This window comes from Panthera uncia, assembly GCF_023721935.1.
Source record: "Panthera uncia isolate 11264 chromosome B2 unlocalized genomic scaffold, Puncia_PCG_1.0 HiC_scaffold_24, whole genome shotgun sequence".
Lineage (NCBI taxonomy): Eukaryota > Metazoa > Chordata > Mammalia > Carnivora > Felidae > Panthera > Panthera uncia.
The window spans coordinates 91,346,081-91,490,259 of NW_026057580.1; the positions used below are offsets into that span (position 1 = coordinate 91,346,081).

General features: G+C 39.3%; 4 protein-coding genes and 1 non-coding gene across 17 annotated transcripts in view; 2 read left to right on the plus strand and 3 right to left on the minus strand.

Moving 5' to 3' along the window:
• The window catches only part of PDE7B (phosphodiesterase 7B), a 578,460-nt gene extending 578,013 nt beyond the window's left edge, over positions 1-447 (plus strand). The window contains exon 16 of one of the 3 annotated variants that reach the window (XM_049654412.1): positions 1-447. This exon is cut by the window's left edge and continues 3,852 nt beyond it. The gene's annotated coding sequence lies outside the window, so the exon portion shown is untranslated. The other 2 variants (XM_049654413.1, XM_049654414.1) reach the window with 2 other exon arrangements.
• An 8,472-nt stretch (positions 448-8,919) lies between these two features.
• LOC125939170 (U6 spliceosomal RNA) lies at positions 8,920-9,029 on the plus strand. The gene has a single exon (XR_007462933.1). It is a non-coding gene; the product is annotated as a U6 spliceosomal RNA (small nuclear RNA).
• Positions 9,030-29,290: 20,261 nt separating this feature from the next.
• Positions 29,291-41,525, minus strand: MTFR2 (mitochondrial fission regulator 2). 2 transcript variants are annotated; one of them, XM_049654421.1, is made up of 7 exons: positions 41,438-41,525; positions 40,680-40,796; positions 35,613-35,717; positions 35,044-35,156; positions 33,885-34,120; positions 32,380-32,746; positions 29,291-29,691 (listed from the first exon to the last, which is right to left on the minus strand). In XM_049654421.1, exons 2-7 carry the CDS (start codon positions 40,740-40,742, stop codon positions 29,484-29,486), a joined length of 1,092 nt encoding a protein of 363 aa, XP_049510378.1. In that variant the 5' UTR covers positions 40,743-40,796; positions 41,438-41,525; the 3' UTR covers positions 29,291-29,483. The 2 variants fall into 2 exon arrangements, with proteins under 2 accessions (XP_049510378.1, XP_049510377.1); XM_049654420.1 differs by lacking the exon at positions 41,438-41,525 and having other exon boundaries at positions 40,680-41,429.
• Positions 41,526-46,196: 4,671 nt separating this feature from the next.
• Positions 46,197-78,900, minus strand: BCLAF1 (BCL2 associated transcription factor 1). 5 transcript variants are annotated; one of them, XM_049654417.1, is made up of 13 exons: positions 78,759-78,899; positions 71,960-72,064; positions 69,813-69,926; positions 68,139-69,044; positions 66,331-66,996; positions 66,007-66,176; positions 63,585-63,690; positions 62,566-62,650; positions 59,998-60,173; positions 58,703-58,883; positions 57,410-57,556; positions 51,267-51,479; positions 46,197-51,108 (listed from the first exon to the last, which is right to left on the minus strand). In XM_049654417.1, the coding sequence occupies exons 3-13, from the start codon at positions 69,914-69,916 to the stop codon at positions 51,103-51,105; spliced, it is 2,760 nt and encodes a 919-aa protein (XP_049510374.1). In that variant the 5' UTR covers positions 69,917-69,926; positions 71,960-72,064; positions 78,759-78,899; the 3' UTR covers positions 46,197-51,102. The 5 variants fall into 5 exon arrangements, 4 of the variants coding, with proteins under 4 accessions (XP_049510374.1, XP_049510373.1, XP_049510376.1 ...); XM_049654416.1 differs by having other exon boundaries at positions 68,139-69,050; XM_049654419.1 differs by lacking the exon at positions 57,410-57,556 and having other exon boundaries at positions 78,759-78,900.
• A 48,917-nt stretch (positions 78,901-127,817) lies between these two features.
• The window catches only part of MAP7 (microtubule associated protein 7), a 187,589-nt gene continuing 171,227 nt past the window's right edge, over positions 127,818-144,179 (minus strand). For 5 of the 6 annotated variants that reach the window (XM_049654424.1, XM_049654426.1, XM_049654428.1 and 2 more), the window contains 8 exons: positions 144,015-144,179; positions 142,729-142,903; positions 142,407-142,508; positions 141,818-141,868; positions 141,656-141,713; positions 138,887-138,989; positions 129,716-129,939; positions 127,818-127,987 (listed from right to left, as the gene is read on the minus strand). The exon at positions 144,015-144,179 is cut by the window's right edge. In XM_049654424.1, coding sequence (XP_049510381.1) covers positions 127,977-127,987; positions 129,716-129,939; positions 138,887-138,989; positions 141,656-141,713; positions 141,818-141,868; positions 142,407-142,508; positions 142,729-142,903; positions 144,015-144,179 — 889 coding nt within the window. In that variant the 3' untranslated portion in view covers positions 127,818-127,976. The remainder of the gene's footprint in view (positions 127,988-129,715; positions 129,940-138,886; positions 138,990-141,655; positions 141,714-141,817; positions 141,869-142,406; positions 142,509-142,728; positions 142,904-144,014) is intronic. The other variant, XM_049654425.1, reaches the window with a different exon arrangement.

Consider the following 144,179-nt stretch of genomic DNA (forward strand, 5'->3'; position numbering starts at 1 on the left):
GGGCTGCAGAAGTAGCCATGTCCATGAAAGTATCACTTGGCAGTTAATCCCAAGTTTGGGAAAGAGGGCTCTCTATCACCGGTCAGTTCTACACTTCCCCTGACTCCTGATATTTTTCTGTTTCACATTTGCCAAACTCATATATGAGTGAGAATGAGGTAAAGACATAGCAGACTTAATTCAATAATTACTTGTGAAAAATATGGTCTCGCATTTCAGGACCGGAAGCCATCAAGAACAATAGAACAGTTCAGGCAGGACGACTGAGTACCCTAAACCCATCTGGAAATAGAGGAGAAAGGAAAAAAAAAAAAACACAACAAAAAACACCACCCTTATTTCCCAGAAACAACCTTGTATCTACATACTGTTCTCAAGTCCCTTTTATTTAAGATTGGATTCAGAATCTCATTAATTCCTTAATGCTTCCCTATGTCCGAATATAAAGCCACTTTTTCACTTGTGGATAGTCTATATCATAAAATAAAAAATCAAAATTGAGACCTCAATGGTTTTCCAAGTAAAAGTCAGGCGTGATTTTCAAATGTACCCGGGAACCTCGCTGAAACATTGTGAAATAAGTCAAGCCCGTGTGAGCGGTTGAATTTTGATTTGGCAGATATGGATTGAGTACCTACTGTGTGCCAAAAGTTGCACTAGATACTTGGGATAAAAAAAGGCTCCATTTCTGCAAGAGCATTTAGACTGTGACAAAGACTTGATTGCCAGTGAATGCTTTTTAGAGAATCTGCTTGAACATCTGTGGGGATTCAACCACAGCCAAAGCGCTCTCCTGACGCACAGCATAACAGAACACAGATAATCTTTGGACACTGTAGAGGCCAAGGGCAGGCTGCCCCAAAATGTTCCACTTCAGCATATTGATCATTTTAGTTTATTTTTTTTAGTTCAACTTTATTTATTTATTTATTTATTTATTTATTTTAATTTACGTCCTGATTAGTTAGCATATAGTGAAACAATGATTTCAGTAGATTCCTTAATGCCCCTTACCCATTTAGCCCATCCCCCCTCCCACACCCCCTCCAGCAACCCTCTGTTTGTTATCCATATTTAAGAGTCTCTTATGTTTTGTCCCCCTCCCTGTTCTTATATTATTTTTGCTTCCCTTCTCTGTGTTCATCTGTTCTGTGTCTTAAAGTCCTCATATGAGTGAAGTCATATGATATTTGTCCTTCCCTAATTTAGCTTAGCATAATGCCCTCCAGTTCCATCCACGTAGTTGCAAATGGCAAGATTTCATTCTTTTTGATCGCTGAGTAATACTCCTTTGTATATAAGTGTATTGATCATTTTAAATAAAAGTCACTCAAGTGACAGCCTGTGTAAGAAGGACACTCAGATCCTCCTCTGTCCCCGTGAAAAGCAGGAAATAAATCTCCCATTTGAGAGGTGCCCTCCCCATACCAAGAGATAGAGACATCCTTGTCACCAGAGATGGGAAATTTAGAGCCAAGAAGGCTGTATAAACAACCTTTTTTACTCTTTACTAATTTGCCACCTCAGCCCAAATTCTGTTTAGCATCCCTTACTAACTGAAGCTTCCAAAGTTAAGTTTTCTTCATCCTGCCACCTCCTTGCAGATTTATTGTCTCTTTGTCTAGAGAGTATAAAACTGCCTGCCTTGGTCATTTCTCGAGGTCTCCATTTCATTATTGGGCCTCCATGCGCACGTAATAAAACTTTAGGCTTTTCTCCTGTTAGTCTGTCGCATGTAAATTTAATTCTTAGTTCAGCCAGAAGAACCTTGGACCGAGGAAAATCTCTTCCTTTCCTTTAAGACGAAAGGGGGTCCCAACCTTGATTCTGTCACTTATTCATTCTGTGACTTCAGGGAGGTTACTGAACCCCTAAAAAATTATTTCCAGACAGTAATACCTTTTATAGTATTGTGGTGGCGATTAGAAGAGGCCATACCAAAGGCACCAAGCACTGCCTCTGGTACATGGTAGGCTGTCAAGGCATGCAAGTTCTCTCCTCATCAACGACGAGAAGCTTGGCAAATAGCCATTCACACATGGGTAAGAATGTGAAGAATGTATGGGGGGAAAATACAGTAGAGAAACGCTGGTGATTCCATGTTAGGAACTCAAACTCATGTTTACTTTTTTTTTTTTTTTTTTAAACAGATTGGCTTATTTATTTGCAAGGTTGGGTAAAAAGATTATCCCTTCAATCCGTTGCTCAAATGAAAACGCTGGGTCAGCTGCAGACTACCTTTGCCTAGCCTTCTACACTCTAGAGGGGAAGATACTGGATCTTTTGTTTGCTGTTCTGTCAGACGTTTCTGTGGAGGAAACAGCTCCCAAAACCAAAGTGAGAATCATTTATCTCCCTTGTATCTATGCCACCAAAGTGCTAATTCCGGCTGGTGATGGCTCTGGTCCTCTGTGTCAGGCCCTGAAAGGTTTGCTGGCTCCACAGGCTCCCCTCGAGGGCACACGAGTGGACGCCTCTCGGATGCACACACCTCACATTTCCAGACACATTCTCAGCCATTGCTCGTGGTCTGTCCCGAACAGGACGGAAAACAGAGGCACTTCACAAGTAACACCCTGGCAGAGAAGGGGAAAGACTCAGTTCCGCCTCCACGAGCATATAATGGACATTTGAGTAATGACTAAACAAGAAGCTTTTAGCTACAAAACAGTCTGCGATGGATTTTTTTTTTCAATTAAGCCAGAGATATTATTAGGAAAAGTCTAAGTTTTAGCTGATATGATTTGAAGATCCACTATTGCCTTCTCTTAGTCATCCAAGCAACAGTGTGTTTTTGATTCAATTGCCTGAAATGTTTTAAATTCTAGTTAATTAAATGCAAGATTTAATCTTCAAGAGTTCCCCCCCCCCCCCCCCCTGCTTTTTTAAAAAGCAATGTAGCAGAGTTTTAAAAGTGTGGGCTTTGGGGTCAGACAGACCAGAATTCAAATCCCTCGTGATCACTTGCTGGTTAACACCAGGCAGACAATTTAATCTCTCTGAGTCTCCATTTCCTCACATGTGAAATGAGAGTGGCACCTACCTTCTTGTTGGTTGTGATGTGAAAATTAGAAAACATGCATAAAATATATAACGTGGTTTCTAACAGAGGGTCTTCAACAAATGTAAACTACGTCATTTAAAACAGGGGCGCCTGGGTGGCTCAGTCAGTTGAGCGTCCAGCTTCAGCTCAGGTCATGATCTCATTGTTGGTGAGTTCGAGCCCCACGTCTTTCTTTGTGCTGACAGCTCAGAGCCTAGAGCCTGCTTCAGATTCTGTGTCCCCCTCTCTCTCTGCCCCACCCCAGCTTGTGCTCTGTCTCTCTCTGTCTTTCAAAAATGAATAAACATAAAAAAAATTTTTTTAAACAAACCTACAAAGTGAGAGTCAGGATATATCTTTCACTTTCTCTAGGTTGTACAATTTTTGTGTAAAAGAAAACACAAGAAGCATTAATAGACTTTGGGCACAATTATATCTATAGGTGACCAGCTTGACCATAAAATAACCCTTATAAAATGCGGACAAAATATTATAAAAATATTTCTAAAAGAAGATAGTGTTCTTGGGGCACTAAGGATACACTGATAAGACCAGGGAATATAAGAACTGTCTTTTCTGATTATAAAGTAAATACTCTTCAGCCCAGCCAGAGAGGACTTTTAATCTAAGCTCTTCATAGAATTGATGATACCACAATCCTTGCTAGAGAAAAGGTTTAGTTAGTAGACAAAACGTTGTATCTTGTCAAGTTTTCACGAATTCCACTCATACCCTATAAATCCTATCTATAGAAGTTTCCAGCGGTTTGTCCCCGTGCAACTTCCTCAGATCCTTCTGTCTATAGACAGCAGAGACAGACAAGTCAGTTATGGTCTCTGTAAATAGGTGACCCTAAAATAGATCCTGCTCCTTTAAACTAACATTTTCAAAATTGCTTAAAAATGTGTGTGCCAAAAGTTGTGTAAGCATTACCTGGAAGAAAAAAAAAAGTCTTCACAGCCAAGGAAGTTTGAGGAACAATGGCTTAAGCACACAGGTTTCCTTTCTGCATAGTTCTCAGAGCCTCCGATATGCTAATGGACATCTCAACAAGATGATGTGGATGGCCTTGTTGGTTTGGATCTAATACCGGTTTCATATCATGAAGTCTTCCTTGACCACACCAAGCCAGGATGATTCCCCTATTCGTCATTTTACTGCCCTAGTATTGTTATTGACTATTACTTGTTATTAGTGGGGTGTGTGTGTGTGTGTGTGTGTGTATGTTCTGCCCAGCTTGAGATGTAGTATAACATTGTGGTTAGTTTGCCTGAGTTTGTGGATGATTTTACCACTTACTAGACGTCTGACCTTGGGACAAGTTTCCCAACTTGTGCCTTACCTTCTGCAATGATAAAATGATAATTAAAGATGTGACCCATTTCATAGAGTTTTTGAAGATTAAAAAAGGGTTCATGCACGCAAAGCACTCTGGGCAGTGCCTGGCTCATAGAAAGCACTCAGTAAGTGTTGGCAGAAACCAATATCTCCCTTGCCCCTGCGTCACCCTCTCAAATCAGATTTGTAAGTTCCTTGATAACAGGATAACCATTTTTTTTTTCAACGTTTTTTATTTATTTTTGGGACAGAGAGAGACAGAGCATGAACGGGGGAGGGGCAGAGAGAGGGAGACACAGAATCGGAAACAGGCTCCAGGCTCTGAGCCATCAGCCCAGAGCCCGACGCAGGGCTCGAACTCACGGACTGCGAGATCGTGACCTGGCTGAAGTAGGACGCTTAACCAACTGTGCCACCCAGGCGCCCCCGGGATAACCATTTTTTAAGTAATTCTCCTATAATACAGCACAGAAGGTCCTGAGTAAATACTTCTTAAATGAAAGAATATATTTCGATTGATAAAGTGAAAATCCTATCAGAATAATAAGCTAACATTTAAACTCAAACAAGTAAGTTCCAATTGCAACAATAAATGTCCAAATAATTTGAATGTAGATGTTGTTTTTCAGGTACACAAATTGCTACCTGACAATTTTCTTCTAAGAACATGGTTTTGGGGAAAAAATAAGTTTTCTTCTCCTAGTTTATGAGTCTACTCTTCTGAGTGGTGGGGACAAAGATTAAGTCCCCAAAGGACTTGAGGTCCAAAGACATCCAGATTTTTCCCACCCAGCTGGAAAGGCAGCCTACAAAAGGACCACTAAATGGCTTCCTTTGCAAGGAAAACAAAAGTCCCCTACTGCATTATTCAATCCAAGAGAGACGAATCCCTATCCTCATCTTTGAAAAGGAACATGAATCTCCTATTTTATCCTTGTTACAAACACTTGAGATCACACATGACCGACCCCTGCACTTCTTCCCAGGAAGCAATTTACATGTGCATTTTTAAAGTTGTCAGGAAAGTAAGCTAATGAACTAAAGTGAAGGGTCATGGTTTTTAATTATTTACTTTTTCCTACTTCTCCCTGCTACATTTTTGTTTGGACCTAACAGGAGATTCAGACTTCACACATCACTGGATTTTCATCCACAGAAAAAGCTTATAAATGAAAACAAAATACTGATCGTGTCACGTACTAGCATAGTGAGAAGTATATTCTGTAATTACAGACAGATTTTCAAGGGTTGACCTAAAATGGGGAACAACAAAAAGTTCTGATGGATCTTTCAATAGTTAGGTTGTGTACCATGCTATGAAATATTTCCTTGATGCTTCCACTGACTTTAACTTTTAAATATGTATTCATCATCCCATGAAAAGCTTTTCGAAAGATATCCTTTTGTGATGAAGTTTTCTTTACCTTAAACTCGAATGCAAAGGTTGAGATATTTCTTCACTCTGTCGACCTTTTGTAACCGCAAATTTCCAGTTCTTAAGCATGATTCAGTGAATGTCCGGTCCCACCAACAACCTACGTAAGCGACAGGCACATCTCCACCACAATAATCATTCAGGTTATCATTGCACAGGCGGTGGACAATGGGGCACCTGGGGCACCAGCACCAGCCTTCAAGCAGCATGAGATGAGAAGAGCCTTCAGTGGAGCGAGGTGATCCACAGAGCAAGGGCTGTGTGCCAGAGCCTCATTCTGCTACCAAGTTGAAGCGTACGAGCACCAAGGAAAATTGCCTTGGGAGTGTGGACGAAGGTGGAGAACCCGACTTGAACATCTAACGTGTCTACTGCCTCTTAATAAAGTTACGTTTGGGCTAGTAAACAAACCTAGAGCAAGCAATTACTGAACATGATGGTTTCCTCTCTGTTATATTCAGAGCTAAGTGTTTAAGGAACACTTACATTTCTTTTTATACATTGTTGGTAAAGACTCTGAGCAGATGTCAAGTAAGTCATTTACACTTTGTCCATAGAGGTCACAGCACTTGTAAGAAGTGATCTCTGAGACTTAATCTCATTTCTAAAACAGTCATAATACAGCCTATTTTGCAAATGGGTAGTGAGGATTTGAGCTCGTGTATGTGGAGTGCTTTACACAGTGTCTTGCATACTATTGACACTTAGTAAATAGTAGGCATTATCCACCAAAAGCAGTGGTGGTGCTGTGTTCCATGTGCTGCAAGAGATTATTTAATTCTTCTTCTAACTCAGATGAAACTGTCAATGGATATAGGAAGCAAGGAGGAGACCTGACTAGGGGAGTAAGCTTATATTGATTTTTCTCCAACATGTGAAGAAAATAAGCATTTAAGAAAGAATACTCAAGATGAGACAAAATTGCCACTCTCCTTGTGTATGAGTCTCCCAGTGGTGCTGTAACAAATTACCGTCAACAGGGTGACTTAAAACTTTATTCTCTCACAGTTCTGGTAGGTAGAAATCTGACACTAAGGTGTCACCGGTGCCACGTTCTCTCTGAGGTCTCCAGGGAAGAGTCCTTCATCACCTCTTCCAGCCTCTGCTGGTTGCCAGACATCTTCCATGTCTTCTAGCAACATAACTCCAGTCTCTACCTACAGATTCACAGGGTAGTCTTCCCTATGTGTCTGTGTGTCTTTCTTCTCATCTTATAGAACCAGTCATGGGATTAGGGTCCACTCTTATCCAGTGTAATTTCATCTTAACTAATTGCATCTACAAAGAACTTATTTCCAAATGAGGTCCCATTTGGAGCTTCTGGCTGGACATGAGGGTTGGGTGGGAGGGGGATTATTCAGGCCAGTACACCTTGATATTCCTCGCTCATCTACTCCCTCCTTCACCTCCCCTCCCCCCTCAACACACACACCCCATACATACAACATGCACATCTTCCAGATTTCTCCTGAATGATGCTATGGGGATAGCTTCCTTCAGGTTTAAGGTAGGGTTGTTTTTATATATTTGGAGATAAAGTCTGGGGAAGTCTCACAGAAAGGAGGATCGAAAGAACATCTTCATTTCTTTCTTCTATTTTCTTTCCTTACTCATTCAGATCTGCCGCAGGGAAAAAGTTTCCGAAATCCCACTGGCATCAGCCATCTGGAAATGACGATGTGAGTCTTGTTCCATATTTCAACTTCTCTCTCATCATCATCAGTGTTTCAGATGTTTCAATCCATTCATTCATTTATTTGACAAATATACAAGATGCACCGAGTTTGTGTTAGGCACTGGAGAGTCACTGTGCTTATAGTTAAGGTAAACAACTAAAGAGAATTCATAACCAATGAATCATAACAGGTGAAATAAAAGGAGAAGTAGGAGTACTATGGAAGGTCATTGAAGGGAAGCCTAATACACTGTGGGTCAGGAAGAGAAATCAGGGAAGTTCCCATGGAGGAAGGGATGCCTCAATGGAGATTTAAATGTTGAGTGAGGAGAGGGGAGAGAGAAATGTTCCAGACAGAAGGGACAGTCATTGAAATGTTTCTGGGGGTGAGAAATATCAAGGCGATTTGGAAACTGAAAAATTTGGGGGAAAGGAGGTAATTCAAAGGAAATATTTAGATACTTGTGTAGATGATAAGGAGTTAAAAACACACAAAAATAGCAAGTGTGCCAACTCCCAAGGAGATTCAGAGAGCAGGAGGACTTGGAGGTGAGGGTGGACACACAACCGTCGTCATAGGAGCAGGAGGGGAGGAGCAGGTGAGATGCACAGTTGTTTGTGGAGGGAGTGTGGGAACAGGCTCCCTCAGGGGCAGTTTTGACCAGGAGATCTTGGCATACAGCCAACTCTACCTCTTCCTCTGGGGCTCCAAGCCCAGCAATCCTACCGCTATCAACTCTGTGTGCAGTCTGGAGGCAGTAATAGGGTCTGTAACTAACACTTTTCAAGCCTCCTTTGTACTGTGTCCCCAGAGGCAGCTTGCTGTTGACAAGGAGGGCCATCAGGCCTGTAAGTTTTCCCGATGAAATGGAGATGCAAGACAAGTTTGGAAAATAGAAATCTACACCCAACCAATCAAATGGGCCACCCTTTTTTTTAATGTTTATTTTTTGAGAGAGAGAGAGAGTGAAAGAGAGACAAAATGTGAGTAGGAGAAGTGGGGGGGGGGGGGGGGGAGAAAGAATCCCAACCAGGCTCCACAAGGTCAGCCCAGAGCTTGACAGGAGGCTCAAACTCACGAACTATGAGATCATGATCTGACCTGAAATCAAGAGTGGGATGCTCAACTGACTGAGCCACCCAAGGACCCCAATCAAATGGGCCACTCTTCAATGATGGAGAACACCATGGAGCAGCAAAGAGCAAAAGCATAAGCTGAAAAGTAAATTATTTTTTTAATAAATACTGTCAGTCACACACTGGAAATGCAGACAATCTTTCTGTAGAGTATAAATCAAGAATATCCATATTTTAATCTCAGTACAGAATCCGTGTCCAGTGCCTGGCCACACTCAGTTCAGGGAGAAAAGAGTGCCCAGAAAACAGCTAGAAAAAGGGGCTCCACTCAAGCCCTTCTCCATTGGACCAGCGTTGGCTTGTTCAGTAGCACACATACTAAAATTGGAATGATACAGAGAAGATTAGCGTGGCCCCTGCACAAGCAGGACATGCAAATTCGTGAAATGTTCCATATTAAAAAAAAAAATAGCGACCATGAAGAAAAAAGATATCATTTGATAGCATCCCTGCTGCACAATGATTTCCTATTAACATTTAAGAAAGAGACCATTCTTAGAATTTGAGAATTTGCTAGAAAGTAAAATATCTTTTTGTCCCTAAAAGTGACTTTGCTGTCCAGAAGCCTCCAAGCCTTCCTGGAATTTTTATTTAGAATTCCAAAGAGTTCCATAAAGACTTTCAAATGCAACCAGATCTTCTACTAACTTTATATGGGGGGGGGCTTCTTCCTCCCAGAATCATAGGGTATATAATCCAATATTCTCTAGAAATAAAAGTTAATTGTGGTAATTCTACTAGGAAGGGCAAGCACCACTTTCAACCAGAGTTTGATTTCCAAATCAAGACTCAAGTCAGCAGTCATTGTGCTAAAACATATAATGTGTTGAAGCTATCCTAGCATATTGGGTCAGTCCAAGAAAGATTTGGAAGAAAAATAGAGAATGGCTTGATTTGGATGGTTGCAAAACTTTTCCAAGACATTTCACCAAAAGGATCCAACATTTGGGATGTTACTATTCTCCCCTGCAACACACACACTCTAACACAATCAACCAGCACTTATCCACCAAGCCAGTGATTTCCAGCGGCAGCATAGAGGGATGGTTCCAGATTGCCTCAAGTTAAACTCTGGCTAAGTCACTTATAGCTGGTTGTCCCTTGGCTGGTTTCACAATATCTTTGTTTCTATTTATTTATTTATTATTCTATTTTCTATTTTCTATTTCTATTATTCTATTATTCTATTTATTTAATTTATTTATAATATTTTATTTATTCATAATATTACTGTCTGTAATATTTTCCATATGTACTTTTAATGTATCTCAATATGAACCCATGGGTGCTTAGAAGTGTTTTTGCTCTCATGGTAGGTGTTGCCCTATTAGTGACATAATTTTGGAGTTGGCGTTCCCAGACAAAGTCTTCTCTGGAACTGTCTAATTCATCTCTTCAAGCCCAGAACAGGTCCCTGGGCTTGGCTAGCAGATAATAGTCCACAAATGATTGTTCAACTAAACTTAACCTCAGACAAAATAATTATGGAAGACTTAATTTAAGGGTATCAAAAGGAGACAAAATGCAAAGGATGGGAATGTCCAGGAGTGGCGAACCAGGGTCTGGACAAAGTGGCCTGTAAACCAACACCTGGGAACAGAAGTAAAGCTCCCACTCCTCCTTCCAGTGGCTCCTAGCTGACCATCCTCCCTCCCTCATCATCTGTCCACATTGGGAAAATTGCCAACAGCCAAGCTGTGTGGAACAGAGCCACAGAAGTTAGAAGGGATAATTAAGGCAGACTTCCAATGTCCTGGTGACAAGTGGGCAAAAGCACATTGGGAAGAGTCCCAAACAAGACAGACAGCAACTGCAAAGGAAAATGGAGCCCTCTCTGTCTTCACTTCATAAAATTCCAAGCAAACTCCTACCTCATGCTCTTCTCTGGTATTTCTTCTCTTCTCTAGGATGTTTAAATGCCTACTTTTTCTTTTTTTATATATTTTTGTATTTTTTAAATTTTATTTATTTATTTACTTTATTTATTTGAGAGAGAGAAAGAGAGTGTGAGTCGGGGAGGGGCAGAGGGAGAGAGAATCTTAAGAAGTCTCCAAGTTCAGCATGGAGTCCAAAGCTGGGTTTGATTCCATGACCCTGGGATCAAGAGTTAGATGCTTAATTGACTGAGTAACCCAGCGCACCCCAAATGCCTACTTTTTTCAATCTCAGAGCTCTGACATCTCAGTCCTGTTGTCATTCATTCCATTCATGTAGAAAACATGTAGAGGAAGAATAACCATCAGAGGCTTGCTCAATTTGTGCAAGGGAGAATGAGAAAGAGCTACTTCCTCACCCAGAATAGAAAAATGGCTCACTCCAGAGCAAACGGGGATGGGGAGGGGGGGGAGGTGGTCACCCTACTCTTCAATCTTCTCTGAAGACTTCTTGTCTTCCACTCACTACTAACATGTTAGTATCCCAAGGGCTCCATCCTTGACTTTCTGTCTTGTTCACCCTATAAAGTCTCCTTGGTGGCTTTATGCAACATTGATATATTTGTGTGATGTGTTTGTGTCAGGGCAGCGTGAGCCAGGGAGAGCCCTGGAAGAAGACCAGCAACCTGGGTCAGGTATCCTTTCAGGTGACAGAGCGGCAGGGTGATCAACACACTCTAGTTTGCCCAGGTCTGTCCCCATTTTAAAATGGAAAATCCTGCATCCTGGGGAAGGCAGACCCAGATGGTTGATAGACCTTCATAGAATAGAAGCTCTAGCATAAAAAGAAGGCCTGGGTTCAGATGGGTCTCTGTCTCTTAACGACCTGGGCAGGGCCTTGGGTGCGTCATTTAACTCCCCGAGATGCAATATGGAAATGGAGTTGCTCATTGGTCCCTGGCTTTTCTGTTTAGTTAAGACTTTTGAAATGGATCTTTTTTGTTGTTCAAAAGTAGCCACAAATCATTATTATGCTTCTCCCTAATATTTCATAGTACAGTTAGTAGGAAAGAGGAGACTGTGTCTATGAAAATACTTGGTAAATAGTTGAGAGCTTATAAATACAAATTATTATTGTTGTTATTTTTATTATAGAAAGACCCTTTATTTTCAACAGCTAAGTAGACACAGGCCTGGAGTGACCACAGGCCTTACTCAATGGGGTACCCCTCCCCCTTGTGTTGAAATAGTTTTTAAACTTCAAGAAAACTACAACTCTTTTATATTTTCTCATGTAGAATGTTGCCCTGCCCGAGATTAATGGTCATTCTGAAGTCTACCAGACAATTGGAGAGCAAGACGACAAAGCCAAAAAATGTTGACATCTGGTTTCCCTTTAAAACAAGAACACATTTCTAGGGGTGCCTGGGTGGTTCATTCAGTTAAGCGTCCAACATCGGCTGGTCATGATCTTGTGGTTCGTGAGTTTGAGCCCCGTGAGTCAGGCTCTGTGCTGACAGCTCAGAGCCTGAAGCCTGCTTCGGATCCTGTGTCTCCTTCTGTCTCTGCCCCTCTCCCACTTGTGCTCTGTCTCTGTCTATCAAAAATAAATGGGGGCGCCTGGGTGGCTCAATCGGTTAAGCATCCGACTTCAGCTCAGGTCACGATCTCACGGTCTGTGGGTTCGAACACCACGTCAGGCTCTGGGCTGATGGTTCAGGGCCTGGAGCCTGTTTCGGATTCAGTGTCTCCCTCTCTCTCTGGCCCTCCCCCGTTCATGCTCTGTCTCTCTCTGTCTCAAAAATAAATAAACGTTAAAAAAAAATTTTTTTAAACAAAATGAATAAATGTAAAAAAAAAATTGAAAACAAGAACACATTTCTCACATGGCATTTCAGATATGTATCACAGTGGAAATAAATACATTCATGACAAGACGGAAGCCAGAAGTAAACTGCAGAGCTGATGCTACTTGGGTCACTGGGAAATATTTTGGGAAATAGAAAGAAATGAGCTCCCTGATTGCCAGAGACTAGAAACCTCGTGCCACCCAGAAATGTTTGTGTAATTAATTGAGGGAGAAATGTCAGGGTACTGCTTCAGTTTCATACACACCTCAGAGGTGTGCAGGATCAGAGGCAGAGCTCTATTCCTTGAGAGCAAAAGGAAGGAGCAAGAAATGAAAGCTGCACAGAAAGGGCACCGTCTATCTTGTGGGCCAGACATGAGCTCAGTCAGGGAGAGTGATCTAGAGCTATTGAAACAGGCCCCTTGGCCCAAGGCAGCTCTGTGAACCTTCTCTGACTTCACAGAACACTCACAGGCTGTCTATAACAAGGACACAGCTCCTCGAAAATCGGACTGCTTCAAACACCCACATTGATTTTGCAAAAATGGCATCAACAAAAGCTACCAACAGAAGCCCGGGGCCCCCAGCAAGTAGGATGGCCAGCCACGCTGTAGTGAGAACACAGCTGCCATGCCCACAGCCTCCATGGAGAATAGAGGACTGACCGTACTCGCATGGTTCGCGTCCGCTCTTCGAATTACATTTATGTGGCTCGGTACTGATGTGTTAATTTGCAAATAAGGTCTTTGTTCCCTTTGTAACATTGAAAATTGTCATCACCTTTAGGAAAAGAAATGTTTCCAAGCTCTGACGGGGCAGCAAACTGTTTTACACGCACGCAACATTTAACTAATTTGGGGAGTTAATACGGCTGCCAAAACCCTTTCAGAACGTGGAAAACGAGGTCTAGAGCCAGGCCAGTTAGTCAGTTAGTGGAGACACCTGCTCCTCCTTCCCGCCAGTTGCTTGCCAGCGGCAGTACCCTGGGAAGGGCTCCGCAACTGGCCCCTGGCTGCGACTGTCCAGGGAATGAAGCAGATGGCTGCAAGTCACTTGCACCCGGCTGCGTGCATGCACACACACCCGGCCACGCCGTGGGATGGTGAGCTGTCCACACTAGTGGGGTCTTCCTAAGAGGCAGAGCAAGGTTCCCTCCTGAAGAGTGGCAACTGTACAAGCCCAAGGGGGTCTCAGATCTTGGAAGCTCATCAGTGGCGAGTTAAAACAGGAAGCAGAACGAGAACTCATCATGAACGGCGGTCCTCACTGAAATCCAGTGACCTGAGGTGCTCCCTAAATCAAAAGAATCTAAAATGTGAAAGTTTCTCAGGCTTCCCCAAGGTTCTCCGAAGTCCGGTAACACGACGGTGATGATGACGATAGTCGCAGCTGACATTTACGAGGAACTTATCAAGGTGGTATGTTAAGCGCTTGGCATGAAGTACACACTCACAACTGCCCCATGACGTGAACCTTTTGACTGCTTCTCGTCTCCACTAGAAAACCGAGGGCCAAAGAGTTAAATCATTGTCCAGGGTCCATGAAACCAGGCCAGCTGGCTCCAGAGCCTGCCAGTGCTGGATGGCCTCTCAAACGCTCCCTGAAGGGTCCTCTCTGCTTGAGGACCTCCGAAGCAGGCAGCTCTTCGTACCTCCAGCCAGCTCTGGGCGTTAACTTCATCAGTGTGAATGCGTGCCTGTGCACACACCCTTTTTATCAGCGATTGCATCTCCGGGAATTTAATACACAAATGTTCGTGCCGACGGTTATTTATTGGTGCACGGTTGTAGTTTATACAAGAAATAACCCAAATTTCCGTCAAGAGATAACTAGTTAAATACATTCTGCTGTGGCCACCCAGCACACTTAGTCAATAAGCCTGGCTTCGCTGCTTGGTCCTCCAGCAGCCCTGCTGGCACGTGGCTCAGAGAGTGGGTAGCACCTTGGTGGGAAGTAAACCAGGCCCTTTCTTCCAAGCGGAAGCAGCCCATTTGTACAAGGCTGCAGGACACCTGTACAAACCACACGACAAGCAGCAGCCCTCTAGCCCACACTGAATCTGCACCCAAAAGCAAAACAAAAAAAACGAGGCACCCCTACATCCACACATAGTCTCTGGAAAGACACACAGAACCCAATGCCCACACTTGCCTCCCAAAAGGAGACCTGGAGAACTGGAAGATGGGGTGATATGCTTCTTACTTACAAGTCTTTCGGTCATGTTTGCATGCTTACATGTACACGTGAACCAAGCATACCGTAAAACAATTCAAAATTCAAACAAATGGAAATAACATAATTATGACTGATTGGTCACAAACAAAGCATTAGAAAACCCCAATCTAAGCATCCAACAATCTGGGGAATGGATAAGTACGTGAGCGGCTACCTTTTCAGTAAATTATTATTACTATTATTCAGTAAATCGTCAGAGTTGGTGGTGCAAAAGCCACGTAGCAAAAAGGAAAACTCTGTCGATGATAATGTTAATGGAAGAGCAAAGTACCACACTGTATGTGCAGGGTGACTGTAATCAAAAGAATATGAAGAGAAATGTCTTCTCTTAGCAGCTGGAAGGAACATTTCTCCTGAAGGTGGGAATGGGAGACATACCTTTGTTGGGAAGAAGGTTCAGGAAGCCTTTCGGGGCAAAGCTGAGCCTTTAGAGCTTCTCCAGATCCCCAGGGAAAGTGTCAGTAATTTCTACTCTGCTCCCTGATGACATTTTAAAGTGACTGGATTCTTTCCACAAAGACCACATAGGCAGCCAACCCTAATTATTTTGCGAAGTACCAAAAAAAAAAAAGGGAGGGAGGCTAAAATAAACTATGGTGAATTGCTAAGTAGTTATATTAGCAAAGGGTTCCCAAAATGCTTTTTTTTCCCTAATTTGGGATAATATGATTTTATTACCTCTATACTTTTAAAAAATCAGTGTTTAGGTGTCTATAGAAAGAAGCAATGAGAAGCAATGTCATTCCAGTTATCAGAGGAAGTTGCGCAGAAGAGACTAACAGGACGGCTTGGTAATGAAATCTCCATCTTTCTCAGATCCTCAGAATTTCGGGTTCTTTCCGTCTTGGTGTTCAGAAGGGAGTCTGAGCTGCAGGAAGAGGGAGGTGGGGAGCAGGAGGGAAAACCCTAGAAGCAACAACTGATGTTTTCTCTTGTTTTTGAAAACACCTAACCCTAGGAATGCATCTCAGGTAGGTAACTCATACAATGCCCTTAGAGAAAATAAGGTTTGGTACAGAGAAAACAGCAGGATTTCCTGATAATACCTGTTCCGTGGAGTATATAACTAGACAGTCTGGAGGCCGATATCTCTAAAGATCACGTTGTATGGTCCTCTTTCACATCTAAGTAGGTGGAAAACGAAGAGCTGATAATGTTTTAAAACCATATTTTTGATCCTCTTACCTCTGGTGTTCTTGCCAACTCTGACTCATCCTTCATGCCTCAGCCCGCAGGAGATCATGGGATTTGTAGGCAACAGGTGAGTCCCAAGCCTGCTATTGAACATATCATGACTTCTCACATGACTTAAGCTCTCTACGACTCAGAATCTCCACCCATTAAATGGGAATAACAGTATCTACCCTTCAAAGTTATTTTGAACATTAAATGAGATAATGGATGTGAAAAGACCCCTTATCATTTTAAGGCATACTATATCCTATTATCCAAAGTGAACAGAGCTTATACTGTTTCAGAAAATACAGAATAATTCCCCCCTCCGGTAATATAAATGAATAAAAGACACAATTTTGGGATATCACGTAATTTTATGGCATTACAATTTAAATGTTGTTAATAAACCTACAACTATATATTGACTTCACATTTTTCTTTTATTTCCACGTGTACTTATAACTAGAACCTAGCGTAAAGGAAAATGGGCTCATTTGACTTCTCTCTTACCTTAAGTCCCCTTAAAAAGTAAAAAAAAATAAAATAAAATAAATAAATAAATAAATAAATGTCCTTTGAAAGAAGTTGTCTAAAGAGGAGGATAATGTCATTTTCTTTCTTTCTTTTTTTCCTTTTTTTTTTTTTTTAAATTCAAGTTAGTGAACATATGGTGTACTAAGGGTTTCAGGAGTAGACCCCAGTGCTCCTCCCAACAAGTGCCCTCCTTAATGCCCATCACCCATTTAGGTCATCCCCCCGCCTCCCCCAGCAACCCTCAGGTTGTTCTCTGTATTTAAGAGTCTCTTACAGCTTTCCTCCCTCTCTGTTTTTATCTTATTGTCCCTTCCCTTCCCCCACGTTCACCTGTTGTGTCTCTTCAACGCCACGTGAAAGACGAGGGTAACATCACTTTCTTTAAGTCACTTTTCCAAATTCAGCAGAGCTGCAGGCTGCAGCCTGAATTTAATCAGAAAGTGACAGCTGCCTGCAAGGTCCACGCGGCCTAATGAGAATATTTTCCCTGGTTCTTTAACTCATTTCTCTAGGTGAACATGTTCTCGGGGCGCCCAGGCGGCTCAGTCGATTAAGCATCTCACTCTGGATGTCGGCTCAGGTCATGGTCTCGCAGCCCCTGAGACTGAGCCCAAGTTGGGCTCTGCGCTGACAGCAGGGAGCCTGCTTGGGATTCTTTCTGCCCCTTCCCTGTGCTCACTCATTGTCTCTAGATAAGCAAACGTTTTTTAAAACTTTTTTAAATGTTCTAAGTGGATCTTTCTTTTTCATTATATTGGCTACCAGTACATCATACTATGAAATGATAAACTGCAGTGTCATCATCGCTATTATTATTGTTGTAAATAAACAGGCTAATCAATTACACGTGAATATTCTGAATGACGTACACTTTAACATCCCAGATCACAGACAGCCCAGACAGCCCATCCAGGAGGCCCAGGCAGGGAGCTCACGGGGCTTCAGCAAGCATAGCTCTGGGGTTAGAAGGTTCTTCCTGCCTCTGTCTACTCTGCTTGGACCTCTGCCGACAGGCTGGGAGCTTCCACCTAGAGCAAAGAGGAAGATCACAGCCTCTCCACATGAAGAGAAGTAGCGTGCACTCCATGAATCTCCTCTTTATTTATTTATTTATTTTGAGAGAGAGAGAGGGGGGGGGGAAAGCATGAGTTGGGGAGGGTCAGAGAGAGAGGGAGAGAGAGGATCCCAAGCAGGCTCTGCACTCACGGTTAGCCCTGACCCGGGGCTTAAACTCAGGAACCCTGAGATCATGACCTGAGTCAAACTCAGACGCTTAACCGACTGAGCCACCCAGGCGCCCCAGTCTCCTCTTCTAATTAAATATATCGGATTGTGTGAACTCCGTATAAAATAGGCCGTCCTGACCCCCTCACCATCCTCATCAAACTTCTCTGGATGGACATTATGGTGACAATCACCCCCCACATATATGCTATTCTAAGCACTCTCTAAATTCTTCAGTGTACAATGGAACTTTTCTTATGAGCAGATATTACTTCTATTGTTTGTAACTTAAAGTTGCACACATTTTATAGTGTTGAGGAGGTTTAAAAATCTTACTCTCATTCCAGGTGCCTACTGAGCTTGTTCCCTTAGAGCTGGAATTTCTACAATTATAGGAATAAATTTCTCTTTAAATTTTTCAGAAAACACCTTAATATTTTCATTTAAATTAACATCCTTAACATTCTTCAAGGTCAAAGAGAAAAGAATTACATGCATCTAACTATTAAGTATTTTCAAAACGTCGGGGCGCCTGGCTGGCTCAGTGGGTAGAGGATGTGACTCTTGATCTCAGGATTGAGTTTGAACCCCACGTTGGGCATGGAGACTAAAAAAAAAAAGAAAAGGAAACTACAAATCTCTACCAAGAACAGGAGACCTCAGAAAAATGCTATGCGGTCAAAGCTAGAATGATTTTGCATCTTTCACATGTATTAGTTAAATGTCTTGGAAATAGACCTACTGGAGTGGTTACAGCTTAAATAAGAAAACTATTTCAGCTAAATGGGGCACCTGGGTGGCTCAGTCAGTTAAGTGTCTGACTTCAGAGTCTGCTTAGGATTCTCTCTCTCCCTCTCTCTGCCCCTCCCCCACTCCACTCACACTGTGTGTGTGTCTCTCTCTCTCTCTCAAAATAAATAAATAAACTTAAAAACAAACTATTTCAGGGGCGCCTGGGTGGCTCAGTTGGTTAAGCGTCCAACTTCGGCTCAGGTGATGATCTCACGGTTCATGAGTTCAAGCCCCGCATCAGACTCTGTGCTGACAGCTCGGAGCCTGGAGCCTGTTTCCGATTCTGTGTCTCCCTCTCTCTCTGCTCCTCCCCTGCTCACACGATGTCTCTCTCTCAAAAATAAATCAAGATTAATTTTTTTTAAACAAACTATTTCAGTTAAGCTTATGATTGTGAAGTAAGCTAAGCAAGAGTTGCAATTGGGGTGAGCTTTCAAGTCTCTTATTATATCTCAAGGACTTGGCATAGTCATGGTACCTGGAACATGGTAAGCACCTGCAGATCAGACTGTGTTCTAGACGCCGGGGCTATGCCTTTGAATAAAGCAGGACAAAGTTCCCTACTTTGGTGCAGCTTCCATCGGCACACCCACCTGTAAGTATATATGTGGTGGTGATATGCATCCACGAGTTAACAAACACAAAGATACAGAAGTTCACGGTCCCTCCCACATCCTATCCTAAAGAGCAAGCTAGTGTGATTACTATCTCAGAGATAGAAATACAATTACTATCTCAGAGATAGAAATACAAGTGTTCACTGCCCTTAAGGGACTATTGGTGTGCTATGATTTAATTGGTCAATAGAGAATATGTCAGGCCTTCAAATAAAATAAATACAAGAATAGAAATCTCACCGTGGACTTGTCTACTAAATAGGGTCAGCATACTTGGCCATTCGTTCTGCTACATAATAGGTAAGGGATAAAAACACATTTTGTAGCCTCTAAGTATTTAGTCATAGGGTCTTTTGCCAAAGTCCTCATTTTAAAGAGAAGGAAATTGAGGCCAAAAGATGTTAAATGACTTGCCCGATACTATGCCATGAAGTAAGACCACAGCACTGACTCGTGCTCTCCTGGTCCCCAGGCCAGACTCTTGCTAGTCACAGCTTCTCTCTGTCACGCCTGGACCAAGGGAAAGGGCACGAATAATCATGATGGAATGCACAGGAGCCCGTTTTTCTAAAACTCCAGACCTGAAATCAGGTTAAAAGAGGCAAAAGCTGGAATTCTTACAAAATAAAGCTTGCCCTAAAAACTATGAAACTTATAGTCAACACAGCATGTAGCAGGTGAAATGTTCAAAGACAGGGGGTAGAATTCAGCACAATGTTTTCATTCACTTCAAATTGATCATCACCACCATCAACAATGTATGAGGTTAGAGATTCCTGGCAGCAGGCATAAGCCATTAAAGGAGAAGAAATTAGCATGTGTGATAGTTTACCTTCCATCTACTTTTTTAGTGACTGTTTTTGGTCATAATATTCAGTTTGAGTAGAAAATAGCTGACAGGCATGAAGGTCCTGTGTGTATCATAAAGAAATACAGGAAAATAGGTGTTTTTTTATGATGCAATACGTCAGTAGCTTTGGTCACAACTAACTTCCTTTTGACCTAAATAGACAAGAATATTTTCATCTTCATCCCAGATTTTTACTCTATCATCTGTTAAAACTAAATCTAAAATCTTGGATCCAGGCCAATAATCAGTCACAAAACATATTGATGATGTTAAAGTCCTATGACTTATTTACTGACAGTTCTATCAGAAATTCTATATTTAAAGTGAATATTGTGATGGGGCGCCTGGGTGGCTCAGTCGGTTGAGCGTCCGACTTTGGCTCAGGTCATGATCTTGCGGTCTGTGAGTTCGAGCCCCGCGTCGGGCTCTTTGCTGGCAGCTCGGAGCCTGGAGCCTGCTTCGAATTCTGTGTCTCCCTCTCTCTCTGCCCCTCCCCTGCTCGTGCTCTGTCTCTGTCTCAAAAATAAATAAAAACATAAATAAAATAAGTATTGTCTTTCCCAACATCATCCTGGGTAACACATCCCATGTGCGTAGGCATTGCTCAAAATGTTTTTGGAACCAGTCTTTAGGAAATGCCTTCAGAGCCAGATTACAATCCTGGCAAGAGAATCACTCGAATTACTTGAAAGTCGCACTTCATTTGTGACAAATTGTGATATCACCCAGCTTGGTCACCCACTCATTCATTAGCTTTGGCATTTATTTGGCTATTTCCAGAAGTCAAATTCATCATTAAAGGAGAAATAGTTACTCTCGCTGAAGTAGTTTTCCAAAGACTCTGAGCCAAGTCTTGGGCAGGCTGTTCCGTGACACATGCTGGGACAGAGAATTAGCAGGAAGGGAGGAAAATCTGGGCTGGGCAGAGACCTGCTCACCGGGGTCCACGGTGTGGTCAGAAATGTCAAGCAGGTCCCCAAGACTGGTGGTGGTCCCGTGAAAGCCAAAGGCCTCACCATCCCCAGGATGGCTCAGGCAGTCAGTGGTTTCAGCCTGACCCATCTGGCCAAGGAGGCCTGGCCTCACAGAAATCTTTCCCTCCAAACACGGGCCACACAGACTGAGAGCAACGGCCCTTGGCCTCAGCAGCCCTGGCTTAAATCCCAGCTCTGAAATCTTCTAGCTGTGTGAATTTGAGCAGTTAGCTTGCATTATTTTCTACACTTTTGGATAAAGTCTGTTGCTAAATAATAGGTGAGGTTTTAACTAAATAAATTGACATCGGGTCTAAATTTAAATAAATAAGTAAGTAAATTGACATCAAGTCTATTTTTTATCACATTTGTCAACGGAAGACAGAGTCTAATAGTTCCATGTGCGTACTCTAAAGTCAGACAGACCTGGGTTCAATCCCAGTCCTTCCACTAAGTAGCAACTAACGGACCTTAGACAAGCGACTGGGGTTCCATGAGCTCTGTTGTCTTCATTGGTAAAATGAAGATTCAAAAGGCCTCTGTTGAATGGTTGTGATTAAATGAGATGACCTATATATATTTAGGATCATCCTTTTTTTTTTTTTTTTTTTTAAAGAGAGCGTGCACTCAAGCAGGGGAGGGGCAGAAGGAGAGGGAGAGAGAATCTTAAGCAGCCTCTGTCTGCCCCGACGAGGGGCTCCATCTCAGGGCTGAGATCCTGACCTGAGCTGAAATCAAGAGTAGGTCGCTTAACCAACTGAGCCACCCAGGCACCCCTACTTAGCATCACTCTTAACACCTCAAAGTGCCCATTAATTAACATTCCATAATAATATAACAAAGTACTATGACCATTGTTTGCGTATAGGAGGAAATGAATGACACCCAAGTTCTAACCTCAAGTTGTTCAAGAGCCCAGTGGAGTTGGGGAGAGACAGTCAGGGAAGCAGTTATAAATAAATCCAGCAGTGAAGAGAAGGGCACAGTTTTGTGCGAACCACAGCGGGAAATACTGGAGCGGGTAGGTGGGAGAAGGAGAGTCAGAAAAGGCTTCTGAGGAAAATGCTCTTCAAACTGTGCCTTGAAGGAAGAGTACAAACTCCCCACGTGGTGGAAACAGCAAATGCCAAGATACAGAATTACGTCAGTATAGCGCTCCAGGGACCTGAAGTTTCATGTAGCTTCTGGAATTTAGATGAGGTGGTGGTGGGATCCACTGGGAGGGGCTGGCTTATCAGCCAAGTCAAGAACTTGGACTCTGGAACTCAGAGTTTGACTCCTGGCTCACCAGCTTCCTAGTAGTATGACCTTAAGTAGGGTACTTAACATCTCTCGTCCTCTGTGCTCGCTTCGGCAGCACCTATACTAAAAATTGGAACATCTCTCGTCCTCAGTTTCCCCATCGGTAAAAAGGGAGTATGATTTAAATGAATACTTTTAAGGGGCCTAGTGCAGTGATTAGCACAATTAACATTTCAAGGAATTTAGCTACTGTGATTACCAGCATTATTAACCATAGGCAGCAGGACCACGGAACACAGAAAACCTGGTCTGGTTTCCAGGGAAGCAGGGTGTGTAGGGAGCAGACACAGCACAGGCTCCCTCGCTGGGAGCTGGCGGGGGGGGGGGGGGGGGGGGGGGAAGAGAGGAAGCGGCTCCCGCCGGGGGGGGGGGGGGGGGGGGGGGGTAAGGCTGAAAACCTTCCCATGCAGGTGAACTCAAAGGTCTTCAGTAGGGGGGCCAGGCAGAAACCTAGTCAAAAGCTGAAGAAATCACACGGGACACACAGTTCCATCCCATTCAGGAGGTCCTCCTGAGCGACGACACCATAGACTCCATACCCCAACAGCTGGATCTGAAACCATTAATACCCCTCTCTGGATTAGTTTTTGACACAGTTTATTGCAAGAAGACGTGAGACTAACATAGGAGGGAGGGAAAAGGCAGGCAGGACGATCTTTTAAACAATTACAATATCTTCGGAAACGCATACTTGCATGTGTCAGTTATGGTATGTGTAATAAAAATTCCACCATGTTAATAATGCCAATCTTTACCAGATTAAAAGCCAAAACTCTAATCCTATTATTTATAATAAGCCTTGGGCTTCTCTCTCGTAGTAAAACAAATAGCTGTATTCACACTGAGGAACTTATGAGAATCTTTAACAATTAAGCAAAACTATCTCTTGCTTTTATCATTGAATTGTATAAATATTCATTATTTGTTGGGAAAAGAGTTGAATAAGCCTGATGACATGGATAATCTCAAATCTATCAAAGACATGGCCATTTATAATTCATGCATATCCTTTAAAGAAATCTGCTTTTGCAAGTAATACCAAATCTAACTTCGTGTGGTCTACAACTTCTAAAAATTTGGTATCCCAAGGTGGGGTTGGGGGTCTTAACATCAGCCTACGCGCTTTCCGATGTTATACTTCCCTCTTGTGGTAAAATGGAAAACTGCAGCCTCAAAGTTTTGGTTTGGTTTGGTTTTTCTTGGAGTTTCCAGTTACATTATCTTGCCTGACTTTACATATCCTTGTACGATGCCTTAAATACTTTCTGGAATAAGGCAAAATCTAAGTAAATAAGAAAAAATGTATAAATGGCTAGTACTGCCTAGGGGTTTAAAACATAAAACCCTGGGGTGCCCGGGTGGCTCAGTCAGTTAAGCGTCTGACTTCCGCTCAGGTCATGATCTCACGGTTTGTGAGTTCGAGCCCCATGTCCGGCTCTCCAGAGCCTGGAGCTTGTTTCGGATTCTGTGTCTCCCTCTCTCTCTGTCCCTCCCCCACTCACACTCTGTCTCTCAAAAAATGAATAAGCGTAAAAAAAAAAAAAAAACTTAAAAAAAAAAAAAATGTGAAAACCCTTTGCTTAGGTACAAACACCATCATCTGTAAAATGAGGATAAATATAGCAGTCAGTCCTGTTATGAGAATTAAATGAGTCAATATATGGAAAGTACTAAGTACTAAGAATAGGAACTGATACATGAGTGCCACTAAAAATGAGATCTATTGCCATCACCAAAAAGGTCCATTATAGCTCGCTCCCAAGTACAGTGTTAACAGAAGTTCTCAGGGATCCACAGGCCACCTCCCCCCACCGTGTCCAACCCAAGACCACATCCCCTTGGTAGGAATATTTAGCAGGGAGTACAGAAACTGAAGTGGCACCTAAGTTGAGCTATGATTATGTCTCGTTTCACAGGAGCAAGTAGGTCATAGAATATTCATATGTATGTTGGACCTCGGCACACTCGTTTTAGCTTCTTCATTTTACAACTGAAGAGCTTGGGGCCCAGACAACTGATAACGCAGTTCTCCCGGTACATTTCCAGCACTTCTTCCATTGGTCCCCAAAGCAACATGATGTGATAACCGCTTAATGCTTCTGAGTCCTTAGAAACATAAGTAATTTCCATGAGAAGGCCAAAGCTGTGACTGACCAACCACAGGTTGCCCCTCCTCACCCCCGAATTTTTTAAATGCAAATATTTTCTTGCAAGTAAGCATAAGAACCAGCCTGGTGGAAGGATGACAGGGAACCTGGGCATTCTGGGCAACCAGTACTACTCAAGCTGACTGCAATGGAAGGCAGGCTGGGTTCTGCAACACCTTTGGAAACATGTCTTCGGTGATGGACTTGATGCACCACTGTGGTCTTAGAACTCACACACCTCTGTGGAAATCGCCCTTGCTCAACACCCTGCCCCCTTTCCCAGTGTTTGGTCAGTGAGAGAATACAGAGACTCAGCATCCTCTGATCAACGGGACACTACCCCCAGAAGGCTATCCCAGCTCCCTATGGGATCTGACAAGGGCCGCCCTCATTAATACTGCATCACACCCCAGCTTCTCGTGCACCCACTCCCGCTTCCTCCCTTGCAGGGTCTTCTCCTGAGAACCCCTAGACAGACTCCCTACATCTGAGTCTACAGAGAACCCCACTTGTAACAGCCCTTTTCTGATACGAAAATCTTACACTTCATTCCACTGACCAGTGTTTGGTTTTGTTTCCAATTTGAAACAAATCCAATTACACAACCTCTCCAATCTAAGGAGGGCCTCTGCTTAATATCCAGCAGAAATCCTCATTCCTTATGGCGATCATATAAATGGCTGCATCTCCCCCAACCCAATTCCTGTTTAAACTTCCTAATTAAAACACAAAGATACTCGCATTGTAAAAGCAAAGGCCCTTTGTTAGATACCCCACTCCCCACAATGGTCCCATGCCACTGGCTTTGATTTGGGGTCCCAGATTTTGCGGCACACCCCTGCGAAGCCTCTCGCCTCGCTGCCCCCACCAGCACCACTGCCGTCATCGGCATGTCTCAACCAGGCAAGATTCTGAGCAGTATTAAATTCCTATGGTCTCTATTATAAAACCAACACTTTTTCTTCATTTTCCGTGTTAAAATCCTTCATCAAATACCCTTGCTCAAACACGTTATAGGATTGACTAGTAGCCAGTTGGGAAGAATACAACCCAGTTTAAGGCATCTGGGGAAGAGGGAGAGAGAGGGTCTCTTCTAGGGCAAGTGGGAGAGTGTTTCAGTCAGGAAATTAAGCTAGCCTTTATATAATTTGTAAGAAGAGTTTCAGCATTCGTGGCATGTTTAGGCAAGTTTATGAGGTAAGCAAATGATTTTATAAATAACACAGAGTATTAGATCATGTATGTACAGGGTTCATGAAGGCTTACACAGAATCCCCGAGCCTCAGGAACTCCACAGTAAACCCCAGTCACCAGAAGCCCAAGTGTGGGCCCTTTGGGAGGCTTCCTGAAGGATTTCAGGGCATGTGGTTATGACTTCCAGGACACCAGAAGTCATGCTCCCGAACAGAGGGAAGCCCAAGGCCAACTCAATCCCCGTGTCATGGTGCAGAAATGTGCTTTGGGTAGGTAGGAAATTCATCCTGAAATAGAACAGAAAAGCCTGCCCCCGCCCCCCATAAAATCACCTTGAAGTCTAACAAGAAATGTACTTCCCTTGGCAGAGGATGGCATCTTCCAAAGATTTCTTCTCCTAGTTGTTGAGGAAGGATTGATTGTTCGTTATGTATTTTTGAGTAAGGAAACTATAAAACTGAAAACGCGAGACTCCTTTGGGGGTTAAAAAGCAGTTATTTCAGAGGGCAAAAACCCTCTAATTGCAAGGACAATGGAGGAGAAAAGGCAGATGAGGGAAATGTACATGAGGGGCAAGAGCAGACAGCTGATAACAGGATAAGAAGTATCAGAAAACTACATAGAAGGAATGACAGGCAAGTGTCAAAGCTACCCTGCTGCACTTGCTGTGTCATGAATGCTTTGGGCTGCAAGTAACAGAAAATCCAGAAGGCCCGTTTTTCTTATGTCTCTCAAATAACAGGAAGTCTGCAGACAGCCCTTGCTAGTATTGGCTCAACAACTCTGTGATGTCAGAGTTCACATCTCTGTGATCCAAAGCCTGTTCCTAATGGTCATAAGATGGCTGCAGCATGGCCACTCCTAACTGGAAGGTGGCTGGGGAGAAAAGGGTTGGAAATGACGGTGAGCCAGGCAATGAACTGTCTAGCACAGCAACAGGAAAACCGGGCAAACCAGGCTTTTCTGAAAGGGGAGGAGTCTGGCAAAATGGGTAAGTGCCGAGTCCATTCAAATGCAACCTAGGCTCCCAGCTGTTGTGTAGGCTGAAGAATCTAGGGGAACATGTAAGTTTCCACATCTCTGTAGTATATGAATGAAGAGGAATAAAATACTTATTCCAAGCATACGTGTGTTTCATTTTTATTACCCAAGGCATTCTCCCTTCAAAACTCTTTCAAAAAAATAAAAAGGTTCAGACGGTTATGACACAGTAAGGAGAAAACATGAATTTGATTTGCTACAAAACACAACCAAGTTCAAAAAGCACATTTATTTACAAAAGTACAGAGTATCAATGTAAAAAGGAAAAAAGGAAGTAAAATGATAGGCTTTCATATTTACATAGACGTGTAGGTAAAACTTACCAAGATTCTTTAAATATTTCTGCTTCTAACAATCAAAGTCAGTTTCTAAGAATAATGCTTTATCATCTCAGGAGGAATTTTTAGGAGACTCAAGCTATATGATTCAAACTATAACTATTCTAATGAAAAAATTATATTTTGTATTCTTCGAAAATCTCCAAGTTCCTGGAGGTCAAGTAAACCAGATCACTACCAATTTCTAAGATTCAAAGACTCTTAAATTAGGAAGTCATAAATGCTTTTAAGAAATTGATTTTAAACATCCAGGGGCACCTGAGTGGCTTAGTCAATTAAATATCCAACTTTAGCTCAGGTGATGATCTCATAGTTCGTGGTTCAAGCCCCGCATTGGGTTCTGTGCTGACAGCTTGGAGCCTGAAGCCTGCTTCGGATTCTGGGTCTCTCTCTCTCTCTCTCTCTCTCTCTCTCTGTCCCTCCCCCATTCACACTCAGTCTCTCTCTCTCTCTCTTAAAAATAAATGTTCAAAAAAAAAATCGAAATATACTATCATTTGCTGAGTACTACAATACATACTTAGTTTACATTAATTTCTTAAAAAAAATTTTTTTTATACATGTATTTATTTTTGATAGACAGAGAGAGACAGAGCACAAGTGGGGGAGGGGCAGAGAGAGGAGACACAGAATCCGAAGCAGGCTCCAGGCTCCAAGCTGTCAGCACAGAGCCCGTCGTGGGGTTCGAACTCACAAACCGCAAGATCATGACCTGAGCTGAAGTCGGACCCTTAACCGACTGACCCACCCAGGTGCCCCAGTTTACATTAATTTCTTAATCTATTAAAATGATTACCCTAGGGTGGGACCCTACCGTTCTCTAATGAGAAACATTAAGTCATTTACTACTTAGCTCCTAGGAAAATCATCCAAAGCGTGCATTCAGCTTTTAATAACATCAATATACATGTAAAAAGAAGGCCATACACCTAACCACTACCGTGAGTAGCCAGTTACCTGCTGGATCTTCCAAGAACAGAGACAGGTGTTCTTATGAGTCAAGACTCTTTAGACCCCCGCACTGATATATTCCAGTGCACAGACTTCATTCAACTTTGTTAACGGACTGAGATCCTTCAGCATGTAGTGAAAGGCACGCAGGCACACTTCAGCGACCTTTCCTTGCCAGTGTAGACTCAGCTGACATTGTTCACACATTGGTCAACATCTTTGGGGTTTGTCAGTTCTTCCTTTAGTTCACTGTTCTGTGAAATGGGACGCCAAACTGAAATAAAGCAAACGTTCAACCCGGAAATTATTCTCATGTAAAAAGCAGATGATAATACAATGACCAAACAACTCCTGGAGGTTTAATCCATCCAACAATAAATAGTTCTCTGAGACAGGACTATGTGTCTCTCGGGCACTGTGCCCAGAGCTGAGCACACAAAAGCGAGCAGTCTCAGCTGCAGAGACTGAACGCCCAGTCAACTACAGTTTGAGTCCCCATGTGTCCAGCCCTCAGCGAGGTGCCGTAAAATATACAAAAAGAGATGGTTCTTTCTCTAAACTGCTTGTAGTTGGTTGGAGATAAAATGCTGAACACTGAACAGTGTAAGACAACCCAGAACCTCCTCGCTTATCCACCATCACTGGGAAATATGTTCCACACAGCGAACAGCTTACATAACTGAAGGTTTTCAGATCTCCAAAATTTTAATAAACCCAGCTCTAGTCACTGCTCTGCCAATCCGATGTGGGGTTACAGGCAGATTATTTCAGCACTCTGAGGGTCAGGTGATACTGGCCTGACTTATTCATGCTTTTTTATTTTTAGGACATTGCTGTGAAGATCAAACGAGGCATGCAGAAAAGTACATGGCAAGTTATACATTTCTACACAAATGTCAAATGTTTATTTTCAGGCACATTGGCATTTTTGATTGTAATAATTCTAAAGTAAACCATACTTTCTGGCCCTCTTACAGTTAAGAATGTCCAGAGTCAACATGATGAACACACCCACGAGTAACTCAAGAGACAGCCCTGCCCGCGCTGGAACACAAGTGGGACAATTTCCCCCACTCGGTTATGCTCTTTGAGTTGCTATCTGCTTTCCAGTTGTTCCGTGTCCACTGCTGAACCCCCCACCCCCCACTCCTCAGAGCTATGCACCTGCCGTTAGACCCCAGCCTCCCTCCCAACCCTCTCATTCCGAAGGCTTATTCTTCTGTACCTACTACCTCAACTGAGCTGTGATATGGGAAAAACAACCCCCAAATTAAAGCTATGTCTAAATCAAAGAGACTTCAAATAAGGAGCAATTTCAAGGGTCAAATATAAATATAGACAATGTCCTTTTAAGCAACCAAGAAGCATTGTCATCGAAGGTAATTATGATCCCATTTGCTTTTCAAAGAGCACTGTTAACATTCTATTTAACTAAATAATCCAGTCTTTATATTCGCCTGAGAAAAATACTGGAGTACTTAAGTTTCAGACTTCGTTCATACAGCAGACAGCAACATCAAGTTAGCACCCGTCCAGGACAAGCCTTTATAAACTTATGCACAAGTATTTTTCAAATCAAGTGTTTTATTTAAAAAAAATTCATAGTAAGATACAAGCAAAAAAGGAGCATGTAAAAGTTAACAGAAACAACAGAAACGTTAGCGGTACCAGCAAATAACTGTATGGTCCATTCTGCGCAAGAACTTCAAGAGAACTTGAAGGCAGAGATACGTCATGGACAATACGCTTTTGAAAAATTAAAAAATTAACTTTACATTATTATAGCTCACTCTTGAAGTTTCTGGACTAGAAAATGGAGAAGACTCCCAAGACCTATTTTCTTTCTCAAAGGAATCATCTTCTTGGAATGCAAATTTCTGCTTAAGTGCATGGGATATTAAAGACACTGGATCCCAGTGTGAATCTTGTCTTTTCCTCTTATGAATGGGTCTACCTCCAGGTGACCTATTTAAAAAAAAAAAAAAAAAAAAAAATTGAATTAAAGTCTTGTGTAATTAATTTAAGCTCCTTGTTGACAAACATGCCAGAAATACAAGCATAATAAATTACAATCTAATTATTCTTCAAGAGATTGAAAATTTTTGCCAAGGAATAAGGAATCTAGAAGGCACAATGAATTAGGAATTAGAAAACCAAGAAACCGATGGGGCACCCGGGTGGCTCAGTCAGTTGAGCGTCTGACTTCGGCTCAGGTCATGATCTCACAGTTCGTGGGTTCAAGCCCCATGTAGGGCTCTGTGCTGACAGCTCAGAGCTTGGAACCTGCTTCAGATTCTGTGCTCCATCTCTCTCTACCTGCCTGCCCTCCAGCCCCCCACCTCTCTCTCCCTCTCTCCCCCACAAAAAAATAAACATTAAAAAAAGAAGAAAAAAAAAAAAAAAGAAAACCAAGAAACCAGGAAGTCTGGTTCCTAGATGTTTGGACTGAACAACTAGATGATGGTGCTGTTGCCTTTACTGAGATGCAAAAGACTTAGGGCAGAACAGGTTTTCATTAAGCCATAGGACTAGGTGAGATCACCAAAGGAAACAATGTGGATACAGAGAGAAGGGGACTGAGGTCTGAGCCAAAGGAAGAAAGTGTTCCAAGGAGGAAGGGACCACAGACAGTACCAAATACTGCCAAGACGTCAGGTAAGAGGAACAATAAGAATTGACCATTAGATTTAGTACCAGCGTTACTGGTGACCTTGACAAAGCACAGTTTTCAGTGGAGTGATGGGGACAGAGACCATATTACAGTGGGTAGAAGAAGGTGGTGAGAAATGCAAACAAAGTTCTGATGAGAAGAATTTATATCAGAAAGAGAAGCAGAGAAATAATAATAGCTGGGGATATACATGTTTTGAAGATGGTAAATACTCAGGTATGGGGAGAATAAAGTAGAGAAGAAAAATTTGATGATGTAGAAGACAGAAGGGATAATTTTAGGTAAAATCCTTGAGAAGATAAGAGAAAAGGAGACCTAGTGACCAAGGGGAGAGCCTGGGCACGAGCAATGGCATTTCATTCACAGTAACAAGAGAGAAGGCAGAGAACACGAACAGTGACTGTAACTGTGAAGTTGTGGCAAATCTTATCTGACTCTGTAGTAATGTATAATGCACGGTTAGTTGTAGAAAAATGAGATACTGGGGGTGGAAGGGAGACTCTACCAGCCTCCTAGCTGTGTCTCCAGTTATGGTAACAGTCAGTCACCGTCTTACACTGACTGGGCCCGGTGATGCCAATAAGCCCTCTAGCTGGAACAAGTGTGCACATTCAGCCACATTTTTCTCTGTATCAGCTTCCTCACACAAGGGTCAAATCATACCCTCATTAATAATGAAATGATGTGTCTGCCCTAACACTATTATACAGAAAATATATTTTCTCACTAAAAACCTCATTGAGGGATTTCCAGATGAACATGGCAGATCTCTGTGAAATCCTACTAAAATGACAGTAAAGAAATTAAAAAGATACATACCCACAAAGACAAAGAAATTACAAGAGAGTGGGTAAGAATTGCAACAAAACCCTGGAAGACAGTGAAGATAGTGGAGGGTGAGCTGCCTTCCTGAAGGGGCTCTCCTGAAGGGACTGAGGAAAAGTCTACACTGAATAAAATGTAAAACTCAAGACTGAGTCCCCAAGTGCCCAGCATAAGAAATTAAAAAAGGAACTCTCCAGGGAACATCGTCATGAAATTTCAAACCAGGACTAAAGAGAAGATCTTAAATGTTTCAAGAATAAGGAAAATAGATTTGATACATAGCCAGGAATGAGAACGACATCAGCTTCTCCACCGGAACAGAAGCTAAAAACTGATGAAACGATGTCTTCAAAATTCTGTGGAAAAATGGTTTTCTGCCTATTGTATACCCAGCCAAACTAGGAATGAAGTGTTAGAATAAAATAATAATTTTCAGATATGCAAAGCCTTAAAATAATCTTTTTTATAGACCCTTTCTCAGAAAGGTATGGGAAGATAGGACACCCAAGAAATGGGTGAGGCAACACAAGAGACAGGGTAGAGAATGCCATAATGATGGCCAAGGAAATCCTTGGCATGGCAACAATTCAGCAGGCTTGGGGGAACAAGACAGTGGAGCAGAACAGAGAGCTCCTACAGGGGAAATTATTTTAAAAAGAAAAAGAAAGACACTCAGAGAGACAATTTTTAGCTGCAATAAAAAATAAAATTATTCAACAAGCAAAATGTAATCATAGCATAAGGAAATGGCTTACCTGTGAATGTTTACTGTTATAAGGATGTAAATTCTGAATACTGATTTAAGTAAAGACGATGGATTTAACTATATTGGGAAGATAGAATAAGAAGTGTATTTATGCGTACATGTTAGGCGGTAGAATGTCTGAAAGGATGTACTCCTGAGTTTTAACAAGCGGAAATAAATATAGTTAAAATATCAAGAAATAGCAAAAGGAAGTAGTACACTGTTCCAAAAATATGGAGATAAGACACTAAAAGAAACAGTAAAAAAAAATTGAAAATGATTCTTTCTGGGAGAAGTGTTTGGAGTGAAGAAGAATCAGAGAGAAGACCTATGTTTACTTTGATAAATATAATAAATCATTACAACATCACTAATAGAATTTTGATTCATTTCTCAAGTTATGATAACATACCGTTCCACAGTACGGAGCTTAACCTTATTCATATCCTTTAGAATGTCCAACATATTCGGAACATCTTTATTTTCCTGGCTTTTCGAACGATGACTGTCATTAGTCTTACTATCACCTAACTGCTGTCTTTTCACTTCACTTGCTGAGTTATCTGAGTTACATGTATTATTAGTTCCTGGCCATGTGAGTGAACATGGACGTTGCGGAGAAGAAAGCTGAGGGGGCACTGGAGGAGGAGGAGGAGGAGGAGCAGGTGGAGGGAAGAACACTGAACTTGAAAATGGATCTGGTTTGACACTCAGTTCAGCAGTTCCTGGTGATGGCCTTTGTCCCAAACTGCTAGGTTCGCTGTTCAAGTCAAAGAGGCCTAAAAACAAAGTAGTCTGTTGAAAAAATCATGCAAAATTCTCTCCAACATAACACATAACACTAATTAGAAACAAAAATGGAACAATTTCAGTAATGCTACTAAAATAATGATATGGTGGCCAGGAAAAAGAAGCAATCCCATCTGCTTAGTAATTTTTATAAGAGTCAAACCAAAGAATAAGCTTATTTTTAATCCAATTAGGATTTTCTGGGTAGGCCTTTAAAGGGAGGAAGGGTAAGAATGCATTTTAAAAAGAAATCAAAAAGTGCTTTTTCAGTAATTAACATACAGTATGAATTTCATCCTCTATTTAAAAAAGCTAAAACACAATCAACAATTCGTAGTTAGAAACATTCAAACTGGTATATTCACTCTATGATGACACTGTAGAAATGCCCAAGCATATATTTTCTAGGCAAGGCCTAGGACGGATACTGAGTACTTAACTTTTTCACAACAGATTTGCTCCCAAAAGACTTTTTAACACGACTGCTTAAAAATAATGTGTGTGTATATTTCATTTTAATTGCTATTATTATATATCAATATGTATAATATTTATGCATAAAATACATAAATATACAATACTGTATAAATATTTCATGTTATATATAAATTATATGTGTGTATATGGATGTGCACAGATACATGTATATATTATGTATGTGGGTGTATGTTGCTTAAAACCAGTCACATCTAAAAATTTAGAAAAGGATCATCTGGAAAACACTATTCAACCTGAATTTAGTGAAAGAACAGCAGCAATAACTTCAAACTACAAATACATGAAGACCTTATATTCATCTTCTTTCAAATTAATATATTCTTCCTCATAAATATCGATGCTTTTCTGAAGAGTTAGAAAAGTTTACTTAGAAAACAGCTTTTCAATACAAAAGTACAATCTACAGCAGTACAGCTGGAACCAAAGCCATGCCCCTCACCGCAAATGTGTCTCCATTTATTCTACATAAACATCAGACGTAGCAATATTACACCCACGATATCCTCGACATATTTAATGTCATTCACAAGACACATTAGCATCTGATGCTCTCATTTGGGACCGTACTGACTGAAATGAAATGGTAGGTGAGCACCATCTAACTAAGACAGAATGCAGCATGGCACTCACCAGCGTTTGCACGGTTTTTCAGTTCCTGCATTTGCACAATTGCAGCGATCTGAGTGCGAAGAAAAGTCAGCTCATCTTCGAGGGCAGCTATTTTTTTAATTGCAGCTTCATTTACAGGCCCATCGTTTTTGGTTCGTTTATTCTGTCTTGGAGCAGGCAGCAATGGGTTCCAAACTCGTGGCAAAGGATGGAAAAATTCCATTTTCTTCTCTTCTTCATTTTTCCATATGCTATTTCTGTGGGTAGAAGGAAGGAAAAACTGAGGGCGAAGGTGGAATTTCCCCAAAGAAATAAATTCTTTCAGACAAAGAGGAATGAAGACACAAAAACAAAAATCAGAGTAGCTCTCTTTATCTCATCATTGTCTCCAGACTCACTGAGGACAAGCACAACAGCTTATGTAACTTTGTATTCTCAATATCTAGAACAGAACAGTTGCCTTTAATAAGTGACCAATAAGTGGTCAGTGAATGAAGGAACAAGTCTTGCTTTTAGACTGTAAAACAAAAATAATTGTCTTGTAACTGTTCTACCTAATTGGTTTAAACACAGTACAAATTGATTTATTTAGAAATAAAGTTGATTTACTTAGAAATTCTACATACTCTGAATATATGGGTACTGAATGGCCTTGTACTAAGCATTATGTCAGGGATAAGTTTATGGTATTCTAATTTTTTTTAAATAGATAAACCACTTTGATACATAATAAATTTAGCCAGAATATTTGCATAATTGACCCTTATTGTGTTTATAGCCTATATCTGAATATACTAACACTAAGTTAGTACTCCCGAACAGTAACACATTCAAATTTCAAATATATTTATTTAACATCGTTGCCTGGTACACAGTAAACACTATTTAAGTTTTGGCTAAATATGTAAAAAATAACCAAATATGGTATCTAGCATAGGAAACAGCTTTCTCCTAAAAATGGACATAATGATTTTGACACCCTTTTAATATCATTCCTTCCTAGGCCTACATTAAGAGAAATGGGAAATAAAAATGTCATCCTTATTAGGAAGATATTAGTAGGTCACAGGGCAGTACAGAGACAGACACAAGATTCAATTAGTATGATCGAACTTCAACACGTGCAAGAATTAAGATTACAGCCCATATCCCACCTTCCACAGGAAGTATGTAAAATTACCGAAATCTGAGATAACTGCCTTCTTCATCATTTGCCACACGCAAAGTATCAGCAAAAGATGGAACTACAGATCCATAGTTACCAGGGTCTACAGAGTTCAATAGAGGGATCAACTAAAGTAAAAAAGGGGAAGAAAAAAAAAAAGTCAGAGCTTTGCTGGGGTGGGGGGCAGGGGGTAGAACACATGCATGCCCATGGAAATTGCCTAAATTAAAAATCCCTGAGTTAAGAGGAAAAAGGATATGCAACAGAAAAACATGCACCTGTTAGCGGGGCAAAAAATACTGAGGAAAATGTTATCTAAAGTCTAAACATGTAGCAATATTCTCTACCCTGGTTAATGTCATCTATCATAAAACACAAACTAGAAGAATAAAATAAGCTATTCAGGTGTTGCTTTGTGTCTGCCCATCTTTGAATGTAATTACTTAAAGAAATAAACACAAAAACATGCAAGACGTTTTTGGCTTTCAGGAAACAGTTCTTCTTTTGTTCTACTCTATCTCTAGAAGAAGTACCTGGGATTATTGTATACATAGTGCTTAAACAATGCATGTTGACTGACTTACCTCAAAATTAGGCCTGGGACAAGGTTCTAGAGGGAGAATTTTCCCAATAAGACGAACAATACTCCGAGTTGATCCATAGTCTTTATTTTCTCTAATCTGCAAAACCTATTTACACATAGAACATTGTTTAAAAACTACTCTGTTAGGGGCACCTGGGTGGCTCAGTCGGTTAAGCGTCCAACTTCGGCTCAGGTCATGATCTCGTGGTTTTCGAGTTTGAGCCCCGCGTCTGGCTCTGTGCTGACAGCTCAGAGCGTGGAGCCTGCTACAGATTCTGTATCTTCCCCTCCCTCTGCCCCTCCCATGCTCATGCTCCGTCACTCTCTGTCTCCCAAAAATAAATAAATGTTAAAAAATTAAAAAAACTATTCTGTTAAAGCATGTTTATATATCCATGAAGAAAAGTAGATGTAAAGGATGCACTAACACTTATTTTGAAAAGAAAATACAGAAGGGCATACTCAAAGTATTTTCTTCAAAGAATTAAACTTTGGGGTACCTGGGTGGCTCAGTCTGTTAAGCATCCAGCTCTTGATTTTGGCTCAGGTCATGATCTCAGAGTCCTGAGACGGAACCCCTGTCCAGCTCTGTCCTAAGCTCAGAGCCTGCTTGAGATTCTCTCTCTCTCTTCTCTCTCTTGCTCTCTCTGTCTCTCTGCCTCCCCTGCCCCTGCTAGTTCTCTAAATAAATAAACTTAAAAAAAAAAAATTAAACTTTATTCATATTTGTCCTAAAAAGAAAAAAAAAAAAAAAAAGGATGGGAGTTAACCTGTGTAATATTCCAGAAAGAAAGGTCTTTTAAGAAAGCACCACAGGGGCACCTGGGTGGCTCATTTGGTTAAACATCCAACTTCAGCTTAGGTCATGATCTCCCAGTTCGTGCCTTCGAGACCCACGTCGGTCTCCATGTTGACAGCTCAGGGCCTGGAGCCTGCTTCGGATTCTGTGTCCCCCTCTCCCTTTGCCCCTCTCCTGCTCATGTTCTGTTTCTCTCTCTCAAAAATAAATAAACATTAAAAAAAAAAAAAAAAAGGACCACAAATTCATTTTTGTCCTATTTCTGATAGTGACAAAATACTTTACGGAACTTTATCCAGAAAAATTGCCTCCTCTCCTCCCAGCTAAACATATCTTTTGGCCCAGTCAAAAATTGACAATTTCAGTTTCTCAAACAATGAGGTAATACAGAGTGCACTTACGTAATTCCTTTCAAAGGTGAAATAAAGAGGGGGAATAAACTAATCCGGCACTAGACAATTTAAGAATTCTTTACTTACAGTGAACTATATCTGCCAGAGGTCAGTTCTTAAAAAGATGATAGAAATGAAATACGCTACTATAATTCAAGTAACATCTTGTCTTTTGGCTTGGGCTTTCCAGATTGGTGTAAACAATTCCCACAGAAGCCTCCTCAAAAATATGACATAATATTTCTGCTTTTGGCAGAGATTTCAAGACAAAGAAAGCACTTTCTTCAAAAAGCATTAAAACTTGGACTTTTCATTTTTCCTAAGATCCCGTAACAAGGAGAGTTTATTACAAGCAACAGACGTAGGTAGCATCCTAACAGCATCTTCTTGGAAATGGACATACAGTTCTAGAACTCAGGAAACAAATCTGGGATTTAGATGGATTTGGGAATCATCAGCAGACAGAATACATGATAGGTAAAAATTAAAGCCATTTGACTAGTTGAGAAAAACTGGGGCTAGAGAGGAAGATCCGGAAGCCACTGGCACAGAAAATGCCATTCCTCTACTTTCAAATAGTAAGATTATGAATGTATCCGATCACATCCAAACACCTGAGCTCAGAACCTTACTATTTGAAAGTAGAGGAAACATTAAAACATTAAACTGATTACATCATAGGGTGCCTGGGTGGCTCAGTCAGTGAAGTGTCCAACTTCAGCTTGGGGTCATGATGTCGCGGTTTGTGAGTTCGAGCCCCGTGTTGGCCCTGTGCTGACAGCTCGGAGCCTGGAGCCTGCTTCAGATTCTGTCTCCCTCTCTCTCTGCCCTCCCCCACTCGTGCTCTCTCTCTGTTTAATGTTTAATAAAAAATTTGAAAAATCTTTTTAAACAGATTACATCTACTGGCCTCATAAGCTTCCATCAATTCTGCGATCTCAGTCTCCACAACATCCTCCATGTACTCTGTATTATTCTCCAGTCACTCTGAAAAGTCCTCTGCCACTTGGCCCAGTTCTATCTATCCGACTGAATTACCCACTCACTACGTTAATAACACGAGCTCTTTTGCGTATAGCAATTTTCCTCATGGTCTCAAAGACAAGCCAATGTTATCCTAATTGCCAAGCACTTACGCATGTGCCCAAAGGGCACCACTCTACCTCCAGCCCTGGCACCAGCTGTTTTTACCTGTCTTCTAATGTCAGATTCACACTCCTCTACAAATTTGACTCTGCTTTCGGGAGCTTCCTAGGCTCTAAATTCCTAAACCAGTTCCAAGGAGCACCACACAACAGGATACCTAACTACACGTAACTTTGCTTCATTTGCAGTGTTCCCTCTGCTCCATTAAGACTGTCAACTCCAGGGACAGAGATGTGTTTATGTTCCTTTTCAATCCTATAGGGTAGTAGTCCTTAACCATAAATCACAATCACCTACACCTACAATCACTTCAGAAGTACGTATTCTCCAAAAGAAAAAAAACACAAACCACATATGTAAGACAAACTTTCTAGTACCTACATCTGAAAAAGTAGAAAGAGGTAAAATTAATTTATGTTCATTTATTTTTGAGAGAGAGACAGACAGAGCAAGGGAAGGGCAGAGAGAGAGAGGGAGACACAGAATTTGAAGCAGGCTCCAGGCTCTGAGCTGTCAGCACAGAACCAGATGTGGGGCTCGAACCCGCAAGATGTTGATTATGACCCGAGCCAAAGTTGGATGCTCAATCAACTGAGCCTTCCAGGAGCCCCAAGTGTTTATTTTACTTTTGAAAGAGAGGGAGAGTATGAGCAGGGGAAGGGCAGAGAGAGACTGGGAGACAGAGGATCTGAAGCAGGCTCTGTGCTGACAGCAGAGAGCCCAATGCAGGACTTGAACTCACAAACGGTGAGATCATGACCTGAGCTGAAGTTGGATGCTTAACAGACTGAGTCCCCCAGGCGACCCGGACTTTACTGATGTGACTTTCCTACCAAGCAGAGATTTTCAAGTTGTTTCAGTGATAGGTTCATTACCACTCAAAAAGTGCTCATCCTCTTGATATTATGTGTTCTCATATTACCAATGGATAAATTACCCCAACTACTCTTAGCTGGAGAAAATAAATTACAAAAACAACAATATTTAGAAAGACTACAAATCCATGCTGACTTCAGCTGGGTATTCTGCACAGGTATATTCTGCGACCTCTTCAGAGCATGTGTTGTTCTCTACTGCCTTGCCCAAAGCAATCACCAATCTCTGAAATCCCCAAAGCCACCATTTTTCTTACCTGGCAGAAGCCTTGACTCTGCTCTTACTGAGAAAACCAAGGACTCCAACTTAACATACCTCGATTTTTATTTCTCTCCATTCCAAACCTCTCCACCATCTCTCACTTTTACCCTACTCAACTGTCTGTCTTCTTTCCAAGACTTATTATTTATGTTCCTTGCCCAGCTACCTTCTCCAGGACATTGCTCCATCACTCGCTCTTTCATTTGAATTTTTAACTTTTTTTTCCTATCTATGAGGTTCTTCTCCAATGCTTGCAAACACGAAGTTATCTCTAACACTGGAAAAAAAAAAAAATGTCGATCCTACTCCTTCAAGTTGATGGCTCTTGATCTCTTTTCACAAACTTTTCAAAAGAAAGTTGCTGATGCCACTACCCTTCCTTAGTTATTCTTCAAACTACACTACAGCCACCACTCCACCTACACAAATCCCTAAAGGTATCAATAATCCAATAATAAGCAAATCTTTAACTACTATTCAGTCCTCATTATCTTCAATGTATTCTTGAAATTCAAAATGCATCAGTAACACCCAACATCTTCCATTATGTCACCAAAGTCCCCGAATTCAAATATCAAAAGAATGCAGATAACCACAAATCTGAAATCTCTTTTTCCTACATTCTAGAACTATTTCTCTATCTGTAGGATATTTGTATTTATGTAATCCAACAGCACATCTGGCTCACTTCACCTCCTGATTCAAACTAGTTCCTCATACTGAATTGCCTATTTATAATATAATAATTGCCTATTTATAATTTATAACCACTCTTCAACTTACTTTTGTTTAAAATCTTGAAAGTGTCCTTGGCTATTCTCTTCTAATTCACCCCAACAAATAGCAATGATTTGCCCATTCTATAAACTCCCCAACTATTCTTTCTTATATTCAATCTTGTATTATAGTTATCTGTATGTTTTTATTTGTCATGTTGTATTTTAAGCAGTATGAATACAAGATCGCGTATGGCTCTATATCACCCAAAGAACCAAGCATATTGTGTTGGATATGGTAATGCTCCATAAGTAGAGAAAATTGGATTTGCTTGTACTTCTTAGGCCTAAGTCATCCTCTCTCCAGATTTATTCTGAATTTGTTGAGCTATAACTTGCCATTATATACCCAAATATCAAACTTAAATTACTTTAAATAAAACCACTGGATAATTAAAATATATTTTACCTGTGAAGGTCATATCTATATTTTGCTGCATGTGCACCTTTTGCTGGCATTTGACCTACCTAGTAAATAGGTTGCTAATAATCTTATCCTCCCCCTCCTCCCCCCCCCTCCCCCCACCCTTTTTTTTTAAGTAAACTCTACACCCAACTTGGGGCTTGAATTCACAACTTACAACCTGGAGATCAAGAGTCACATGCTCTTCCGACTGAGCCAGCCAGGCGCCCTTAATTTTATCCCTTTTTTTTAACCCAAACTACCTAAGGTACACTATCGCAAACTCAGCTTTGTTACACCTGAAAAGTAACAATCTTGCCTTAAATTAAATGTTTACATATATATAGATCATTTTCAAAGTAAGACCCAGCAACAAATACAACAGGTTCATTCAAATCCATTAAAAGACATTTACCTGGTCTATGGGAACACCGAAATATTCCAGCATCTCTCTTAAGATATTCAGTATGAGTGACATTGATGAAACAAATACATAAGCGAATTCAAGGAAACATTATCAGTTTCTTGATACCTTCCGGAAAAACAATTTAGAAAATATTACTCTTGACCAAAAAAACAAAACAAAACAAAAAACAAAAAACAAAAAACACGATTGCCACAAAACTGTATTAAGTAACCTGGAGGAATCCTTTCGTTTCACATTACACCATCAACTAATCTCTTTTGGCCAGCAGTATTTTGAAGGAAGTCAAAGAGAGAGAGGAATGAAGACGTGGGGAAGGGCTGATAAAGGAAATTTCAATTTATCAGTTAAATTGCACTAAAAGTTCATAAGATGTTTCAGCCTTAATAAATATCAACCAACAATAAATTGGACACTTAGCAGGGAAGCCTGTAGGTTAGCTGCGACAGCGAAGTCCCCGCTCTCCTGGAAGCTCTGGGTTGAGGAGAGGGATGAGTTCAGCTCCTGAAGGCAGGCAGGGGGCCGACCCAACGCTTTAACAAATGAACAGCGGCTCTTCCTCACAAACGAATAGGGTACCATCCATCCCCCTCGCTCATTTTAAAGACAAGGAATTTGGACCCCAGATACGCGACGTGACTCAGTCACCCAACTAAGTAACAGGCCGAGACTAGCCCCGGTGGTGTCAGTCGCCTTGGCCGCAAGCTTCCTCAGGGGCTCTCCTAACCCAGAATGATCGCCTTGCTCACCTTCCTCCGAAGCCAAGCCTGCGAGCAACCACCGGAACACCAAGCTGCGGTCGTTAAGAAACGCTGCCTCGAATCCGCAGTCAGCGACGCTCTACGTGTGCCCGTCCTGGTACCGGAGCGCTCGGACGTCGACTCGTGTCCGCCCGCGCGCCTCGGTTTGCAAGCCACAGACGGTAACGACGCCCCCCCACCGACCCAGGGCTGGACACCGAAAACCCTTCCCTCAACCTGGGTAACTCCGCAGGATGCTTGGCCCTTACCTCCGGTCTCCCACCCACCTTGCTGCTCGCCCCGAGGCCTGGCACAACTTCCGCGTCCTTGAACGAAAATCAAACTCCGCGGGCCAAGCCAGTTTCCGAGCTCATTGGACAAGCCTAAACAAATGTGCTTCTGATTGGCTGCGTTATGACGTCAGGCTAGTTACGGTTATTTGGGCCGGCTACTGGGATAGTTCCTTCTTCCTCTAGGGGGCGGGCCTTCCGCGAGGCAACCAATAGAAGCCTAGAGACAGCAGGTGGAACGGGGGGGGCGGTGCGAAGATGGTGACGCAAGCTCCTGACGCGTCCTTAGGTTCCTCCATGCTAAACTACTGGTGTCTACCACACGGTGTCATGAAGCTATTAAGGGTCTTGAGCCAGGCCCGCGATCCGGAATTCGTCCCTTTTCGCAGTGTCGTCCCCTATACACCCAGACGCTAAGCGGGGCCGCGCTCTTCTCTTCCCTTGAAGTCGCTATTTATTGTCTGATCCTTTCATTCAAACATTATCTGCTTATGGGATTAGCAGAACCTAAGCAGTCTTCGAAGGATGTGCACCTTTGCAGTACTTACTATGTTCACTCACCAAACGCTCCTGGTTATCCAGGCTATCAAATATGGACCGGATGTTAACCTGGCCGAGTATTGTTAAGGACTAAATCCTATCAAGTGATACCCATTTTTAATTCTGGTCTGGGTTTTACTGGCTTCGTAAGACAGAGCAACATCTTTATTCCTACTTCAGCCAAGGATGCACTGGAATGACATGACAATTTAAGATCAACTGTGCCTGCTGCTGACCTACATTAAAATAAAATTTTTAAAAATGGGGTATTTTGAGCTAATTTCTCTATGGTCCACATTTACTCATTCAATACTGAGTGTTACATGCCAGGCACTATTCTAAGCATGGGAAATGCAGTAACGGGCAAGACCAGTAAGGTCCTCACCCTCCTGCAGATTACCTTCTAGTAGAGACGTCAGAGAGGCTATCCCTGAGTATTTTTAAACCCCATCTCTTTCCACTCTTTTCTTTATAGCACTTATCACCACGTATATTCATGCTACCGCTATCGCCAAACTAGAATGTAATCTCTAGAACAGGTACTTTTGGCTTGAACCATGCTGCTTCTCTAGTGCGCTTTAGAAAAGTGCCTAGTATATGGGACGCCTGTCTGGCTCAGTTGGTGGAGCATGCAACTCTTGATCTCATGAGGGGTCAGGAGTTCAGACGCATTGGGTGTAGAGCTTACTTTAAAAAAAATAAAATTTAAAAATTCTTAGAAAGTGTCTATTATATATAATGAACAATCAATACTTGAGTAAGATAACTGGATATGGGACAAAAGAAAACAGACATCAGAAATGATCTATAACTAAGTAACTGGCAGAATATCCCAGTAGTCCACACTAGGTTAAGGATGAAAAGGCAGAAGAGGCTGTTGGACAAGGTGTAAGTGAAGGCAAATGGGTCAGCCACCTTACTTGGAATCAGTGAGTCACAATTTCTTCAAGTACCTTGTCCTTTCCCTTTGCCCTCATAAGTATATATATCATGCTCTTGTAGCCACCTCCCTTTCCAGTCTGATATCAATCAGCACATATTACAGCCAGACCAATACTTCCTCGGAGAATATTAGAATAGGAACCAGCACTAAAGCTACCTTCACCATGCACGCTACACCCTCCATGAATGTTTTGCTGACAACTTACCCCTAACATTCTTCAGAGATCTTTCCTCCATTTTGTTTACGAAAGCACTCATACATACCACATCTTGATAACCTTTTGAGATTTGACAGTATTTTTCAATTGCTCATGTTTACATGAAATTATTTTCTTGGCCTTTTAGAATGATGCAAGATTCAGGAAAGCTTTTTTGACTTTAGTTACCTTTTCTGTTGTTTTTGAGTAATGTTCAGAAATACGGTGGCTTGCTTTCTAAGATTTTCCTGATTGTGTTCCCCTCCCCCAGTTTGATCTAAGCCCTCTCCTATGGTCTCTACACTCAATGATTATACTTTTGCTACTTTCTTCTCAGTGTGGGGTGGGGTCCTGTCCTTAAAAGGGAGTCTTGTCTTGGCTGGTGTTTTGAGAGTTCACTGGGGAAAATTGTCCCAGTCTCTCCAATCCTTCCTTTGGGTACCTTGCACTCACTATGGAGAGGACAAAATCCAAGTTTCAGTTGAGTAATTTGAGATTCTCCTTTTCTCAAGTCTGCCAGACCCTACCCCAACTCTTCCTTCTCACATAGAAACCAATACCAGGCAGGTTGATGGTTTTCCCCATTTGATATTTGGAGGTTCATCACCTAGTTTAATTCCAAAAGCTATCCATAGGTATTTGGTTTTGCCATCCAAATGTATTTTTCCAGAACTACTAACACTTTATAGATAATCATCATACTATGTTCTGGATCCCCAACACCAAGAATGTTTTATTCACCTTTACACCCATTGCCAGGCATACTTTTTCAGTGAATAAACGAAAGGTGAGAGGCTGAGGGCTGGTTTAGACAAAGGCTAGAAAGATGTGTATACTCAATTTTGCCAAATACCCAGCAGAGCCCCATTAGCCTATGCCACAAGCCTAAGTTTGTTTTTGGTGATAAACTCAAGTTACTGTAGTTATCTTAAACAGTGGGAAAGAATACAAATTAACCTTCTACCAAAGTAGGAAATAGCCTCTCCAATGTTAACCATAAGGGTTCATATGTAAATGTGATCTCCACATTGAGATGTGCTAACCCAGAAAGTTCACTTAAATTTTACATTTCAAAAAGAAAAATATTTAGGCCCTTTTTCTTTCTATTCTGCCTATGCTTGAAGCCTCTCAGGGGTAGTGCTAATACAGTACACTTAAACCAACCAGAGCTATTTAAAAGATTAAACACCTCTTAAAATTCATTAAACCTTTACAATTATTTATTCAAAAATTTTAAATATTTGAGAGCAATTAGACCAAAATTTTCCCTGATACTAAAATCATATTTTAAATTAAATTCTAAAAATGTGCTTTGTATTGACAATTAAAAGTTAATATAAGAGACCTATTAACTATATTTCTAGGTCTATTTAACCTGTAGTAATATCTATACTATAAATTGCTGTTTACTTGTAGTGTTACATTAAAATTATAAAACCAAAGTTAAATGTTTATAGTCTAAAAGCAGGATTTCTTTTTACTTGAGCCTTTAAAAAATTTATACAAAAGAAAAACTAGGTTATGCTTAGTGTATGAATCCAAAGGTCTTATGTGTCTATAACTACTCATACTATGTTTGAACAAAAATAGTTTACTATAGCTAGACCACTCTAAAGGCAGAAAGGTGAACTGCTGCTTGATTTTTCTGGTTCCATTTTTTTTTTAGAAGATTCATATGACTTCATAGACTCTGTACTCTGTTTTCTGATACAATCTTACGTTCACAAATAGGAATGCCTTGACTCTTGTGAATCACTTAAAAAGAGTTGGTTAAAACCTAGAACACAGAAAAAATAGTTAAAGGATGCCCTTCTAGTCTTATCCCGCTTCTGGATCACTCAGTCAGATATACATCAGTGCTACTAATGTTTGCATTTAGGCCTTTTCATTTTTAGCAATAATCGACTCATAATTTGATACCGTCATGGTCCCAGTAACAGGAATAAAAATATTCTACTTCATAAAAATTCCAAGTAACTGATTTGGATCATTTTACAACTAGTAACAAGTTATTTGCCATCCAAAGATCTGATATGTATCGTAAAGAATATGGCATAAGTCTTACAAAAACAAACAACAAAACTAAATTCATTCCTATTGCAACATTGAAAAAAAAGTGGCAATATGCAGCATTTCTTTTTAATTATCACTGACTGGTACCCTCAGATGGTAACACACAATAAAGCAAGCACCTGAGAGTAGAAGGTAGCTCTTAAACTTCAATTAAGTAATCCAGAGAACTAGGAAAAAACTTCAGCTTCTTCCTGACAAAGACTTCCAGATTCTCAATACTTTTACAAGCAGAACACTTGCTATTTACAAGCTAACTACTCTTTTTAAGTACATATATGTCAAATATTGGCTCACTGAGTCAATCAATAAAAGTCTACATATCTATGACTTTTATCTACTGGCTCTGGTTGTCCTCTAAATACAGAACATGTTAAAATGATGAGGCCGGACAAAGTAACATCAAATGTCCATCCTGATCCTTATATATAATTTGAATTGTAACTCTCTATTTCCTCTTTTAAGGGAAACCCCTTAAAATACTTGAGGACTGCTCGCAAGGACCCATCTCAGTCATCACTGCTCTACAGCAAACATTCCAACTATTCACAGACATCAAGCTTCTGGTCCCTCTCCTTTAAATATATTTACTCTTAAAAACATGGAACTGCACAAGAGTAACATGAGCCACATATAAAAAAAAAAAAATTAATGATCTAACTCTTCTGTTCACTGCAATCCGAAGTCTCTTCAGCACATTTTAAGGGAGCTTACACTGTATTATGTTTTAGCAGCAGCCACAAAAAAAAAAAAAAAAAAAAAAAAAAAAGGCTTATGCTAATCATACCTCTATACATATACAATTATATCATGCTTTCATTATACATTCAAGGAGCATTTATTTCATACCTATGTATGTATGCCATACACAATGCAAATTGCTAAACATTTATTCTGGCAAATAAAGACATTTAAATGGAATGAGTTGCTAGCCTAAAAGAATGTGCTACATTCAATGAGGACATAAAAAGAATTTAGAATTTTTGCTAGGGTGTAAGATTTTAAGATAGGTAAGTGAACAAGGGATGGGTAAGTAGGTAAAGCATAAAGGTAAAAACTGGCTCATGTTGTTCATCTTGACTAATATTTAGGCAAGAGAAGACATCGAAGGGTTTTAGCTAAAAATGACACCAATTTTACAGCTGAAAAATATCCCACAGGCGGCAACTAAAGGATGAAATTTAAGGGCTAAGGAGTCCAAGTCAGGAGTCTACTGCAGCAGTGGGGTATCTTTACCACAGTATTAGAGGGGTGAAAAGCAGATCAACACTCTGATTTAACACTCTGATTTTGAAGTAGAAGTATCACCACCAAATGTATGCACACACTATAAGTATATACTGACATTAACCAGTTAAATTTTATATTTTATTGTAACTTTCTTTTCATGCTTACATTTGGTGTGATACTCAATTTCCTTCAAAAAACTGAAAGAGTACTTAACATTCCCCCCATGGCAGCTTTAGAAGTACCCTAATAAAAAGTTTATTACTTTCTCTTTCTGGTACATTAAGACAGAAAAATTATGATCTTCCATAGTCAAGGGCTAGATAAGGTAGCAAGTAAACAACTATTCTGGAGGATGAGAATGGTATTCTTTTTCGATGGCTTTATGCACTCCATGAAATTCGCCATTACAATGATAGTACCAAGAAGTTATCACTGCCAAATACACAGGTCATGCTGTGAGTAAAAATCCTTCCAAGTCATTTAATATGAAGGTGTACTTAATTATCATCTAGTTTTACTAAAAGGAGTACTCATTACTGCATCAGGACGCTGGGCAACCCCAAGAGATTACTATGAAAAATCTCATTTTGATTTTTAGGAGAGTAGCATTAAAATCCACTTGCCCAATCCTTTTCTACTTGTAAGAATCAAGATTATCTTCTGCATCTTAAGAGTGCTGCCAATAGGTTCAACTGTTTTAAATCATCCAAAATATCTGTAGGAAAAATATTTTTGGGCAGCAGGGGGAATATTTTTCTTACACAGAGATTATAATTAAGAAACATTATTTGAAGTTTTTTTTCTAGTAGTGGGAAACACAGATCCTAATGTCTGTGTCTCTTTTTTTAACCAATGGGATCCATTTTTAAAGGCTAAAGTATGATGTGACGTAACAATATAAAGAGAACTAGAAGACTTAATTAAATGTAGAACTTTGGCTTCATCTGCATAGTCAACACACACTTATCATTACTGAATGTTTCAGAAATATAAGGAGTCCAGCTCATAAACCTACACAATCTCAAAGGCTCTTGAGTAAGACAATGGAAAAAACAAATTTCCATATATCTCTGAGATTCTAAGAAACTGAATAATAACAAATCCTGTTGGCTTAAAACTTCATTAATATAACCCTTGACATTCAGATGTAATAATGGTTTTAACTATTTGATAACCCTAATATGGTAACAGATAACATTCTAAAATTTTGTTAAAGGATGTATCAGGATCTCTATCCAGAGACTATTAAGTCTAGACTAATACAGTCCCATGACAATAAACTTTTTTTCTCCAATTGCCTCTTAATATATTATTAGTCAAAATATATACTATAGGTCTTAGCACACAAATGTCTGTGAAAAATGCTTTTTTTTTTCAAGTTGACAGAATGGTCCACTTTGTTAAAAGGGGCATGGTAAGAATTACACCAGATTTTACACAAAATTATAGTCTAACAAAACAAAATCCAACCTCTTTTTAGTTATTAATGTACTACTATAGTTTTTAAAAAGAGAAGTAATGCTGATTCTCCATAATATTATGGCTGGCAAGTTCTTGTATTAACACAAGAACAGGAGAACTAGACTAGAAATCTCGAATTCCTGTATTCTCTAATAACAGCTTGGAATTACCAGGGAAAACAAAAAAATAACAGTATATGGGGTTTGAGTTTTGTGAAGTATGTATCAACCCCCCAAAAAAGCCATAGCATACCAGTAATTTTACTAACAGAGGAGTTGGTATTCAAAAATCTATAAATAGGTCACAGAAATCAGCTGTATAGATCAGACACAGAAATAGTCTCAAAATCAGGTAAACAAACAACGGCTATTACCACTTATGACATTTTATTGGCATATGACAATTTACAAGGGTCCCTGTTGCAATATACAACACACTAAGAATCGTTTAGCCATCTACATTCGTTCGTATTGGGTAGTATTTTTACTCAAATTATAATTTAATTCCCAACACTTGATTTTAACTGTGACAAAAGGGAACAATAGTTAATTCCTTAAAGTAGGCTGCAATTGGAAAAAACATATTTTGCTATTTTATATTAAACTTCCTAGAATGTTGAAAGGTATACACACCTAAAGACTGAGTCATGGCCTTCTTAAACAGGTTTCTTAATCCTTTCTGGAAATATCCTTTGGTTCATTTTTATTTTCCTTCTCTAGGCAAAAGGAAGTCTGTTAATGCAGGTATCAAAGAGTTATTTTCTGTCATTTGTAAACAAATACCCTTACCATTCAGCTTTGTAACATGTTATGAAGTGTGGAGTTAAATGTGGCTTAACACAACATAGGCTTTTCATATGTTTGGCTCTGAAAAAGAGAACATCCACAATGGCATCCTACTGCAGAGTTCTATCACCCTTCTTACTAAATTCTGGCATAATCCTCTTTCCTCAATTTTGTGTAATAGAATAAAAGTAACCGAATCATGTATCTATTTGGGTTAAATCAGCACATTTGCACTTAAAATATAACTTGCTGATAGAATTTTGGTAGGTTTATTCCCACTCCCTATTAAATAATTTCTCAGCAAATTCCCTTTTTCCTATTGTCTTAAGTGGAAAAACAAAACTGCACATTTATAGTCATGCACAGAGATCCAGTATCTAACCAAATAATAACTTAAAATAAAAGCTAAGTTTATTTGTATAAAATAAAATGGTTATGAAAATTCTTGTGTTGAAGATTAAATCCATGTTGCTTTCGCATGTAATTAAGTATTCTTCTGACTAGGAGAATATTAGCTGTGTCCTGACTAACATAACAACAAACTTGCTTTGACAGTATTTCCTCTGCTCTAACGATTTCAGAAAAGACAAAATTAATAGGAGAAATCATGCAATACTAAGGGTCCTAGGGCCATAAACATCATGTATATTGAATTTTGTTTTCTTATTTTTCCCTTACAGTTCTTAGCAAATGCCTTTGGCTGCAATCAAGGTGCTAGGAGCACTGCAAATCACGAAGGATGAAAGATCCATATATTAAGATCTTTGAAAAAGTTTACACTTAACAGAACAAGCATTTCCTCCTTTTAATGCAAACATATACAACTAACTTGGTTCCTGAATTAACAAATGAAATTTGACTACTTTTACAGATGGTCACTGACAGAGACTTGACAGTGAAATTTACTATTTTGAGTTTTCATCTTAAGAGCTATCAGCATAAACAAACAAAAAGATAATCCACATCTGAAAGATTATCTACCTGAAGAATAGAACCCTTGGGAAGAAAAAGAAAAAGCCATTTTATAAACTGCAACTGAAAATAGGGAAAAAGTAAAAACCAAGTTAGACCAATGCTGCAACAAACTTCCTGTCAAAACTTTTTATTGAAAAACAAGTTACTTAAAATACTAATTAACATAATGGTTTTTTTGCCTATTTTTCCTTATGGTTAGACTACAAACTAATGTTTCAGCTGTCCAAAAGCTCAAATAAATATGTAAGATATGAAATCAGGTACATCTTTTTAATGTATCAACTTATTCTGCAGGACAATCCTCTTCCACACCAACACCAGGATTACAGGTTTTGTTCTGTTTCTTAGAAGATGATCAGTAAGAATGGATTTTGTCATCTGTATTATTACAGACCAGTTCCTCTCTCAAAGATTAGCTGATATCTAAGACCATGACTCAAACTTTCAAATAAGAATAGAAAAAACATTGAATTTTCAGCCCCAAAAGTAAAGGCTCCTAAGAATGGTTTTATAGGCCACTGCTTGCTTTCAATTAAAAAAAAAAAAAAAATTTCTCGTAATTTTCAATCTTTTAATAGCTTGTACTTTTTAACTATTGATAAAGCTTTTTTCTCTTTTTAAACATTTGCTGACGTGTTAAATTAGCTTAGTTTGCCAAAGTAAGAACCTTTTCTGTGGTACACCTCAAAAATTAGTCACCCTACAATGTAGTGTGTTTGAATTAAGGAGAATGTTAAACAGATGTATATAGTTAAAATAATTAGTGTGGTCTCTATAAACAACTTCTGTCCAGGGATTTGTATGTAGAGCTAACGTTTACTTCAGAATAAACATTAACAAACAGGGAAGGAAGAGAATCAGAACTTTCACAGAGCTGTACTTGACCATATCTTATAGACAAAGCGAATTACAATGCATGTAACAAAAACAGTAAAAGTATTTTTTTAAAAGTTGATAGTTACAAATATGGTACGTAACAATTTTCTACTTTATTTCAGTACAATTTTCAACATACAGTCTACTATTTTTCAAGATATTTGAAGACTTAAAACAAAATTTCTATTGACTACTTGCAAACAGTAAAATTTAAGTAAAATGCTTACATTCTTATTTGAAAACAAAAATCAGGTAAAAAAATGGTGGGTGCAAGTTCTGCTCTCTGTTGCAATCTCACTTCAGATTTACTATTCCTAAAAAAACAAAGAGAAAATAAAGATTAGCAAAAATGTGGAGTGAAAATTATCCGTAATAATCATTGTTCCTAAAAATGAAATAATGAACTAACTGGCCCACCAAACCCATAATGAAGAAAATCCATTAGAATCACTAACAAGATGAAATTTTCTACCTTTTCTTCTTTGCGTCTGTCCTTCTTTTCTTCATTATTTTCCATGGTCTCTTCTTCATCTTCAACAATCCCGTCCCCTTGGTATTTGTCATGAGTCCATTTTGGACTGCTACCTGATTTTTTGAAGTTAAAGCGCCCTCTGCCACGTTGAAAAGTACCACGACCTCTTCCTCTTTTGGCCCAATAATCCACACCATCATCTCTGTCATCATGCTACAGAGAGGTTAAAAACAATCATCACTAAAATGTCTTTCTTGTAAGTAAAATGATTATAGCCCCATTAAGTCATGGTATAAATCTTCTGAAGACTGGGGTATGGGACATTGGTAAATGTCTAAAACACATTAAAACAAAGCCAGTAACACTGAATTTTACAGTAAAAATGTATTCCATTATGAAATCAAGTAAATACATCTTACTGCTTTATAACCCAAGCACTGCAAACTGTCCAGACAATTTTTTGGAGAACCTCAACTGCTAAATTACTGCCAACTTTCATAATTTTGGCTTTTTTGCTTTCCATTATTTCAATCTAAGTCCACTTGTTAATATACTGCATGCAAATGAGATAAAATAACCTTTATTTTTCCCCAAAACTACCAGTCATAAAGACGTAACAGTCACAAAAATGTTATGCAACACTTATTAAATAAAATAAATGATATGAATTATACCATACATATAGGAACAGATTTTAAAATCCTACAGAGATTTAAATCTAAATCAATGTATATGGCACATCAATCTTCTAGGCTAGAGAATTTCACATGCTAAATCATGACAGCATGGTCCCTAGAGTAATAACTTATTTCTTCTTCACTAACATAGTACTACAGCTTTCTATTACATTTTAACATTAATTTTTCATTAACTCTACCCCAATACAGATATTCCCCAATTACAAACTGTTCATTAATCAAACACAATCTACAAACTGAAAAGCCCTTCACTTTGTGGATAAGTAGAGGAGTATTTTCGCAAAATACCAAACAAAAAGCCAAAGTTCACCTGTAATATAATTTAATTAATTGTTGCCCACCTCAAACTCTCAAGTCTGTCACCTACAAAAATGGAGAAAGAGGCAAAATGATGCCCCTTAATAAGATACTGGGTATAATGCAAATAATGTTCCATAACCTATGAAGTATTGGTATTGACCAGCTGTCCAAAAGTCATCAAAGCTTTTTCTCAAGTATTATGTGGAATAAGCACCTTTTTCAAAACACAGAATGTGCCTTTGTGCATATTCGTGTAATACAGATCACCCTCCTGGCATGACTTGCAAAGCTCAGTTACACAAGTAACACACAAAGCAAAAGAGCACTTACCAATTTCTAATCCTCTATCTTTAACAAGCTGATGAAAAATGACAAGCTAGAGGTGTGTATGACTCCAAAAAGAGCGAGTTGAGGAACTATCAAAAGTGTAGATTTCAGAATGTCAGAAAGTTTAATTACAAACCTGAAATAAAGTATTTTAAAATATTCTCTCACTCAAAATGATACCCACACAACTACATAACTTCAGGTTCCCTTTTGGTATTGGCACAAACCACCACTTAAGAGTTTGTGTTTGTGGCATTTACACAGTAGTCCACTTATTTGTGGGAAGAAGCAAACAGGTTTTGAGAGTCAGAGGCATGTTTAAATCTAAACAGAAGCTGTGACTTTACGTTCTCATTTTAAAAACTGGGAGATAACCATGAAGTCACACAGATGATCTATAAAAAGTGCCCATCCCAGTGAAGCAAAGAGTGGTATTAATAATGCTTACTAAGGGTAAGACGTTGTTCTGAGCACTTTCCACGTATTTACTCCTCTCATCTTCAAACAACCCTATAAAATACTGTTACTAATCCTACTTTAGATCTAAAGAAACTGAGGCACAGCAAAACTGAGCTACTTGCCCAAGGTCACAGAACTAGTTCTCTCCACTACTCCTTCAGCCATCACCCACAGTATACATTTCCCAAGTATCTGGTGGCAGTAAATGATTTCCATATAAGGCAACTAACAGCTACAGAAATAGAAAAAGCAGAGGCAAAGCTAGGCACTAAAGTTAAACAAGCCATCACCTTTAAATACCCAACAGCAGCTAAAAGATTGTATTTTTCAGAGTATCCTGGCAGCTAGGGGACATTTTAATGCTAAGCAAACTAACTCTTAATCTTCAAGTTCTAACTTCTAAGATATTAGTCCTACTACAATTTTTTAAAATGAATCACTTCACATGATAAAGGACCAGAGAAATTATTTGTAATGCACAAAAACACATTAACAAAGGAGGCCATATTAGAACAAAACCTCCTGAATCCTCTTATCTCTTCTCCACAGAATGATCATGTTTCAAAGGGCTAACTGATTAAAACTCCTACCCTGAAACTCCTTCCCCACCAGAGATTTTCTCTTCCTCAGAAGACATCAACTCTACACTGAGAACCTATCCACTCCAGTACTTTCCTACTTGCTCCAACTCTTCACATACTCACCCCTTCACAGAATTTCAGGTTCTAAGATAGACTATCTTTCCTACTTGTTATTGAAAACATCACCATATCTTTGCATAAATCCAAGTGTTGAGATGAGAATTTTCAGAAAAGAATACAACAAATGTTACTATTACTCAATACTGGAGAAAGAAAGGTAGGGTGCTTTCAGAACCCTAGTTCTGGAGCCCAAGGCATGGGTTCAAATCCAAAGTCCTATTCTACTAACCATGGTCAAGCTGCTTAATCTGTATACCCCAATGTTTTTCATCTGTAAAAGTAGAATAAAGGACTCCCCTCGAAATGATTTTTTGTAAGCATGAAATAAATTTATACATGTAAAACAGGAACCTAGCACAGTGCATATGCTCAATAAATACTATTATTATTACTAGTAAGTATTAATGTTTCATTAATATGGGCAAAAAGCAGGGTGCCTAGGCAGCTCAGTCCATTAAGCGTCTTTGACCCCGGCTCAGGTCCTAATCTCGCAGTTCCTGGGTTTGGTCCCATGTTGGGCTCTGTACTGGCAGCGCTGAGCCCGCTTGGGTTTTTGTCTCACCCTCTCTGCCCCTTCCCTGCTTGCACGCATGCATACACTCTCCCTCTTGCTCTCTGATAAACTTAAAAAATATATATGTGTGAGTCTGTGTGTATATATACGTGTGTGTATATATATATACATATATATGTACATGTGTGTATATATATATAATATATATATATAATTTATATATATGTGTGTATATATATATAGTCAAAAGCTCCATGTTCGTCAATTACTCTTAGGAGAACATCTAAAAGTTTTCAACCTCATTTCTTATGAATATTTTTGTTTATGTTTCTAGTCTCAACGATAGCGGTCCATAAAATATATTTGCAAAAGAAGCAAAATCTTTCAAATTTAAAAATCCATGTAAAAACCAGAGCTGTCATTTCAATGGTTCATTAAGAACTAAAATAATTAACTCTGGGAATTGATTTGTAAGAAAAAAAAATGTATTAACATATCAATTTGGGGGTGCCTGGACAGCTCATTCAGTTAAGCATCCGCCTCTTGATTTTAGCTTAAGATGGAGCCCCACACTGGGCTCTGTGCTGACAGCAAGGAGCCTGCTTGGGATTCTCTAACCCTCTGCCCCATCCCTCCATCCCCCACCCACTGTGCATGCGTGTACTCTCTCAAATAAAATTTAAAAGCTTAAAAAAAATGTTACTTCTGGGGCGCCTGGGTGGCTCAGTCGGTTAAGCGTCCGACTTCAGCTCAGGTCATGATCTCACGGTCCGTGAGTTCAAGCCCCACGTCGGGCTCTGTGCTGACAGCTCAGAGCCTGGAGCCTGTTTCCGATTCTGTGTCTCCCTCTCTCTCTGCCCCTCCCCTGTTCATGCTCTGTCTCTGTCTCAAAAATAAATAAAACATTAAAAAAAAAAAAAGTTACTTCTGGTGAACATTAGTCTGTGACAAATCCAAGTGTATGTTTTATATAGAAATGAAGGTTTTTAAATACAGCCCAAAATAGCAATACATAAAATGTTATTTGCTACTTCTAAGTTCCTAAAATCTTAAAATAACATTCTTCTTAATTAGTAAAACTACTACCTAAATGCCAAACGAAAATGATATGTCCCATTACAAGAAAAAATTACAACATCGGATTCTAAAAGTATGCCATAGAAAAGTGAAGGTGTGGCCTAAATTAAGTATTAATTACTATCTACTTGTCCACCTCTCATTTCCCTCTTAATCTTTTGACCTATAACATTTGGTCTACTTCTCTGACATTTTTTTTTTTTTTTAACAGTGTGATATTTTTGCTATCACTCACCCACTGCTCGCCCCACCTTCAACAGGGTGGCCTTTTAATCTCTTCTGACTGGGTGATCTTAACAGGGCTTTAATTGTGTCCTGGAAGATGATGGCTCCTAAATTTTTTTTCTCTAGATTCGCATTAGCAACTTTCCATTGCACATCTGCACTTAATTTCTCCCAGGCACCTCAAGAACAGAACTTAATCTTCTCAAATGGGATCCTTTCCCTTGTATTCCCTATCCTAGAGAGATCCCTTCATCTTACTACCAATACCCAACTACATACAAGATCCCCGAGTAAGTCCTCATTAATATTACTTTAACTTTTCCATTACCTAGCCCCTTAGTCCAGACACTCAGTAACTCTCAGATCGGTCTGTACAACCATGATTTTTCTAAACTCTGGTTAAAATCCGTATTTATTTAGATATAGCCTCCCACAACTTAGTTTCTGCTTTTTCTTAATTTTACCAAACTTACACCAACCACCTAGCCAAAGAGTTCTATCTCAGGATGTTTCACGCCTACAATCTGCAGTATACCTGTCTATTTTTTAAGCTCAAGATTCAATCCCAGTTCCTCTATGAAGGCTCTCCTAATCACTCTCTTTGAAATAATCCTCCATTTCCTGCCTTGGATGAAATCCACTACACATATATTTTGAACTTTTGTTTCTAAATTTTTCCAGCCAAGAAATGATGTATGTCTTTGCATTCATGGTATCTAACATAAAGAGCAGTCTGTGAATATATAAATTCTGAAAATCAAAAACAAGATAGATCTTTTAAACTTTCCTATAACTGAATAAAGTGCCTTTTACTGTCCACGTTGTCAACTCAAGCAATTCAAACAAGTATAAATTTCCTCTTAGGGGAGCATATTTTGAGCAAACAGTATGCATTAATACCCTTTAAAAACTTTTTCGGACTTTGTTCATTAAACTACTCAAAAGAATCAAACAGAAGCTAATTTTTGATTGCCCATTCTTCAAACAACATAGATCTACTTCATCATTTAGCTCTCTCCTCTCACTTAGCAGACAGGTCATGGGTATTCAGGTGTATTCAAATATATTCATAAAACACTAAATGAAAGACACAATTCTATAAATCTAGTACTATCTTCCTCCTTGCTTCTGCAAAACAACTAATCTTCAGAACTGATCTCTGAAAAGCTATTTAAGAAATAAATACTTCTGGTAATAGTTCTGGTATTTTCCTAAGTGTCTATAATGCTGGATGGACCCTTTTCTCCCATGCCAAACTACAGAAAATCTCCATCTTTACCTAGAAACTCTTTCAGGACCCACCTCCTCTAGTTTCACCCCTTAGAAAACTACTTCAGAGGAAAAAGTATCACAAAGAAGCATCAAATTAGTGTAGCTAGCAACTTTCCATATGGAATTTTTCATCCTCCTTTTATTCCAGAGGAAGTACACAGCCTCCCTGAGATCCTTAATTACATGTTCTGTGAAAGAATTCTTCTGTCTTTCATTTAAACAAACAGCTGTGATGATGGAAGATAAATCTTAATGAGATGTTTCTACAACTGTCATTGTCTTATAGACAGATATGAAACCTATGTTAATGTTCTCTGAATGTGGCTATCTAATCAGGTATAGTTTTAGTTTACCCTGATCAGCCTATAGGTGACATCAATAAAATATAAACAGGACTAAAGGGACCCACATTTTCGAAACTTCAAATCATCTGGGTAGTGAATTTTTAAAAGGTTTCCTAAATTATGGCAAAAACTCCTCATAGTAGTGGATACCTGTACTCAAATGTATTCACCCAGTATGCTTTGAAAATTAATGCAAACCAAATAAACACAGATTTCTAACACCCACCAAGAAGTACTTCTTGCTCTTTGGGGTATATTCTGGATCCCATTCCTCTTCCTTCGGTCTCTTTTGAAAAGTAGTATTTGAGTTGTTTGGACCAGTATTTGTCCCAGCAAAAACTCCTCTGGCTCTTCCTCTGCCTCTAATTCGAAACTGATTAACATTAACAAAGCTGTTTAGTAATGCAATCAAAAGGTATTTAGTTACATGCAAACTCTAATTTTACTGCAGTAACAAAAAACAAATTCCCTACTTTCCTTCCTAAATCTCAATTTCACAGCCACTGAGGACAGAAAGGGTGGCCATTTTATACTATAGGCAAAAAAAATCTGCCCACTGAAAGCTGAGTAAGTTAAGAAATGCAGGCAATTTAAGTATTAGCATACTGACTACAATTTCATAGCCTGAACTAGTATTTTTAAATAATTAAGTTGGTTCTTTCCCCTTTTACTACCCAAAAGAGTGGTCTAATTCTTTGAATTATTATAGGAGTCCCAACTGTTCAACTATCACCTATCACCATATAAGCAAAGCTCTTCTCTTTCACAAATGATCTAATTAATGAGCCCTACTAATAACTGACTGGATACTCACTCGAGGTAGGAATCTGAATATAGAAATTAAAGAGTCAAGAAGATGCACTACTGTGAAGTTGTAATTAATACTTGTAACAAATTTATGCAAACATAGGGATAATGTGTATGCTATGTAGAATAAAAACAAAAGCTATATGATTTCTAGGATTATACACATATAAACAAGGACTGGAAGGCAAAACAGGCAAAATAAAAATAGCTGTGATACAGAGATTAGGGTTTTTTTTTTAATGCTTTAAGATATCTATTCAAAAACTAAGTGATTAAAGAACTGGATCTCAGTAACTTTACTTGACTCTTGGGTCTTCATGCACCATGTACAGTTATTGATTCCAAAATTTTAAAAAGTATCTAATTGATATATGTATGTGTGTGTCTGTGTGTATAGTTATATATATATATATATATATATATATATATATATGTATGTATATATATATATATATATATATACAGCTCTTCAAAAATCAGAAACACTTTTTACTCTGTATACAAAGAAAGCATCATCCCAGCTGCAGCCCTTCCTCCCAACCCTTAAATGGCATATCTTAATCAATATATACAAATACAATTTCACTTTCCAAAACTAATTCTAACTGCAGAAGTAATGACTCGCAACAATGTCTAAATCATGAATTTTACTTTATGTACAGTGCTCTAAAGTAAAGCCCTACCAACAATCAAAGGTAATTCTATTACTTACAAAGGTTCCTCGTGGTCGGCTAACTCCTCCAAAGCCTGAGTATTCTTTCAGTTCGTGGTGAGTTTTAAACTCGTCTTCTCTTTCCTTCTTACTCTCCTTTTCTTCCCGAGAACTGGGAGAAGAAGGTGACGCTGAAGATGATGAAGATCGAGAATGATCTTGCTCTCTACTTTTATGTTTACTGCAAAATAAATAGAGAAAACAAAAAATATGTGCTATTTTTAAAAAGACAAAGACCCTGTTGAATCTTATAATAAAAGGGATATTTTTCAAGTAAAAAAAAAACTATCCCCTATTAAAAATGATTACATAACTAAAATGATTGGGTGTTAAACTTTGATACAGCCTGTTTCCATTCTCCTTCAATATTTGTTTTACGTAACTACTGAAAACATGATACAGCCTGCCAGTTAAAAACTAGCAGTCTGGAAACTTCAAGAATAAGGTTCAGTTCTTCAGTATTTTTAACTTTTTGTTGTTGTTATTTTAAAGAAAGGAAAAGAAGAGTAGGAATAAGTAAGAATGTTTTTAAGGCCAAGTTTCAAAATGACTGCAGTATGTACACTCGGGGTGAGAACAGTTGATATGGTTTGGGCCATTACTCCATTAGAGAAATAAAAGCATATGACATACAAATACCGGTAATAAATTAAAAAACACGAGTAAAATCCACCATTTACCTAATGAATAGCAAGAAAACGATTATCTATGATACTTAATATTCCTATTACTTATTTGACTCTACGATGATCAATTTTACATGGTTCTAACACAACACCCGGAAAGGTCATACCTGCGGTAACTCTTACCACTGCTAACAGTATCCATGGAAACATTACTTTGAAAGATTAATACACATTGCTATTTCATAAAAACTAGTCCTTCCTCCCCCCCATCTCTCCCATGTTAAACCACTAGATATCAGTTTAAAATTCTTGTACTCTGGGTGTTATGAGTTGAAAAAGTGCGGAATCAAGCATAACGAACCAAAGTTCTTACACAAACTGTTTCTAGAAATGCACTGCATTGAAGTCCAACCTCCTGATGTAGCCTGGATAATAGGACACATTAATTTGTCATTTTTTTTTTCAGTGTTAGCTTGCTATTCCAAAGTTTTTGTCCTCATCCACCATAAGCCGTGTAAAAGACAAATACATTTTTGCTGTAAAACAAATAATTTTAATTGTTTAAATTTAAACATTCGATTACACAGTCAAAATTGAAAGCAATTAAGCTGACAATTATTAAAGGCTAATTAGAAGCTAAAACCTAACTCAGACAGTTTTAACAATTACCTGTCATCTTTGTAAGATTTGTATTCCTTGTAATCTTTTGGAGTTTTTTCCTGCTTTCTTGATCCACTGGATTCCCTGGAGCCCTTGGAATCCCCCCGTTCTTTACTTCTTTCTTTTCTCCGACGATCAATGTCATGCCGAAGATCAGCAGAATCACACCTTAATTTTTTATCTCCCTATAAAAGACAAATGTAAAATACAGACTTCAGGAGAGAAAAAAAATAAAGATATATACCCAAATTTTATGCCAGTTTTTAATCTGGCATTTTAGTATCAGAAATGAGTGGATCATAGCATACTACTTCCATACTTAGTTTTAGTTTTTGTTAAAAAAAACACACTTGGTTGTTTTGACTCAACATTTGTATACACAGTGCAACGGGACTATGAAACTAGGGAAGTTATGAAAAGCTAACTATCTTGAAAATATCATAGGTTTTTGTTCAAAGCAATCCATAATAAACTTTGTACAGCAGAACAAAATAATTGTTTTTCCACTCAGCACATCCTCATTGTCATCACTCATCCTTTTCAAACAGCTTTTTTGTAAACAGTTGAACAATGACAGAAGTTATAGTCTAACTGTGGTTGTAGTATAGCCATCTACCTATAAAGTTAAGGGATCCTAAAGTAATGGTTCTCATTACTGAAGCCTCATTTTATCATCAAGCTGTTCCCAATTAGGTTGACGAACCCAATAAAAACCACTTCAAAAGGAAGAATTCTGTAATTTCCATAACATGCAAGTGGAAGATGATTAACAAAACCAAGTAAGGTTGAATAAGGGTAGAAACAAAGCCAGAAAGATACTATTCCCAATTCTGTACTCAGTATTTTGGGCCATATACTGCCCTTTCTCAATTCAGGTATTGCAACGGACATTAGTTTAACTGGGCCACAATTCACCTCCTTCTTGTTCCATTGCTTTTTCAAATACTATATAATTTAGGAAGATGGAAAGAGGCATCTAGGAATGAAGAAAAATTATACATCAGTAAGATGCTAAGCAATGTGGACATCCTTGCTAGTATTCAACAATAAAGAGTACTTACTCTGGGAAATCTAGCTATAATATAACTGTTCATCAAAAAAAAAGTATAAATATATCTCCAAATGGTATCAACTACTCACCTATTTGCTCCCTGGGTAATTAAAAAAAAAAAAAAAAAAAAAAAAAAAACCACGACTAATCAAGAGTAAAAACCTTCCTTACTCACCGAGGTATTACCAAGCCCACAAGTAACAAGATAATTTAAGTAAAACTACTTTGTGAACTCCAAAACTATACATACGTTAAATAATAACACATATTATTCATTCAGATCGGAAGACGAAGGACAAAAAGCAATGTCATATCCTCCACTATCTATCGTTAAGTAATCACTATTTTCTCTCCTCTAGATGAAAACATGGTTTGAGTAATGAGGAAAGAAACAAGATACTCACTCTGTCAGAGCACAAGGATAGACTAAATTGTTGGCAAAAATAAACCAACATTGAACCCAAGATATTGAAAGGAAAAGCCAAGATTAGTATTCACTTCTCAGAATCTGTTTTTCCAAGATCAGTATGCCCACACAAAGAAACCACTTTCTTTTAAGCTCTAAATTTCTCATTTAGTAAATTAATAGCATGCCCTATTAAAATATTTGTAAAATACAACCATTAATAACAGCTTCTGGTAGTAAAGTGCCAACGTTTTCATAATACCTCAACTATTCAACTCTGCAAACACATGTAGTCTCATTTTTCTGATTACAAAACCAATGTCCAAGAGACTAATTATTTTCCAAGCATCATACAGATAATACCTGGTTATAGCCAAAAGTGGAACCAAGCAGCATTTCCAAGTCCCCTGCCCTTTTCATTACAACAGACAGTTGCTCCTTTTCTACCTGTCCCCACATTTCTACTAGACCCATATGACTTGTCCTATGGACTAGTCTACCTAGAAAATGTCAGTTTCAAATCATCAGCATGTATCAGAGTCCCCTTAACAAACACATTCCATTCTCATAGACCTCCCTCCCCCACCATTCACAGGTTCTTTTCTCACACTGAAAACCTTCCTTCCCCAACCCACAGAATTCAATCCTGACAGTTTCTGTTCCAACTGTTCACTTGTAAATTGCTTCTCAGAACACTTATTTCATAGTCCAGACCAAAAATGCCCAGTAGCATGGGGGTTACTTCTTGTTCTCACTGTGAAAAACCTAGAGATATTAATTTAGGCATATATAAATCAAGGAATACTTACTCTGGCTAATCTATTTCACCTCAAAACTTTATATAGAAACCCTACTATAATTCTTATCTTTGCTTTTGTAATTTTCCTTTGTCTACTTAGAACTTTCTTACTTTCACTAGCATTTTAAAAAGTTGGTTTAACTAAGATACATAACTTAATTTCTTTTATAAAGGAGCGCTATATACACTACCTTATATTCATATACTTACAAGTTAAAAATAGAGGACCTCTGCAAATACTTTGTCTACACAAACTATACTTAGCATATATCATTAACTAAGCCCAACTTAACAGTAAAAAGAAGTCCATTCAAAACATACCTTTTGATTTTCTTCTTTAAAAACTCTCTCTTCTCCTGCTAAACGAGTATGCTTCCTCAGGGCACTTGGAGAGATGTCAATTCTCCTTAATGTAAAATAAAATATTTGTAGTCACAGTAACTATTGTTCCAAAAATTCCTCAGAACTGTCCATTTTTATAATGTCCAGTTATTTCTCTCCCAATCAACTTTAGCATAAGATTGTTAATCTAATTCCTGGTAGACAATTAAGAAGACTACATCCATTAAAGGTGAATTAAAATGCTTCAGATATTTTTATATATAAAGAAGTTTAACTTTTTAAAAGAAATTTATTTTAATCAAAAAAAAAACGTGTTTTGATTACATTGAATGTTAAGTGGCAACCATCATACAATTATATACCTCCATATCTTTAATACACACATGAATATGGTTATTTGTTCTTAAGTATCTCCATAGTTTGACATATTCAGTGGCTCTTTAGTGTTGTCCCTGCCTTTCCTTGCCTTTTAAAAGCTAGTGTCAACTGCAACTTCTCAGCACTTCTTCAGCGGTCACCACCAAAACCCTACCTACTATTTACTAAGAACTCAGATACCTTATGACCAATACTAATTGTCACCACCACCCTGCAAAAGAGGCACTGTTGTCCTTATGTGGTAGATGGAAAAAACTAATGTTCAGAGATTAAATAAAGGGTTACTCTAGGCATCCAACTCCCTCCCAAAAAACAAATGTGTTAGCTATTTAATTCCTTACTGAGGAGTGGTTGATAGTATTTTAAGTTCTAGGAACCTGTTTAAACAAATAAAATAAAAACTGAAAAGAAACAGTAGATTATAAACTTCTCAAAGCTGGAAATATACTTATTCAAGGTATAAATAAAAACTAAAACCAAAGTTCATCTTGTATCATGATGACACTAGCATAGCTCCAATATGATCAGTATCTTCCCAAAAAAACAAACAAATAAATAAAAGAAACGGTGTCTTCCTATCAAAACAGTATTTTTATACGTCCATTCAATAGTGCACATACCTGTGTATCTCAGGGCTCTTTTGCCTGGCACTATGTTCTTCAGTGGCTTTCTGATACGAAGTGAACCTCTCGTTTAGAGTCACTGCAGCTGATTTGAAGTATTGCTCTGTTGATTTAGGAGAAATACTGCCCAATTAGTTATCTTTACTTCAAGAGAGATTTTCATTTGTGACAAAAGGGCATGTAGCAGGTGAAAAGAAAATAAAAATACTCAAGAAACCTAGCAGAAGAGAATCAAGTGTTACAAAGAGCTCCTACTCTGTCCCTTTTAACTTCTTCTACCTCAACAAGTAACTGATACAAAGTTCGTCAGAAAACCCTGTCAACGCTGCATAAATTCCAAGAACAATCAATAGACTAAATTGAGAATCTCTAACTTGATATGAATCATACACTACTTCCTCAAACAGAACAAAAGGAATAATATGTGAATGTCCTTATACCTTGCCAATATGAACCAGGGAAGTTACTTCAAGTAATCATTTGCAAAAAATACTGAAATAACTACACAGTTGGTTTTAGTGAATACAATTACTTCATCAAGAACTATACTGACAACAAAAACTGGATTTAAGAAAAAACTGAATACTACCATTTCAATTGAAAAAAATATTTTTCAAATCAATTAACACTAATTTCTCCAAAAATCTGGCATCTTGGCAAACCTGACAGCACATTCTCTATTATTCTCTTGTCCTTCTCTTAAATTTTAAAATTAGTATTATCAATACTAGTTTTTAAACCATTCAAGATACGCTGTAAACGTAAAATAGAAAGACGTATAAAGTCATGAAATGTTACATTACTAAGCAAGCTATCTGCTTAACAGGGTCAACATACATCTTTGTCAACTTACCGCCCAATATCCAGCACATGTCTCATAACCAATCATTAAAACTTGAAACGGCCACTACAAGGGTAGTGCCTCAATCATAATTCCATGAAACCCAGGAATTTGAGCTAGCAACTCAGTTTTTATGCCATTTTTGCCAGGAAGACAGAAGATTCAACTTTGCCTGTATCTTTCAACAGCTATTTTACTTTGAAACATGGATTTTGCCATTTCAAAACATATTCCAGGACCTAGTTACAATGAAAAAGAAAACATCACTGGGCATTTTCAGCTCTAAATTAAGAAAGAGCTGTTCAGATCGGTTGCACAATACCAATAATGAAACATAACTACAGTTCTTTTAAAAAAAAAAAAAAGAAAAAAAAGAAAAAGAAAATGAAAAAGAAAAAATTTATCAAAACCTGATCTCAAAATTCAGCAATAAACTGTAAAATGTGGAGACAGGTCAAAAAAAGGCAAAAAAAAAAAAAAAAAGTTAATGTTTCATATTTTATGTACCACAATAATATGGTCACAAACTGGTTCACAAACCTAGTTATAGCCAAATAACAAAACTTTTTTGTTACCCTTTTTAAATAATTACAGTCAAAAAGAAATTAACTATTCACTGTTTTGAGACATCAACTGCATAAAGAATTTGCTAATGACAAGTTTCAGCTATTACAATGAGTTGTTCTCATAAAAAGACAAATTTTTTTTAAAAAATGGCTTTTAAGACCAACAACCACGTAGCTTCCTGGGTAAGAACCTATTTCATAGTAAGCTCCCTTTTAAACACAAAAAGAAAATAACAAAAACAAAACAACCTAATTGCCCAAAAAGTCATACCCTAAAACATTTGAAAATTATTAGTAACTTTGAAGCTAGAATTACATACGGGTGAAAATAGAGCATCATTACTTTAGCTAAAATGAACACATGTAACATCTTTAGGACTTAAAGAAAGGTTATTATCGTCCACTATTCATGTAATCACTACTCATCTAACATATTTTTAAATCACTTGAACTCTTTCCCCTTTAAAACTTCCAATAATTCTTTTTCCAGTTTACCTGTCATTTTAAAAAGCTAAGTATGACAACAAATTAAGTAACACAAAAATATAGATAGAAAAACAATACTACTTTTCCACTGGTATCAGGTTTCTTTAAAAGTTGAAGTATTACTCTCAGTAATACTCAAGTCACCATGGCCTTGCTTTATTATAAATCTATGCAAGAGTACATTGTTAAGTCATATGCATGCAAGGATAAATCATCTGTAAGCATTCTACCCTTCCAATACAGTATGACACATTTCAAAGACTTTGCATTAAATATATATCAGTTTTGTCACAATACAGATTTTTAGAGTGTGTTTTAACTCTATTTAGTGTTTCAATCACTTTGTATTAAGTACCTCTATGGGTCTTAATGCTAACAAAACTGATAGCTCTTTCATGAAACTATTTTTCCAAATTTCTCATGGTGTCTATATATTACTTGCTAGCCCTAGAGTACATTAATTATTAAAAGCCTAGTTGTTCACTTTCATTTACAAGAAATACTTAATTCGTACTAATAAACATACCTTTAACATGATGAACCAAGGACACAATGTGTTGAATAAATGACTCTGAAGTGCTTTTGCTGGCCTGTGGCAACTTAATGTGGTCAAAGATGGATCGGAATTCTTGTTCTTTCTTGACAGAATGGACAAGTGTACTAGCAAGTAGCCTGTCTTTAGTCAAGGAAGCAGGTCTGGAGCATATCGGTAACAAACACACACATAACAAACAAAATATACCATTGGTTTGAATACGAAAATGGGAGTGTGTTCACAAAATAAGATAATTAAACTAGAATATTAACTAAGCAACCACAGGTTACTTCCTGGGTATCAATGTGGAATTACCTGTTAGAATCATCAAGTGGAACGGGTGCCATTTTGAGTTTGACTTCAGGTCGATGAGAATCACTGGCTATCATTTTGATCCTAAGTGGGCTCTCCTCTCTGAAGGTAGACTTTTCTCGTGCATCCAGATTCTTGTGTAGAGGGGGACTGTAATCAAAGAGGTCTTTGAGCTTTTCAGACTTTACCTGCTCAGGTGACTGAGTTTCTTTCTTTACTGTTATTCTTTCAGAATTTTTGTCGTCTTCCTTGTGCTTATCTTTTGCAGTGCTAGGCCTTTCCACTACGTAGCCAGTCTCTTTAAGTTTATAGTTTTTTTCTTCTCTAAATCCATCACTTTCTCTATTGCCTTTCAGTGAAACTTTGGACTTGTACTTGGGTCCTTCCTCCTCAGTATTCCGGTGAGATGTAGTAGCAAAATTTTTACCCTGATCTGCAAGGACTGACTTCCTGAACTGTCTATAGTCCTCTGTCTCCTCTGTGTCATCCCCTTCGGAATCATTAAACTTTTGTTTTCCAGACTCTTTATCGCTAAAGTAATCTAGAGCTTCCTGATCTTCCCATTCTCCCTCTGCCCTCCCTTTCTCTGATCCTTTCTCCTTTGGAGCCTCTTTATCCCTGGTATTACCCCTATCAAGCAGGAATACTCTAGACTCTTCATCTGTGAACCTGTGAATAAGCAGAGAAGAGGATGGTAACTCTGGATTGCATTCACTGTGGATCACTTGTATACTTCTACATGTTGCCCAACATCGCAGGACCAATAATAAGAGAAAAAAAAACCACCGAAAACTGTTTTTCATAATTCTACTTTTAAAAAACATTAAAAGCAGCCATACAGCACTTACATACTGAGTTTTTAAATAAATATACATGAGACCTCCTGAAGTTTAAAAAGTAAAAGCCATTCTCAAAAACCTGTTCTAGTCATAGCCACAATTCTGCACGAACAAATCCAATTCCAGAAATTCTATAACATGCAACACTTTAATTTTTGAGGCTAAGAACCACTAATAAACAATGTACCTATCTATCAGAACTCTACATATAATTATACTCAAAATTTCAGACTATTACACTTCCCTACTAAAAGAAATGAATTCACCAAAACTTAGTAATATTATTTAATACTCTAAGTGAATCACAAAATATTTCACATCTGCTCTGCTGCAGAAAATGATTTCTGGCAATACTAAGTAGAAACTGTATTAGTTCAATAAAAAATTTTATTCTAGGTTATACAGCAATATGCCATAAATAGCATGCCTGTTCTATTTTCTCAAACTACATTTAGTAACCAATTTTCACTGAGTTTTTTAGCAACTCTTAGGCAATGCTTTAAACAAAGTATATTTCAAAGGTTACTAGAGCAAGAAATAATTAGCTTTTCTATAGTCAGATAGATTTATTAAGAATTGGCAGTTGCATGTAGAATACCACAAAAGTAAGAGCACGTACTGTAACTATTATTCACATAGGTCACGTTATAATGGTGAAGAAAACAAAATAAGCTTTCAATGCTCTAACACAAAATTAAGTTGTTACAACATAACTATTAGTTATACTTTATGTTACTACATTTTTTTGTTTACATTAATTCTAGACTGACTGAAAATGGATTAAAATTGAAGAAATATAAATTAGCTTCTATTAAAACACTTAATTTCCAAAGTTAACCAAATGTAGTAAAAACCACTTGGAATTATAAAAAAGTCAGGAGTAAAAACAATGCAATTGTAAGTCTTATATACCCAAACAGAATCCAAAGAACACAACTATTAATATTATAATCTAAAGATTTTAGTGTTTACCTTTTCAAGAATTTTCCTGTCTTTGCAGTTTCCTGATCTCCACCATCAGGATAAAATGAAGAACGTCCCCTAGCCTCATCTCTTGGAGCATTCTGTGGTGTGATTGTCTTTGCAGGGCTTCTTCGTGAAGGGATATGATGAATTGGACTATTCTGAGAAGGACTGTACCGACTAGATCCATTTCCAACAGAACCAGACCCAGATCTTTCAGGACTATGCTGAATGGAATGTGAATGCTGAGAGGGGGTGTTTTTTGCAGAGTGAACTGTACTGAGCATGGGGGCATCAGAGCAAGACGAACTCTGACTAGGTGGTGTAGCAATCGGTGAAGGACTATGAGGAGATCTGGGACTGTTATCATAGGCTGAAAGGCCAGGCCAAATATCACCAGATGTGGCTGATGATTTGTTAAACTCATCAATAGATTCAGATGGATCATGTTCAAATGTATCTTTCGGTTCCTCCTGTGATTTACTTTTCAAAGGACTCTCTTCTTGGGGCTCCCCTTCAGCTTTTTTGGTTTGTTTTTCCTGAGACCCTCGTCTTTTAGAGACAGGAGATTTGCTATATGGGGATGAAGAACGAGAAGAGGATGATCTTGGAGACCTAGAAGATCTATATGACCGGCGAGATCTGCTTCGGGATCTTTGAGAAGAAACGGATCTTCTTTTTGGACTCCTGGAACGTGAACGACCTCGTCTAGGACTCCTAGAGTGTCTTCTATTCCAGACAGGTCTATAACCACCTCGATGGTATCTACCTCCTCCTCCTTGATAATACCCTCTGCCCCTTCCTCTGTACCCATAAGGCCGTCTCATTCCTCTATTATTTCTGTAATCTCGACGATAATCTCTAGAATAAATACGATCTCTACTACGAGATCTTGAGTATGTCCTGGAACGAGACCTAGAACTAAAAATGAAATAAATATCAATGTAAGAAAAACAAACTATTCTATTCTACCGTTCTAAATACTTCTGGTTGAATATAACATGTAAATAGTCCAAACCAAAAATGTATATGGAAAAAAAAAAACCCCTCTCATTTATGCAAAAGTAAAGTTTACTGTTTTCAATGAACAAAGTTTCATTACTAAGGTAAATACTGAAAGAATAAAGTAAAGGCCTTAGGAATGAAGGCACACAAAAATGGGAAAAAATGGATATACCTAACAGCAGGACATACTAAACAAATTACAGAAAAGTTATTCAGGTACTTATAGTAAAACAGTAAAAGAATATTTAATGGCATGGAAAAATATTCATCAATGACATACTACTGGCCAAATGCACACATAATATTGAGACATCAGAATCAGAAATAATGAGAAACTATGAAATAATATGCAAAGATGATTTACTGTCAAATAGTTCTCCCATTATTCATCTCTTAATGTAAATTCAAAGAAATCTACCATACATGTACAGTATAGTAAGAATCTGAGATGAAGTCAGACTAACTGAAATCAAACCTAAGCTCTGCCATTTACTAGCTTGCAACCTAAACAATTCTCAATTTCCCCAACTCTACAATGAAGGTAGATGAATTCATTTCACAGGGTTATTTGAGAATATATTAATGACTTTAGCATTGTGTCTAAATATAGCAAGCACTCCATGAACATCAACCAATACGACTATCATTATTAAAAGAATTAAAAACACAGGAATTCACCTGTATCTCTTCTTTCTAGAATGTGATCTTGATCTTGATCGAGAACTAGACTGTGATCTAGACTTTGATCTCGAAGAATGTGATCTAGAATTGGAGCGACCCATTTCTTTTCTCCTAGTCAATAAGAGAGCAAAAAAGTAAACAACAACAACAACAACAAAACTACCATTCAGTTAAAGAAGTTTCACACAAGACAAATTGAATTATACAAGGCACAAGTTTCTCTAAGGATCTTACTCATCGTTTCCTTTTTTTTTTTTTTTAACTTTTTTTAACATTTATTAATTTTTGAGAGACAGAGAGAGGCAGAGCATGAGCAGGGGAGGGGGGAGAGAGAGGGGAAGGGGGGGGTGGAGAGAAAGAGAGAGAGACAGAATCCAAAGCAGGCTCCAGGTTCTGAGCTGTTTGTTAGCACAGAGCCTGACACGGGGCTTGAACTCACGAACTGCCAGACCATGACCTGAGCTGAAGTCTGACGCTCAACCGACTGAGCCACCCAGGCGCCCCAGGATCTTACTCATCATTTTCAAATGAATACTGAGACAATTATCCCTGACTAAAACTATATCTTCACCTGCATAACAGGTACTATATATTGTAGATACAACAGCACCTACATGCCTTAATTCAAAAAGGAAGCAGCTGCAGAAGCCAGAAAGTAATATCAGACTGCAGCAACATGTTAGAGGTTATTCCATGACCAATACAAATGCCTACCTCTCCTGTAAAAAAGATAAATATCACAGTATTACAGATAAGGAACCTGAAACAAAACACAAGTGGCATAATACTAAAAATAATAATAATGATGATGATAATAATAATAATAAACCTAGCGACTGTCATCCTAAGTGCTTTATGGCCTTAAAATGGAACTAAATTAACCACTCCATGCATATAATGCTGCATGACTACATTAGAAAAATGGACTTATGTGACAATGCTAGTTCACCCTGTAGCTTTCTGGTAAGTCAATGGACTGTAAAGATTGCTGCAAAAAAAGACAGTGGAACTACAAGAAAGAGAGAAGTTGGGCACGAGTATTCTAACTTTTTCTAATATTGCATTAATATCTAATGGAATAATCAGACCTCATTGGGTACAGAAATCATAATAAGACAAAACGATTTAGGAAATCTACTCACAAAATTAAACCTATAGATGTACCTCCCAAGTTTATATGTGCCCCCCCAAGTTTGTTTATGCTATAACTATTTCCTAATTTCAACTAACTTATTACTGAAATCATTGTTTCCAAAAAAATTGACTCACTAAACTTGCAACAGCCTCCAATTCTCTTACAACCCAGTATTTTTGAAGGCATTTAACTTTACCTACCTAGGCTCTGCTCAGTATTATGAAATAATATTTATAAGTGCTAACGTTGAGTTGAATTACAGAAAAAGCAACCATCATATCTGCATATATACTTCATTAAAAAACAAATGACAGGGCACCCGGGAGGCTTAGTCGGTTACGTGTCCGACTTCAGCTCAGGTCCCGATCTCACGGTTTGTGAGTTCAAGTTCCACAATGGGCTTGCTGCTGTCAGTACGAAGCCCACTTCGGATCCTCCTCTGTCCCCCCTCTCTGCCTCCAACCCCACTCTCATGTGCTCTCTCAAAAATAAATAAACGTTTAAAAAAATAACAAATTCAGGGTTTCAGATATATATATTTATCTCAAAAGAAAACATAACTATCCTCAAATACACAAACGTCACCTCTATCTTCTCATAAATAAGGCATATGTAAAGATACTACCTTCCTCAGAGTTGTACTGAGTACTAAATGAGTTGACACAAGTAATACAATCAACTTTAATTAACATCAGTGCAAAAGTGTTAAAAAGTTATAGAATTTCTCTTATATGCATAAGGGAAGGAGTTATTTTGTTATTTTTAAACAGCTTTGTGTTCTGAGTCTTTGATGTATAAAAGTGGAAGCAGGCACACAACACAGAGGCAGAAGATAGAGAATCTTTCTCATAAAACTTTTAAAATCTGGCTTACTTCATTCAAGCCACCAAAACAAACACCACAAAAGCTTCAGACTACATCACTTTTAATCACTCAGACAGAATTATGAATTAAGTAGTCACATTTTCTCAAACTAAAACTGAAAACTAGAAAAACGAATGCTATTTACCTTGGGTTTTATTCAGGATTAAGCAGTCAAGTGAAGTCTTTGAGATGTTGTTAAAATTCTTCCTGGAGAAAACGTTCTGAGAAATTAAACTCTGAATTCAAATTCCTAGCAAAGATTAAAAAAAAAAACACACAAGGAGTTTGATTTATGGTAAATTAAAATACCCACTTTTCACAAAAATGAATCATATTAGGCAGTGAAACGCTCAATAAAGGCACTAGTGATTTTAGGGAAAGGGAGACTGATTTAGGAAATAAACTTTTAACCATAAAAGCTTAAGAAATTTTTTTTGTTTTAATCAGAATGCAGATGTGCACCATGAAACTGACAGCACTTTTACTTTTTAATTTAAATACTTGAATTTTAATGATAGCAATTTGAGCTTTAGAAAACAGAAGCTATGCTGCTATCCTATCAAAAAAATTTCAAAGTGGCTAATACAATGCCAAATATGGTATTCTTGGAATAGCAAAACATGTCACCTATTGGTTATTAGTATTCATAATGCTCTAACTATAACTTACCTAAAGTATGAGTTTAATGTTTTGCTACTTATCTTAATCTTTGTTCTCTTTTGGCCACCTCCTTTCTACAATTTCATTTGAAACAGGTTTCTAAAATTCATATGAACAGCTATCACAGTAATCCTAGCTCTGTACCTAAAAGCATTTTAATACACATACAAACGTTCCAATAAAAGAACAACTTGTAAACGAAACAAGTATCTAATAAAAGCCAATACTGTTCCTAATTTACTATTACTACACAAATAAATTTAAATTTTGCACAAAATATTAAGCAGTTATCAATACTGAAAAAGTTAGCTTTATGAATAACATTCAGTGATTACCAATCATGTGCATAGGACATTCAAAAAAACATGAAGGGAGCAGAAACTAAAGAATACAAGATTGCTACATGCCTAAAATCAACAAATTCATAAACCACTTTTAATGAAAAAAATACACATAAATATGAAAATCTGTGAATCTTACCAAAGATCCAATAAAAAATGCAATGAAAGTAGAAATACAAAGGAAAAGAAATGATAAAATTAAACTGGTCAATCAACAATGTTGTCCCCTAGGGTGCCTGGGTGGCTTAGTTGGTTAAGCATCTGACTCTTGATTTCAGCTCAGGTCGTGATCTCAAGGTTGGTGGGGTTCGTGGGTTTGAACCCCACATTGGACTCTGTGCTAGCACTGCAGAGCCTGCATGGGATTCTCCCTCTCTCCGCCACTCCCTCTCCATCTCTCTCTCAAAATAAATAAACTTTAAAAAAAGTTAAGAATATTGTCCCCTAAATACCCATGGCCCTATCGCTGGGAAAATTAAGAGATTTGAGGTTCAATCTACAAAGAACAGGAACTTAGTAATTAAGAAAAACATACTAAAATAAAATACAATAAAAATACAAGACTGGACACAAAAACAAAAGGATTTCTAAAGTACATGCATGTTTAGTTTTAAAAATATCGAATCCGGGGGGGGGGGGGGGGCAGAGAAAAACTCTAATCTTCTAAATTGATGTATTGTTATGAAACTTTACTCTGGACCTTCTAAGTCCAACACTACTGATTCATTACTGGAAGTGACACAAGACTCATTTTAGTTAACACTTTCCCTAAACATTTCTAAAAGGCTAATTTTAATTTCTGCATATCTGAAGAAAAAGTCAACTGCCAAATCCCTCTTTACTCCAAGTCATGATTTTTTTTTTTTTAATTCCAAGAAAATATACACCAGAAATAATAAAGAGAGGAAGGGCTGAAGGCTGTTTTACTAATAGATACATATTCTTGTTCACAATCTATAAGTATATTCAAGTACCCATACCAAGAATTCAAAAATCATATGTGAAGCATGACACATAATATATTTAATACTATTTAATATATAATATTTAATGAAAAATATATTTAACATTAATATTTAACATAGTACAAAAACTACAGTCAGCTCAGCGAATTCTTTTTTTAATGAAAATCTATGTACAAAGCACTGTGCTAGTTTTATGGGAAACATGACTATGGCAGAGGTGCCTGCTCCCCAAAAACTAACTAGTGAAGAACAGAAATCAACAAATCATAGCAAAGACATCTTAAGTACCAACTTAAGAATTATGCTAGGTGACCTTAAATAAAATCATCTCACTTAATGCTCATAATCTCATAACCTCTTCTCTCAAATTAAGAGAACTCTAAACTTTTAGAATTCATCTGAATTTACAAGGTGCCTATTACATGCCAGGTACTATTATTCCAGCACTGGAAATAGTGTACTTTAAGTGAAACATTAAGTTTCCTATTCCCTTGGAAATTATGTTCACAAGGGAGAAAGGGAGAGGGGGAAAAACCCAGAACATGATGTGTTAGGAAGTATAAAGGACTACAAAAATGGGTCCTTGGGCCCTAAAATTAAGGTTAAATTCAAGGGACATTTCAAGGTTCCACAGAAAGAACAGCATTCTAGGCAGAAGACACAAACTTGGCAAATTCAGGACAGAAAGAACACTAAGTTGAGGCACTGTGAGAGGAGAGGATGTGAGATAAAGTAGAAAAGGCAGGAAAGGACCAGATCAAACTGCATCTAGTAAGAAGGCCGGAGTAAAATCTAACTATATTGGGAAGGCTCCGCAATCTGGGAAGTCACAGCATCGCATTCACGTTTTAAGATGGCTGCTGTGAACAGCATGAACAACAGGGAGAGATCAAGGAGATAAATTACAAGGCTGAAATTCAATATAATTGGTTACCTGGAAAAGATAGTAGCAATAAAGCTAGAAAAAAGAAGCCCAGAATCTAGTTTGAAGTGCAGTCAACCAGTACTTGTTCACAGGTTGTTGGTGTGGATCAGAGAGAAGAAGGGGGGAAAAAAGAAAATCAACCGCGGTCCTAAATTCTCAGTTTTGGGCTCAAACATCTGGGTGATGTGCAAGTTTGGGAGAGAAAACAAGAGATTAGTTTGCCATTTTTGGATGCCTATGGTCACAGAGTGTAAAATGGTTAATCCAAAATTTAACCCAGACCAGACCTCCTGATTCCAACTCCTGTGCTCTCTCCAATATACTGACAGGTGCTTGATGTGGCCATAACCTATATATAGAATTCAAAATGCCAAATCAATCATCCCTTTATTACAACCTTAGATCACTTACTAACATCAGAAAAAGAAATGTAAAAAGAGACAGGGAATAAATTGCTTTATGCATTTTTCCAACTGATTCACCAACCAGTGAGGAATGTAAGAGAGTAAGTCAGGCTTTATGTTTAAAGTTCTTAAATACCTTAACAAAGTATACCTTTTATGCAATACATTATGATCAGCTAGAACACAAATAATGAAAAGAGCAGACAATAGAGTTCAACAACACTGAAGCGCCCCCAAAATGGATTCTTTAGATAACCCAATCAAGCATATTTGAACCAAGTCTTCATTTTAGCAGATTCAGGGAGTTTGGCTTCCAAATTGTGATACAAATTATTGCTACTCACATCTTTAATAACGCTAAAAATTATATCCTAAGACTATTATTCCAATAGACTAGGTTCAAAAATCTGACTTGACCATTATTAGCTAGATGCCCAACACTGGTCAAGTTACCTTACTCGCCTTCAGCTTTAACTTCCACAGGTATAAAATAAGGCTAATAATGGTACTAACTCATAGGCTTAATGTTACACAAACTGAATAAATGTAAACAGCTTAACCTTTAGCACACGGTATGCACTCAAATGTTAGCTTATGCGCTCAAATGTTAGCTATCATTATTGTTAAACTTGGTTTGTGACAGCTTTACCTACAGGTTATCCACTAATTTTACTTCAAATGATTCTTGTAAGAATAATATTTTTGATACAGCATTAATCAACATTATAAATGCAGAACAAAATAACTAGAATTTTGCTTTAAAAAACTCCAAATAAAGGTAAGTGAATAATATTAGAATTGGTAAATGGCTAATTGCTAAACTTAAACAACGAGAACATCAAAGTTCACTATTTTCTCTGCTTTTGTGCTTGAAAATTTCCATAATTAAAAGCTTCTGAGGGGTGCCTGGGTAGTTCAGTGGGTTAAATGTCCAACTTTGGCTCAGGTCATGATCTCACAGTTCGTGGGTTCAAGCCCCACGTTGGGCTCTATGCTGACAGCTCAGAGCCTGGAACCTGCTTTAGATTCTGTATCTCCCTCTCTCTCTGCCCCTCCCTTGCTCGCACTCTCTCTCTCAAAAATAATAAATAAATAAATAAATAAATAAATAAATGCAAGGTTTTGAAAAATGATTTAGTCACAAGTTTTTAGTTCTTTGTCCACTTCTGTCATCCTGCTTTAAAAAAAAAAAAAAAAAAGAGAGCATGGAAATGAGAAAAATACCTGCATTCTAGATCAGGCTGTGCCACTCCCTGGTTCATGGAGCCTTAAGTAAGTTTTCTACCTTCCTGGTCTCTAACCTAAGTGGGGAAATATTAGATCAAGTTTGAAAACTCCACAAAATATTATACAAATGTAGGCTACAATTATTACTACCTTAACATCTGTAGACTAGTTTTTTTCTTTTTTTCCAGTCCTGGGTCAAAAAAAAAAATCAAAGCTTAAGACCCTGAAATAACACATGAATGACCACTATGTAAGAAGCTGTGTGTGAAAAAGGAACAAATCCATAACCTAGAAGTATAACCTAACCATGTACACTTACTACCCAGAGATACGTTGGGCTTCTAGATTCCCTTACCTACTTCTTTGTCAATAAATCACTGCAAATTACACAGTGGAATTCAGCTACTGTTCAACTAATAGTTTTGAATGCACTTCAAAACTACCCAGGGGCGCCTGGGTAGCTCCGTCAGTTGGGCAACCAATTCTTGATTTTGGCTCAGGTCATGATTTCAGTGTTCATGAGACCCTTGAGTAGGGCTCTGCGCTGACAGCATGGAATCTGCTTGGGATTCTCTCATCCCCTCACAGCCCCTCCCCCCGCTCAACTGAGAGCACTCTCTCACACACTCTCTCTCTCTCTCAAAATAAACAAACAACACATGAATGTAGTTTCTGGAAACTCCCAATCCAAAGCTCTATATAGAACTGAAGAGACTTCTTCTATTTCTACAAGTCTTCTGAACACAGTTAAATCTAATACAGCTAGTTAAATTCAACTAGACCTGAGCCTATCAAGGGTGTTTTACAGATCTGTCTCCAAGTCCTAAAGTACTATTGTTCTTACAAGAATTAGCTCTAGCTAAAAATCTCCCATGCCACCATTTTAATTACCTAAATGGAGGGCGATTCCAAGTTTACCACAACGTTACAGTGAAAACTGGGATCCTTAAAACAAGATGGCTATAAGCCATCTTTCAACTTTGGGTTGTTCAGCTATGAGTTTAGACACACAATCCTTCTCATCAAATTATCCTCAATTGGCTAGAATCACATAAAAATGCAAACAAACTTGCAGCAGCTTTTCCTATGTAAAGATCCTTTACTGTCTGAACAGTAGCCCCATTCCAACTAAAGTCCAACTGGAATGACAATTTACACGAGGATTAAGGAATTTTGGCTTACTTTTTAATACCAGAGAAACAGTAAAAGGCGCTGCTGCAAAAAGATGTGTCTGAACACATCTCTAACGTCAGTTTGGGTTACATTTGCCTTCAACTTTAGTCCTAAGTTTTCCAATCTAAAACGCTAAAAAAAAAAAAAAAAAAAAAAAAAGTTTGACGTAGAAAAGTAGTTGCCAGTAGTACCGCTGCTTGATTCTAATAAGTTAGGTCTTCAAAGTAAAGAAAGCCAACTTATGGACTTAAAATGAGGGCAAAGTCCCTAACTTTAGCTCACCACTCCCACCCATTTATCCCACCGTCTACCTACCATGGATGCAACATTTCTGACACGACAAAAGACCTGAATCACTTGCCGAAAAAAGGACGTGGCTTCGCTTGTACTACTGGAGAACTGCCTTTTGGGACCGGGTGTGACAGGGCTACTCTTGGATCCATCAGCTAAGGCCTGCTCCCCATGCTAGGAAACAGTAACCAGGCACCAACTCTTTAAGGGTCAAGAGTGCAGGTTCGCTTAAAAATAGAGTGGGTTTCCAAGGCGATCCAGGAAGATTAACCTCGGAGAAAACTGTCCCGCGACACCGAGGCGGGAGGCGGATACCGGGGTCAGTGACGGGGACAGCTGAACACGCTCCCAGAACAGAACCGAATTTTAAAAAACGAGGCGTAAACCGATGGGTGAAACCGGGAAAGAGGAGTTTAAAACGACGCAGAAAGGGGTCAACCTACCCAACGCACTTTGCTGCAGGTCATAGCTGTTTTATCAAAGCCCAAAGCCTGGAAAGAAAGGTGGCGATCCCAGCCAATAAGAAGCGAACACAAGCTGCACCTCCAGCGGCCTCAGGAGCCGTAGGCGGAGAAAGAAGGAAGCGCGCGTGCGCCGGGAGAGCTTTCAGTCGGGCGCGCGCAAGGGTCCGGGCCGAGGAAATGGGGGAAGGGTTGAAGAGGGAAATGTGCGCACGCGCAGGGAAAGGCCGCGCGGTCTCTGGGTTTCGAGCCAGGTTCGCAACCGCGCGCGCGCGCGCACCGTTCTCGCTACTCACCCCACCCCCCCACCTTTTCGACCTGTAGTGCCTCGAAAACCTGAGAAGATCTGACGGGGAAACGCATAAATAACGGCGAAACGTCTCCTGGGTCCTCCTGGAGCCGCCAACCCGTCACCACCCACAAAAGATTCAACAATAATTCGCTCGTCCTCGGTATTTACTGCCCTTTGGGTGATTTGAATGCAGCATGAGGCCTACCTGAAACGCCGAAAGCACGGTTCCCGGGACTTATCTCCGTTGTAACTACACAGCGGCCATTTCCCGACTCAAGCACGGGAGGAAAACCATAGAGGTATCTTCGACGCGCTAGCTCGTTTCCGTCACTTCCGATTTGGGGCGTGGCCTCCAGTGCCGCTAAATATCTGGCCTAGCCCCGCCCACCCTTCCGCCCTAAACCGGCTTCCTGGCTGCTATTAAGATTTGCCTGAGGCTTTCTGGGAATTCGCGTGGCTAATCTCGCGCGAAGATCTGGCGGCTCCGCCCTCCGGTCTTGCTCTGCCGCCTCGGTTGCGGTGACGGTAGACGGTGGGCGGAGTGTGCTGTTGGGTCGGGAGGTCTTCTGGCCACACGGTGCGATTCGCGGGCGTCTCTACTTCGCTCTGAGGGTACACTCTGAATCTCTCTGCCCTCCCTACTTTTTTGCTTGTTTGCGTTATTCTTTCTGTGGCGCTGACTCAGACTAGAAACAAAAAGTCTCAGGCCGAAGAAAAGACCGGGAAGCAAGAGGGCTGTGTTCTCACACCGAGTCTCCTCCCTTTGCCAGCAAGCGCCTAGTTTCTTCTTGGACTCCTAACCGGACACTTGCAAGTGTCGCTTTTGCTTTGATATGAAATGTGCCAAACACACTTCAATAGTAGAAAAATGGCCACGAGCTAACTCCCTTCCAGAGTGATGTCAGACCAACTCTGCTATCCCTAAAGGAGTTTGCACCGCAGTGTTCTGAGCGTCTTAGGCTGTCTTGGTTTGCATCAGAGGGTGGTACTTCTTTCCTCCCGATGGTGCTAAAGCATTACCACTTGGGCACCTCAGAACGTTGACATAGGCATAAAAATAATGCACAGCACGAAGCATAATGATTATTTATGCCGGCCGAGAAACAGCCCAATGTAGCTTGGTCTGCCAAAAATGTAAGTCAGATTATAAATAGGCAAACTGCTTTTGATTTGGATAGAATTTCAAATAAGAGCCATAGCACATTTTCTGTTAATACTTGTCTCGGCTGCACTTTCTTCCTTAGGGCCTAAAACCGTTATTACTTTGATGTTTAGGGACGTAGACTACCTTAAAGGATTTCAAAGTTGTAATTAGCAACCAGTCTTCTGTCAGTTAAATCCAGTGTTGGGCCCTAGTTATGAATTTAACACTGTTTAGGGCGTTTTCTCAGCCCGATTTACCGGCTCAGCTAGAAAAAGTATCTCAGTTTTCTCTCACTATACAGCCTGCCCCTCACCCCACCACCAACACCATCTGAATGTGGAAGCAGTAATCTTTGGCCTCCATGGTGCACTAATAAGTCCCAAGCATTTAGTAGGTGCTGGGTAAGTATTTGCTGAATGAGTGAACTATACTAAAAGAAAAGAACCTAGCCATTGATAGCTCAATACAATTCTAGTATTCTGCAGGTACAGGGGAAAGTTGTTGAAAGGTTTTCATCAGAGGTATGGCATGACACTGGACAGGAGGATCAGTTAGGATGTCGTTTTAGTAGTTTAACTGAGGTCATGATGATCATGGTAAGAAAAGGAAAAGTTGTAAATATGGTTTAGAAATGGGATTGACAGGGGGCTCCAGGGTGGCTCAGTTGCTTAAGCGTCCGACTTTGGCTCAGGTCATGATCTCACAGTTCGTGAGTTCAAGCTTTGCATCCAGCTCCATGCTGACAGCTCGGAGCCTGGAACCTGCTTTGGATTCTGTGTCTCCTGTCTCTAACCCTCCCCCACTCATGCTCTCTTTCTCTCTCAAAAATAAATAAACATTTTAAAAAATTTAAAAAACAATAATAAAGAAAGAAATGGGATTGACAGGTCTTCCTGATGGACTGCATTAGGACTTTACAGAAAGGGAGGAAATAAAGGAAGTTGTGGCTTTGATTAACTGGGTGGATTTGGTACTGTTATAATAATTAGGAAGGTTGGAAAGAATGATAGGAAAGAGAAGAATGAATACGTTCGGATATGAGAAGGAAATCAGGAATTCCATTTTTACTATGTTAGGTTTGAGATGTGTGTGAAACATCCAAGTAGATACACAAGATATGAAGTTGAACGTGGGGGTTTGCAATTCAAAGGAGTGTCCTGGCTTGGACATAAAATATAAAAACAATGCTTAAAATCATGGAATGAAAGATAGACAAGAGATGACTGGGGACTGAATGATAAAGAATCCCAACATTTAGAGATTTGTTAAAAGAGGTGGAGGAGCTAGTAAAGGAAACTGAGAAAGAACGGCCAATGAAATAGAAAATAAGTGAAATCAAGTGTATTGGTTATTCATTGCTGTATAACAAACAACCCCAACATCTAGTAGCTTAAAACAACATTTTTATTCTTTCACAGTGTCTGTGAGTCAGGAATCTGGGAGGAGTTATCTGGATGGTTCTAGCTTAAGGTATCTCATGAGGTTGCCGTCAGTCTGTCAGCTGAGACTGCAGTCATCTGAAGTCTGCAGATTCACTCCAAGATCATTCAGGGTTGTTGGCAGGAAACCTCAGTTGCTCATCACATGGACTTCTCCATAGGATGCCTGAGTGTCCCTTTACACATAGGATGATCCAAGAAAGGGAGAGCCCAAGACACAAGCTATTATAACCTAATCTCAGAAGCGACACACCATCACTCTGCTGTATTTCACTTGGACCAAACCCTGGTACAGTGTGGAAGGGGGCTACACAAGGGTGTGAGTACCAGCAGGTGGAGATCATTGGGGACCATCTTGAAGGCTGACTACCACACCAAGAGAGGTAAGTGTTTTAAGTGTGTGAGGTCAAAAAGACAAAGGACAGAATATGCTTATGTGTCATTTCACCTGCAGGAAACACTAAGTAAATGCAGTAATTGTACCTGCCTGAACTGAGCCAGGTAGGAATACTGAAACATACAAGCACCTCAAACATCTGCCAGCTACTGCAGTTCACACCCATCTGCTTCTGATGTTACAGCTTTCCATTTGATTTTAGAAACCCTCCTTCTACCACTTCACAATAACAACTCACAAGCTTCCTGACACCCACTTCCACAAGTAAACTTTAGGTATTTTTAAGATAAAATACTATATCAATTGTAGTATTTATTTCTTGGTCAAGTCTGCTACCATTTTTGTTAGGTTCCTTTTTTTTTTTTTTTTTGTAACTGATTAAGTTTTTGAGGATCATACCCTAATCCTGTTTTTCCATAGACCTGTGGTTTTTATTGTGTGATTTTTGCATAGCACAGTGATTTTTATGAACACATATGTTGCATTTGAGCAAAACTGCATAACAGTCAATATATAGTCCTAATTTTAACAGCAAAGAAATTGAAGCTTGGAGAGGCAGAGTATCTTGCCAAAAGTCACATGGCTGTTAAGTGAGGAATTCAGATTTTATCAAAGGTCCATCTGACTCTAAAACCACCTTGTTTCCACAGCAGTATTTATTCACATAAACAGTTAAAATAGAGATAATATTAATTAACCTCACCTCAATTGTTGTTCCTATTTTATGCAACTTGATTGATAGTTCCCATGTGTCCTATTCTAGGTAATAGAATATATACTGTAGCAAATGTGTATATATGCCTATTTACTTATCCGAATAGTTCTCTATTATCCATAAATAAAGAAACAAATTTATAAATTTCATAGTGTCCAAGCAATGATTAAGTGGTCTTGCTAGATGAGTGATGCATGATATAGTTTTACTTTGTATATTTTAAGTATTAATGTTGTCTTTTATTTCAAATTTCCTTTTTCATATATTTGATTAAGGCACAAGATAAGTAGTAATATTACTGCTTCTTCCTGCCACACTATGCTTTCTCAGCAATGACAGTGTTGGGGATTATCAGTCTAGATCTTACCTGAACTACTCATTGCATATACCACAAAAGCACTTAAATTAGGGAAGATTAAGTAGTTCCAAGATCTGGGCCACAGTGGTTTGCTACATAGGATAGATATGAAATGAAAATCTGTAGAAGGCTTTCAGGCCATTATATTTGTTAGTGCTGTAAGAAAAGACAAGACATGAGGGGACATGTAACAAAATGGGCAGAAATTGTCGATTCACTGGTCCAAGATGACCATTTGGTATGATATCCTTATGCAAGCCTAGACAGCTCAAGGGTGGATTTAGGTGCACATTAACTAAAAATTGAATGTTTAAAGGGTTAGAAAAGCAAGGCACTAAGGGTAGGTACAATAAAATAAGTGTGGAAGAGAAAGCAGAATTAAATAATCTCTCTGAGAGGCTGGCTCAGTTATAAACATATGAATTCCCTGCATGGAAAGTATATGCCTGTCAACTTTCCAGAGATAAACAATTGCATTAATGTCAAAAAGATGATCGAATTTTGAAAAGTAGATAAAGTCAGCTGGATGAACTGTGATGCCATATTTCAGTCTGTTATTCAACACATTTTTCATCAAGATAGGTAATGATCAGGGCCACAACTAAACCTTCTGTGCTCCTCCAAAATTTGATCATGCTCAGTTTATGGAAATGCCTGACTCTTGCCCCATGAAACTGAAAGGCTTTAGAGAGCAAATGTATGAGAGAGGAATGAATCTTAGTCGAGGCCTTAAAATTACTGGGAGTCTTGAGATAAATCCAGGTCATGAGCAAAATTTTAGCCATCTTTGCAAATGACTGTGCCTTCCATATAAGTAATATGATCTTATATAGGGTCATTATAATTTTATTTTGAATGCTGGTAAAATAATTTTACCTTGAATCCATTTACCTTGGATGTTCTACAACCATTATTAGAGACCCAGCTGTTTTACTCCTAGTCCTTTAGCTATTTATAAAGAAAAGCACATTCAAATTTTCTTTTGCAATGAACTGGTGAAAAATTTCGTCATGAGAATATATATCTGTAATCACTTTATAACTGATTTTAATGCAGCATGAAATTTTTTCTGTTTTTTTTTTTTTTTATGGAAAGGATGAGGCCTTCCCTTAACTGCCTTATCTTATTTTTAATATTATGTCCCATAGTCTGTATATATTGTTTACCTTAGAAACAAAATATTATACTTTGCTCTATAAAAAAAAAATTGTTTATAGCATTTTCACCAAATCTAAAAAGCCAATTGTAGTTCCAGTAAGAAAGAAAAAAAAATCCTGCACATTAATATTGTTCAACAATTATTACATACATTTTAGTTTCAAAGTTATTAAAATGTGCAAAAGTATGCGTCATAAAAGTAATGTAGTATGGTATTTAATTATATCATAGAGTTAAATTTTTAGTTTCCATATAACTATAGCAATTACAGATACAACAGTGTCATAACAAATTTGTCATGAGTTTACTTCAATTTATATATTTCTTTTATTAGAACAAGTTTTCCATGTAAGTTAAAATATAAATAACCTTCTGATTATTTCTTCATTCTTTAATAAATGCTATTTAAAGAAGAAAACAGGGGCGCCTGGGTGGCTCAGTCGGTTGAGCGTCTGACTTCGGCTCAGGTCACGATCTCGCAGTCCGTGAGTTCGAGCCTCGCATCAGGCTCTGGGCTGATGGCTCAGAGCCTGGAGCCTGCTTCCAATTCTGTGTCTCCCTCTCTCTCTGCCCCTCCCCCGTTCATGCTCTGTCTCTCTCTGTCTCAAAAATAAATAAATGTTAAAAAAAAATTAAAAAAAATATTAAAAAAAAAATAAAGAAGAAAACATATGAAAGGAGCCAAGGGAACTGTGGAAACAGAGTCACAAGTGAATAAGTCTGTCTTAAAATAGAGTAACCAGAAATCAACTCATTCTATATGTTGGAAATTGTTAAGAAGTAAAAACAATAAAAAGCTACAAAATTAAGAAAACTCATCCTATCAAAATGACTAAAAAAAGGGAAGGAGGGCGTGGGGAGAGAGAGAGAGAAGGGAAGAGAGAGACTCTTAAGTCTGGGGAAGTTACTTAAAAATATTAGAAGAAATCTGGCTAGGTAGCTAGCTTTCCTTTGCTTCTCTAGAAACGTTAAAAGGGTTCAATTTGAATGCCAAATAGAATTATTCTTGGCATTAAGGATTGGGGATGGGTTGGTGGAAATAGAAGCAAATGGAAATGATAGCTCTTAAATATCTACTATGCCCCACATACTGTGATAATAATTTTAATATTCACAAACAATCCTCAAAGAAATGTATTGGCATCTGCATTGTATTAATAAGGAAACTGATTTTTTTTAGGATTAAAAAAATTCACCCAACAGGTAACAAATTGAAGAGCCAGGGTTTTAACTCTAAGTTTAACTCAAAGTCTGTCTTTCTACTACTTTTTGGCTGAGAATTTACAACATCGGAGGGGAGATTGTAAACTCCATCCTTCTGGATGTGTTTGAGATTAGGTCAGAAACACTTTGGGGGAGTATTTTGTGAGAAATTATGCTTGGAGGCAGTCCAAATGGATGTCTTCCAAATTACTAAGCAGCTCTAACCTCTTGGAAAACTACCCCATCAATTATCCCTATATTTGAGTAGTTCAGGAGAAAGATGGGTTGATCCCAAAAGGCCTGGATTTTTCCCTTCTAGGTTAATATCACTTGCTTACCTATCATTTTGTTTAAAAGTGGCCTGTCTTCTGAAAGCAAGGTCAGTATTTGTGAGTTTTTAGATAGGGGCTTTCATCATGCTTGTTTAGCACTGTCCTCTTCAATATCCAGCATCCTGACTAGTAAATGGGAGCAATGATAGGAACCTGGTTCTTAAAAGGTAAAGGTTTTGTGGCTGCTCAGCTCCTAGCTTTTCAAGAAAACAGTCACTAAATCTTACAGCAAAAATAATATGGGCTTCATCACTGTGAAAATCACAAAGAAATGAAATACAATAAAAATAAAACTTCTTTGGAAAACTTTATGAAGACAGGCTGCCTCTTTTATCTGTTAACCAAGTAAGAATTAGTAAAAAAAAAAAAAAATCCTAAAGTTCATTAAAAAAAATTACGTATATTTGTATAGAAATATGAAGAATAAACCTCAAAAGTAGAGTATTTCTACTTGGATGGCCACATTATAGGTTATTTTTAAGTAATTTTTTTCCTTTGCTTTTCATATTTTCTAAAATTTCTACAAGAAGCATTACTTTTATAAAACTTTAAAATTTAGATTACTTAATTTTATTTGAATGTGTAAGATCACGAGGAGTTAAGAACTAAGAAAAGATGTTTTTTGTATGTTGTTCTTATAAATCAGGTGTCAAACTCTAACAAAGAGGAATAAAATATCTGTTACTAAATCATGTTCTTGATAAACCTAATTCTAACTTACTGCTAGGGGGATATTATTTCTTCCAGAAAGAATTTGAGTTGTTTCTTTCTTTCTTTTTTTTTTTTTTCCTGGTTGCCCTACAGTCTTCTGTTTTGCTTCATGAATCTTCTTGTGAGCAATGAAAGGAAGTACTACCATTCAGTGAGAAAACAATATATGTTTAATTGTTTGCTTCCATTTAAAAGGAACTTATAGGGGGGTCCCTGGGTGGGTCCAACAGTTAAAGCATCCAACTCTTGATTTTGGCTCAAGTCATGATCTCCAGGTTCTTGAGATCAAGCCCCACTTTGGGCTCTGCACTGACAGTACAGAGCCTGCTTGGGATTCTGTCTCTCTCTCTCTCTAAATAAATAAATAAACATGAAAAAAAAACTTTAATAAATAAATAAAAGGAACTTATATGCTGAATTCCAACCAGCCATGATAGATACGCCTAAAAATGGCTTGATCTTTTCCAGGACAATTATTTTTAAAATTCATTTTGTCACAGTGGAATCTGGCTAGTTAGGTAAAAAGTTAAGGACCACTGGCTCATTTTTCAACTCAGTTTTGGAAAGGATTGTAAAATCATGGACCTGACTTTGTTTTTCTAGTGTTTGTGCCATTTTTTTGTTTTTATGTCCATGACCCCCCTACCCCCAAAAAAGCAAACTTAATATTGTACTGTAGCTGGATTGATTTCTGCCAACACAAACCCATCCAGTAACTTTGCCTAGACACAGAATGTCTAGAGAAATATTTCAGGGAGATTTCAGGGAGATATTTCTGGCAATGGCAGATGAGATGATCTGTTACCCCCACAATGAAATGCTCATTGTTTGAAAACAAGTTCATTAACGTGCTTAAAAATCATTCAGGAGCAGGAGCCATACAAATATTTATCATTATTGGTCATTTGCAATTTATTCATAGGGATCCAGCTGGCAACCATCTGGTGCATAAAACTGAAAACTGGAGGGGAAAAAAAATAAAGTAAAAGTCACTGAAAAAATATAATTTAGTCTCCATATGTCCTTGACACATATTAAGTTAGTGAATTAGTTGTTAGTGGAATGAGATACATATATGGAATTTAATACAAAGGTGAGTTGAAATTTTGCTCGCAAGTATATGTTGAAAGACAAAATGAAGTAGTAGCAATATCATAATAGGCAAACGTACTAGGGAGTATAGGCTAAGCTATAGTAACAAATGACTCTCATACACATAGTGGCTCACGTGCAGTAGCTTTTCCTCTCAACATTTTCAGGCAATTATACCAGGTTAGTAAAAATTTCCTTAAGCAGTAATTCAGGGTCTTAGGCTATGTTGTGGCTCCTTCATCTCATAGGGCCCATGGGCAGAATTCAAGGGTCCACAAACCTCCAAAGGATCCATGAATAGAATTCAGAGCTGTCAGTATACTTGTATAAGGAAAATTACATCCCTTTTAACTCTGAACCAAAATTTATCATTTCCTATAATTATGAATGTAAACAAAAACCACAGAAGTATTAGCAGTACTTGTGACTTTGTAGCAAATACAAATTGCAGATTTTTTTTTCTTGTTATTTACAGCTTTCAGATGATTACACCCCTGGTTTTCACCTTGAATGTAGCCTTTTGTTTTTTTGTTGTTGTTTTTTTTTTAAATTTTTTTTTCAACGTTTTTTATTTATTTTTGGGACAGAGAGAGACAGAGCATGAACGGGGGAGGGGCAGAGAGAGAGGGAGACACAGAATCGGAAACAGGCTCCAGGCTCCGAGCCATCAGCCCAGAGCCTGACGCGGGGCTCGAACTCACGGACCGCGAGATCGTGACCTGGCTGAAGTCGGACGCTCAACCGACTGCGCCACCCAGGCGCCCCGAATGTAGCCTTTTGAAAGACTCTGAGCCAGAACGACTCAGCTAAGCTGCTCCTGACCCACAGAAACCAGGAGATAATGTATGTTTTAAGCACTAAGTTTTGGGATAACTTGTTACATAGCAATAGATGACAAATATATCCACATATTATCATATCACTAATTTTATAAATAATTTGATAATTATATTCAATACAATTTATTTTCTTTATAATTCTAGTATTTTATTGTATACATATTGAAAACATTCTGAGAGGGAATGCAGAGGCTTCTTCGGTATGCCAAAAGAATCCATGATACAAAAAAAATTAATCCTACCCATGGCCTCATTGTTGCCTTGTGCTAGCTGGCAAAAGGAGAAAAGAACATGGAAATGTACCTCTTTTTTATCTCCTTGGCCTGGAAGAAGCAGATATCATTTTTAATCACATTTTCAGGGGGTGAACTAGTTACATAGCCACAACTTGATGCAATGGCGGCTGGGAAATGTAGTCCTTGGTGAACTGCCATTTGCTAGCCATTGCTCTATGTTAGGGGAGGATATATTTTAATAGATAGTGCCAGAGCAAATACCCAAATATTAAGAAAAGTAGTGAGAATAATATCTGCTAGAATAAAATCTTAAAGTTAATTTGAAAGATAAACACAGAGTCAAATGAAAGAAGCAGGTGGTAATGACATAAACTATTTTCTGTGAATTGATTTTTATTTCAAAGAATAAGACAGGTATAGATCTGAAAATGTGGAGAAATAATTTGAGTCCAGCATCTAAACCAGAAAATCAGAAATGAAATTTTTCTTTAGTTGTCCTTAAGAATAAATTTTGTCAGATTGTGAACACAGAATCTTAACATTTTGGAAGTAATTAAAGAATGGGATGGAACCACTGGTGTTCATTCATTCAGTAAACATTTTCTGAGAGCCTACTATGTAATGGAGTCTATAGTAAGTACTGGAAAAAATGAGATTGCCAAAAATAAGATAAGACTTTTGCTCCAAGAGAGCTAATGATGAGGGAAATGGCTTAGCCAAGTAAATCTGTACAGTGTTCTTTGCTGGGTACTGCGACATACGTAACCACAAGGTGCTAACAGAAGAATAATTACTTTTTTTTTTATTTCAACATGCCTTGGGATAAAAACATGGTATTAAATTGGAATGTCAGGCTTCAGTTGTTAAATAGGGTAGGATTTCTTTGGGATCATTTATGGAGCCCCACCCAGGATCCCTGAATCCACAAAGTAAAGCTATCCTCCTCAGTGTTCAGAGAAAGCTTCCAAAAGATTCCAGTCCTCTGCTGATGGGGGAATAGCAAGAAAGAATTCTTGGTAGTCCACCACATGGTCTCATACATGTAGTGTCATGTGAAAAATTAGCTATCCTGCGTTCCCTCCAATATTTACAAGCTAATCAGTGACTAATGATTCCCGGAGAAAAATCAGGACACAGGGAAACTGGGCTGCCAATAGCTCATCAGGTGTTTTTAAGATTAGGCAAGCCTGTTTTTCCCTTGGATTGTGGCAGCCCCATGCTCAGTTACATGGCTCAGTGAGGAAACAAGAGTGCAAGCTGGCTCTCAGTCCCATTTGAACCTGAGGGTGCACATGTGATGCAGACAATGTATAATTATTAATCATAGGCAAAGGCCCTGCTGGAAGTTCCTTCGCAAAATAGCACCTCTCCACTCTCCTCCTGAACACCTGTCACTATGTTAACTGCCCCCCTCAGCAACTTGGGGAGTTTCTAACACCACATCTATTCTCCCTACTTAGCCAACAGCGTTACGCAAGAATTATATTCCATTTTATAATGTTGACTATTCATTCATCATTTAACAAATATTTGTTGATAAATTATTCCTTGGGTGAAATAATGGAATATTATACATTATGATGAATAAATGATAGGAAATTAGTGGTCTCGTTGAACACAACTTCACATCAAGAAACGTCTAAAATCTATATTGCATTGACACATCACTCTGTAATTGCCATATATTGGAAAAAATAAGGGAGTGAGTGATTATCCTAGTTCTATTTAAAGAAACATTTAGTTTTTAAGAGCTCTTCAAAAGGATCTGACTCTTACAAAGATACTACTCCTGGCATTCTGCCAGTTGACAGTATTTTGCCTCTGTGATAGGTAATTCATACCCTCCCTTCAGTCATCAGTTTAAAGCCATAGTTCTCAAGCCTGGTGTCAACATGCTTGTGAGTTGCATTCAGTTGTGCAGCATTTTGAATGCAACCTTTTTTTTTTTTTTTTACCAATGTCATGATATGAACTGAGATACTCCTTCCTCCTACTACCATTGAAGTGTGTCACCATTCATCCCAGGTAATTCCAATTGAGCAAATGATCCTGGGACCAGCAGCCTTACCTAGGGACCTACAAGAAATGCAAATTCTCAAGTCCCACCACAGAACTACTGAATCAGAAAGTCTGGGGATGAGGCCTAGCAAGCCATTTTTAACAAACCCTTCAGGTGATTGTAGTGTACGCTCAAGTTTGAGAACCGTTGTAATAGACCCATTCCCAGTTGATCAAATGGTCCTTCTATTGTAAATAAGCTCAGGAAAGAATCAAATGCTCCTTAACCCAATAGGCTAGTGCTATTATTTCACAGATAGAATAGAAGTCATGTTAATCGGAGGACTCTGACAATTCTGGACAATGCGGGAAACAGAGGCAGTAGTAGGTGCCCCTAGGTAACTTGAGGCAGGGAGGGAGAATTGGCTGCAACCCTCACTGGAGTAAAAATTGAACTGAAATCTGAGCACGTGCCATCCGCTCCCTGCAACATCCGCATGGGACCATAGCTCTGCACTTTTTCCTGCAGAGCCATGGAAACCTAGAAAGAGAGAAGCCACTCTCAGCATCCATCATGGTTTACATAAGAAGAAACCTCTGCCCACCAGGGGTGGTCAAGCTGCATAAGAAGAAATCTATTCTAGAAAATTCTCCAGTAAGGACAGACAGAAGGGTGTCTGTACACCAGATAGCTGATAGCAGAGCTTGAGGAGTTAGGAGCGAGGGTGGGGTGAGAGTGGGGGCTGAGGTTGGCAGAAAAAGGCTTCTGAAGCAAATTAGGAATGCCTCAAAGACCTGAGGGATTTTTGCCTACCTGTGTGTTAAAGGCACAAATCCCAGTTCATTCTAATTAAGTTGCTTTTGGAATGATTTTACAGTAAAAACAGACTGCTCAGGATGCCATTATAGTTCACTGTGAGAAGACAGATCAGATGGTACCCCATCTGGAAAGACAGCTCCACTCTCTGATCATAGGCAGGGCTTTCTCACTTTCATACTCCAAGCTGAAAATTCAGCAGCCAACAACCCAAAGGGCCAGTAGACTGTTGCCCCTGACTGACGGCTCTGAGAAGTCAGTGAAGGAAGTGGAGTAAATGGAGCACTGCCCCAATGTCCTTGCACAGCTGATAACTCACTAGTCCTGCTGTCTCAGGGCCCAGCCCTTTGCACTCTACAGAAAGCAGTGTGCTGTAGAAGTCAATGAGAGCCCAACATGGGACTGGGCACCCTAGAAAGGGGGTATGTTATTCTTTCAGAGCAGGCTCATTTAGGACTAGAATGAAGTGAAAGGTAATGGCAATTCCAGAAAAGATAATATTCATACAGAAGGTTAAATCTAAGCTAGATGTTGCCTTAAACCAGGGGTGATCAAGCTGCAGTTCATAGGTCAAATCAAACCCTCATCCTACAACAGCAGAGTCCAATAGTTGCAATAAAGAATGTACGGCTCACATTAGGCCTAAAGTATTTACTATCTAGACCTTAACAGAAAGAATTTGCTGGCCCTGCCTTAGACTCAACTCTAACTCTTGGGTCTTGGAAGTCCCAAAGCCCTCCATTCTCAGGGCCATTCTGTCAATGAGAGAACCTTAGTTATGTATAACTGTTGTTACCCACTAGTTGATCCCTACATTTAAAAAAAAAATTTTTTTAAGTTTATTTATTTTGAGAGGGAGAGCGGAGCAGGAGAGGGGCAGAAGGAGAGGGAGGGAGGGAGGGAGAGAGAGAGAGAGAGAGAGAGAGAGAGAATCCCAAGCAGCTCCACACCAGGAACTCTGAGCCCAACACAGAGCACAAACTCAGGAACCCTGAGACCATGACCTGGGCCAAAATCAACAGTCGGATGCTTAACCGACTGAGCCACCCAGGCAGCTCCCCGATCCCTACATTTTTACCAAAATAGAGTATCTACCTCTCTTTGCCTATTTTGCTCTTTTCTTTGCTTCTCTTCAAAATTACATTTGATGTTCACTTTCCAAAAGAATGTTTTTTTCTGCTTCTTTGACTTTTTCCAACAGTGGTTCTGCCTTCTGTTTGGCAGCTTTTTTTTTTTTTCCCTTCAGCTGATGGTTGCTTACTATATGTACTAGGTGCTCATCTTGGTATCCATTTCTGGGTAGCTCACTCATTTTCCTCATCCCCAGCCACTGACAATCAAAATATTTTTAAAAGCAGTGGCCTGGGACACCAACTAACCACAATATAGATCCGAAAGTCCTCCAGTCCCCAACTGTGAAATCAAGCCTGTGGATCAGCCTACTTGACATCCTATAAGTATGTGCCCAAACATACATTTACCTATAGTCTGCTTTCTTTTTCTTTGAGACCAAATTTTCCAGTCAATATGAAGTCTGCCTTATTACTCCACATATTTTAGGGCTTCAATTCTTCCAAATGGCAACTGCTAGAAGCTCTAGGAGTTTGTTCTGAAAATACTATATGATAGCCATTTATTTCCTCTACTATGAATACGCAAACCAGCAGGGTAAGTAAATAGGCTTCATACCTCCTATGTGTTTTTCACATACCTTTTTGATAATCAAACTGTATCAGATATTCAAAATATTTGATAAATTATTTTTAAGGGTGCATCCCTTTTTAGGATGACCCTTTTTTATAGGCAACATAAAAGATAATGTTGTAGAAAATTCCAGATTATTGTTTTCCTAGAGGATTTCAGATCCAGGAGAACTATTTCAATACTTTCTCTTGTTTATGCAATAAGCCTATAGCGCTTCATTGAATATGTGAAATACTTTATACTTTGCTAAAGTTTAGTGTAATAGAGATTCTTCAGAGGCCATTTTTGCCTCTAGTCAAATTCTTGCTAGAAGAAAGTCATCATGAAATGGCAGATTTATTTATCTTTTCTACATCAAGATCTGTAGTACAAAAAGAAAACCTAAATCATATTGGTGCTATTTGTTTAGAAAATGCATTCTAAAAGACTTAGGGATACGGGCACCTGGGTGGCTCAGGTAAGCGTCCGACTCTTGATCTCTGCTCAGGTCATGACCTCATGGTTTGTGGGATCGAGCCCCATGTCGGGCTCTGCACTGACAGCAGGAAGACAGCTTGGAATTCTCTTTCTCCTCTCTCTGTCCCTCCCCTGCTTGTACTCTCTCTCTCTCTTGCTATCAAAATAAATAAGTAAACCTTAAAAAATTAAATATATGTATTTTATTTAACCCAATATGTCCAAAATACTTTAATTTTAGCATGTAACTAATATTTCAAAATTATCAATGAAATATTTTATATTCTTGTTTTTTACACCAAGTCTTTGAAACCCAGTGTATATTTTACACTTACAGCATATCTCAATTTGGCAGCTAAATTTTTGCCAGAAATATTCAGTCTGTATTTAGATGTCGTAAAATTAACATCTTGAAAAAGTACATTCACATAAGCAAGTTGTTCCAAATGCACTTAAAATTTTTTCCAATAACTGAATCAATTATCACTTTTAAAACTTATATTTAAATTAAACTAAATTAGAAAATAAGTTCCTTGGTAACACTAGCCACCTTTTAAGTGCTCAATAGTCTGAAGTGGCTAGCAAAAATCAGAGAGAAAGAAAATGATCAACTCAGTGTAACAATTGTAAAATGTTAAGAGTTGTTGAATTTGGAAGATGGACATACAAAAGTCCTTTGTACAATCCTTTAAACTTTACTGTCACTTAGGACTTATTTAAAACTTAAAAAGAAAAAATACAAAACTATATTTATTATACAAATGATCAATTCCCCCCAAAAACAAAACAAATATGTTCAGTTAAAATTTCCGAAAGTAAATTATGTGGGCTATTTTACAAATAGAATTTTATAAGCAGTTCTTTTCTTTCCAATCCAAATAATAAAGTAATTCTCAAGCACCTCAAGTCCTAGCCATCGTGCAAAATGTTTCATGCAGACTCTGTTAGGACACCTTTTATTGAAGGTAACAGAAAAACAATTAAAGCTGGCCTAAAATAGAAAGGTAATTTGTTGGCTCCCATATCTAAGAATATTTGGTTATTTCACAGCACTGAAAGGAGATCTCCAAAAACAAATGCTCAGTGCCACACGCCTGGATTTTTATCTGTCTGTATTTCTCATTTCTGTATGTTGTCATTCTGTTTGTAGGCTGCCTCTGAAATATGGGGAAGATGACCATTGACAACTGCAGATTTATAACTTATCATCTTAGGAAAATAGCTGCTTCTTTCTCCCAAGTTAAATATAAACACCAGGGAAAGATTCTAAATGGCCCAGATTAAATCACATGCCTACTCCATGGACAAATTAATGTGGCATCTATGAGTGACCAGGCTAAATTCACATGCCCACCTCTATGGTCAGAGTTTCTAGGTAAGAGAGATAGTATATTCAGCTAAATTAAAATTGGGATCATTCACAGAGTATCTTGCTATCTCATTTCAAATCTTCAGCAGCTCCTATAATCTCTTTCAGGAACATGCCTCCATATTCTGCCCATTTCTATGTCCTCAGATATTTGTCGTAGCAGGGAAAGAAAATATGGTATAATAGTTTACACTGCTAACTCTACAGCCGGGGTAGTAAGGTTTAAATTCATGTTCCATTACTTAATAGCAGTGTGATCTTGAGCAAGCTGTTTAAACTTTCGGAGCCTCAGCTTCCTCATCTATAAAATGGAGAACATAACACTACTCTAAAGAGCTAAAAGTATGTTAACTCATTCAGTTCTCACAAATAACACAATGAAGAAAGAGAAGAGAGAATTTAAGTAGTCAGTTCAAACTGATATCATTCCTAGGGAAATTCTGTCTAGCCTTCGTGACATGCCTATCCCCTGGAAAGGGGACTGTGGGGACATCTTGAATGACACCTCTGCCAGGTCCCTGTGGAGTGAGAGAGGAAGTCTACCAAATGAAGAGTGGAGATGGGAAAGCATGCTGGCAAAACAAAAGCCAGATTTCTGTATACTATAACACTGGCAATAATTGACAGAAAAATAAGAATGGGGTTTTACTTTCATGAGTCAATTGTGGGTCAAGGCAGTTGGATTAACTCTCCCTCTAATGACAACTAAAAATGTGGACAAATAACTTTTTTTTTCTTTTTGCTTCAAGGCATTAAAGAAGTAAAAGGGTAGGACTATTAGGCCACAATCTGGAGAAGATGATGGGTAAGGAAATTAACTAGGCACTTTTACACTGAATAATTTTACCTAAGGGGCATTTGTGGATTCTAAAGGAGGTGTCTAAGATGCTGGGAGGTACTTTTGACAGCTTCTCAGGGAAAGTGACTAGAATCAAGAGTTCTACCAGAAGGATGGGACTTATTTTGGGCTGGGAATCCAAAGGGCTTCACCAAAGGACTAAGCATGAAACAGAAGTAGATAGACCATCACTGGGACTGCAGCTCAGCTTTGAGTCATCTCCTTCTCTTATTGAATGAAGTCACTAGCCAAAATCCCAGCTGCCCAAGTATTCCAGGGCCTGGTGCCCTAAGACTTTTGATAGAAGCAAACATAGAACTTCTGGCAAGGAAGATATCCTCTTAAGTCTCAAATTGTTTTTGCCAACAATTTGACAAATATAATGTCTGACATTCAATCTCAAATAACTAGGCACATGGGAAACAAGACAACATAAGAAAGCCAGCAGAAAGAAAGAAAGAAAGAAAGAAAGAAAGAAAGAAAAGAAAGAAAGAAGAGAAAAGAAAAGACCTCTGAGTGTTCTAGATACTGAAGTTATCATATAGAAATTTTATGTTTATCCCAGTCGAGGTGATAAAAGGCAAAATTGAAAGTTTGGGCAGAGAATTGGAATTAATATTAAAAAATGAAAATTTGAGAACTGGAAACATTGCTCCCATCATATTAATGAAAACAAATTGGATAAACCATAAAAATATAGTTCTTAAAGCCCACCAGAGAGATAAGGTCATAAGAAAACCTAATGAATTCAAACCCAAAGAGTGGAAACTTCTTCTAGAAGTGAAAGGACCTAACAACTGACTGTATCCTTGGCAGGGCAGTGGTGGGTAGGACAGTTGGAGGGAAGGAGGAAGCTTCCACAGATACAAGTAAAGAGAAAACAACTGAACTTACAATGAAATTCCAAAGACTATCTGTGGGCTGACTTGGTCATTTAAAATCTCTGGGAGATACCCATCTTTTCCATGGGCCTTCTCACAGTGTTCATGAAAGAGATTGGGGGCCAAATGGGAAAACTGAGCAATACCCTGGCTGAGGCACAGGTCCATGGATAGGGCCTGCTGAAATCTGAGGTCAGGACAAGAGAATAAGTCCACAGACACTCTGGGCCTTGCATTACACATCAGACATCATTTACAGCTGGGGGGAGAGCTGAAGCTATGAGAGAAGACCCTCTCTCACTGAGGTACAAATGTGGGGCCTGCAGAGGACTGAGCGCAGGACAGAAGAGCAGAGATGAACTCTTCAAACATACAAATCCCAAGTATACTAAAGAAAATGTTTTGGCTCAACCCTTGAATAATCTGAAGACTGTGGTGAACTGAATCTAATTAGAATCACAACAAAGCCCAGGCCCAGGTCAACCATAGACTAGATTGACTCAACCTCCAATACTAACATCCTGACAGAAAAGGAGATGTGCCCCTTTCTGGATATAAAGTTTATTCATCTCAGTCTCTTCAGTTTCTCTACATCCTGCATTTAACCAAAAGTTATGAGACATGCAAGAAAGAAAGATGGTCAAGTTATGGCCCAGAGGCAAGGTACGACCATGCATGAAAGATGGCCAAGATATCAGAATTATCAGATAGGGACTTTAAAAGAACTATAGTAATCATGTTAATGGATCTAGTTGGATAGGTGGACAACATGACTAAAAAGACGGAGCATTTTAGCAGAGAACAAAGACATGGAAACTGTAAGAAAGAGTCAAAGGAAAATACTAGAAATGAAAAATACACAAAAGAATACTTTGGTGGGCTCATCAGCCAACTGAACACAGCTGAGGAAGGAATCAGTAAGATTGAAGACAAGTCAATAGAAATTATAGTAAAAAAAAAAATGAAAGCGAGAGCAAGAAAAAGAACAGAGCACTGAAATCTGTGAGTCAATGTCAAATGGCCTAACTTAGTAGTAATTGAGAAGACAGAAAAAGAAGACAGAGAATAGGGCAAAAAACATATTTGAGTTTTTCAAAATTGATAAAAGACATCAATTTACAGATCCAAGAAGCTCAGATACACACAGATTAAGATTCAAGAATTACAAATTAAAGAAAACCACATACAACACCCAATAATCAAACTGCTAAAAATGAAAAATAAAATCTTGAAAGCAACCAGAGGGAAAAAAGATACATTACCTAAAGGGGAACAATCTTACAAATGATAACTGATTTCTCATCAAAAAACACGGAAGCTAAAAAAAAAAAAAAAAAAAAAAAAAACACGGAAGCTAGGGGCACCTGGGTGGCTCAGTTGGTTAAGCGTCTGACTTCGGCTCATGATCTCACGGTTCATGGGTTCTAGCCCTGCATCAGGCTCTGTGCTGACAGCTCAGAGACTGCAGCCTGCTTCGAATTCTGTGTCTCCTTCCTCCCTGCCCCTCCCCTGCTTGTGCGCTCTCTCTCTCTCTCTCTCTCTCAAAACTAAATAACCATTAAAAAAAATTGTTTTTAAAAAACATGGAAGCCACAGAGCGTTGGGTGGCTCAGTTGGTTAAACATCTGACTTCAGCTCAGGTCATGATCTCACAGTTCACGAGTTGAGCCCCACAGCAAGCTCTCTGTGGTCAGCACAGAGCCCACTTCAGATCTTCTGTCTCCTTCCCTCTGCCCCTTCCCTGCTTGTGTGCTCTCTTACTCTCTTGAAAATAAAGAAACATGAAAAAAAAAATGGAAGCCAGAAGACAAAAAGGTAAATCCTAGGGCAAAAGTAAATTCAATTGTAGCTTTATTAAATACTACCAAAATCCCCTCAAGAGGATTGTACAAGTTTGAAATCCTACCATCAATGTAAGAAAGTGTATTGCCCCACAGGTTTGCTGAAAGTGTATCGTTACCCTGTTTTCGATCTGATAAGGGAGAAATATTGTCTCAATGTAGCTTTAATTTGACTTCTATTATTATAAGCAAGGTCAAACATCCTTTTACATGTTTAAGGGTCATTTTTTGTGTGTGCTGTTATTTTTTAAATTTTATTTTAACTCCAGTGTAGTTAACACAAAATGTTTTATTAGTTCAGGTGTGCAATATGGTGATTCAACAATTCTATGCATTACTCAGTGCTCATCATGATTAGTGTGCTCTTTAATCATCATCACCTATTTTACCCATCCCCCAACCTCCTCCCCTCTGGTAAACATCAGTTTGTTCTCTATATTTAAGAGTCTGATTTTTGGTTTGTCCCTTTTTTTCTTTATTTTGTTTCTTAAGTTCCACATGAATTAAATCTTATGGTATTTGTTGTTCTCTTACTGACTTATTTCACTTAACATTATACTCTCTAGATCCATCCATGTTGTTGCAGATGGCAAGATTTCATTCTTTTTTATGGCTGAGTAATATTCCATTATATATACATATCACTTCTTCTTTATCCATCCATCTATCAGTGGACACTTGGCCCACTTCCATAATTTGGCTATTGTAAATAATGCTGCAATAAAGATACAGGTGTATATATCTTTTTGAATTACTGTTTTTGTTTTCTTTGGATAAATACTCAGTAGAAGAATTACTGGATCATATGGTAATTCTACTTTTTAATTTTTTGAGGAACCCCCATATTGTCTTCCACAGTGGCTGCACTAGTTTGCATTCCCACTAACAGTGCATGAAAGTTCCTTTTTTTTCACATCTTTGCCAACACTTGTTGTTTCTTGTGTTCTTGAATTTAGCCATTCTGACAGGTGTGAAGTGATATCTCATTGTGGTTTTGATTTGGATTTCTCTGATAATGAGTGATGTTGAGCACCTTTTCATGTTTCTGTTGGCTATCTATGTCTTTTTGGAGAAATGTCTATTCATGTATTCTCTCCATTTTTAATTAGATTATCTGTTCTTTTGGTGTTGAGCTGTGTAAGTTCTTCACATGTTTTGTCTTCTGACCCTTTATTGGATATATCATTTGCAAATACCTTTTCCTATTCAGTAAGTTGTATTTTAGTTTTAGTTATTACTTCCTTTGCTGTGTAGAAGCTTTTTATTTTGATGTAGTCCCAATAGTTTGTTTTTGCTTTTGTGTCCCTTGCCTCAAGAGATATATCTAGAAAAGTGTTGCTACAGCCAATGTCAGAGAAATTGCTGCCTGTGCTCTTTTCTAGGATTTTTATGGTTTCAGGTCTCACATTTCTATTCTTAATCCATTTTGAGTTTATTTTTGTGTATGGTGTAAGAAAGCAGTCCCATTTCATTCTTTTGCATGTAGCTGTCCAGTTTTCCCAACGCTATTTGTTGAAGAGACTGTCCTTTTCCCTTTGCATATTCTGGCCTCCTTTGTTGAAGATTAATTGACCATAAAAGCATGGGTTTATTTCTGGGCTGTCTATTCTGTTCTATTAATCTATGTGTCTCTTTTTGTGGCAGTACCATACTGTTTTGATTATTAGAACTTTGTGGTATGTCTTGAAATCTGGGATTATGGTACCTCCAATTTTGTTTTTCCTTTTTCTTTTTTAAATTTTTAAAAAAAATTTTGTTTTGTTTTGTTTTGAGAGAGAGAGAGAGAAAGAGAGAGAGAGAGAGAGCCTGAGCAAAGAGGAGGCAGACAGAGAGGGAGACACAGAATGTGAAGTAGGTTCCAGGCTCTGAGCTGTCAGCACAGAATCCAATATGGTGCTTGAACTCACGAATCATGAGATCTTGACCTGAGCTGAAGTCAGATGTCCAACCAACTGAGCCACCAGGTGCCCCTTTTTTTCTTTTTGAAGATTGCTTTGTCTATTTGGGGCCTTTTGTAGTTGCATACATATTTTAATATTATTTGTTTTAATTCTGTGAAAAATTTCATTGGTATTTTAATAGGAATTGCATTAAATTTCCAAATTGCTTTGGATAGTATGGACATTTTAACAATATTTGTTTTTCCAACCCAAGAGCATGGGATATCTTTCCATTTGTGTCATCTTCAATTTCTTTCATCAGTGTTTTATAGTTTTCAGAGTACAGGTCTTTCACCTTCTTGGTTAATTTTATTCCTAGGTATTTTTTTTCTTTTTGTTGCAATTGTAAATGGGATTGTTTTCTTAATTTCTCTTTCTGATACTTCATTATAAGTGTATACAAAGGCAACAGATTTCTTTCTTTTTTTTTTTTTTTGCAACAGATTTCTGTATATTGATTTTGTATCCTGTGACTTTACTGAATTCATTTATCAATTCTAGTAGTTTTCTGTAGTAGTTTCTACAATTTCTAGTAGTAGAGTCTTTAGATTTTTATATATATAGTATCATGTCATCTGCAAATAGTGAAAGTTTTACTTCTTCCTTACCAATCTGGACACTGCTTCTTTCTTTCTTTTTTTAATTTTTTTTTTTTAAGAGAGAGAGAGAAAGCATTTGCGTGCACACTTGCAAACAGGGGAGGGGGGGGGAGAGAGAGAGAGAGAGAGAGAGAGAGAGAGAGAATCTTAAGCAGTCTCCATGCCCAGCACAGAGCTCCGATGATGCAGGGCTCAATTTCACAATTGTGAGATCATGACCTGAGCCAAAATCAAGAGTCAGACACTTACCTGACCAAGCCACCCAGGTTCCCCTATTTCTTTTTCTTGTCTGATTGCTGTGGCTAGGATTTCCAGTACTATATTGAATAAAAGTGGTGAGAGTGTACATGTTTGTTCCTGATCTTAAGGGGAAAACTCTCAGTTTTTCATCATTGAATATGATGTTAGCTGTGGGTCTCTCTCTCTCTCTATATATATATATATAGCCTTTATTATTTGAGGTATGTTCTCCCTAAACCCACTTTGTTGAGGGGTTTTATCATGAATGGATGTTGTACTTTGTCAAATGCTTTTTCTGCATCTATTGAAATGATCATATGGTTTTTATCCTTTTTCTTATCTATGTGATGTGTGATTGATTTGTGAATATTGAACTACCGTTGTATCCCAGGACTATATCTCATTTGATTGTGGTGAATGATTTTTTTTAATGAGTTGTTGGATTTGGTTTGCTAACATATCATTGAGGATTTTTGCATATATGTTCATCAGAGTTATTGGCCTCTAGTTCTCTTTTTTTGTAGTGTCTTCATCTGATTTTGGTATTAGGATAATGCTGGCTTCATAGAATGAATTTGGAAGATTTCCTTCCTCTTCTATTTTTTGGAATAGTTTGAGAAGAATAGGTATTAACTCTTCTTTAAATGTTTCATAGAATTCACCTGTGAAGCCATCTAGTACTGGACTTTCTTTTGGGGGGAGTTTTTTTTTATTATGGATTCAATTTCATTGACGGTAATTGGTCTGATCAAATTTTATATTTCTTCCTAATTCAGTTTTGGGAGATGATGTGTTTCTAAGAATTTATCCATTTCTTCTAGGTTGTCCAATTTGTTGGCATATACTTTTTCATAATATTCTCTTATAATCTTTTGTATTTCTGTGGTGTTGGTTGTTATTTCTCCTCTTTAATTTCTGATTTTGTTTATCTGAGTTCTCTCTGTCTCTCTCTTTTTTTTATTTTTGGCTAAGTTTTATCAATTTTGTTGATCTTTTCAAAGGAACATCTTATATTGGGTTTTTTAAATTTCTATTTCATTTATTTCTGCTCTAATCTTTATTATTTCCTTCCTTCTACTGGCTTGGGGTTTTGTTTGTTCTTCTCTTTCTAGCTCCTTTAGGTGTAAGTTTAGGTTGTTTTTTTTTTTGGTTTTTTTTTTTTTTGAGATTTTTCTTGCTTCCTGCTGTAGCAGGAGATAAAATAGTGACATTTTATCTTTTATCTTTTTTATTATGAATCTTTTTTTTATCCTAATGTCTTGTGTTCAACTCTTTTCCATCTTACTTTATTTTTTCTTTTCTTTTTTTTTTCAAAAGAAATTTTTTAGTGTTTATTTATTTATTTTTGGAGAGAGAGAGAACAGAAGAGGGACAAAGAGAGAGAGGGAGAGAGAATCCCAAGGTGTGCTAACAGCACAGAGCCCATTGTGGCACTTGATCCTATGAACTGCAAGATCATGACCCAATCAGAGAGCAAGAGTCAGACGCTTAACCAACTGAGCCCCTTAGGTGCCCCTCCCCCTCACTTAAATTTTTTTTTTATATTAAGCACATTGAACCTTCAACTATGATATGTATTGGAAATATTTTGTCCCAGCTTAGCAGCCCGACTTTGACTTTGATTATGGTACTTTTGTCATGAAATGGTTTTGATTTTTATGTAATCTAATGTGTCAGTTTTTCTTTTGCTGCAATCTGGACTCTCAGTCATAGTTAGAAAGGCTTTCTTCTCACCCAAGATAAAGATGAATTCACTCAAGTTTTCTTCCAGTACTTGTATGCTTTCATTTTTCACATTTAGGTCACTGATCCATTTGGAGTTTATTCCTATATATGGCGTGAAGTAAAAATCTAATTTTATTTTTTTCCAAATGGCCAACCAGTTGTCCTAGCACCATTTATTAAAATTCCATCTTGGTCTCAGTAACTTGAAATCCACCTTTGTTATATATTAAGGTTTCATATGCGCTTGGATCTATTTCTAGACTTTTTTACTTCAACTATTTCTATTCTATCTATATACAGGTGCACCTGTATATTCACATGCTAGTACTGTTTTAATTATAGAGTATTTTTTTAATGTTTATTTATTTTTGAGAGGGGGGAGGGGTAGAGAGAGAGGGAGACAGAGGATCTGAAGCAGGCTCTGCACTGACAGCAGAGAGCCCTATGCAAACTCCAACCCATGAACCACCAGATCATGACCTGAGCCCAAGTCAGATGCTTAACCAACTGAGCCACCCCGGCATCCCAATTATAGAGTCTTTATTTATTTATTTTTATTTATTTTTAAATGTTTATTTATTTTTGAGGGAGAGAGTGCATGCAAGCAGAGAGAGATGGAGGAGGACAGAGGATCCAAAGCAGGCTCTGTGCTGACAGCAGCAAGCCCGATGTGAGGGTCAAACTTACGAACTGTGATATCATGATCTCAGTGGGAGTCGGATACCCAACTGACTAAGCCACCCAGGCACCCCTAGGGTCTTTATAATATATAGTTTTCAGTATGGAAGAGTTAGGGGGATACTCCCTTTTCATAAATGTTTTTTAATGTTTTCCTGACAGTTTTTACATGGTTTTCTATATGAAGTTAAATGTCAACTTGCCTAGCTTCGAGTAAATGCTAGAATTTATTGGAAGGAGGACTGAGTTAAATGATAAGTACATTTAGGGAGAACTGACATATTTATGATGGTGAGTTATCTTATCCAAATATGAGAGATGTCCTTTTATCAAAATTAGTTTTGAAAAAAAAAATTAGTTTTGAATCTTTTAGGACAGTTTTAAAGTTTTCGTCATATAGATTTGTACATTTATGATTAAATGCATTCCTGTTGTTTTATTTTTGTTGCTATTGTAATTAGTATTTTTCTCTCTCATTACATTTCTAGTTGGTTTCTGTTTGTGTATATGAATTCTATGATTTCCACATGTTAACTTTATAAAGGATATAAAGTTGAATTGTTTGTTAATTTTATTATTAATTTTCTAAGGTTTTCCAGGTATACCATCATATCATCTACAAATAGCTAACAAAGGTTTCTGTGGAAATTGCCAAGTTGATTGTAACATTTATATGAAAATACAGTAAAGCCAGAAGAGCCAAAACCGAAAGGAAAACAAATGTGGTGGCCTTATACTACACGATTTCAGGTTTCACTGCACACCACAGTAATGGTGATAACTGTGGCATCGATGTGAGGATAGACAAACAGATGGAACAAAATAGCCTAGAAATGGACCCACACAAACATGGTCACTTGATTTTCAACAAAGTCACCAAGATGACTAAATGAAGAAAAGAAAGTTCTTTTTTTAATGTTTATTTATTTATTTTGAGAGAGAGACAGAGAGCGTGAGTGCAGGAGGACAGAGAGAGAGAGAGACACAGAATCCAAAGCAGACTCCAGGCTCTGAGCTGTCAGCACAGAGCCCAATGCGGGGCTTAAACCCATGAACCATGAGATCATGACCTGAGCTGAAGTCGGATACGTAGCTGACTGAGCCACCCAGGTGCCCAAAAGAAGGTCTTTTTGAATAAATTGTGCTAAACAAGTAGATACACATATGGAAAGAATCGACCTTGGTTATTATTACTTCCTGACCTTTATTGAACTTTTGTAATCTTAATTTTAACATCTGAGAAAAAGTCATGCTGTAGGTCCACAACTCCTTATCTGTGGTTCCAAAACCTGAAATTCTCTGAAAACCACAAGCTTCTTTCTGAATCTTTTGGTGCCCAGATCCAACCTAACCTAATTTATGTGGCCACAAACCTAATATGAAATGATTTGTGGCTACTTATGTAGCCCCTATGTAATTTACTACATTCATATATTTTACTGCAGATGTATAAATTTATTTGATCATAAGCTGTTACCGAGATCCTGCTGATTGTGTTCCATACCACATAGTACATACAATGTATTACCTTACCAGAATCCAAAATGTTCTGAATTCATACATATATACTCATGAGATAATACATATAAAGTGATTAGTATATAGTTTGGCACAGAGTAACTTCTCAATATAGGTTGACGACTCCTCCTCCTCCTCCTCTTCCTACTACAACTATCACCACCACCATGATTATTATTACTATTATAAAGTATAGGAGTAGCTGAAAAGGTGATTAAACACTTAAAAAGAATGAATTGAAATAATTAGTAACAGCAATAGAGGTTGAAAGGAGTGATTCAGTGTCTGTCAGTGAGTCCAGTCTCTCTGGCATCCACAGGGAAGTGGCACTGATGGAGCAGTAGAGATCTTTGTGAGGAGGGGGTGACACAAAGCCAAGTGCCCATTAGAAAACACCTTCCCCTCCGCCCCAGCTGGAGAGTCTCTCTGCTCCTGCCAGTTTTAGAGAATCTGAAGGGATTAGAGGAGGTGGCGGGTTTCCTGATACAGCACAACCAGGCAAAGATTGTTACCATCGAAAAAGAAAAAGAATTTGCGGGGCACCTGGGTGGCTCAGTCGGTTGAGTGCCTGACTTAGGCTCAGGTCATGATCTCGCAGTTCTTGGGTTCCAGGCTCACATTAGAATCGCTGTCAGCCTGTCAATGCAGAGCCCGCTTAGGATCCTTTGTCCCCCTCTCTCCGCCCCTCCCCCAATTGCTCACTTCCCCCGCCCCCCACAACGCCCCGCCCCCCGATTTTTTTTTTCTTTTCAGGGAGAGAGGGAAGGGAAAGAGGAGAGAGAAATAAATACAGGAGAAAGAAGGGAAAGAGAGCAACCAAAAGAACAGCTCTTTTTCAGAAGCAGCTTCTTTTTCTTGGGCCAGTGCTAACAGTGAGTCATGACCAATGACTATAATTATGGGAACTTGAAGGTCCAATGAAAAACTTCAAGAAAAAATAAACTATAACACAAGCTGTTAAAGTTACTGTCCCAGAACACTAACAAAAGCAGGCGGCTTGTATTTTGCAGAGTTAGGTGAACTAAATAAACCCAGTTAGCCATCGTTTGACTACAACTCTATTTTAAAGGGATGTCTGAAAGTAGGGAGGAGGAAGATAAAATCTGTTATGATTAACAAGGACCTTGATAAAGGAATCCTCCAGGTTCAGGACGGATGGCGTAAGACAGAAACAGGCTGAGGCGCACAGCATAGAATTAGAGAAGAAAAGATCCAGACCACCAGGAATATGTCAGTTTTCTTCATTAGGAGCAGAGCTTTCGCCACCTCCTTCTGGGACCCACTGCACCACCTTTGCATTGTCATTGTTACGGACTAAGTAACAATGTCCTCTCTTTCCCACCAGACTCACATAGTGAAGCTGTACCCCTCAATCTGATGGTATGTGGAGGGGCCTTTGGGAGATAATTAGGGTTAGATGAGGTCATGAGGATGAGGCCTGTGATGTAGTCAGGAAGCGAGCTCTCACCAGGAGCCAAATTGCTGGCCACCAGTGATCTTGGCCTTCTCAGCCTCCAGAACTGTGAGAGGGTAAATTTTCTGTTGAAGCCATCCACCCTACAGCACTTTGTTACAGCAGCCTGAGGAGACTGAGACAGCATGTAGCAATACACTTACACCTGCTCACTCGTTCCAGGATGTGGGGTCCGTCCTTCCAAATGAATCCTATTGTCATTAGTCCCAAACCAAAGACCCCTCCGGGTATTTTTATAAGCACATGGATTGACTGACCCCTGAGTATCGTAGCCGGGTGAGTGAGATAAAACCAGGAAGCTGCACCCCTTCCATGATGCTGCTTCAGTAAGGATTACTTCTGCCTGGGAATGTGACAAGTTAAACAAGAGAATGAGGATAAAATAGGTACAAATAGGCCGACTTCTCTATACAATGTAAATGACTAATAGGTGTTGGAAGAATGAAACCAGTGAGGCTGAATCTTCTTGGTGGCTCGCTGCCTCCACCTTCTGGAGATTTGGAGACATAACAGGGCTGTCGGTTAGGTATTTTTGTGCTTAATAATTCCTTATGATCGCTCTTATTACTGAAAATTAATATTGGGATAAAAACAACCAAAATCTTACCATGTCAAGATCTTGTAGGTTGAAAGATTTTAAAAATTCCACATTATTTTTAATGTCATTTGTTATGTCTAAGAAAACATGTTACTGGCTATTTAGAGTCTCTTCCTGCTCACACAGCTTATCCAGTTTAGAATGTACTTGTTTTTATTTTTAAATAAGCTTTATGCTTGAACTCATGACCCTGAGGTCAAGAGTCTCACGTTCTCCCGACTGAGACAGGCACCCCTAGAACAGAGATTTTATGATCAATAGTCCATTTTTAGCTAAAGATCAAGTCAAAAAGCACCTTTTTTTCTCACACTTACACAGGACTCTTACTATCATAGATCTGTATGAGTTCAAGACTTTATGTCGTCCAGATATTTTAAAAATAATGTACCACCCAATCATGATAATAGACAATAGGAGATAAATTCCTTAATGTGAAAAAGCCTACAGCAAACACCATTCTTGTGACATGTTGGAAGGTTTTGCTTGGAGTCCAGGAATAAGCAGAGGCTGCCTCCAAGCACTAATCTATTCAACCTTGTACTGGAGGCCTCAGCCGATGCGTGGTGGCATGAAAAAGGACAAAAAGTAAGTATCGAAAAGGAATAAATAAAAGTTGTTCTTCACAGATGATTATCTGATTGTATACATAAGAAAAAAAATTAAGTTACAGATAAATTATTAAACCAGTAAGAGGGTTTACTGAGAGTGCTAATACAAGATTTTTTAATTTTTAAAAAAATCATCTGTATGTCTGTTTATCAGCAACTAATGGCTAGAAAATAAAATCTTAAGAAAGAGGGGCACCTGGGTGGCTCAGTCAGTTAGGCATCATGATCTCATGGTCGTGAGTTTGAGCCCCATGTCAGGCTCTGTGCTGATAGCTTAGAGATTGGAGCCTGTTTCAGATTCTCTGTCTCCCTCATTCTCTGTCCCTCTCCCGCTTGCTCTCTGTCTCTCTCCCTCTCTCACACAAAAAGAAACCTAAAATTTTTTTTTAATCTTAAAAAATAAATCATTTATAGTACTATCAAGAAATATCAAATACCTAACAATAACTCTAAAGAATGTGCAATTCCTTTAGTTAGAAAACTCTAAAATTCTGAAAGAAATTATTAAAGAAGATTTCAATGAATGAAGTCATATCCCACTTTTGTGGACTATCAGAAGACTAGATAATATAAATCAGTTCTCCTCAAATTTATCTCCCGATACAATGCAAACCCAAACAAAAGTCCTATAGATTTTTGAAATGAAACTGGTTCTGAAGTTTCTTTGGAAATGTAAAAGTATGAGACCCACTTGAAGAATACAAGAGGACTCACTTCACCTGATTATTGTTATATCATGCAGTTTGGGCTCAAGGATAGACAAACCAATTATGGGATACAATAGAGAAACGCATCAAGAGATAAAATGGACATTTGGTTTATGACAAAAGTTGGTATTGGAGAAGAGTTGCTAGAGGGCAGCTTATCAACAGTGCCAGGACAGCTGGTTATCCAGAGAGAAAATATTAAAATAGATGGGCTAACAAAAATGAACTCCTAATGTAAGACTGTTGTGGACTGAATGTTTGTGTCCCCCTCCCAAGTCATATGCTGAAGCCCTTAACCCTCAGTGTGATGGTACTTAGAGGTGGGATCTTGAGGAGGTAATTAGGCATAGATGAGGTCATGAGGGTAGCATCCCCATGATGGGATTAGTGTCCTGAGTTCATGTGCTTTGCTTTCTCTGCCAAATCGAAATGGCCATTTGCAAGCCAGGAAGAGGGCTCCCACCAGGAATTAAGTGCCACTATCTTGATCTTGGACTTCCCAGCCTCTAGAATTGTGGGAAATAAATATATGTTGTTTAAGCCACCCCAGTCTAGGTAACTTATTATGGCAGCCTGAGCTGACTTAAATGAACAACTTCTTGAGAAGGGTAAAGCAATGAAGATTTTTAAAGACAGTGTAGGGTATCTTCATGACATCAGGGTTGGGGCAGTTTTTTTAAATAGGACACACAAAAGAAAATCCACAAGGGAATAGAATAACTCTTAAATTAAAATTAAGAATTTTGTTCATCAAAAGACCCCATTAAGAGGGTGAAAACACAAGTCTAAATTGGGAAAAGATATTTGCACAAGCAATAAAAAAAATTGCATGCAGATTATATTATGAACTCCTTACCAGTCAATAAGAAAAAGACAAAACCCAAAAGAAAAATAAGAGATATGCATCTCCAAATGGCTGATAAAAACTGAAAAAGTGCTCAATCCCATTAATAATCCATGAAAGGCAATGGGATACCACTGGAATGACTAAAATTTTAAAATCTAACAAGACCAATTTGGAGTGGGAATGTGGAGGTCTCATCATTGTTTAGAGTGTAAATTCGTACATTTATCTTAACTTGGCATCACCAACCAAATCTGAACATTTGCATTCCTGTCATCAAGCAGTGCCACTCCAGATATATAAAATGTGTGTGAGTGCACCCCAAGACACATGTTCAAGAGTGTGCGTAGCAGCATTGTATTTTTTGAGAGAGAGCGAGCGTGTGGGGAGGGGCAGAGTGAAAGGGAGAGAGAATCCTAAGCAGGATCCATGACCAACAGGGAGCCCACAAGGTGGGGCTGGAGCTCATGACCCTGGGATCGTGACCTGAGCCAAAATCAAGAGTTGGACGCTCAACCCACTCAGCCATACAGATGTCCCTGTCGCAGCAATATTTTAAAAAATCCAAACTGGAAACCACACTGATATCCATCAAGAGCAGAAACAATATATATAGTGGCATATTCATACAGTGGAATGCAAAAGTAAATAAAATGTGGACTCTTAAAAATGTAATGTTAATTAAAGGAAACCAGACATAGAAGCATACACACTGTATAATTTCCATTTATATTTGCTGTAAAAAAGACAGCAAAACCACAATGTAGTGTTTAGATATGCTTAGGATAAAGGCAGAAAGAGAGCCAAACAAGTGATTATATTCAGATAAGAATAGTGATTACTTTTGAGGAGGGAGGAATTTGTGTTTTGGAAAGGACATGCAGATGTTTTTGGGGGGTCTGGTAATGTTTTCTCTGACCTGGGAGATTTACATGGGTGTTAGATTTCAAGTAATTTTTTAAGCTGTAATTTATATTTATATATATTTATATTATATAATTATATATTATATAGTAATTTATATTACTATGTTTCTGTGTGTGTATTACATGTCATAATAGGAAAAAGATTATAATATAATATAATATGATATAATATAATATAATATAATATAAATCTATTGACCTGGATAGCTCATTTAAGTGTCTGACTCTTGATTTTGGCTCAGGTCATGATCTCGTTCATGAGCTTGAGCCCCGGGTCCATCGGGCTTGGATCAGGCTCTGTGCTGGGTGTAGAGCCTGCTTGAGATTCTTTCTTTCCTTCTCCCTCTGCCCCACCCTGCCTGCACTCATGTGCTCTCTCTCTCTCTCTCTCTCTCACACACACACACACATGCAAAGATCAGAACTCCAGATCCTGCACTTTTAATCAGAACATGATAGCACCAGTCCTTCTATTGTCCCAACGTCCTACAGGATGCTTATCCCTGCCAGTTTGATTCTAGGTTTGGGAATCTTTTAGATTTGCAGCATTAAGGACAGAGACGGCTCTGAGGTCATGCTGCTGAGCTGCTTTGGCCCCATTCGGATCCGAGTTACTGGTCCAGATGGAGCGATATCTGCTAGTGAGAATTAAAAGCAAGAGCGCTTTCAGGCCCTAATAAGATTGTTCCCTGGCCAGCACAGAACAAAGCATTTAGAGTTTATAAGCCTTATGGTTAAGTCCAGAGTGAACAAAAGCTTGGATTTTCTTTTGAGGTGAAATGAACTATATCTTTATCACTCCATAATGAGGCCCACTCTCTTTGTGGGTTTTTAAAAATTGCTTTTACAGTGAATTCTGAAAATGTTTACCGTGGGGCTAGATGTCATGTCTTTCTCTCTCTGAAATAAGATTTAACATTTGCATTAATTAAAAATACTGTTTTTAGGGACGACTGGGTAGCTCTGTCAGTTAAATGTCTAATTTCAGTTCAGGTCATGATCTCACAGTTTGTGAGTTCGAGCCCTGTGTAGAGCTGTTTGCTGTCAGCCCACTTGGGATCCTCTGTTCCCCCTTTCTCTCTGCCCCTCCCCCATTCTCATGCTTCCTCTGTCTCTCTCTCTCTGTCTCTCTCTCAAATAAATAAACATTTAAAATAATATATTGTTTTTAGCCTGCAGAAAGTCTTAACGAGATATTCATTTGTGAGACGGTATTTAAATGGAAGGATACATAGTAGGTTAATGGTACAATGGCACAAACGTACAATCAATAAATATTAATTACAGAGTATAAAGGACGTTAATAAAATTTGAGGTCGAAGAGGAAGAAGAAAGAGAAAAGGGAGGAGGAGGAAGAAGGGCCGGAAAACGAGAAGAAAAAATGATATGATTGTAGAGATAAAGGAAGGACACAGATTCTTCATTGGAAATAACTCTCAGAAAGCACTTCATATTTCAAGTGAAAAGCCACCTTACACAATTGCTGAGAAATATTGGACTGGCTTGTGGTACTCTGCAGTCCTGTTAGTTACTAGAATGAAACTGTGCTTATTTAAAAGTCTGACGGGTCCTCTGAATAGTACAGATCTGGTCTTTGAAAACACATGTACATTTACATAGCACATAATTGGGAACAGCCAGTATTTACCTGATGTAATTGTGGAGCCTTGGTTCTTTTCATTCATTCAAATTTCATTCATGAGAGCTTGAATGACACAGACCATTTATATTCTTTCTTTATCACTCTGCCCTTTGTTACACATTTCCTGAGAGGATAAATCCCAGTGTAGAAGGAGCCATGATGACAAGGGCATACAGTACTTAATAAAGACTATGCTGTGTTCAAAAAAATGCCCAGTGTGGAAGTGAAGGTTAGAAAGGATTTCTTGCTGGCTATGTTTCTTAATCCCATTTTCTGTGGTCTTGAATAGGATCAGGGCTTGGAAGGAGGCATAGAAGGAGGTACCGACGAAAGCAAGGCAATGAACTGGTGTGTGCCAATATTTTCCAGCGTTGCTCTGTCAGCCTGCAGTGAGGAGACTTTCAAGCGTATGGAACTGCAATGGTTAAAATATTATGTCAGTGGAACTTTCTAGTACAAGTTAAGTTACTCCCCTGATGGAAGGGGAACGAAGTTTTGCCTCACTCCTATTTTGTGCCAGGCACTTTATTATACTAAAAGAAAGTCTTTTCAGTCTATTCCCTTTAAAAATACTTGGTCTTGGGGCGCCTGGGTGGCGCAGTCGGTTAAGCGTCCGACTTCAGCCAGGTCACGATCTCGTGGTCCGTGAGTTCGAGCCCCGCGTCAGGCTCTGGGCTGATGGCTCGGAGCCTGGAGCCTGTTTCGGATTCTGTGTCTCCCTCTCTCTCTGCCCCTCCCCCGTTCATGCTCTGTCTCTCTCTGTCCCAAAAATAAATAAAAAACGTTGAAAAAAAAATTAAAAAAAAAAATACTTGGTCTTAGGGTTTAGAAGAAACATTTTCACTCCTTGCTCACCATGTTTCTTATACTCTGGTTGCCTAAGTAGAATAGTTGAGTTGACAGCATGGAGTAGTAGAAAAGGAACAATGTTTACAATGAGGCACACCTAGGTTCCAATCCTGCCTCTGGCTTTTACCGTATGTGAGACTTTGATAGGTTCCTTAATCAAAAAAAATATATATATATTTATTTTTGAGACGGAGGCAGAGTACAAGTGGGGAGGGGCAGAGAGAGAGAGGGAGACACAGAATCTGAAGCAGGCTCCAGGCTCTGAGCTGTCGGTGCAGGGCCCAACACAGGGCTTGAACCCACAAACCGTGAGACCTAAAGTCCGGCAGTTAACTGAGCCACCCAGGCACCCTAATAGGTTCCTTAATTTTTGCAGAGTCCAGTTTCTTCACCTGCAAAACAGTAAATGGCTCTCCTTTTCCTTGTCTTGCAGGAGCCTTGTGAGGATTCAATGAGAATTGCACATGAACAGCTTAAGAGTCTGGCTTGTGGTAAACACAACATTTAACATTTTTCTTTTTAATACGAGATTTGTATGTGAGATGAGGACTAAGCTTTGTTTCTCATTCCCTTTCTGATGTTCAGATTATTTACCCCATTGGCAAGGCAAAGACGGGGAAGGTAGGAACCTCAATCAAGATTCATTAAAGGGGTGCCTGGGTGGCTCGGTCAGTTAAGCAGTCAACTCTTAATTTCAGCTCAGGTCATGATCTCATGGTTCATGAGTTCTAACCCCACATGGAGCTGTGAGTGCAGAGCCTGCTTTGGATCCTCTGCCCCTCTCCCATTCATGCCCTCTCTCTCTTTCTCTCTTTCTCAAAAATAAACACACATTTTTAAAAAAAGATTCATTAAAGTCTTCTTTGTAGGCTTAGGAAGACACAAGAATTAAAAAAAAAAAAAAAAAAGAGAGAAACCAAAAAGAAAAATGAAGACAGGAATGAGTTTTCCTTAGTTTTTTCTTTTTGCAAGATAATCCAATTTAACTTGTATTTAACATTATCACTAGGTTTTGCCCTTGAATACTAAAGTTCTTAGTTATTAATTTTTCACTCAAGAATTTTTTATATGCTGAGTATGGGCCCTTTGAGGGACAGCAGTTTATATTTTGACCTAAATTTCCTCTCTTCCCCCCCACCAACCTATCTTAAGAAGCAAGGAAAAAAGTGCCAGAATGATCAAACTAGAAGCCCCATTTGATGCGTGATGGGCATCGAGGAAGGCACTTGTTGGGATGGGCACTGGGTGTTGTATGTAAATGATGAAACACGGGAATCTACCCCCAAAACCAAAAGCACACTGTACACAATGTAGGTTAGCCAATTTGACAATGAATTATATTAAAAAAAAAAACCCATTTGCGACAAAACACGAGGCAGTATTTGGTGGCACATTTGATCACAACATTTTATCTGAAGATGATTTCTGTTTTCAAGAATCCCTGTTGTTTGCAGGGAATGGAATAAATCTTTTTTGCTAAAATGGCAGCATGAATGTTTTAATTAAGCAAGCACCCAGAAGGGGTGTGGAATGTCTAATTAGACCCCATGGGTACCAATGATGTCCGCTGATTGAGGGATGGTTCCCCAGCCGTGAGAGAAAAGCTTTGCCGAGAGCAGTGGCGCCTGCCATTCCCCACGGTCGGTCGCCATAGTGGTTTCTTTTTCTCCCTGAGAATGTTTGCAAATGGAGAAGTATTTTACTGAGTCCATATCTCATTACAAAATCCATCTCACCACAAGTTTCTAGTGAAAACAAGAAAGGGAGAGAGAAGGAGAGAGAAATGGAATGAATCTGCAGGCAGGGCTTGAAGGTTTGTACAGTGCCCGTCTCTCTATGGGTTTCTCAAAGCCCTCTCCGTCATATCCCCTGGGCACTTTATTCCAGATAGATCAAGGAGCTATGTCTCCATGGGAACAGCATAGAGAGAACAAAATGGGGAAGAAAGTTCATGTATACAGTGCATAACCGTTGATTTTTATGTGCTGGCTTTATTCATTAAGTTATCTCAGAGCTGCAGTGAGTATGGAGTGTTTCATGGGTACCTGAGTTCCCAAATCCTTTTTTTCCTATCCCTTCCCACCCATCCCTAAAATGTCAAGCACAAACAGCTGGAGTTACTAGCTGTACAGTTTATTTGCATAACCCTCCCTGGGCTGTGTTTGGTGGATGGAACACACGCTTTGGAGCCAAGGTGGTAAGGGTTCAAATCCTGGCTCTGGCACCAACCTCAGTTCCTTCATCTATAAAATGGGACTAATGATACTTCTACCAGCTTCTGGGAGGATTCAAAATGGTGCATAGAAAGTCCCTGAGCCTGGCACAGAATAGGCCCTTAACAAATGGTAACTACTATTCATATTATTACTGACCTTCTGCTCCTTTAAATGGTTCTTGTCACATTCTGATTAACAGAGAAAGAAAGTAGGAATAAGGAATGGAAGGAAAAAGTATACTCTTCAGCAGATTTCAATGTTATCAGCAGAGCTTGTATCTAGAACTAGAAGAGAATGTCTTATAACTAAACATCTGGATTCTTCATGCCTAAGAAGCATAAGGAAATGGTCCAGTTTTCAAGGCATTGCTGCCTCAGTGTATGTTTTAAAAACACCATGTCATGTCGCTTGTGATTTCTCTATTTTACCGTTGTATCCAGGCTGTCAGACTGGCCAATCTCATCAGCCCTGAGAGCCAAAGACAGAGGATACACACACACATACAAAAGCCTCTGCCAGCAAAGCCTATTTGTTTTGTCATGGCAACCCTTGTCACTTCCAGCTGGAGAGTGAGTGATGATGTCATTATCACGAGAGGACTGGGGAGCAGGCTGGGAACCCAGTCTGAGCTATAGGATTACAGAGAATTATATTTCAGATTAAATAATCATGTTATGGAGAGAAGCCATCAGTACAAGGCACTTAGGCTTGACATAAATGAACACACACTGTCTTTGGCAAGGAAAGAATGGAGTTTGAAAATTTGACATGAAGAGCAAAATCTCTGTGTATGTGATTTTAAGAGAGAATGCATGAAGCTCCTTCAGTGTGCCAGCATATCTGTATTAGTGTTGGGTGAAACTATAAATGAGTCTCATGGTCTGGTGGTTCTTTTAAGTCTCAGGGACCAAGTACAACATGGTCTGGTCAGAGATCTGCTGGCTAGAGATTGGGACGAACTGGGGGCTGCTGAGTAGACAGATTACCCATGAGAGGGGCCAAAAGCCAGGTCTCCAGCAGCCAATGGCAGAATCTGGGTCCAGAGGCCCTCTGAAGACTAAAAGGGGGTGCCAGTATTACATGCCCCCAGTAGAGCAGGCATAAATGGGGACTGTTCCAGGCAAACCAGGATGCGTGGTCACTACATGTAAATCCTGGATGCATGATTCCTTCATATGAAAGCGGCTCTGATGTTTTAGCTCTAGAAGTATAGTCATACAGCAAAACAAGACTGAGAGGGCGACTGGTCACCTACACGCAGGTCAAGAGAAAATACCAGACTAGGGGGCCAGATGTCACCTCAAATAAACTAGCCCTGGCAGAGGCTTCACACACATACGACTAGCAAGGGAGAGGTGTTTCCCCACTTGTCTGGGAGCAACCTGGGACACCACGAGACCAAATGAATCACAACCTCCAGAATAGAGACTGTAAATTTGTTTTCTTAATGTTTATTTTATTTTCGAGAGAGAGAAGGGGAGAGCAAGCAGGGGAGGGGCAGAGAGAGAATGAGACAGAGGATCCGAAGCAGGCTCTGCGCTAACAGGAGAGAGCCCAATGCAGGGTTTGAACTCACAGTGAGATCATGACCTGAACCAAAGTCAGATGGCTCACCAGCTGAGCCACCCAAGCACTCCTGGAAAAGAGAGAACATGTGTGTCTTATAGAGTCTTAGTGCTAAAAGGAGGCAGCGGTCATCTAGGGCAATTTTGTCTTTTCACAAACTAGTATAGCAGAGTGGTAGTTAGTCTGAACCGTGCCTGAGGCAGAATTCACAGCCTGCTCTTTAACAGCAGTGAGCTCTTGGGCAAGGTGCTTTGGCCCCTGAGCCTCATGGCTTTGTTGAGAGGACGGTGTAATGTATATAAAGGGAGATGTCAATAGGTACAAGTTATTGTCACTGTCTGACTTTCTGGAGGTGGGAGTCCTGGTGGTTTATGGCACAGCTGTGACCTGAATTCTTAAACTAACTAGGTCATAATTGTCATTACGTTTTCTGTGCTCATGGCAAGCGGAAGGAACCGCGATCACTCCAGACTTGTGTACGTGTAGTTTTTAAACTTCCAATTTTGGAATAGTTTCAAATTTTAGAAAAATTACAGGAATAACACAAAGAGCTCTCACATACACTTCATGCAGATAGATTCCCCAGTTGTTAACTTTTTATATTTGCCTCATCATCGACTCTCTCTCTTCACACTCACACACACACATGCACACACACGTTGTATCTATTACATGTATATTCTATGTATTTCTCCTCCAAGCTAGGAGTACCAGCATGTGCCCCATTACCCTTTACTACCTCAGTATCTAGTTCCTAACAAGAGTACCCTCCTACCTAATGAGAGTACAGTCTGGAAATTAACATTTATGTTACTTCCAGTTATTTCTCAGAACCTCCCCCATTTATTGTGCTTATTGTTCCAATATGGTCTTCTGCAGACAAAGGAGGCAATCCAGGAGTATATGTTATATTTAGCTCTAATATTTTTTTTGGCTCCTTCCATCGGGAAATATTTCTGTCTTTCCTTATCTTTCATGGCATTAACATTTTTGAAGTGTACAAGTTTGCTACTTTGTAAAATGCTCTTTTGGGGATTGTTGGATGTTTTATCACTGTTAAAGTTCAGGGTATGCATTTTTGTCAAAAACAAAAATATGCCATGTTTTCTCATGGATCTTCATGTGGGTTTGTCTCATAACTAGGAGGACTAGGAGGTTAGTGTTTATCTTTTGATTAATATATTTGCCAGGTTCCTCTACTTTGAGTAAATAAGTATTTTATACTTTGTAAATTAATAAATATTAGGTACTTTGTGGGAAAATAAGACTATATTTCTGTGTATTCAGCTATACACAGATGCTGTACCTCATCAGTTTTTCCTTATTTGTGGCATTCATTGATGATTATTGCCCGAATCAATTATAATTGCAAAATGGTGGCTTTAAAATTTCATCCTCTTTCTGTATTTATTACCCGAAATTCAACCATAAGGTAGAATTTAGAAGCAAACTCAAGGAATGGGCAAAGGTCAGAGTCATGGTGCCCGTCTGTTGGTTCCCTTTCACACTGACCTGTGCGACACTCAGATTGAGCAAGACTTCAACATGAGGAGGCAGCTGGGTCAGAACGTTCAGTCTCCTGAGGCAAAAGGTGCTTCAGCAGTGGCATTCGGCTGCAGGAGCCAGCAGAAAACAGAGTAGAAAGAGTTTGCGGAAAGTTTCCTAACAGTGAAACTTGGAGACTGAATGTGGACTGGAAAACCAAAAAAGTACACGTGATGTTTTAAGCCTGGATGATGGTAGGATAAAAGATAGGGATGTCAAGAGACTTAAATTTGCAACAGGCTTAAATGAAGCAACAGGCTTAATTTTTGGTAGGTTGAGTGTGAAATGCTGGCAGGAGGTACAAGCTGTATCGTCTGACAGGCAGGTGGGCCAACAGAACTACCTCAGGAGGGAGGTCAGGGCTGGAAGTGAAGATCTGTGAGTCATCTGCACTGGAACAGGAAACGGATATGGGTAAGACCGCTATGTGAGCCAGTTTTGGGGAAAGAGAAGTTGGTCCAGGGCAAAATCATAGTGGGTGAAGTGGGGTGCTGGAAAGAGAAGGAAGACTCAATGAAGTGGGCACGGTCAGGGCTCAGGAGGACCAGGACACTGGCAGAGCCACAGGAGCTGGTGAGGATACTGGGCATGGACTTGCTCAACATCCAACCCATCCAGAGTCTAGAATGTCTTCCTGTAGAGTCTTGAAGGCTGAAAACTACCTTTGCCTCACTTCCTTGCAGCTAAAGGGTCTGGATGTGATTTAGGTTCTGAGAATCAGGTGCATTTGAGTGAGACTTGAAAGCTGTAGATAGCACTTCTGGCAGCTTCTGCTGTTCTGCTGGCAATTGTCCTGGAATTGTCGGTTTTTTTCCCCTACAGTATTCAGCATCCAGGCGCTAGCTTCCTGAGGGATGAGAGGCAAAGATCTGGGAATCCATGTTTTGCTTATGTACCTCTAGAAGAAAGTTCAGTTGTGGTGGCTCCTGCTGAAGTCAGTGGTTCCAGGGACAGCTTCCTGATTTATCTTCCTCATGCGGGAGGGATAGCATCTCTCCCAGTGGATTATATTTGCTGTGATCTGGAAGTCACTCCTGAAGGCCCAGTCTGGAGCATACTCTTCCAGTCCTTCCAATAATTTAAAAAGCACTTAAATCCCTGTCGGCTGAAAAACACCGTGGTGCTTTCTCTTTTCTGCAACTGAACTTGATACAAAATCCAATGGAGAAAGGATGTTCAAGAATAAAGGGCTAATCAGAATCACTATATTGTACATCTGAAACGAATTTAACACTGTACATTAATTATACTGGAGTTAAAACAAATTAAAAAAAAAAAGAATGGGTTAATCAATATTTCAAAATCTGTCCAAAAGATGAGGATTTCATTCATCCATCTATCCATCCATCCATTCGGTCCATTAAAACAGTTATCACTAAGTCCCTAATGTGTACCCAGGGACTATGCTGGACATTTGGGATACTACACAAAGACGAATAAAACACTGCCTTTCCCTTCACGCATTCAGTCTAGAATCATGAACTTCAATGGAATAAACTGTGGCAAGCACACTGATGGAGACAGATTCAGGGAGCTAGCATGAGTAAAGAGGAAGGGTACTGAATCCATGAGACTCTGGAAAGAATGTAGGCTTCATGAAGGAAGGAGCACAAGGGAATGTTGAAGGAAGAGCCTTTTGTTTAGCTAATAAATTATACCCACATGTTTACCATGGGTTGGGCACAGTGCTAAGATCTTTTTCTAGATCTTGTGTAACCTTACAAGCATGCATATTATCAGCATTTTATAAATGAGGTCGCTGAAGTTAAGCTCTTGATTCCATGTTATCTGAAGGGCATTCCTTCAGGTCATTCTCTGCAGAGGGCACAGCATGAGCAAAGGCAAGGTTGAGAAACCTACTCTTCGTTCTGGCCAATACCTGAAGATAGGGCCCGTCTCCCAGCCTCTGTGGCAAGATAGGAATCCAACTTTAATAAAAGCCAGTTAATAAGCCCAGATGAGTTTCACATGGGCCAACAACCCCCCCCCCTTCCAGCTTTTTGTTAAATGTTCACTTCCCTGACTCTTAAGTGCCTGCTTAGCCACCTTCCTATTTCCTCATTCTCCTTTTTATTCATTTTTCTTTTCTGGTTTTAAAGCAAGGCAGAGTGCCGGCATGCAGCATTTCATTTGCATGTGTCTGGAGTCTTGGAAGCTTGACTACCCTATATTGTCCTACAAACGGACCTTGAGAGCTTGTTTGGAGGTTCTAGAAGCTACCCAGATATCCTTGACCAAAAAATGGTCCTCCTTTATTGAGCACACAGCTTTGGGAGGGACACACATGGAGTGGTGATGAAGGAAGGGGACGTCTGCCTAGCCAGCCAGATTAGCTCAATCAACCCTATCAATGGGGTAACAGATAATGCAGCCAGATTGTCCTCACAAGCCCCCTTATTTATTCTCCCTTTTAAAATGCACAGTCACTTGTGCACAAAGTTGTGTGCACTTTACCCTGGATTTTTCCCATTACAACAGTATGTTACTGATTAAAATCTGTCCTTACTAGTTTAACTAGTGTCTGGCTTTATCTTTGTTTTTCGTTTTGAAGTTTATTTATTTGAGAGAGAGAGAGAGAGAGAGAGAGAGAGAGAGAGAGAGAGAGAGAGAGAGAGAATGCAAATAGGGGAGGGGGGGAGAGAATCCCAAGCAGGCTCCGCACCTTCAAAGCAGAGCCCGACATGGGGCTTGATCCCACAAACTGTGAGACCGTGACCTGAGCCAAGAAAAAGAGTTGGACACTTAACCGACTGAGCCACTCAGGCACCCTGTGTCTGGCTTTATCTTTGACCGCTGTCTGGGTAGAGTGACCTACCTGTTTGTCTCAGGGTGACTTTTGTAGTTTCTGTGAGATTTGGGATTTTGAGTCCCGTTATTGTTGAAAACCTGCACCAAGTGTAAATCCATTATGGGCAACAGTTGTAGCCTCTCATATGACGTTACAACAGCAGAAACAGCAACAGCAGACCTCTCTTGTGGTGGCAGCAACGTGGACAGCAGCAGTAAGTGGGAGCATTCAGGGTGGCCTCTTAGTTTGGACAGCTGGCTTCCTTCTATAATTGGGGCTGAATCAGGACAGGTGGCTCGGCTATGAGAAGCAGGCTTTCTAGGCTGGGTGGAGTGCAAATGCATCTGGGGGTGCTCCTGGCCCAGAAAAGAGATCTGCAGGAAATATGAATCTTTTCTGGACCGAATCAAAGAGTTAGGAGGGTGATATCGCTCATGATCTGCAGGAAACCTAGGAGTCAACATAGCGACGGTGATGCCTTTAGGACAGAAGATCATTTTCATCTCTGGCACATTTCTAGTTTATAATCTATGCTATGTTTCCATTTCATTCTTTCCTGTTGAGAACGTGAGCAACAGATTATCTTTCCATCAGAAAAGGTTTTTGGCCTTGTATTTCTCTATCTCCACTCCTAAAGTACTACCTTCATATCAATAGAAGACTTAAATTTGGAGCACTTTATGTATAAGAAAGACAACTCGTGGGTCACTGTGCTTATAATAGTGCCCCCAAATCAATGTTCTGAAAAATCTGTTAGCTAAATAAAAGATACTATTTTTAAATGACCTCCCATGCTATTTTGTAACTAAAATTTGTTTATCAATGTAAAATAAGAATTTTAATAGAACAATTACAAAATGTAGAGGCCAACTGAACACATTTCACAAGTCTTATGTGCATATTTATGTAACATTTCAATAGCTTTCAGATTTCTGTACAAAGCACAGCACTTATTTCATTACCTATTCCTATTTCCTTACCACTCCCTTTGGTCCCTACAAAAGTATCTGGAAAAAAAAAAAAATGCCTCCCTGACTAGCAATTTGTATAAGTAGTGGTAGCAATTTACTTTTTACAAGTACTTGATAATATTGAGTTTAGCACGTTGTTGGAAAGGTTGTCTACTATTAGATTTTTAAAGAGATTCTTTCAGAAAATGCTATAAATTCAGTATGCCAGCTCTCCCAGAATTTGGCAGTAAGGGCACAGACTGTGCTATGAGGTTTAGCAGAGGCTCCAAGGACTGTGAAGGAGAGCACGGTGTTCAAAAAATGTAGAGACCTCACGAAAAAGAACCTGGGACAGAAGAATGAAGGTGAGAAAACAAGAGTTTAGCAGCTGGGAACCATGGGCCTGAACATAGAGTAGGGACAATGGCGGACATGGGTGATGATGGATGATCATAGGCCTGCATCCACCCAGAAATTAAGGCACATTTACTGTTCAGGGCGCCTGGGTGGCTCAGCTGGTTAAGCGTCCAACTTCGGCTCAGGTCACGATCTCGTGGTCTGTGAGTTCGAGTCCCGCCTCAGGCTCTGTGCTGGTAGCTCAGAGCCTGGAACCGGTTTCGGATTCTGTGTCTCCTTCTCTCTCTGCCCCTCCCCCGCTCATGCTCTATCAGAAATAAATAAAAAAAAAATTTAAAAAGCACACTCACTGTTCATTTATATATGGTTAGAACGGAATTAGGCTAAAAATTATGTTGAAAATGCGTATGTGACAAAATGAGAATGAGAACACCAGAATGGGTTTTCCAGGTTAACATTTATTCATTTACTTATGAAAAGAGCTGAGTCTTTACTTTCTAGGAAATAAAATGTTGTTTTTTTATAAAACTGTGCTAATAGACCTTAGCATAACCTTAGTTCTGGTTTCCCCTGAAGCAGACTCTATAGCACAACTGAGTACAAGTGGTTTATCTGGTTGGTACTCGAGGTACTTCGAGGGGAACTCCTCGAAGGGAATGGAGAAATGAGACAAGGAAGGAGAGGCAACCAAAGAATGGAGTGTTACCAAGCCAGCTACCATGGTAACAGCTTAATCCTGTGAGGAAGAGGTATATACCTTTTCCTAGAGTTTCCTCAGATGTGTCAATGAAGACGTGTGGCCTGATGGCATGGGCCACTGAGAGTGGCCTCGAGCGTAATTTTATCTTTACTGTTCTTACCTTGGAAAATGATGTTGGTCACTGAGGTCAGTTCCCCACTTACCATTTTCAACCCTCCCCCAATTACATCCAAACGCAGTCCGGGACACTGACATTCCAGCCCAAGAGCCCATCAGTTGGCAAGGTCAGTAACGGCACAGGGCAGGTGCAGCTCAGAATGAAGAGGCAAATTCCTGTCTACTACCCCTAGGAGGAAGGAGGACTCCAGAATGAGCAACAGAACATACCAAGGGATGCCCTTCCTGACCTTCAAATCCAACAAGGGCCTCCAAATTCTTGCCTTCCTAATCCACCTCTTCTCTGACGACTTCTGGTCAGGCAGCTCCACTTGGGGAGGAAAAGGAATCATTAGATATGGTCTGAGTACGACTTGTTTAGCTCTCGAGCTCCCCGCATAGCTCTACAAACTTCCTGCGGCCCCAGTTTCTGCAAGCATCTCCTGAGGCGTGTCCAAAGTTGACAGCAACTTCCAGAGAAGCACGTAATCATCCCTGGCTCTATAGCTGACAGGATCACCCTAAATGTATCAGAGGACGTCAAGAAGTACCTCCATATATATAAAAAATATAACTATTTCTCATTGGAAAGAAAACATTTGGGGGGGGATGGATGAAGGAGGAAAAATTAGGACATTAAATGGTAATATGGTAACAACCCCAAAATGATCACTCTAAACTGGTAATACTGTTCTAGACAAATGAATTCTCATGTGTTTAGCTTGCCTGGTATAATACTTAGAACAGGCAACTTATTTAAAAAAAAAAAAAAATAGTGGCGCTCAAGGCCACTATTTAAAAACAGTGACTTTTCCCACCTTCTGGGGCAGTGTCCTGCCTATCACAAGGACTTCAGCTTAGAGACAAAAAAGCATTTCACATCTATTAAACAATTACTATGTGTCAGAAACTTACATTTAGTCTGAGTCCAACCTTGGTAACTACTAAGAAAGCCCAACGGGATGGGCATTGTTCTCCCACATACAGATGAAGAAATCCAGACTCGGAGCACACAAGTAACTTACCACCCCTCAGACGACTCATTGGTGCAGACCTGGTATTCAGACCTAATGCTAACACCAGGCGCTGACTCTTCTCTGTTCTATGGCTTCCAACATTGCGTCCCATCTCCTAACCCTCCTCTCCTTTTGGCCTTCTGCAAGGTGTTACTAGAGAGCCAGTAATTCAAAAGTGGTTGTCAGTCGTACTTACATTTTTAGCATATATTTTAAACAGCAATCAACTTTTCCCCCTCACGTTACCAATCTTGGCACTAATTACTAAAAGTACTTTTAACTTCTAAAATGTAATCAAGTCTAGCAACATAAAAACTCAAGTAATACTCACTTACCGACAAAATGTGTTATTTGTAATGATCTAAAATTACACTTTCTGTTCACATGCTGGTCCTTTTCTCTCTCTTCTTGCAAGGTCTTTGGAGCTTTCCCCCTAAGCTAATGAGGTGCCAAAGGATGTGACAAAATGACCACCTCGAGTGCTGAGTGGGCTTAGGTGTCTGTTGAGTGAAAAGAGGAATGGGGTGGGGGCATGAAATTTCTTCGAAGGACATTTTTAAAAATTGTTTTTTGTAACCTGATCTGATAGTTATTTCATGCCTTTTAATGATCTATGCACAATCAGATGTAGGCCAATAGTTGAATAATTCCCATTGGTTACAAAAATGCAAAAGAATGGCTAATTTCTTGGTGCCTAATGTATTTTAATATGCAATAATTTACTTCAAAATGCTTTAGTATCAACTTTGTAACGTACATGTGCACGTAACTTTAATCTTACCCTGGGGCTAGGTCAGATAGCATTTGAAGGACTCCAGCCTGGTGGCTGGGTGCTTTAAATACTGCTATCTAAATCTATACCACTGTTAATTAGCATAAGGCAGGTTAGTACTTTTTCATTAGTGAATGGAGCTCGTAAGTGATTGCCCAGGAAGATTTTTAGAGGCAAAATACATGAAACAAGGTAGAAGAATATGGCAAACCCAGCAACTCAAGACTTTGATTAGTACTTCAGATGTGGAGCATTCACTTCTGTGCTGTCTTTCCCTCAGCCCCACACTAAGGTTGCATTGCCTGATTCAGTCAGGTTACATAAACCTGCCCTAAGTGTATCATTGCTTCTTTACTTTGAGCCTTTTTGGTCAAGGTGTTTGTGGGATTATGAGCAGAAAAGGAACTTACCCAAGCTGTCTAAAGGCCCTACTTGCTAATAAATATTTGTTCATCTGAGAGAGCTCTGTTTTAGATTTGCTTTTATTGTAACATCCCATCAGGTAATTAGGCTATGCAAGAGGAGACATATGGCCTTACCACTTCCAATAAAAGTAGCCACTCTCTACCAAATGATCTTGTGATTGGTGACTACATTGGCCTAGACAGTCTACAATGGTGTGAAAAAGAAACTAAAAGCCTATCCACCCTCATTCCATACTGAGGGTCATATCTGATTCCTTAGCACTGCCCTTGATGTACTACCTACTGAAGATCTCTTTAAAATCAGCAGGTAAATACTGATCTTTAAGAGCTGTACAGAAAGCAATCAAGCCATTGTAAAGGTCAAGGTCATCCTCTAGTAATATCATGTTTTAAAATATAATTAATTTTGGGGGCGCCTGGGTGGCTCAGTCGGTTAAGCGTCTGACTTCGGCTCAGGTCATGATCTCAGTTTGTGAGTTCGAGCCCTGCGTCGGGCTCTGTGCTGACAGTTCAGCACAGAGTGAAGCGCCTGCTTCAGATTCTGTGTCTCCTTCTCTCTCTGCCCCTCCCCCACTTGTGCTCTGTCTCTGTCAACTAAATAAATGTAAAAAATATATAATTAATTTGGGGGCACTTGGGTGACTCAATTGGTTAAGCATCTGACTTCAGCTCAGGTCATGATCTGGCAGTTCATGAGTTCAAACCCTGAGTCGAGCTTGGTGCTGACAGCTCAGAGCCTGCTTCAGATTCTGTGTCTCCCTCTCTGCTTCTCCCCTGCTCACTCTCTCTCTCAAAAATAAACATTAAAAAATATGTAATTAAATTTGTATCACTTTTAATTTTTTTTTTAACGTTTATTTATTTTTGAGACAGAGAGAAACAGAGCATGAATAGGGGAGGGGCAGAGAGAGAGAGAGAGACACAGAATCTGAAACAGGCTCCAGGCTCTGAGCGGTCAGCACAGAGCCCGATGCGGGGCTCGAACTCACGGACCGTGAGATCATGACCTGAGCCGAAGTCGGAGGTTTAACCGACCAAGCCACCCAGGCGCCCCTTTTTTTTTTTTAATTTTTTTAAAAAATTTGTATCACTTTTAAAGCTTGATTACTTAGAAGGCTGTTTGTTAATGATTCCTCAAATCTGAAAATATAAATGGGGGCACCTAGGTGGCTCAGTCGGTTAAGCGTCCGTCTGACTCTTGATTTCAGCTCAGGTCATGATCTCACAGTTCATGGGATCAAGCCCACACCTGGCTCTGTGCTGACAGTGTGGAGCCTGCTTGGGATTCTCTCTCTCTGCCCCTCCCTCACTTTCTCTCTCTCTCAAAAGTAAGTAAATAAAAAAAATACAAATGAAACCAGGAAAACCTAGCCAAAACAGAACTACTGTTTTAAATTTTAAATAAACCAGTTCTATATTTCTCTTCAGAGGAAACTGGGGAAATGCCACTGATATTGAATGAAGGGCAATTTGAAAACCCAAGAATCAATCCAAGTGAAGTTGTTACATATGAGAAACCTAAAAGTAAAACTATGTCAAACACATTTTATTTGGTGTTTCATGCTAGGTCAACTTAAACAAATGAAACAACTTTGTTGAACAGATTTTTTTTTTTTTTAATATGACTATGTGTACATGGACAACTGAGAATAGGGAAACCCCCCAAATTAATGTTTTCACAAATTACAGCTGTTACTATAGCTTGGATTTTAAGAATATCATCCAATAAATGAATAGTTTCTCATTCCATATAACCAATCCCTCTCTTAAGAAAGCCAACATATTATAGTGCCGGAAGTTTGCCTTTTTAAACACGTCATTAAAAAAAAAAAAGTTCCCTCAGAGTCCCCTCTCCTTCAATATTTTGTTGTTGGTTTCTAAAAATGGCAAAATAAAACTGAATTTACATTAGAAAATGAAAATACAGATTTGTACAGCTAAGCTCAGCAGCAAAAGTGAGGAAGAGTGACAAGTCAAAGCTGACGGGTCCCACAGAGAATGAGGACATTTGTGAAGGTATCCTGTACAGTGCTCTGTGTGGGCCAGACACAGTCAACATTCCATCATGTTTTCATTGCTCTTAAACGAGCAAAACCAAATTCTTTTTTTATTTAAAGAAATATTAAATCTCTATCTCCCCCCGCCCCCCCCACCCCCCATAATTTGTGATCAGGTAAGGCAAAGGTAAGTCCCATCATCACTGGGAACAGCAGCAATATACAGACATCAGAAATAGCCCTGAATCATCGCTAACATTCTCCCTCCTGGTAACATAAGGAATGCATCTGATAAATCAAAGTTTGCAATGGTGTCACGTTGTTCTAATTTATTTGATTAGTTCACCTGGAAAAAACTTTATAAATACATTATTTAAGAGGACAGTATATTTTCTTGCTCTGAAAAAATAATTTTTTTTCACATTTTAAAACTGTTTAGTACACTTTTGCAAAAGGAGATGCAAGAATATGACAGCTGGGTCTGCAGAAAGTCCATGTACAAACTGCATTTACAAGAACCTGGTAATCTGCCTATAGTTGCTTCTACAAATAGAACTCTTTGCAGTAATATTTAACAAACAGGCTTAATTTAAACACCTCTCCTATTCACTCTACTTGTAGAGCAAAGAGGTACTTATTTTTCAAGTATTACACTGTAAAAGGTAAAATTTTTTGTGCCAATTTTACATTAGCTTTTAAAGACCAAAATATTTATGTGAAAAATCATGCCTAGTCAGCCCATTGTTTAAAATAGCCAAATGTTCTTGTCTTTTAGAGAATGCAGAAAAATATTGATTTGCTAAGAAGGAGCACACTGGAAAAAGCCTTTGTAAAGTACTGAAGGATAAGGAAAATTTCTTTTTCTCTATTGGCGAAAATTATTAGAAAAGCTATCCAGTCTGTTGTCTTTAGCTGACTTTAATAAAGTCTTTTCAAAAGGATGGTCAAGAAATCTTTAGAAAACTGGAAGATGGGGATGCTCCTTTATAGCATGGAAGGAATTCCATTAATTGTAGAAATTCTTATTAAATTTCTGCTTTGGTTCTTCAGAAGAAATGCTCATATAACTTCTATATGAGGAGACAGAAAAAAAAAGCAAATTAGTACTTATCTGAAATCTTACTTAAAGAATACTATCACAATATCTTACATTTCTAAAACTACTATGCTTTTCTAGATATTTTCCTGTATAAGAATAGGCGATTTTTTTCAAAAAATTTGTTATTATTAACAAATTCTACCACTAGCAGGAAACACGTCCCTTTCTTTACTTGAACTTAGACTATATCATTTACTTTTCTAAATGACATACATCAACCAACTGTACTTTTCTTTGAGGTTAGGGACTTCTATTCATTGGTCTCATATCCTCAGTACTTGATGCTTCAGGCTTAAGGTTGGAGGTTAAATAAGTGTTTGTTGAAAAAAACAGTCATGACCCCCAAAGAACCCTCATACCATTTCAGATCACAGACACTGGACCACGTTCTTATAGAAGTTACAGAAGTGTAAGAACAGTAAGAATGAAACGACAGGTAAATCAAAAGGTGAGTTAACGCCCGTCACACGAGGCAGCAGGTCATCTGGATGTCCCTCCCCCTCTACGTATCTGTGACATGAATCTGTGACACGACAAAGTGGGAAGCTGCATCAGCAGTACTAACATACCAGCAATCAGATTATTTCCACTGGCTTATGAATCAGAATGTCAGACCTGGAACGGACCTTATAGCTTCCTTTAACAATCTAGAACAGTGGATCACTAAAGTGAAATTATACTCCCAAGGGTAGTATATTAGAGAAGGAAAAAAGACTAGCTTCATTTGGACAGATGGTTCAACACTGCCTTTTCCAGCCAGACAAATTGGAAAATATTTGTCGCAAGGTCACAGACAGAATCTAAAAGACACAATAATTTGCACAAATAAGTCTGAATCTGGCCAGGTCTGTTCATAAAAGTATGAAGAGATGGTGGTCGATACATGAAAGTGATCTGCTGGGAAGAGAAACTGGAAAGAACTCAGGTTTGAAAAGAGACAGAGCTAGGATTATTCCACCTATTTTTGAGACTGATGAGACTGTGTTGTTGAGCTGCTGTGACCCCTGAGTTGGTAACTTTTGATGTTGCTCCTTATTTCTTTGCATCACATAAAGCTATTGTTCTTTTCGCACAAAGAATTCAGGTCAAGTATGAGTCCCAGAGATGGTATAAGAGAGTCATTGGTAGTTTCCACAACAGCTTACAGTCATTCAACAAAGGAGAGAAGACCACTGGGCTCATATGCCCCTAGTTCTGAATAAGTGTCCAATTTCCTAAAATCTAACTATCTTATGACACTTAAAAAGGACAACAGTGTATCATCCAAGCTGCTAAACCTGAACAAGAGAAAAAATGGGAGAGGATGACGGCAATCTTCGCATATCTGAAGATCTGGGAAAGATGGAAAAAAAAACGCCAGTTGGGGTAACTAGGCCCAGTGGTTTCTGTGTTATGACCAGACATTATGTGGTTGTCTTTGTGAAGCATGTTCTGGCAATGAGTGCTGTTGGGCTGTGAGGACTGCCTGTGAGAAGTTGATGGACACCCAGTGGGTGCTGCAGACTGGATTTGTGCTACCAGGTGGGAGAACGAGGCAGGCCCAAGAAGTTGCCCAATCCAACTCAGAATTCAGTTTCTATGACCCATATACAATCTTTTCCATGTGGTCCCGCTGCCACATGTCAACAGTCATACTGCAGAAGGTTCATTCCCTCACGCAGTGTCACATATCTGTGATGGCTATGCAAAGCAAGCTTACCTGCTGTCTGTTGTGTTTGAACACCATCTACCTGAGGCAGGGGCCCAAGTGTCCCTTCATCATCAAAGGCCAAAATTGGATTCAAAGGAATTTCTGGGCTCTCACTGTTGGCGACATCTAATCTGGATGATTTAGATCCAATGGGTAAGTTTATAATTTCCTCAAAATTTTCATTCTGAACAGATACTCCATTTTCACTTGGTTGTTTTTCCAAATTGGGAGTACTAGGGGATTTGAAAAATCAAAATTGAAAGGAATTAGCATTAAAATTGGAAAACACATTTAAAAAAACAAAAAAATATTTTATAATAAATAATTTTAGAATCAAACGTTAGACGGATTGACCATATCATTCACAAAAATGGTGAATTTTGACATATTTATATTTGACATTATTTGTAAAAATCTGTTCTTTTTGTTACAGAAATTTATAAAATGGAATAATTTATCACTTAGAATAGATCATTGTTTCAACACACATTTAACAATTTCTACTGCAGGCATTTTCACACACCTTTGTTTGATAAACAGTAGCCCTTGTTAGGTTCTTTACTTCAAAGACGAGGGGATTATAATTTCGGGATAAGGGGGATAATCTGTAGAGTCACAGAACTACTGAGACATGGTCCAAACTGAATGCATGACCTCCTGATCTCTGGTCCTGTGTTTTGTTCATTATGCCATTTTATATACTACGTGGCTATTCAAATTCTAGGTCTTCCTGGGTAGCTCTGGCTTGCTAAAACATGTACATAATTTTATAGGTAAATTGTTTAAGACCAACCTAACCGGAATGTGATTCTCATTAATTCATGCTTAATATCTTGGATCTATTTTTGAGGTACATTCAATTGGCCATCAAATCCTTAATTTTCTACCTACAGTTTCTCTTTGGTTTTTTTCCTCTCTTTAAAACCTTCAAAACCAGATTGAAAGTTTTTTATATGTTCATTATTATGCTTTATAATGCAGTAAAAAAATGCCTGTGCAAATGAATGCTATCTTTTTTTTTTTAAATTTTTTTAACGTTTATTTATTTTTGAGACAGAGAGAGACAGAACATGAACGGGGGAGGGCAGAGAGAGAGGAAGACACAGAATCGGAAGCAGGCTCCAGGCTCTGAGCCATCAGCCCAGAGCCCGACACGGGGCTCGAACTCACGGACCATGAGATCGTGACCTGAGCTGAAGTTGGACACTTAACCGACTGAGCCACCCAGATGCCCCAAATGAACGCTATCTTAATTGTTCACTTTATCTGAGGGCAGCATTAAACATAATATTTGCAATCTTCATAATTTGTTCAAGTGTGCAACTCAAAATGACCCTATTTGAGGTGCCTGGGTGGCTCAGTTGGTTAAACATTCGATTCTTGATATTGGCTCATGCTGTGATCTCTCAGTCGTGGGATTGAGCCTCACATCGGGCTCTGTGCTGAGCACGGAGCCTGCCTGGGATTCTTTCTCTCTCCTCCCCCTCTCATCCTCTCCCCTGCTCTTGCACTCTCTCTCTCAAAATAAAGAAACATTAAAAAAATGACTCCATTTGACAAAATTCTAGAGTTAAAACTGTCAAATGGAAAATGAAAAAGACTAAGAATATGAAGCAAAAATTGTGAAGGTTTTTACTTCTAATACATACTGATCATCAACTGAATATTTACCTATAGAAAGAGGTCTATGAAAAGAGGCCAAAGATCAGAATAGCAGATGTGTAGTGTAGTGCCAACTGCTTGAACTTTAACATGTCAATTCATCTCTTTCTGTCTCCTTCCTAAATGGTAACATAAAGCTAACATACCTCAAATTTTTCCACTGCATCTTTTTTTGAGGAATCTGCTTTCTCCCCCCTTATTGAGGAAACAGTTTACCTAACTGGTGAGAAATGATGATTTTGTGGAACACATTCTCAAGCATTTCTGATTTAGATATTTTGGTATATTTTTGTTAATCATTAAAACTTTTCTTCTTGAGAAAAAAAAAAAAAAGCCTGTCCTAAGTGTCTCACAACGTTATTGTAGGGTACACTGAAAGTATTATTTATGAGACTGTGAAATATAACATAAAAACATTATACAGACTCAGAGTATAATGGTGCTTTTTTGCTATTTCACCAAGGAGGCTTGTATCACTGGAGTCTGCAGGAGTGTGTGTGCGCGCGCGCGCGCACGCGCGCGCGCGCACACACACACACACACACACACACTTTACATTGCTGTTCTAAGTGCTTGGCCAGCCACCACACCCAGCCTCCAGGTTCTTTCCCAACACAAAGGCTTTCTGTAACCGGGGCAACAGTTTTGGTTCTTGTCCCAAAGAGATTTTCAGTAGAAGTTTTGGCAAAAGATACAGCAGAGGGGTGTGTCTCCAAGCCTCGTTCCTTGGTCATCCCCGCCGTCACCTTCTAGGCTTGCGTGTGCTAACAGGTGAACTGGCAACACTAACCCAGACTTGAGTCAACAGTTGACTTCATTTTCCCCTCCCACTCCTAGCTGACCTCCACACCCATTCTTACTTGTTAGCACAACTAGAGGAATGATTGTGCTATATGCTTTGGATGTCCAATTACTAAATGTTCAAAAGACACAGTGACCAGCAGAAACGATAAAACTGAAAATGAAGTCACTGGGGTTAGGGAATAGGCATCTGTATGTCCTCTCAGGGTAAGATCACCAGCTTTTGAATTCTTGTTCTTTGGTTATACTCTGGCAGCCGAAGCTGGGTGCAAGAGTCTTGAAGGCTGTGCACTTTGCTTGGTCCGTCTAAGATCTACCTGAAGAGGGGGCACCCGGCTGGCTCAGTTGGTGCAGCATATGACTCTTGATCTTGGGAGTTGTGAGTTCAAACTCCACGTTGTGTGTAAAGATTACTTAAAAAAAAATCTTCCCAGGGAAGGGGGCTAGGTTCATGGTAAAATCTGACAGTCCATACAGCTTACTGTAGCCAGGACCTTATTCTTTCTTAACATTTATTGTCATGTTATAGCAAGTAACTTTAAAATTAAAAGTGATACATTTCTTTCTGTTTGAATGACGGGTGTGTGGCAATGTTACTTTCCCTTTAGGGGAAACTAAAAACAATTATAAACTCCTAAGATTGGGAGGAAAACCACTAGGTCAAAAGTCAAAATTATTACAAATCATTTAAGATAGAAGGATCATTCTATTGAAAAGACAGCCCCCAGAGCCAAGAACAGGCATGAAATGTCTTCTGGGTATTAGCAAGGTAAGACAGTGGCTCATGAGAATTTTTTAGCTACTAGAACAGATTCTCTGCTGAGGTTAGAAGAATATATCAGAATGACCTGAGAAACTTAAAATAATGTCTGTCCTCCCTCCTCCACACTCCATACATACTTGTACTCACAAATTCATCTGTATCCTCTGTTTCTTGTTCCAAAGCAAGTTTGTTATCCACAAATAAATACTCTCCTCCATCCTATGGGCTCCCCCTCTATTAATACTCATTCTCAAGAACTAAAAATGGTTTCTGGAATAGGAATCATCCTGCCCAGGCTCCTTTATTTCTTTGTACCTTTAAAAGCTGGCCAGAGTTTTGGTAACTCCAACCCTCTTCAATTTACCTACTGTCAGTGGGGATCCTGTTGGGCAAGGAGAATTGTTTTCAGGCTTTAAAAGCACTGCACACCAAAGGCTGAGAGCAGGAGAAACCACAGGGGCCAGAAGTGTCACTCAGGCCCCTTGAGGCTGAAGGAAGGTTCAGGGTGTTCCTGGTGCAGGGTTTCTCTGCACCAGGAACTGCTGCTACTCCTAGTCCTAGCTGCTGGAAAACACTAGGAGGACACTATCATCCCAGGGTGCTTCCAGACCGTGTGCTGACATATCTCCAGGGGGAGATGGGGGTGAATATAACCCAGTTTACCGCACTCATTTATTTTTCCTGAAGAGAAGGTAAACCAATGTATTAGGTAGCCGAGGCATTAGGAAAAGTGAAACTCCTCCGATTCTGAACCAAAAATATTCATTCTTAGGACTGGAGTTTTCTACTGAGAATAAACCCTGCTGCAGTGCTTACAGCATTTGTTGTGATGGATTTCCACAGAGGGTCACCCAGGTCACGTTCTTGGGAAGGGACCCTGGGAACCTCCAGTTAGTGATTTAACTCACTAGTGAGCAGCCTGGAGGGATCTAGGACTTTACTTTAGGTGCCTAGTAAGGTATTTAATAAACATATTGACGGATTACAAGAATTCTGGAAGGCTTCATTGACCGTAATGCACTCAGGTAAAAAACAATGACTGGGGAAGTGATTTCAAGGTGGACTTGAAACTGAGGGTAAAAGGGAACATCCATGGATGCGATTTGTTTGTAACTTTAATGACAGGATTTCAGAAGTAATACTGTTTAAAAATACCAGCCCCCCACTGAAGCAAAGGGAGTGTGAGCGGGAAACTGTCTTATAGGGAAGAGTATGAAAGGTCAGTACGGGCAGGTCCTTCTCCAGGCAGGAGAGTCTCAGTGGCAGGTAGCCTCAGGGGTCAGTGCTAACATTAGTTGTATAGTAACTGGACATGTAGGAGGTAAAATTTAAGTATCCAGGTCATGTTTATTCTGGGAAATGTAGGTTGTAAGAATAATCCCTTGAGGACAACGGGAAAAATCATTAAATGTAAACAACATAAAAGGCAGTGGGTTTAGAGATCTGTAAACTGAACCATCCTCAGAAGATGAAGACCTGTCTATCAGTCACAATGGAGGTGAGAGATCTGGGAATCTCTGTAAACTGGATCTGGGTGACACTGATTCCTCATGTTTTTGTGGTTAAAGAAAAGGCCAATAAAATGGGAGGCATGAGAAGGCGTGCTATCAGACACAATAAAAGCATTTTTTTTTATAACATTACGCTGCAGCTACACCAGTGTTTGATGTCTTCTGGACACCGTACTTGAGAAGGATAAAGGTAAAATAACATCTGACATTTGTATAGTACAACAGCTTTCAGAGCGCCTTCACAGACAGTATTTCATTGGACCCTCCAGAACTTTGGGGGGAAAAACCTCTTCGTGTCCAGATGAGAAAACTAAGTCTTATTTAAGTAGGTTAATCCCAAAGTCTGAGAACAGAGATAAAGCTAGGGAATCCAGCCTGGGAATTTTGGTTCTAAAGCTCGTCTTCCTCAACCTCACACTCATGCTGAAGAATCTCCAGAGAAATAGGACTAGAATGACAAAGAGCTGAGGAGGAGCCTTTTTTAAAGACAAGGTAAGCTTGTCAGGTATTGTTTTCTTTTGCTTTTGCCTCCAAATTCATCCTTCATTCCTGCTCTGAAACTGGGTGTGGGCCCTTGAAAATTTTTTTTCTTTTGACGTTAATTTATTTATTTAGAGAGAGAGAGAGAAAGTGCAAGTGGGAGAGGGACAGAGAGCCAGGGAGAGAGAGAGAATCCCAAGCAAGCTCCACACCGTCAGCGTGGAGCCTGACGTGGGGCTCGATCCCACGACTGTGAGATCGTGACCTGAGTGGAAATCAAGAGTCAGACGCTTAACAGGCTGAGCCACCCAGGTAGATCGGGGTCCTTTAAATAATCTTCCTTTGCCAGCTGGCACAATCTTCAAGCTTCGCCACTTAAGGCTGCTGGAGAGACGCTGCGCGAGGAAAACTGTGCTTCCTGGTTTGGTTGTGCTTGCTCGACAGGCTGCTGCGGGACATGCAGGTGGCATTCCCAGTTGTCTGCCCTCCACAGTGCTATGAGGCTTCCTCAGCACCCAGCCCAGCCCCGGCAGCAAGAAGGGCTTCCCCGTGCACCTACCTAGGGCCGACTTGTGGTAGACAAGTCTCTGCCTCTACTGAGACACCTCTTGGTGAACAGCCTCCCCAAGCATTCTAGAGTAGATATCTGCCAAGTTCCACCATCAAGATACACGACAACTTCCTCACCATCTAGTGGGTCATGGCCATACCTTCTCGAACAAGGTCTGAATGGAAGCCATGGTGCAGGTGACTCTTCCTTGGGTATGGCCCAGGGATGTGGCTGCTCTTTATACCTGCTATTTCTGTATTCTTTTTTTTTTTATTAAAAAATTTTTTTAAATGTTTATTCAATTTTGAAAGAGACGGAGCATGAGCAGGGGAGGGGCAGAGAGAGAGAGAGAGAAAACTGAAGCAGGATCCAGGCTATGAACTGTCGGCACAGAGCCCAACGCGGGGCTGGAACGCATGAGCCGTGAGATCATGACCTAAGCTGAAGTCAGAAACTCAACCGACTGAGCCACCCACGTGCCCCTCCTCTACCCTTGAGTTCTCTTGACTTCCTACTAGCAATATGTTGTTGCTCTAATCCCAAGTAACAGTTAACTATTCTTGATGTTAAACTTCCCTATTCAGATTAATCTCGCTGGTTTCTCTCTCCTGACTGATATACTAGCTGGACCCTGACTGATATACTAAGCACAGTAGGGATATTCAATTTCAAAGATGAAAGAAAAAAAAAAGAACGGAAACAAAACCTGTAAAATTACAAAAGGTATGGAAATTATGAGAAAGGACTTATTCCCTAAAACCTAGTTTTTGACAACTATGGGTCCTAACCTTGAAACTGCACATAGGTTAGAAAAATAAAAAACGCTTCTTTCTGCACTTTTTGTTACTAAAAAAGATGATGCTAAGTGAAAACACAAATTGTTTCAACATCAGTGTGCACAAATTCAAGGAAGATAAATTTAGAAATAACTGAGAGAATCAGAGTTTCTTGGGCTGCATCTCACACACTCTGTATCATGCAACAGGAAACAACAGCACATTAAACATCCCCTATCGGCCAGAGTCATTCAGAAATGGACTGTGTTCATGTTTTCGTTCTGATAAAAATTTTTTAAAAAGCCCCCAAAGAATAGTCTGATCATCTACACAGCAGACTATCATAAAGCTGAGTTTTACACGATTTTAGTGCTTCACTTTGCACTTTGTATTTCAGAGCATACTGTACCACGTTATGTGGCAAGGGCTGATGACAAATGAACTGGGTTGAACTGGGCATATAAATATTGGGTCGGTGCCAAGTAAAAGCCAAGTGACGTCATGGTACACTGTATGAAAAGAGATTTGAGGTTTTAAACCAGTTTAAACCAGTTTAAATCGGGTGAAATAAATGCAGAAGCTCACGGTAGCTAAGAACATCCCTCATGCCAACGGGATCAGTCAGTACCACATGTATAAATGTCGGCTTAATTTCAGAAAAATATTCGTCACAATAAATGACCTCTTTTAATTTGAATAGCCTTGGGCTAGTAGCGTTATTTTTTGTTTTGGCTTTCTAAACAAATACAAGCTATTAACATTTTAAACCCAAGTTTATCTCTGTGAAAATAATAAAGGTACCTCTTATATAACTGGGAATCTTGCTAGAATTTTTTTCCTTAAAGGGCAGGTACACGGGGGGCCAATGAATTTAATTGGTTAAGGTCATTCTAGTATTATATGCTAATGTTCATAGCTGATACTAATCAGGACCTGCCTATATTATTAGGTGACAGTGGAAAAGTCTATGCTTATATTTTTCCTGATGGTTGACAGGGATCATATCATACTACATGTATGACAAAGGACAGTGTGTCACCTGGGTGAAGAAGGATGACACCAGTAAGGTCATATTGCTATACTTTTTAATTATAAACTGTTGCTGTTCTGTGTGCAGAGGCTAAGAGAAAATCGACTTTTATCATCTATCTCAGTCTACATGGTACAATTATGTTTCAGGTATTTATATACATAATGATTATTTACTTGATGATTTTACCACTGAAAAAAGTCAGCTAACGTGCGAACTATTGTTATTGATCAGATAAAATTATCAGTGGCTTACTAAACTTGTTCCTTATCGTAATAATGTGGTTCTCCCTGTGGTACTTTTTATTCTTTCATAAAAGTCTCCTTTTTTAAAGTAATGAGTTGAACATCATAAATTATAGCGGCTGGGGATGCATATTTTATTTGAAAATCAAGCTGTAACTAAAAGAATAAAGTATGACTTAATATATATCTTGGGTAATGACAATAAATTTATTCAACGTAGTTGAAAGCTTATTAATAAGATCTCTCTTAGGAAAGTTCTTCTCTTTGGTATTATAGTGGGAAAAATAAAGATTTTACTGTTCCAGAAACGTATCAATGGATGTCTTATGACTTATGAACACCTTAGATGTCTGTCTTAGGATGACTCATCTTTTCATTGCTGCCAATATTATAAAATGTCATGCAATGTGTGTTTTTAGATTAGGAAAAAAATTAACTCGAAGACCTTCAATTCTCTGATGGCAACAAAGACTCTGGCATTAAAGACAGGATAACTTATATAATATAACTAAGTACATTAAAAAAAGTCATAGCTGAAATTTTTGAACAGTATTACAAATATTTCTAAAATTTCTCTATGACGAGTTTTAGGCCTAGGCTAGGATCACCCTGATTTTTCATTTTTGAGAGTGCTCTTATGATGCTGTTGATATAAATGCCAAAGAAGAGAAAGGCAATCTTTTTTCAACCCACAATTCTTTCTTGACTGTTGTTAGGAACCATTTATTTCTTCTATAAGAAGCCCTACTACCAATATAAGAATTATTGGCATCGAAATTATTTTACTGGAGAACCAACTGTGAGTTACTAGAATATTCTGTATGGTAAAAATACAGCAGTTATATGCCATCAAAGGATATGAATATGGTCTAGATCATGTTAAATATATACAAACAAATTCTTCCCCGTAATCTTCTTTAATAGGCACACACAGACCTGACTATCCACATATATTTTTTAATGGCTTATTTATTTTGAGAGAGAGAGAGAGAGAGAGAGAGAGAGGTGAAGAGAGAGGGAGAGAGAGTTCTCCAGCAGGCTCCACACTCAGTGCGTAAGATCATGACCTGAGCCACCCACCCACAACCATGAGATTATGACCTGAGCCTAAATCAAGACTCAGACACAACCCACTGAACTACCCAGGCATCCCAAACCTATCATATTTAAGGACTTCAGTAAAAAGATATTTTGCCTTTTTCTGAGTATGGAATTACCAGCTCTACCCAAAGTTAATGAACCCAAATAAAAATAAATCTTTATGTTAACATTTTGGAATTCCGTCAGGCCTAAGAAGTTCTGGTGGGATTAGCGCTCTGCTCTAATGCGAATCGGTAGAAAAGACCCGGTTGTCCAACTCACCTCTCCACAGTCACTTTTGATTGGTGTGAGGTAACGGCATGTGGGCTGGCCACTGGTTCTCCATTTCCTGAAGAGTCTGTCAGACACGGAAGGGCAGATACCACTGAACATAACAGCAAAGAGGATGGGACAAAGGGTTACTACTACTCTATGGTCAAACCCAAACCCCAGGAGCCAGCATGCCTGCATTTATCTCCTGGCTCTGCTACTTACCACCTGTGTGACCTTGGGCAGGCCACAAACTCGGTGCCTCCCATTTCCTCCCGGATAAGAATACCTACCTCACAGCACTATGGTGAGAGTCAAATGTATTAACATGTGCGGAGTACTTACGACAGTGTCCAGCACGGTATGAGGGTGGCAATCAGTGTTGGGTGTTATTTTTGCTTGCACTGAATAGACTTTGGACAGAAAGTATATAATGCTGAAACCAAAGCAACTGGTGAGGACAGCAGTAAGCTGACTGATCAGGCTGACAGTGAGTATCTTTAGATTTGGAGCAAATCACCATGAACTACCTCAAGCGATGAGAAATATTTTTTTAAACTCACTTTAATTCTAGGTGCACTTAGAAGATAAGGGTTTCACAAACGGAAGGCCAGTGAACTGTACCCAGCTGTGCCACCTCTTCATTCAGTGTTCCGCTTCGCAGTCCAGCGTAAGCCAACAATATTGATGACAGACTCTAAGATCTGGGCCTGGGTTCCTTAAAGTCTTGTAAACCTTCACAAAGGTCCGAGTTCCAAGGAAGTCTCATTTCACAGCATAGCACGAGCTCAGTAACGCCGCTAGAGGTACAGGGAGTCTGATAACTGAACTTTATTGAAGATGCCAGAATTTGCCAAGTTGGTAGTAGGCAGCCTCGGAGATTACCGATAGGTCTGAAAACTCACCTGCCTGCCTGCCCTCGAATTCTCTTTGGAGCCCTGGCAACAGCATTCAGCCCTCAGCCACACATGGGACTGGACAAAGAGGAATATTTGTTAGCCAGATAAACCTCAGGCCCTTTTAGCATATGAACTCAAACCAGACTTATTGTGAGTGTTGATAAACACAGATAGGATGATTGGCAAGTTTCACCTTCCCTCTTGCCTTGGTGGATTCTCCAGCTGAGGTACAAAGAATACTGAAAGAATTGTTAAGGGAATAGCAGGAAGGGGGAAGACGGAAAAACAAAAAAAAAACAAGGAAGCTGGCCATGCACGAACTACAGCATCAGCCCCTCAAATAACCCTGCGATGGTGCAATTTACATCCTAAAATGCTCATTCTGATGACTCACTGGGGGTTACGCCTTCATAGGGTCGCCGCGTATTACAAGATTTGCAATAATGCAGTGGGGTTAATAGGCAATCACAAGGGTTATCTTCCAAACAAATATAATTAGGGCATCTTTAAAAACCATGAAAAGTCTACTATGAAGGAATCATGAAATCATTTGATTAGTCCAGTCTTTTTTTTTTTTTTTTTTTAATTTTTTTTTTTCAACGTTTTTTATTTATTTTTGGGACAGAGAGAGACAGAGCATGAACGGGGGAGGGGCAGAGAGAGAGGGAGACACAGAATCGGAAACAGGCTCCAGGCTCCGAGCCATCAGCCCAGAGCCCGACGCGGGGCTCGAACTCACGGACCGCGAGATCGTGACCTGGCTGAAGTCGGACGCTTAACCGACTGCGCCACCCAGGCGCCCCTGATTAGTCCAGTCTTAAAAGAAAAAAAAACAGCAAAGGAAAGTGGGGTATCTCTGGTCCTTTCTTATCATATTGATATTGCAGATGAGGAAAGAGGAAGGCTACACGATGGGCTCTCTACCCACCACCTGTATGTACAATCATGAAGATGATGTGGGATCACAGAGGAAGAGTTATGAGCTTGCACTTCAGCGCTGGGAGCTGGGTTGGTCACGCTGCTCCTCAGGGGAAGGGAACTGGCCTGGCCTGGCCTGTCCCACGGACTCCCAGCACCTGCAAGGAGGCCTGGCACATGGCAGGTCTCTGGAAATGCTTGCTGACTCCAAGATAAAGCACTCAACCTCACAAAGCTGCAGTGGAAGTTCAACAAGAAAATGTATGCAGGATGTATACATCCTGGCACAAAGAGGTCCCTTAATAAATACTAATTGAACCTGGGTACTAACACACTAAGGCAACTTTTATTTAAAGCAAATTTCTTTGAAAATCACCAAGAAATTAATGATCTCTGTCCAAAGCCTATAGGTCTCAACAACTTTCTAATGAAATTTTAGCAAATTTTTAATTTTAACTCTATTCTGAAATCAGAAGTTTAAAATGCATAAATTCTTTTTTGAGAACTGCTGTAAATACAAGTTTTCAAAATGTGTACGTTTAGAGTACTTAAGAGCAAATATAAATACATGCTAATTTAGCAGACAGTAAATGATAAATGAAATTTAGTTTTATGACACCAACAAAATTCTTCTCATCATGTGTGTATATATATTTATGTGTGTATACACACAGGGATATACAAATATATATCCACAGATATGGATACTTATGATGTGAAATGATTTAAGTTATTAAGCACACCATTAGAGTATAAACTAATATGACAAAACATCTGCCACAAATACAAGAGCGTTTTCCATAAGGGGAAAATCTGCGAACTAGATGACACACACCTAAGCTTCTGTACATCAATGAGTAACTTTTTTGTGTGTAACCAATCAAGAAATATCTCGAGCTCTAGAGAGTTAATTCAAAAACTCTTGTCTACATTTGAATTTATTTGAATTCACTGAAGCAAATACCTGTTTCTCCAGTGAGAGCTCCCTTGGTTATATCTCCGTTTCTCTGATCAACAGTTTTCTACAAAAAAAAAAAAAAAAAAGAGATTTTTTTAATGTTAAAGTTAGAAGTGAAAGGAAAAAAAAAAGTTATTAGGAATAGTTTAAAAATGGCCATCTCAGTACCTTATCTGTAGGTTCTGTTCGTCTTGTTCTTTTCATAATCTCCTCAAGTCGCTACAAGGAAGGGAGAATTGAGCAAAAGGATCAAATCCAGAAAGAAGCCTAGCCTGGCACATTTCACTGACTAAGCAAATGGGTCATTAAAACACGTCTGTTACTTTGGGTAATTATAATACACACTGCTTTGGCCTAATTGGCATTATTCACAAAGCTGGAACTGACTGAAGGCACATGAATCAGAAGGAACTGTTTATGGTGAGCGCCCCACTATGAAGACTGAGTTCTTTGGAGGAGATGATGAATCCTGAGAGCTACCCTACCCTTGATCCCAACAGACTCTTACATGGTCCACCTTCCTCCTGCCCTGTAAAGGAACATTATAACCTTTATTTATTTACAAAGCTTTCCTTGCGGGGAGGGGGGCGAATTCATTACTAAAATGTCTCGTTAGTGGATTAAACAAGCAGACCACGAGCAGAACACACGTGCTTTCTGAGAGCAGTGAGCTAGTGTCTGGGTCCTCCCGTGGCTTCAAGTCTGGGGAAGAATGGGCACAGTTAGCATCCCAGGTTTGCGCGTTAGATGCAATCACCTTCTTTCTTTCCAGGCGCTCCTGCTCTTCTCTCTGGAAGTGCTTCTCCCGCTCCTGCCGAACCCTCTCTGCTTCCTCCCGAACGCGAGCTTCTTCTTCCTTCTGGAAACAAGAAGGCGGCCTGTGCTTCTGGGCAGCAGGGTTGCTTGCTGCCCCCATCCCTGGGGTGGGGGGGTGAGGAGGGGGCTCCCGGAGGCGGGGGCGCGAGGGTGCGCGGAGAAGTGCAAGAGGCGAGCGCGTGCACGAGACGGGGCGGGAGGACTTGCACCCCCACCCTGGACACTCTCCCCCCTCCCCAGGGCCCCGCCGGGCGGACCCCTACCTGCTTCTGCGCGCGCTCCTCGCCCTCGCGCTCGCGCCGCTCACGCTCCTCCTCCGCTTGCCGGCGCAGCTGCTCTTCCCGCTGCCGGGCCTGCTCGGCCTCCAGCCGGCGGGCCTCCTCCTCGCGCCGCGCCCGCTCCTCCGCCACCTTCTGCGCCAGCTCCTCTTTCTTTTGTCTGCAAAAAGACACGCGAAGGGGGCTCCTTGGACAGAGGGTCGGGTTTGTGGCTCCCGCAGGGGCAGTCTGTTCTGTTCTGAGGGCTGGGGGGATCTCCACTGGGGACGCTCAGCGTGGTTCGTGGTCAAAACGTGAAGCCACCCTCCATGCTTCATCTTTCCGGCCTTGTAGTAAACAGAAGGAAAACGAGACCACTAGTATTTCGAGGAGCGCTTGTTTTGTGGACGTCCGTGCAACTTAATTACCCTTAAAGGCCGAGACTTGTTTAATCCACTAACGAGACATTTTAGTAATGAATTCGACCCCCTCCCCGCAAGGAAAGCTTTGTAAATAAATAAAGGTTATAATGTTCCGTTACAGGGCAGGAGGAAGGTGGACCATGTAAGAGTCCTGTTGGGATCAAGGGTAGGGAACGTCCAAGATCGCTGCCAGCACAGGGGCTGTGGTCCTCCCCACCCCCCCACGCCCCCAAGGTGCTGTTGTGCTTATTTGAAGAACAATTTGCATTGACATTGGGTTTTTTTAGCCCCAGGAGGAGGCCAACTAAGCAAACTGTCCCTCCAGCAAACTAGCAGGCAATCATGTGGACACTTAACTGTCTCACCCAGCTACTCTGAGAGTTCTATCTAGAAGAAAACATCAACTCTTACTATGTAGCTTTAAAACGATAATTAGGAAGATAATAAGGAAATATGGAGATCAGAAATATGTTCAGTAAAAAAAAATCAGGGTACAGATGTACCTCCACTGTGCTTAGAATTATGTAAATAGATGCCTGTGTGTACATACTTATGTACGTTTATAAACCTGCACACTGTTCAGAGACTGGAAAGGATGATCTCAAATCCACTCTTCCAATTATTGAAAACTGGTAAGATGATGGACAGATTTTTTTTCCTTGAAGCCTTTCCCCATCAGTGTTGTGGCACTGTCAGTATGATAAGAAAATGTGATTTAAAAAAAAATCACTTAGCGGTCAGAGACACGATTGTGAAGCAGCTAATCCGTTCACCATCATGACTGCCACCACCTCTCGTCCCTCAGACGGAAGACTTAATCCCAGGTATCCCTAGGAGGTCACCGCTCATTGAGCACGGTCACCGCTTTACCTTTCCAGCTCTTCCCTCTCCCTCTTCTCCCTTTCCTCCTTCTCTCTCTGCTCCCGGGCCAGCCGCCTCTTCTCAGCTAGCAGCCTCGTGGCCTCTTCCGGGTCGGTGGTGCCGGCAGAGGTCTTGGGAGAAGCGCAAGCAGTCACAGTGGATGGTGATGCTGGG

Coding starts and splice junctions, on each gene's coding strand:
- MTFR2 (XM_049654421.1), bottom strand. CDS start 40,742: ATGTCACTCATACTGAATATCTTAAGAGAGATGCTGGAATATTTCGGT. Junction 35,718..40,679: donor TCGGTGTTCCCATAGACCAG/GTAAATGTCTTT, acceptor ATGTGTAAATAG/GTTTTGCAGATTAGAGAAAA. Junction 29,692..32,379: donor AAGCTCCGTACTGTGGAACG/GTATGTTATCAT, acceptor TTTTTTAAATAG/GTCACCTGGAGGTAGACCCA.
- BCLAF1 (XM_049654416.1), bottom strand. CDS start 69,916: ATGGGTCGCTCCAATTCTAGATCACATTCTTCGAGATCAAAGTCTAGA. Junction 69,051..69,812: donor TCTAGAAAGAAGAGATACAG/GTGAATTCCTGT, acceptor TTTCATTTTTAG/TTCTAGGTCTCGTTCCAGGA. Junction 66,997..68,138: donor ACAGGAAAATTCTTGAAAAG/GTAAACACTAAA, acceptor GCTTATTCACAG/GTTCACAGATGAAGAGTCTA.